The 113080-nt window shown below is 46.6% G+C and overlaps 6 protein-coding genes across 6 annotated transcripts; 3 read left to right on the forward strand and 3 right to left on the reverse strand.

The window, feature by feature from the left end:
* The first annotated feature begins 1488 nt into the window (after positions 1-1488).
* On the forward strand, positions 1489-2601 carry LOC142185190 (3-galactosyl-N-acetylglucosaminide 4-alpha-L-fucosyltransferase FUT3-like). The gene has a single exon (XM_075260467.1). The coding sequence runs from the start codon at positions 1489-1491 to the stop codon at positions 2599-2601; it is 1113 nt and encodes a 370-aa protein (XP_075116568.1).
* Positions 2602-4784: 2183 nt separating this feature from the next.
* On the forward strand, positions 4785-12433 carry LOC142185236 (cytochrome c oxidase subunit 7A2, mitochondrial-like). Its single transcript, XM_075260529.1, has 5 exons — positions 4785-4826; positions 6883-7039; positions 8816-8905; positions 9664-9748; positions 12298-12433. The coding sequence occupies exons 1-5, from the start codon at positions 4813-4815 to the stop codon at positions 12351-12353; spliced, it is 402 nt and encodes a 133-aa protein (XP_075116630.1). The 5' UTR covers positions 4785-4812; the 3' UTR covers positions 12354-12433.
* A 1577-nt stretch (positions 12434-14010) lies between these two features.
* LOC142185024 (synaptosomal-associated protein 25-like) lies at positions 14011-21796 on the reverse strand. The gene is made up of 8 exons (XM_075260238.1): positions 21633-21796; positions 18343-18454; positions 17984-18025; positions 17020-17068; positions 16473-16584; positions 15685-15810; positions 14374-14518; positions 14011-14280 (listed from the first exon to the last, which is right to left on the reverse strand). Exons 2-8 carry the CDS (start codon positions 18409-18411, stop codon positions 14212-14214), a joined length of 612 nt encoding a protein of 203 aa, XP_075116339.1. The 5' UTR covers positions 18412-18454; positions 21633-21796; the 3' UTR covers positions 14011-14211.
* Positions 21797-33024: 11228 nt separating this feature from the next.
* Positions 33025-44774, reverse strand: CAPNS1 (calpain small subunit 1). The gene is made up of 11 exons (XM_075258955.1): positions 44678-44774; positions 40062-40184; positions 39251-39284; positions 38565-38654; positions 38394-38451; positions 37863-37927; positions 36399-36467; positions 35626-35704; positions 34945-35061; positions 34566-34624; positions 33025-33310 (listed from the first exon to the last, which is right to left on the reverse strand). The coding sequence occupies exons 2-11, from the start codon at positions 40163-40165 to the stop codon at positions 33284-33286; spliced, it is 702 nt and encodes a 233-aa protein (XP_075115056.1). The 5' UTR covers positions 40166-40184; positions 44678-44774; the 3' UTR covers positions 33025-33283.
* Positions 44775-71937: 27163 nt separating this feature from the next.
* Positions 71938-78466, forward strand: LOC142185598 (adenosine deaminase domain-containing protein 2-like). Its single transcript, XM_075261023.1, is given in 8 exon segments — positions 71938-72010; positions 73768-73890; positions 74275-74422; positions 75145-75309; positions 76223-76431; positions 76513-76756; positions 77220-77334; positions 78302-78466. Coding segments are annotated over 8 exon segments (1242 nt in total).
* A 2977-nt stretch (positions 78467-81443) lies between these two features.
* Positions 81444-104399, reverse strand: LOC142185599 (uncharacterized). The gene is made up of 9 exons (XM_075261025.1): positions 104294-104399; positions 103548-103787; positions 101664-101721; positions 98517-98774; positions 94085-94446; positions 84001-84220; positions 82263-82893; positions 81965-82133; positions 81444-81476 (listed from the first exon to the last, which is right to left on the reverse strand). Exons 1-9 carry the CDS (start codon positions 104342-104344, stop codon positions 81444-81446), a joined length of 2022 nt encoding a protein of 673 aa, XP_075117126.1. The 5' UTR covers positions 104345-104399.
* Positions 104400-113080: the final 8681 nt, after the last annotated feature.

The raw sequence follows: 113080 nt of genomic DNA on the forward strand, positions 1-113080 counted from the left end.
AAAAAATTCTGAATGGGGTGGAATTGGAAGAAAAACTGCATTTGTGTGATTTTCTTAGGGGCTTTGTTTTTACTTCGCTCACTGCGCAGCCACAATGACCTGTCCCCTGTAGTCTGTGTTTCGGTACGATTCCGGGGATTCCTAATTTTTATGGTTTTATTTACATTTTAACCCCTTAACAAAAATCCAAAACTGTGTAAAGTCGCGGTATTCATAGGGCGTCTTTTTTTGCGGGGCTGGGTGTACTTTTCAGTTCTACCATGTTGGGGAATTACTTTTGCTTTGATCACTTTTTATTCTAATTTTTATCAGAGGCAAAACAGTGAAAGAACGGCGGTTTGGCACTTGACTTTTTTTTCCACTACAGCGTTTACCGTATAGGAAAAATATTTCTATATATTTGTAGAGCGGGCGATTTCGCACACAGGGAGATCTAATATGTAGGTGTGCCACAGTATTTAACTACTTTTTTATTTGTTCTAGAGAAAGGGGGGTGATTTAAAAATTTTTATTTTATTAATATATATTATTTTTTTTTATGCATTTATTAGACCCTCTAGGGGTCTTGAACACCAGGGGGTCTGATCACTAATGCAATACATTACAATGCTAACGCATTGCAATGCTTTGAAAAATACTGGGGCTTCTATTGCAGGCTACATAGAGGAGCCTGCAATAGAATCCAGTGAATGACAGGCCAGGCAATGGGATCCCAGACCTTGCTCCAGGTGCCAGCGATCGCTGGGAAAATGGAGGTGTCCACCGAGGCGCCGGAGGGGTTAATACCCACAATTAGTGAAGGTACCGATCGTGGGCATTGGGTGTCTACTGTATAAAACAATAGACGCCCGGCGGCTATGGCGGCCACCATGTTTAAACATAGAGAATCTGCTGTAATAGTACAGAGGATGTCGAGAAGGGGTTAAGATGCAAATATAATATGCAAGAAAATAATTAGTTATCCGAGTAATTACAGTAACCTTAGGAACCGGCTGAACTTACCTTACCAGACTATGTCCCAGGTAGGAATTTGTAGTTTTGCAGCCAAATCCAGAGATGTCTCACGTACAGGTAATAACGTATAGATGACCAAGCCCTAATCCTCTTATGATAATTATGTAATCATTACACAATCTGTATTACATCACATAGAGGTCCTGGGTGTCGGACTCCACCGAACTCCTACTTATGACCTATTCTAAGGATAAGTCATCAATTAAAATGAATTTGAAAGCACTTTCAAGACAATGGCAGACCAAGTGCAGCTCGGCTTCCATTCACTTATATATCAGCTGACCGAAGGGTATGCCAGGTGTTGGACCATCACCCAACTGATACTGATGACCCATTCTAAGGATTGGACATCAATATCTAAAGACTGGAAACTGCTTTCACCTTACGACATTGGAAACAACATATTAGAACCTTCTCGTAGCTTTTGACTTACCCAACTAATATTTGGATTCTCCATCTCCTTACAGACCAAAGATGATCTTGACTTCAATCAACCACAAGCGCCTAAAGATATTGGTTTTCGTCCTCTTCCTGTTTCTTTTATGTTTTCTATGGAAACGTGAAGATATTACCTCAGGGGTGCCAACAAATCTTCAAGAGCTGGTTTGTCAAGAAAAAGGGACCCAAAAAGTCACCCAAAAACCAACAGACATGATTCGCTCTATGCCTAGAAAGAAACCTGTAGAGGACATTGTGGTGCTCATTTGGACATGGCCTTGGGGATATAAATCCCCATTAGATAAGTGTCCCGATTATGATATATTTGGATGCAAGCTGACGGTAGACAGAAGTCTGTATAGTGTTGCCGACGCCGTCCTGATTCATCATGCAGATATTATGTCTAGCAAAGACTTTTTGCCCCAAGAGCCAAAACCTAATTTTCAGCGTTGGATCTGGTACAATGTGGAGCCCCCAGTAATTATTCGGAACTTGAAAATGCTGGATAACCTATTCAACATGACCATGACCTTCCGGAAAGATTCGGATATATTTGCTCCATATGGTCGAATGGAACCTTTAAAGAAAAGGGGTCAGAACTTCACCATTCCCAAAAAATCTAAGTTGGTCTCTTGGGTTGTTAGTAACTGGTACCCTGGTGCCCCCCGTATCGCTTACTATGAGGAACTCAAAAAACACATCTCTGTTGATGTCTATGGGGCCAAACACCAGAAACTGAGCTGGAATGATTTTCATCCAACCATATCCCAGTATAAATTCTACTTGGCCTTTGAGAATTCAATCTACAAGGATTATATCACGGAGAAGTTTTGGTCCAATGCTTTTGGGACATGGTCAGTTCCAGTTGTGTTGGGAACATCTCGGAAGAACTATGAACGTTTTGTCCCTGGAGATGCCTTCATTCACGTCGATGATTTCTCAAGCCCCAAAGAACTGGCCGCCTATCTTCTGGAGTTGGACAAGGATGATGAGAAGTATAGGAAGTATTTCAACTGGAGACTTCATTATCGTGTAATTTTCAAAAAAGGTCCATCATATGAATACTGTAGGATATGCGAAATTATCCGAGAAAATCCCGTTTACCAGGTCATTCACAGTGTGGAGAAATGGTTTCTGGAAGACGTCTAATTTATTATATGGAACGTTGACAACAGATACCGCTACTGCGACCTCCAGGACGGGCAGGTGGTCACCTAAGTCCATCTTCTCCTCTTGTAGTGTTATCTAAGACTGTGGTCTCCAACTGGTTCTTCTACGGTTATAAAACTACAACTCTCAGCATGCTCTGTTGGCCTTTGGGTGTCAGGGAATGACGGGATTTGCATTCTCACAGCAGACGGATAGCCACAAGTTGGAGATCACTGATCTAAGAGAAGGAACATTTGTCCAAACAGATCTTGGTGGTGAAGATGGTCACCAAGGGTATTTTTAAGTACAGAGAACAATCTTTGTGATACACAAAAAAGACACCTATAGATATGTATACGGTATTATTTTTTATGTTACATGTACAGCTCACGCGTGTTCAGTAGAATCAATCATTCTCAACTTCATGGACTAAAGGTGGCCTTACATGTTAGATGGGAGAAGATTGATGGTTAATCTGGCGTTCAAGTGTTCAGAAACGTGGTCCATTCTAGTCTGTGTTAACCATTACAGTCACTCAAGCCGGCCATACACAATCAATGACATTGGGTGAAACCTTTGGGGAAGGTTTTTGGAACGTTCTTTCAAGAAAAAATCTATTTTGAACTTGGCCAACTTCTTTTCAGCGTGTCTTCAGCTAAAACAATTGTTATTGCAAACGTTCACTTGCCAAACATTTTCCATAAAAAATGCTTCTTTCTCCTCTTATCTGGCTCTTTTCCTGCTTCCCCTTCTTCCTATACTGACTTTCACTCTGAAATATCTTTTGTATTCTTCTTGCTATAAAATGGACTGAAGGTCACAGAGATGTCAGATTACAGATAGCAAATCTATGGAAGGGGAAGGCTGAGCGAGAGAGGAGAGAGACAAGCACAGTGATAGAGACTGCTGCAATCCAAGTAAGCTTTGCATCTCACTCCAAGGGTTTTATTTACATCCGTGCAGGTCAGTACTTCTGTATAATGTCCTGTATGATCCTGCTACAGAGAAAGAGAAAGTTATGGAGCAGAATCTCCTCTACTTTCTGTGTGCAGTGTATGGAGACATCATAGTAGCTAGACTCTAGCCACCAGCTCAGGGAAAACCGAAAATTAGAGCTAGATCCTGCAGAGGAAAATTGCCAAAATAATCCAGAATACAAGTCATGCAATGGCCGTACTCCTCAGGGACACACACTGTACTACTAAGATTTGGTACAATATAAGGGTGATGGGTAAGTGGATGTTAATAACTAGGAACGAGAGAACTTGTAACAGGTTGGGTTCATTACAAACTTTCCAAAAAATTTTGGCTGTTTTTTCTTTGGCTGTTTTGCCCCAGCCTTACTCTCCTCTCTATCATGGCTTCCGGTGGTTCCTCTGCTCCTTCTTCCAGCCTCCTGAATGACATCAGTGACGTGAATCTAGGCGTCCTGGCATTGGCGTCACCTGAGGCCCGATCACTGTCCTCAGCATAATCTCAATCATATTTATATTACAATTACTATGGATGGATCTTAATTAAATGTTCACAATCAGGTCATTAAATTATGAATGGAAAATGAGGGAATACAATGAAAGGTCCTGACAGTCTGCGGGCAGCCGGTTATAGAGCAGGAGGAGCCGAGCAGATTGATATATTGTTTTGTAGTAAAGGAACCGTGTAATTTGTCATTTTTCCATTGTAATTCCATTGACTCGTTCCAGCGCTTAGGAGTCCAGTGGGCGGGTCCTACTCATGACTGAAATTTATAGACTGGAATTAAATGAATAAATCACAATTTCTACTGAATCTTTCCCCATTCACCTATATACTGTATCAATCTGCTCCGCTCCTCTTGCTCTATAACACGCTGCCCCATGACTGCTTGTATTTTGGGGGCCCATCTTGTACACCCCAATAAACAGCAATGATTACAGTATTTTTATGCTGCAATGATATTTTTGGAAAGTAAAATTCACCTTTTTATATAAGAAGATTAAATTCAATTTATTCGCTTTAAATGTAGAATAAAAATATCATCCTTTCCTCGCTGTGTGCGATCCATCAGGCTGATTACTTGCAAGCGGCGGTGATGGCAGTAAAAGTAGGACATTTGTGCCCTCTATGGACCTTTCTGAGAATTACACCCTTAGTTTTTGGAATAAGGAAACGCACGGTAACTTTAGGGCGTGTTGTCAGACAGTGATCGAGAGATCCTAGTTCTCCTTGGATATGGGGACCCACAGGTAAGTATTGTATGACCGCCATGATGACGTCTCCTGCAGAGTTTACTACCTTCAGGTCACACCTGCGTTCAGTGATCAGTCAGATATTTCGTCACTCATTCTGCTTGAAAAATATGAAGAGAAAAGTCCCTCAGGTCCGAAGAACCGAAACCCCAATGCAAGTGTGAACCTAGTGTCAGACATCTTTGGCCCCTGACGAATACAGTTATCCTCGGCATCTATAGTAACACAAATAAACCCCAGACTAGACCCCAAAATGAATTCCGATCAAGACCAACCCCCTAAAATCAAACCCCAACCAGACTCCTAAATACGTTTCGTCCTCAGCCTTTATAGTAACACAAACTAATTGGGACCCCACAATAAATGCATAACCCAAACTAAACCTGCTAAACAAATACAAGCCCCAAACACCTCAGGATTATTACAGTCCCCAGATAAGAGGCCAAAAATAAATATAGACCCCTACAAAGTCCCTCTAAGTAAATGCAGATCAGTAAAATATCCTGTGCACATTTCAGTATTCAAGGACAGTGGTAACTAGAAGACTCCTAGAATACTCCAGCCCCACCACAAACCATCCCCAGAACCCGTGTCCACCACCATAACAACCTGAGCCCCAACTCTTACACACAAGAAACCAAACAGAATCCCTTTAAATACATGCCATGCAACTAATCTTTGTGTATTTTGGGCAGCCTTGATTACATAGGTAGATGGATCCATGTGGTGGAGGCCTCCTAGATGTTAGAGGGTGGATGGTGGAGGTCTAGGTGAATTACTCTCCACGAGGCCTCAACACTTGAACCCGACCATCATCAGATTCCAAAGAGAACCTGGATTGATCTATGAAGACCATACGGTTTAAGCCCATAGACATGATTGGCTTTCAACGACAGAATACGTATTGGGTGTGTTGACACTTCTGCTCAGGACCTGGAAAAGTTACAGGCAGAGACAGGGGGTGTAATGAAGGCGCCCCTGTGTCTGAATGGGGGACAAGGAAACTGTGAGAGCTACTCAGGTTTGTCAGAGGACCAAATGATCCTCTCTATTGGTCTGCCTGGGCCATCTGGAGCTTGTTCGCTCTATGTGTGTGCCCTCATGTATCTGCTGCCAACACCTCCTAATAGCTAGACCTACCACGGGCAATTCGACAAAACAACCAATCTGTTTCCCTTAGTGCAATGACTCGTCTTTGAGTTTATTGTAGAGGGATGTGTAGCAGTCAATGATCTCTCACCAACAGGTACACTACCCAAAAGTAGCCACTGAAAGTCTTATAATAAGGCAGTGGGGAAGGGACTTTTACGTTCCCTCGTGGCAAGTCCCAAAGGCTCATCAGACCACACCTGTAATCACTGACAGAACAACATGCCCGGTTTTATATCAACCTGACATTTCTATCTGGATGTGGGCATTTTTTGGTCAAGGTGCGTACATGGCCCAATTTCTGCATTTTTTCAAGATCTTTATTGCAAAATACAACTATAAGTCATTAAAAATAAGCTTACGTTACATTAGGCTAGATCTTCACGGCGACTTTTGGTCGTGTGATGTGAAAGTGGCGTTACTGCGACAGTCATGCAAATGATCACAAAAGTGTCAAACTAATTCTTGCAATTGTTGGAACGTTTTCCTTCTTAGCGAAACGTTGCGGTTACAGGGCGATCTCATTAGAACAAGATGATATTGTAAAGCTGGAAACTTATCAGGAAATTTAGCTTTAGACATGGACGTCAACACTTGCTGACAAAGAGGTTAAATGTTGCACCCTAAAAATTTGAATGCCGCTTTAATGTGGGTGATTGTCCATAGGGATGTATGAGGGATATGACAGCTGCGTGTACATACAAGGTTCATACAACAGTCAGGCACACAGAGAGGAAGTAGGAACAAAATCTAAGACATTCCCTTTGTCTCCACATCTACTAACAAGAACTATGACCCGACACCTGACGCACCACCCGAGGCCTAAGACTTTGCGGGAGCTTTTTCAGTCCTAGGGTCTTGTTTATTTCCCATGATCCTCCTCCCCCTCGCACTCCCCTTCTAGAGTCACGGTGCAGAGTGTAACATGCAGAAGTTTTGGCTGCTCTGCTACGTCTATTTCTGGCAGGGGAGATCATCTGTACGCGTCCTTGTCAGATGACCCACGAAGGACGAGAGGAGCACAGACCCGAGCTGCAGACGGAACCATGAGGAATTATCTGGTAGGTAGAAACCTCCTTTAAGTTATTCCGTGATAAGATGGGATGGCCGTATTAACCCTTGTGTGATTACTTTTATTATACATAGTCCCACCTGCAGACTATCAGAGTCCTCGCGACATATAATGTGACTTGTAACGGGTAGATATAGACTTGGGTGTGCCGCAATACTTTTCATCATCTTCATAACCAAAGGGGTCACAATTTCTTTTTAGAACTTTGCCCCAAAAATATTTCAGTATTACAAGTATATTTGGTATATTGTCAACGCACGCAGGTCTAACGCCATTCTTCATAATTCTGTTATTGGTGGAACAGCCGACCAGTTTATGACAAGGCCTCTTCATAATTGGGGCAGCTCCTCCGCTAGGGCGCGTGACAAATCTACGCCAGCTTGTAAATTGGCGTAAATGATCTGCAATGTAGCGTAACTCTCACACCACTCTCACTTTTGTGTGGGAGGCAGAAAACCACAACTTGTCGCAACTGGTGTTTAAAAGTTGCAAATCCCGAGATTTGTTACTTTTTACAACAGATATCTTGTGTAAAACCAATAATAAATATGCCCCAATGTGTCCATAAAGGCGCAGTACACATAGCAAAGACATAAGGCAAGGCTTCATCCAGATACGGTCATATTGTAGCATGTGTGTTATGTCGCCAAATCCCATCCAGATGGCAGGGCTAATGATCCGGTTGTGACATCTTCATGACATTTGTCTCCCCTTCCTCTGATTCTGGTCCCATGTGCCCATTTCTTAGAGAGACCTGGATATGTACTGTATGCTACACTGACCTTACAGCACCATAGACTCTGATGATGCCGCTAGTTGGGTCATTGCAAGGGCAGACACACCACTTTGCAACTTGTGCAGCTGCAGAGGGGCCCAGTAGGTCAGGAGGCCCTTTCACCTTAATGGCAGCTTTCTAATATCTACTACATGGTAAATGCCTAATGAACTTTATGGCTGGCCATTACTGGTGGATTGTTCAACACATGGGGTCCCCTATGACAGATATTGTTAGACAAGGGGGTCCATAACTATTGTTGCACAGAGACCTTCAGTTGTCAGCATTGACTTCTGGGTCATTGGGCCAATGGTTGTGCTAGAATTTGCAGCCAAAACACAAACACCAAAGCCACAGCCATATTAGAGCTTACTCACCGTCCTGCAAAGAGGGGAGCCCACCCAGTGTCCTGGAATAGTGATCAAATTCCCCAGGCCTGGCAGAATACTCCTGGATCCCGGGCACATTATATGTGACATGGACACTTTATGGGCAATCATATCACAGAAAAGGGGAGACGTTGCCACATTTTGGTGACTGTCACAGTTCACAGATACGTATGTGGGTGGATCACTGCTTGGGTAGTCCCATTCTGAGCACCCCTTTATAAGTTGCCTCTCATAGACATTGGTGGAGGGGTACAGGTCTCGACCTAGACCACAGTTGAAACAGGTTTGACACCCACATATATTTGCATTTATTTGCTATCAGTGTCTGGCTGAGGTTCCTTGGGGCCCACCCTCCAACCACTGCTAGGAACTGGACCGTAGTACCCTCAAATGTGGGTGTCTTCTGCTGAACCGATATTGTGTAAGAGCCTGGGCCCACCAGAGGATCCTAAATGTGGCTCAAGCATTGTGAAACATATGACATAGGGTATTACCAAGGTTTAATAATACAAGGTTTTCACATTGTTATTGTATATGTAATGGATACATGAGTTGTGATAATCCAAAGAAACTTTCATCCATTTCTTCCGACACTTTACAGATTTTGGGACAGAGGATCTCAAGAACCTTCTCCACTTCTAGTCGTGCACAGTTGCAGAATCGCGTCCCAGAGAAACAGAAAATATTTCAGGTATTGTTCCTCTAATATTTCTTGGTATTATACGATGAGCCTGGGATCACATCTTCCGGATATACTGCAAGGTGAACCAAGATGATGTCCAGAAATGGAGCCAACATGGAGATTGGTTTACAAATGGCTGCAACTAAAAGCACCATCATAGTGACCACACGGCTGTAAAAAATGAAAGAGCTTTTGGCTGCAGTCAAGTGGAAAAGGAAAGGTTTTTTTTTGCCCCACCCTAAGCACACCTCGAGCACGGTCCATCTTGAACATGAGTACCCAGGCCGAAAAATCATTGTTGACTAACCCGTGGGCGATTTCTCAATTGATCGCAGCTGAGGGTATTTAGTAGATCTTTTAATTTCCATTTCTATATCCATGTCAGTAAGTAGGTAGAGATGAATGCACCAGGTAGCCAAAAAGGATTCCACTAATGCCACCAAGTAGTCAGAGTTGACTCTGTCCAGTAGACAAAGATGATGCCACCAAATAAAGAGAGATGATTCCAGTGATGTGACTAGGTAGAAAGCAATGATAGCCCCAAATGGGGTCATGGGTGTGACTAGTAAGACAGTACGGACTTGACCATGCGTTCCCTGCTAAAAATACGGAATATGCAAATATGACCTCATTGATGAAAAAGAGGAACCTGCTAGATGTATATACTGGTGCCACCATTAGACAGAGATGATGTCATCAAGTTGTCCCACGGTTCCGGTATATTTCCACGACACGATGTATAATAACTGATTTTCTTACTTTTCTAGGCCGACAATGACTTACCAGTTCACTTGAAAGGAGGCTCCGGAGATCTCATCCTCTACCGAATCACAATGGGCATCACCATTGCAGGTATACAGCAGAAACATTATATAAGAGACGATCAACGTAAAAGTGGACCCCCTACAGTAACGTCATTGCCTTCTGTATTGGTTTCCTTGTTGAATTTAAGAAAAACAAGGTTAAAAGGGGTTGTCCAGGAATTGGAGCAAACGGAGGGTTGATCCGGGTCCGGGAGTAAAACAAAATAAAAACCTTTTACTCACCAATCCCTGGTGCTCAGTTGTAGGGTCCAGGTCACTTTTCTGTCCGAGGATAGGACGCCCAGGCCGGAAGGGAGGAGGCCGACACGACCGGTGAGACTAGTCAGTGACCTCAGGGGTCATTAGTAAGGAATTGGCGACATATTTGAGTGACATCACCAGGGCAACAATTGGCCACAGAGGAGATTCGGGCCTCTCTGCTTCCGGCATGGGAGGGGAAGAGGAACGGGACTGTACAGAGGAGCGAATGGGAAAGGGGAGTATTATTTATTGCTTGCTTTACCTCCACCCCAAGTTTGTGATTATTCCTGGACAACCCCTTTAAGCTGCCATCTTTAATGTGTAATGGAGTCACCAGCAAGCACATAGTGATGTAGCACACGAGCATGAGCCAGAAGACATCACACAATATCCCCACTCACGTTATGGGGTCCGGATAGCTCAGCGGGGGCAATAATCAGGGTGGTGGGATGTCCCACAGGTCCAGCCTTGGCCTTTAGGATACTTGCTATGGACCTCGTGTTCCAGAACGTTCTCTCCGCAGGCTCATGCTGACAAGATGGTGACGCCGGACCTCCTTCAGGGCGATGGCTAGGCAGACAGGGGGCACTTGGAGTATGTCGGCTCCACAACCTTCAGCCCCTGCACTCAGCCTTCTGTTACCTCACAGGACTTCACTTCACACAATCTCCTCACACATACACACACAGCATCCGCCTGCCTGAGGTGTTATCATGGGAACCAGTGATCAGCTGACTCCTCCCCTTTACCCAGGTGATGTCCTCCCATTGGACATTTGGTTACTATACAATCCTATGCGAGGTGTAATGCAAGTGTGAGACTCACTAGGGGGCGCTGTGTGGTGAGACTCAGGATCCCGAGCTGTCACACAGGCTATATCATGTAATACCATAGAGAGGACCTCAGCCCAGACTTTTGAAGAACTGAAAGAGGGACAAAATGTGCGGCGCGCATAGCGCGCCGTGGCAAATTTGGCCCCGCCCACTTTTGTGTTGACTCCGCCCACTCATTAATTTTTCATGTGCCCGCACACAGTACAATCCTCCTACAGTCACCCGTAAATTATATGCCCCCCCTCCATCTCTCCCCCAGTTTCATATACACCCTTAATCTGCCCCCAGTTTCATGTCCCCCTTCCATCTCTGCCCCCAGATTCATGTCCCCCCTCCATCTCTGCCCCCAGTTTCATGTCCCCCCTCCATCTCTGCCCCCAGATTCATGTCCCCCCTCCATCTCTGCCCCCAGATTCATGTCCCCCCTCCATCTCTGCCCCCAGATTCATGTCCCCCCTCCATCTCTGCCCCCAGATTCATGTCCCCCCTCCATCTCTGCCCCCAGATTCATGTCCCCCCTCCATCTCTGCCCCCAGTTTCATGTCCCCCCTCCATCTCTGCCCCCAGATTCATGTCCCCCCTCCATCTCTGCCCCCAGTTTCATGTCCCCCCTCCATCTCTGCCCCCAGATTCATGTCCCCCCTCCATCTCTGCCCCCAGATTCATGTCCCCCCTCCATCTCTGCCCCCAGTTTCATGTCCCCCCTCCATCTCTGCCCCCAGTTTCATGTCCCCCCTCCATCTCTGCCCCCAGATTCATGTCCCCCCTCCATCTCTGCCCCCAGTTTCATGTCCCCCCTCCATCTCTGCCCCCAGATTCATGTCCCCCCTCCATCTCTGCCCCCAGATTCATGTCCCCCCTCCATCTCTGCCCCCAGATTCATGTCCCCTCCATCTCTGCCCCCAGATTCATGTCCCCTCCATCTTTGCCCCCAGATTCATGTCCTCTACATCTCTGCCCCCAGATTCATGTCCCCCATCTCTGCCTCCAGATTCATGTCCTCTACATCTCTGCCCCCAGATTCATGTCCTCTCCATCTCTGCCCCCAGATTCATGTCCCCTCCATCTCTGCCCCCAGTGTCATGCCGTCCCCTCCTTCATCTGCCCCCAGATTCACGTTCCACCTCCACATTAAACTTACCTTCTCTTCCGTTCCCTCGCCGCTCTCTGCGCGCCTCTCTCGCTGACACATGCGGCTGAAGCGAGGAGCTGACCTGTGTCAGCTCCTTGCTTCAGCCGCATGTGTGTTCAACTCAGATCTGCGTCCTCTGGATGCAGATCTGAGTTGAAATCGGGACATACCTCCCTCCAACCGGGACCGCGGGACATGTCACCCAAATGGTGAATGTCCCGCGGAAATCGGGACGGTTGGGAGGTATGCATTATTATAATGTAATACCATACAGATGACCTCAGCCCAGACACAGACAGCTCTAATAATACAATATAATATAATATATCGTGTCATGTTTGTAATATAAGATGTCTCCTCTCTGTATTACAGGCAGTATCCTGGCCTTCAGTAATATTGTCATGGCTTCTTTACCCCATAAGAAGTGACTGTGGTGAGAAGATGAGGACTTCGGCAATGTCAGAGAACCTGATAGAGTGTGATGTTCAATTAAACCCGTCATATGTTTCCTATTTGTCACTGTCATCTATGTACACTATACAGACTAGACCTACACATGGTATCTCTGCCAATGCTCCTAATCCTTAGACCTCCTTGACATGTCACTCCGGGTCACATCAGAGGTGGTCTGCGAGCAGAGGACCTCACAAGGTGCTGAGGAACAGGCTCACACATAACATAAAGGAGGTTTGTGGCTAACAACTTCTTCTACAGGTCAGCCAGTCAAGGGTTACATCATTGGAGATCTAGGGGAAGGAACTTGTGGCACGTTCTGACACCAAGATGTGGTTATGTTATCAATAATAGTTAGAGGAACCTATAAAGAACCAGAAGTTCACCAGTGGGTCCAAGCTCTGGCTCAACAATGTACCCAACAGATTCAGCAGAAGACAACAAAATTTGGAAGTTACATCACAAATAAGCTGTTAAATCTTGTAGCCGGTAGGTCCTGTGTCTACAAGGATAACAACTAAGTTTGCAATAGGATTAAAAAAAAGCCCCCTCACCACCTTCTCCAACCCTTTGGACCCTTCAGTAGGTGATGCTCCACTAATTCCAGCACAGATAAAATTTTTAGTCTACGCCCCATTGATCGTAAGCAATCCTTTATCTTGTTTTCTGCACTCAATGTACTCATTAGGATCTCTATGGTCAAGTGGGTGGTCCCAGATTATAAGGACCGCCCACCTGACAGTGGAGAAGTGCTGAAACTAACAGAGGGGCCTAGAGATTAAATTCCAACTGCACCAGAATTGATGGTGCGGCACCTGCTGAAAGATGCAAAGAGATGGTGAAGGTGGTAAATGGTCTCCTTTAAAGGTGGACATGCATAGATAGAAGATGGAGGGGTTCTAGAGAAAGGCAAATGGCTGCTCACGAGGACCCCGTTATATATAGGATAGAAAGAACTACTAGGGCTACAATTTCAGGGCATCACAACTTTACTTTTCGATAGAAAAAATTACGATATACTACACAACTTTTACGGATCCAGTCACATGACAACGGCGGCGCAGTAGAAGCACATGCACCCTCTGACCAGACATAATTCAATCACATACAAGGCACAAGCAATAAAGTGAGCTAAGGGTGAGGGGCCGGGGGCCAATGCTAAATTAGAGATCTCTGGAACAACAACCAGATAGATTATAAGACCCCTGGGCTCAGAGGTAAAACCTCTGTCATGGTTCCTCACCTTTCTATTGGTGGTGTGGTTGCCCTCATGTGACTTAGGACTCTTTGGGCCACTGGAGGAATGAACATGTCCATTAAAATAAAAAAAAATTCCATTGATCTCAGAGGACTTCTTGCAACTTATTGCATTGGACTTCCCCACCCACCAGGAGCAAGAGTGAGGCCCTCAATGACTAGATTGATATTGGGGGAACCTGCAGTATCAGGTGGTGGTGCTAGACAATGAAAAGTAACAATTTTTTGATGGCAAATAATTGAAATATTTTCCAAAAAGTTAGAAGATCTTGCATTTAGAAATCAGGGCCCATTCTTTTAGTTATTTTTTGAGGGGTTGGAAGGGTTTTATTCGATACAGACCTTCAATACCTACTGAAGATATTGTCCACATTACTCAATTATAGCGCCAGGGTAGTCTAAGAGGGGAGCAGAGATGGCGGTATACATAGAGTAGATGTTTTTAGGGTTCCCTATTTGTATATCAATGCCCATGCCTGGAGATCTTTCTACAGGGTGACTCTCACAGGACCCTTCAGAATTCTCTGAAGAGTCCTGTGCACTCTCTGAGCAGAAGACACAATCTGGATGAAGGGATCACACACTCTTCAGAATCTTCTTGGCCTTCGTATTCGCTTCCTGGATTCGATCTTGGTTCACAGCAACCTGTAAAAGAGAAAATAAAATTTTTTTAGGGGTGCCATAAGTTGTAGGCCCGTTCCTCATTCTAAATGTCTATTCCAAGTGTCTCCTTCTCACCTTCTCCATGATTTTTTCGACTTGTTTGTTCTGGATATCGATTTCGTTCCCGACATCCAGCGCCATGCTACGGAGATTGCCCAGGATGCTGCCAACTTGATTTAGGTTTTCCTCCATTTCATCTTCTCGAGAGTCCTTTGTGACCCTGCAGTGAAAACGACCATCTGTTGGTCAACGTAGGGGACTTGGTCACAGTGGATCAGTGTCCGGGGGCTCAGCAATTTTTGGTCAACAGCAAAAGACCAAACTGGAGACTATGTCCAATAACTCTTTAAGATGGGTCTACCTAATGTTCTTTGGTATGAAACTGAAGACAATTGGTTGTTCCTCAGAAAACCCAGGGCTGAGATGATGCATACCACGGACCTTCTCCATGCACTCTTTGGACTGTGCACGATATGGAGGCCACAGTCCTCTACGCCTGACCAACTGCGTGTCTGGTTATAGAGCAACCACCCCACACATAGATTGCCTACCAAACGTTCTTCACTGGCGTAGGGAGGGAGGCACACACATGGAGACCCCTTGGCAGGAGGTACAATGGTATAATAACACTTGTTGATGGCAGTGTAAGTGGTTTGCCCCGCTGACAGACCCACTGGTGCAAGGGATGTGGCCCCTGCCTCCTAGGACCCGTCATCACTAAGCAGGAACCAGCTACTAAGTCAGGGGTCCAAATGTTCCTCCTTGCCATGAGCTAACCAAACCATGAGGGAAACCTTCCGAGCAACAAGCTGCTCCACTCCTGTCACTCCTCCCCCGCCCAAGCCACCACATCAAAGGGCCCATCGGGAGGAGCTTTCTCCACTTCCATCTCTTCACATCCTTCAATAGATGCTGCTTCAATAGATGCTGTAATTTTTCCTGTAACCCCCGCCATTCTTGAGCAATCACTTCTCTTCATGTCAGTACGTAATATGCTAATTAACCCCTCTATTATCAGGTGGGCGGTCCTGGGCTGGAGCAGGTCATCTGAGACCACCCACCTGACAGTAGAGAGCCATATTAGATGCTGAATCTCTCAACACCGATTGCTCAGGAACGGTGGGGGTTAGAGAAAAAATTCCAACTTTGCCAGAATCAGTAGAGTGTTAGGATCCTGGTCGACCTCTGGAATTGCACATTACTTTCCTCCATCAAGTTACTCGTTTAGTTGGTCCCATAAGTGTGAGGCTGAGCAACTTTTAGATCAAATGGAGTTGGAGATTATGACCTGGACCATCCGAATTATGATGGATCCAAGGTATGGAATAAACCACTTAGTAGAGGATTGGGCGACTCCCATATATATCAATGTTCTCAGGCTTTTACCTCCGGATATAACTTCCGCTCATCATCATCCTCTCTCTTTCATCAGCAACGTGGGACGGCTGCGCAGAGACAACATCGTCATTAGATTTCCCCCAGGCGGCTCTGTAGGTCGCGCTGTTCATCAACCTGAAGGATAAAAAGTAACAAAAAAACAAAACAAAAACATTCCGGCTTGTGATCGGTAACTTTTTGGATACATCATCACCTGCTGCGGCTGCACGTTGCATCCTGCAGCTGCCCTATGGACAAAAGATTTGTAACCAGAACTAAGCCGTCCCCGGGGAGCCCAGGGCGCAGCATCTGGTGGGCAAGGAAGACAAAGTGGGCTTTCCCATCGCTTCACATCCAGCTGGTGTGTCCAACATGTGACACTGCTACAACCCGGGCATACAAAACAGTCACGACTGGGGGACACTTCTGAGAATGGCCACTGGGTGGTGCTATGGAGACTCCATAGATGTAGCAAACTCAGCTCTGTTGCATCTGTTTTGTTGAGCCCGTCCAAATTCTGCCTCAGTGTTAGGATTGTCAGCACAGCAAGGGCTGCGGGGGTTTATAGGATGGGATACCCCTTTAAGGAGCAAGCAGTGAATGGAGATAGTTACTGAAATACTGAAGAATTTAAAGGGGTTGTCCATGAATACTACACGAGAATCAGTGCCCCATATATCGACTGGTTGTACATGGTATTGCAGCTTAGTCCCATTCATTTCAATGATCCTTGACCATGCTGGACAACCCCTTTAAATGTCATAGGTAGTGAGCCAGAGCCAGACGGGGCCACTTACCTGTCACAGGAGCACAGGCCGCAGCATTTTCCCATATCCGTTAGATTTTTCTCCGCTTCCCTCATATCCTGGTTAATTTGGTTCAACCCCTTGTCAATCCGCTCCAGCTGCTCTGAATACAGGGGATAGAGTACTAAGGGTATGTTCACAAGTGTATTACATATTTTCCAACTTTTGGGGGTGTAGTTTGATTTTTGCGATCTTATGTACAACCAGTGCAACATAATAAACCAGTGAGTAAATATAAATTATTAGGTTTTATTAGAGTCGTATATATTAATATTATAGAATGACAAACTCAGCTCTGCTACGTCTACTTTCCCCTTGAACAGATAGTAGGTGTAATCTCTATGTCCACCACTAGAGGTCACTGCAGGGTAACATATATTGTATACTATAGTCTATGGGGAGATGGCACCGCAGGAGTTATATTACCATGGACATATATACTGGAGGATATGGAAGGGCGTATACAGGCTAAAGCGATGAAGCAGAGGGGATTGAGAGAATACATAACTGAGACATAAGTGATGGTTGTCAGTCTTACCTCCCTGCTCATCCAGCATCACCAGCGTCCTTATTCCAGCATCCTTACTCTGTCCCGAAATGAAATTTTGGGTAAAACCATAAAGACAATCATATAAAGGTTGATATATATTGTTCAATAATGTGGATTTGAAGCTACAGATGTAGCAGAGCTGTCTCCTGTGATAAGAGATCTCACTACAGCAGATTAACCAAGAGGTTCAGGTTATCTTTGATAGATAGATAGATAGATAGATAGATAGATAGATAGATAGATAGATAGATAGATAGATAGATAGATAGGAGATAGATAGAAGATAGATAGATAGATAGATAGATAGGAGATAGATAGATAGATAGATAGATAGATAGATAGATAGATAGAAGATAGATAGATAGATAGATAGATAGATAGATAGGAGATAGATAGATAGGAGATAGATAGGAGATAGATAGATAGGAGATAGACAGACAGATAGATAGATAGATAGATAGATAGATAGATAGATAGATAGATAGGAGATAGATAGATAGATAGAAGATAGATAGATAGATAGATAGATAGATAGATAGATAGATAGATAGATAGGAGATAGATAGATAGATAGATAGATAGATAGGAGATAGATAGATAGATAGATAGATAGATAGGAGATAGATAGATAGATAGATAGATAGATAGATAGATAGATAGGAGATAGATAGATAGATAGATAGATAGAAGATAGATAGATAGATAGATAGATAGATAGATAGATAGATAGACAGATAGACAGATAGATAGGAGATAGATAGATAGATAGATAGATAGATAGATAGATAGATAGGAGATAGATAGATAGATAGATAGATAGATAGATAGATAGATAGGAGATAGATAGATAGATAGATAGATAGATAGATAGATAGATAGATACTCAAGTGACAGGGAAGCAGTACTGTCTGTGCCTACAGCATTATATAGCATTTGTCTTTCGATAGCTCACCTCTTCCACCAGTTGGACCATGCGACGTGTAATGTCCAGAGACTGCAATAAAGAGTATATAGCGGTTCTAACATGGCGCGCTGTATAATGGTATAAACTTATTTTCTGTCATCAGATTTTGATATTAGGGATTTGGCATGTAAAATCCCAGCAGATCCCTAGACCCTGATCCCTACTGTCTTCATTTAGGGACATTCTAAAGAATTAAAACTAGTTTGTGGTCTCCATTGAAAACACAGCAATGGATAAACTTTCTGTCCTATCAGAGAGGACGTAGTCTAGCCCCGCCCCTTTGACTGACCTGCACTAGCAGTGGAGAAGGAATTGCACTGAAAAAACACCGAGATAATCCCTCTCACCTCATCAGTGACCTGGTCCACGCGCTTCTTCAGCTGTAAATCTTTATCATACCGGTCCTTATTCGCCATTTTAGGGCTACGCAGTCCGGAAGAGTATGAGGCTTCTGGATCACTATAGGGATGAACAGATAACAGGAATAGAGAAGTATGGAGGACAAAGAACAGAAATTGTGGAGTAGAGAGCAGCACTGGAGGGGGGAGATGGTAGAGGAGGGAGCAGCACTGGAGCTGGGAGATGGTAGAGGAGGGAGCAGCACTGGAGGGGGGAGATGGTAGAGGAGGGAGCAGCACTGGAGCAGGGAGATGGTGGAGGGGGGAGCAGCACTGGAGGGGGGAGATGGTAGAGGAGAGAGCAGCACTGTAGCTGGGAGATGGCAGAGGAGGAAGCAGCACTGGAGGGGGGAGATGGTAGAGGAGGGAGCAGCACTGGAGGGGGGAGATGGTAGAGGAGGGAGCAGCACTGGAGGGGGGAGATGGTAGAGGAGGGAGCAGCACTGGAGGGGGGAGATGGTAGAGGAGGGAGCAGCACTGGAGCAGGGAGATGGTGGAGGGGGGAGCAGCACTGGAGGGGGGAGATGGTAGAGGAGAGAGCAGCACTGTAGCTGGGAGATGGTAGAGGAGGGAGCAGCACTGGAGCTGGGAGATGGTAGAGGAGGAAGCAGCACTGGAGGGGGGAGATGGTAGAGGAGGGAGCAGCACTGGAGCTGGGAGATGGTAGAGGAGGGAGCAGCACTGGAGGGGGGAGATGGTAGAGGAGGGAGCAGCACTGTAGCTGGGAGATGGTAGAGGAGGGAGCAGCACTGGAGCGGGGAGATGGTGGAGGAGGGAGCAGCACTGGAGCGGGGAGATGGTAGAGGAGGGAGCAGCACTGGAGGGGGGAGATGGTAGAGGAGGGAGCAGCACTGGAGGGGGGAGATGGTAGAGGAGGGAGCAGCACTGGAGGGGGGAGATGGTAGAGGAGGGAGCAGCACTGGAGCTGGGAGATGGTAGAGGAGGAAGCAGCACTGGAGGGGGGAGATGGTAGAGGAGGGAGCAGCACTGGAGCTGGGAGATGGTAGAGGAGGGAGCAGCACTGGAGGGGGGAGATGGTAGAGGAGGGAGCAGCACTGTAGCTGGGAGATGGTAGAGGAGGGAGCAGCACTGGAGCGGGGAGATGGTGGAGGAGGGAGCAGCACTGGAGCGGGGAGATGGTAGAGGAGGGAGCAGCACTGTAGCTGGGAGATGGTAGAGGAGGGAGCAGCACTGGAGCGGGGAGATGGTGGAGGAGGGAGCAGCATTGGAGCGGGGAGATGGTGGAGAAGGGGGCAGCACTGGAGCGGGGAGATGGTGGAGGAGGGAGCAGCACTGCAGCACTGGAGCGGGGAGATGGTAAAAGAGGGAGCAGCACTGGAGCGGGGAGATGGTAGAGGAGGAAGCAGCACTGGAGCGGGGAGATGGTAGAGGAGGAAGCAGCACTGGAGCGGGGAGATGGTAGAGGAGGGAGCAGCACTGGAGCGGGGAGATGGTAGAGGAGGGAGCAGCACTGGAGCGGGGAGATGGTAGAGGAGGGAGCAGCACTGGAGCGGGGAGATGGTAGAGGAGGGAGCAGCACTGGAGATGGGAGATGGTAGAGGAGGGAACAGCACTGGAGCAGGGAGATGGTAGAGGAGGGAGCAGCACTGGAGAGGGGAAATGGTAAAGGAGGGAGCAGCACTGGAGCGGGGAGATGGTAGAGGAGGGAGCAGCACTGGAGCGGGGAGATGGTAGAGGAGGGAGCAGCACTGGAGCGGGGAGATGGTAAAGGAGGGAGCAGCACTGGAGCGGGGAGATGGTGGAGGAGGGAGCAGCACTGGAGCAGGAAGATGGTAGAGGAGGGAGCAGCACTGGAGCAGGGAGATGGTAGAGGAAGGAGCAGCACTGGAGCGGGGAGATGGTAGAGGAGGGAGCAGCACTGGAGAGGGAGATGGTAGAGGAGGGAGCAGCACTGGAGCAGGAAGATGATAGAGGAGGGAGCAGCACTGGAGAGGGGAGATGGTAGAGGAGGGAGCAGCACTGGAGAGGGGAGATGGTAGAGGAGGGAGCAGAACTGGAGAGGGGAGATGGTAGAGGAGGGAGCAGCACTGGAGAGGGGAGATGGTAGAGGAGGGAGCAGCACTGGAGAGGGGAGATGGTAGAGGAGGGAGCAGCACTGGAGAGGGGAGATGGTAGAGGAGGGAGCAGCACTGGAGAGGGGAGATGGTAGAGGAGGGAGCAGCACTGTAGCTGGGAGATGGTAGAGGAGGGAGCAGCACTGGAGCGGGGAGACAGAATGAAGGAAAACTGCTAAGAAATGGGCATATGAGTACAGGTAGAAACTGGATATCGCGCTGTGGCTGTGAGACTAAGAGGAAGCAGCAGATCAAGTATAGGAAGAAATGAGAGAAATGAACGGGAAAGTATAAGAAATAGACAAGTCACTAAGGAGAGATCAGTAGGCAAACAGCAGCACTGGAAAGGTTAGATAGGTGGGGAGACAGGACTATAGGAATGGGGAGGTGGGATGGATGTAAGACGGGTGTGCTGGAGGGGGGAGATAAAGGAATTGAGGAGCAATAAATGGGGTAAGAAGGTAACGAGGGTGTAAGGTAACGAGGGCGTAAGGTAATGGGGGTGTAAGGTAACGAGGGTGTAAGGTAATGGGGGTGTAAGGTAACAGGGGTGTAAGGTAACGGGGGTGTAAGGTAACGAGGGTGTAAGGTAACGAGGGTGTAAGGTAACGAGGGTGTAAGGTAATGGGGGTGTAAGGTAACGGGGGTGTAAGGTAACGAGGGTGTAAGGTAACGAGGGTGTAAGGTAACGGGGGTGTAAGGTAACGAGGGTGTAAGGTAACGGGGGTGTAAGGTAACGGGGGTGTAAGGTAACGAGGGTGTAAGGTAACGAGGGTGTAAGGTAACGGGGGTGTAAGGTAACGAGGGTGTAAGGTAACGGGGGTGTAAGGTAACGGGAATATGAGGTAATGGGGGCACAGAGAGGCCAAAATTTAGTAGATAGCAAGGAACCCTATAGTCCATTCCTCCATTAGGTGCCCATCAGAAGGACTGTACTTCAGAACAATACAGAGAACACACACAATATACCGTGACATTGTACCGTGACATGGGGACATACCGCGACACAGCAACGTCACACTGGACAATACCGCGCCATTGTAAGCACGATGACGTAACTTTTACCATGACAACAAACTATCCTATATGACAAGATCAGACATTTCTATATCCTGACAGACCGGTATATATATATATATATAACAGCGATGCCACGCAGCTCACCTGTATCACCAGCACACACCATCTGGGTGGCAGCGCCGACTAGTTTCCCGGGTGATTGTGACTTCAGCCTTAATATGTTGTGATTGGCAACCGCAGGACGCGCCGCGCCAACCCATAACTCTCACCCTATAGCGCGCAGCTGGCGCACCGTAACGTCGTCTTAGTAACTTCACCATGGAAACCGTATCCTCCTCAAAGGGCGGGAAAGGACAGTGACAGCGGAGCATGATGGCGAGTTATCTGCTCGTATACGCCCGGGGTGGGCTGGGGGCCAATTATATTTAGAAGGAATCATCTTCAGAGGATTCGCACGCACTTTGTTCTCTACAGATGTGATCCCACGAAAATGTATTGTTCACGCTCTCCGTAAGTTTCCATGGAGAGGACGGGCAGGCCACGACTAGTCATATGGGGTCACCGGGCCCGTCATCGCTAATGCCAGCTGCTGTATGCCAACTTCCAGAACCTCCCGCTCATCCATGTTATGTCATGGCAACGCATTGGCTCACCGCCAAGCCCCTTCCTCTGTCCAAGCCAGTCGGTGGCATCTAAGGGGTTAAACGGGGCTCCGTTAAAGTATTAGGGCAATAGTAAGGCTGACGTGAATAACCTGAGAACATGAAGGGGTTAAAGGGGTATTCTGGATCTCTGCAGGCTGGTATTGAATCCAGATCTAATCCAGAAACCTTCACGTCTGTACTGCGGCGACCAGAGCGGGTTTTTATTAAGCAGCAACCAGAGATCTGGACAAGAAATTCTAGAGACATTGTATATACACTCACCGGCCACTTTATTAGGTACACCTGTCCAACTGCTCGTTAACACTTAATTTCTAATCAGCCAATCACATGGCGGCAACTCAGTGCATTTCGGCATGTAGACATGGTCAAGACAATCTCCTGCAGTTCAAACCGAGCATCAGTATGGGGGGGAAGAAAGGTGATTTGAGTGCCTTTGAACGTGGCATGGTTGTTGGTGCCAGAAGGGCTGGTCTGAGTATTTCAGAAACTGCTGATCTACTGGGATTTTCACGCACAACCATCTCTAGGGTTTACAGAGAATGGTCCGAAAAAGAAAAAACATCCAGTGAGCGGCAGTTCTGTGGGGGGCGGAAATGCGTTGTTGATGGCAGAGGTCAGAGGAGAATGGCCAGACTGGTTCGAGCTGATAGAAAGGCAACAGTGACTCAAATAGCCACCCGTTACAACCAAGGTAGCCAGAAGAGCATCTCTGAACGCCGCACAGCACGTCCAACTTTGAGGCTACAGATGGGCTACAGCAGCAGAAGACCACACCGGGTGCCACTCCTTTCAGCTAAGAACAGGAAACTGAGGCTACAATTTGCACAAGCTCATCGAAATTGGACAATTGAAGATTGGAAAAACGTTGCCTGGTCTGATGAGTCTCGATTTCTGCTGCGACATTTGGATGGTAGGGTCAGAATTTGGCGTCAACAACATGAAAGCATGGATCCATCCTGCCTTGTATCGGTAACGGTTCAGGCTGGTGGTGGTGGTGTCATGGTGTGGGGAATATTTTCTTGGCACTCTTTGGGCCCCTTGGTACCAATTGAGCATCGTTGCAACGCCAAAGCCTACCTGAGTATTGTTGCTGACCATGTCCATCCCTTTATGACCACAATGTACCCAACATCTGATGGCTACTTTCAGCAGGATAATGCAATGCCATGTCATAAAGCTGGAATCATCTCAGACTGGTTTCTTGAACATGACAATGAGTTCACTGTACTCCAATGGCCTCCACAGTCACCAGATCTCAATCCAATAGAGGAGCATCTTTGGGATGTGGTGGAACGGGAGATTCGCATCATGGATGTGCAGCCGACAAATCTGCGACTGCAACTGTGTGATGCCATCATGTCAATATGGAGCAAAATCTCTGAGGAATGCTTCCAGCACCTTGTTGTATCTATGCCACGAAGAATTGAGGCAGTTCTGAAGGCAAAAGGGGGTCCAACCCGTTACTAGCATGGTGTACCTAATAAAGTGGCCGGTGAGTGTATAGTCATTGGCCGACACCAGATTGACACTTAAAGGGGTGATCTGGGGACTATTTACCATCTTCACCCCTGGATCGTCCCCTGGTTTCTGGGCTGATTCCGACTCTGGGTCAAGTGATCAGACCCCACATTGGACATCCAAGTTGCTCTGCCCCCTCCCCCACGTTCACCATGTACTGGGGGGCTATTGTAATAGTAAGGCCCCCGTAGAATAGGCAACACCTGTGAACATGGGAAAGCAAGATTGATCATGTGACTTCGGGTCGGAAGCAGCCCGAAATCCTGCGCTTCAGCCCCAACCTGCGGGAAGTAACACAGTCCCTGGATAAAACTTTAGCACTCAGGCCTTGTCCTCATTGGGACTGTTGGACACCTATATACCAATTCCTCTCAATCATTGGATGCCCAATTTAGAGCCAGTGCAGCACAATAGCCCCGGCCGTATATGTCAGAAGTATCCACTCCCTTCCACCATGGCATCCATGCTGGTATACAATAGCATGGTCCAGCCCTATGCAGCGGTCACTTATACTGTGCGGTATACAATAGCCTGGTCTAGCCCTCTGCAGCGGTCACTTATACTGTGCGGTATACAATAGCGTGGTGCAGCCCTATGCAGCGGTCACTTATACTGTGCGGTATACAATAGCGTGGTCTAGCCCTATGCAGCGGTCACTTATACTGTACGGTATACAATAGCCTGGTCTAGCCCTCTGCAGCGGTCACTTATACTGTGCGGTATACAATAGCGTGGTCTAGCCCTCTGCAGCGGTCACTTATACTGTGCGGTATACAATAGCGTGGTGCAGCCCTATGCAGCGGTCACTTATACTGTGCGGTATACAATAGCGTGGTCTAGCCCTATGCAGCGGTCACTTATACTGTACGGTATACAATAGCCTGGTCTAGCCCTCTGCAGCGGTCACTTATACTGTGCGGTATACAATAGCGTGGTCTAGCCCTCTGCAGCGGTCACTTATACTGTGCGGTATACAATAGCGTGGTCTAGCCCTATGCAGCGGTCACTTATACTGTACGGTATACAATAGCGTGGTCTAGCCCTATGCAGCGGTCACTTATACTGTGCGGTATACAATAGCCTGGTCCAGCCCTATGCAGTGGTCACTTATACTGTACGGTATACAATAGCCTGGTCCAGCCCTATGCAGCGGTCACTTATACTGTGCGGTATACAATAGCCTGGTCCAGCCCTATGCAGCGGTCACTTATACTGTGCGGTATACAATAGCATGGTCTAGCCCTATGCAGCGGTCACTTATACTGTACGGTATACAATAGCATGGTCCAGCCCTATGCAGCGGTCACTTATACTGTGCGGTATACAATAGCGTGGTCCAGCCCTATGCAGCGGTCACTTATACTGTACGGTATACAATAGCGTGGTCTAGCCCTATGCAGCGGTCACTTATACTGTGCGGTATACAATAGCCTGGTCCAGCCCTATGCAGCGGTCACTTATACTGTACGGTATACAATAGCATGGTCCAGCCCTATGCAGCGGTCACTTATACTGTACGGTATACAATAGCGTGGTCTAGCCCTATGCAGCGGTCACTTATACTGTGCGGTATACAATAGCCTGGTCCAGCCCTATGCAGCGGTCACTTATACTGTACGGTATACAATAGCATGGTCCAGCCCTATGCAGCGGTCACTTATACTGTGCGGTATACAATAGCCTGGTCTAGCCCTATGCAGCGGTCACTTATACTGTACGGTATACAATAGCATGGTCCAGCCCTATGCAGCGGTCACTTATACTGTGCGGTATACAATAGCCTGGTCCAGCCCTATGCAGCGGTCACTTATACTGTACGGTATACAATAGCATGGTCCAGCCCTATGCAGCGGTCACTTATACTGTGCGGTATACAATAGCCTGGTCCAGCCCTATGCAGCGGTCACTTATACTGTGCGGTATACAATAGCATGGTCCAGCCCTATGCAGCGGTCACTTATACTGTGCGGTATACAATAGCATGGTCCAGCCCTATGCAGCGGTCACTTATACGGTACGGTATACAATAGCCTGGTCTAGCCCTCTGCAGCGGTCACTTATACTGTGCGGTATACAATAGCCTGGTCCAGCCCTATGCAGCGGTCACTTATACTGTACGGTATACAATAGCATGGTCCAGCCCTATGCAGCGGTCACTTATACTGTGCGGTATACAATAGCATGGTCTAGCCCTATGCAGCGGTCACTTATACTGTACGGTATACAATAGCCTGGTCCAGCCCTATGCAGCGGTCACTTATACTGTACGGTATACAATAGCATGGTCCAGCCCTATGCAGCGGTCACTTATACTGTACGGTATACAATAGCATGGTCCAGCCCTATGCAGCGGTCACTTATACTGTGCGGTATACAATAGCATGGTCCAGCCCTATGCAGCGGTCACTTATACTGTGCGGTATACAATAGCCTGGTCTAGCCCTATGCAGCGGTCACTTATACTGTGCGGTATACAATAGCCTGGTCCAGCCCTATGCAGCGGTCACTTATACTGTACGGTATACAATAGCCTGGTCCAGCCCTATGCAGCGGTCACTTATACTGTGCGGTATACAATAGCCTGGTCCAGCCCTATGCAGCGGTCACTTATACTGTGCGGTATACAATAGCATGGTCCAGCCCTATGCAGCGGTCACTTATACTGTGCGGTATACAATAGCATGGTCCAGCCCTATGCAGCGGTCACTTATACTGTGCGGTATACAATAGCCTGGTCCAGCCCTATGCAGTGGTCACTTATACTGTGCGGTATACAATAGCCTGGTCCAGCCCTATGCAGCGGTCACTTATACTGTGCGGTATACAATAGCCTGGTCCAGCCCTATGCAGCGGTCACTTATACTGTGCGGTATACAATAGCCTGGTCTAGCCCTATGCAGCGGTCACTTATACTGTGCGGTATACAATAGCATGGTCCAGCCCTATGCAGCGGTCACTTATACTGTGCGGTATACAATAGCCTGGTCTAGCCCTATGCAGCGGTCACTTATACTGTGCGGTATACAATAGCCTGGTCTAGCCCTATGCAGTGGTCACTTATACTGTGCGGTATACAATAGCATGGTCTAGCCCTATGCAGCGGTCACTTATACTGTGCGGTATACAATAGCCTGGTCCAGTCCTATGCAGTGGTCACTTATACTGTGCGGTATACAATAGCCTGGTCTAGCCCTCTGCAGCGGTCACTTATACTGTGCGGTATACAATAGCGTGGTGCAGCCCTATGCAGCGGTCACTTATACTGTGCGGTATACAATAGCGTGGTCTAGCCCTATGCAGCGGTCACTTATACTGTACGGTATACAATAGCGTGGTCTAGCCCTATGCAGCGGTCACTTATACTGTGCGGTATACAATAGCCTGGTCTAGCCCTATGCAGTGGTCACTTATACTGTGCGGTATACAATAGCCTGGTCTAGCCCTATGCAGTGGTCACTTATACTGTGCGGTATACAATAGCCTGGTCTAGCCCTATGCAGCGGTCACTTATACTGTGCGGTATACAATAGCCTGGTCCAGCCCTATGCAGCGGTCACTTATACTGTGCGGTATACAATAGCATGGTCCAGCCCTATGCAGCGGTCACTTATACTGTGCGGTATACAATAGCCTGGTCTAGCCCTATGCAGCGGTCACTTATACTGTGCGGTATACAATAGCCTGGTCTAGCCCTATGCAGCGGTCACTTATACTGTGCGGTATACAATAGCATGGTCTAGCCCTATGCAGCGGTCACTTATACTGTACGGTATACAATAGCATGGTCTAGCCCTATGCAGCGGTCACTTATACTGTGCGGTATACAATAGCCTGGTCCAGCCCTATGCAGCGGTCACTTATACTGTACGGTATACAATAGCATGGTCCAGCCCTATGCAGCGGTCACTTATACTGTGCGGTATACAATAGCCTGGTCTAGCCCTATGCAGCGGTCACTTATACTGTGCGGTATACAATAGCCTGGTCTAGCCCTATGCAGCGGTCACTTATACTGTGCGGTATACAATAGCATGGTCCAGCCCTATGCAGCGGTCACTTATACTGTACGGTATACAATAGCCTGGTCTAGCCCTATGCAGCGGTCACTTATACTGTGCGGTATACAATAGCATGGTCCAGCCCTATGCAGCGGTCACTTATACTGTGCGGTATACAATAGCCTGGTCCAGCCCTATGCAGCGGTCACTTATACTGTGCGGTATACAATAGCCTGGTCTAGCCCTATGCAGCGGTCACTTATACTGTGCGGTATACAATAGCCTGGTCCAGCCCTATGCAGCGGTCACTTATACTGTACGGTATACAATAGCCTGGTCCAGCCCTATGCAGCGGTCACTTATACTGTGCGGTATACAATAGCCTGGTCCAGCCCTATGCAGCGGTCACTTATACTGTGCGGTATACAATAGCATGGTCCAGCCCTATGCAGCGGTCACTTATACTGTGCGGTATACAATAGCATGGTCCAGCCCTATGCAGCGGTCACTTATACTGTGCGGTATACAATAGCCTGGTCCAGCCCTATGCAGTGGTCACTTATACTGTGCGGTATACAATAGCCTGGTCTAGCCCTATGCAGTGGTCACTTATACTGTGCGGTATACAATAGCATGGTCCAGCCCTATGCAGCGGTCACTTATACTGTGCGGTATACAATAGCCTGGTCCAGTCCTATGCAGTGGTCACTTATACTGTGCGGTATACAATAGCCTGGTCTAGCCCTATGCAGCGGTCACTTATACTGTGCGGTATACAATAGCATGGTCCAGCCCTATGCAGCGGTCACTTATACTGTGCGGTATACAATAGCCTGGTCTAGCCCTATGCAGCGGTCACTTATACTGTGCGGTATACAATAGCCTGGTCTAGCCCTATGCAGTGGTCACTTATACGGTACGGTATACAATAGCCTGGTCTAGCCCTATGCAGTGGTCACTTATACTGTGCGGTATACAATAGCCTGGTCCAGTCCTATGCAGTGGTCACTTATACTGTGCGGTATACAATAGCATGGTCCAGCCCTATGCAGCGGTCACTTATACTGTGCGGTATACAATAGCCTGGTCTAGCCCTATGCAGCGGTCACTTATACTGTGCGGTATACAATAGCCTGGTCTAGCCCTATGCAGCGGTCACTTATACGGTACGGTATACAATAGCCTGGTCTAGCCCTCTGCAGTGGTCACTTATACTGTGCGGTATACAATAGCCTGGTCTAGCCCTATGCAGCGGTCACTTATACTGTGCGGTATACAATAGCCTGGTCTAGCCCTATGCAGCGGTCACTTATACTGTGCGGTATACAATAGCATGGTCCAGCCCTATGCAGCGGTCACTTATACTGTACGGTATACAATAGCCTGGTCTAGCCCTATGCAGCGGTCACTTATACTGTGCGGTATACAATAGCATGGTCCAGCCCTATGCAGCGGTCACTTATACTGTGCGGTATACAATAGCCTGGTCGAGCCCTATGCAGCGGTCACTTATACTGTGCGGTATACAATAGCCTGGTCTAGCCCTATGCAGCGGTCACTTATACTGTGCGGTATACAATAGCCTGGTCCAGCCCTATGCAGCGGTCACTTATACTGTACGGTATACAATAGCCTGGTCCAGCCCTATGCAGCGGTCACTTATACTGTGCGGTATACAATAGCCTGGTCCAGCCCTATGCAGCGGTCACTTATACTGTGCGGTATACAATAGCATGGTCCAGCCCTATGCAGCGGTCACTTATACTGTGCGGTATACAATAGCATGGTCCAGCCCTATGCAGCGGTCACTTATACTGTGCGGTATACAATAGCCTGGTCCAGCCCTATGCAGTGGTCACTTATACTGTGCGGTATACAATAGCCTGGTCTAGCCCTATGCAGTGGTCACTTATACTGTGCGGTATACAATAGCATGGTCCAGCCCTATGCAGCGGTCACTTATACTGTGCGGTATACAATAGCCTGGTCCAGTCCTATGCAGTGGTCACTTATACTGTGCGGTATACAATAGCCTGGTCTAGCCCTATGCAGCGGTCACTTATACTGTGCGGTATACAATAGCATGGTCCAGCCCTATGCAGCGGTCACTTATACTGTGCGGTATACAATAGCCTGGTCTAGCCCTATGCAGCGGTCACTTATACTGTGCGGTATACAATAGCCTGGTCTAGCCCTATGCAGTGGTCACTTATACTGTGCGGTATACAATAGCCTGGTCTAGCCCTATGCAGTGGTCACTTATACTGTGCGGTATACAATAGCCTGGTCTAGCCCTATGCAGTGGTCACTTATACTGTGCGGTATACAATAGCATGGTCTAGCCCTATGCAGCGGTCACTTATACGGTACGGTATACAATAGCCTGGTCTAGCCCTCTGCAGTGGTCACTTATACTGTGCGGTATACAATAGCCTGGTCTAGCCCTATGCAGCGGTCACTTATACTGTGCGGTATACAATAGCCTGGTCCAGCCCTATGCAGCGGTCACTTATACGGTACGGTATACAATAGCCTGGTCTAGCCCTATGCAGCGGTCACTTATACTGTGCGGTATACAATAGCATGGTCTAGCCCTATGCAGCGGTCACTTATACTGTACGGTATACAATAGCCTGGTCCAGCCCTATGCAGTGGTCACTTATACGGTACGGTATACAATAGCCTGGTCTAGCCCTATGCAGCGGTCACTTATACTGTGCGGTATACAATAGCATGGTCTAGCCCTATGCAGCGGTCACTTATACTGTACGGTATACAATAGCCTGGTCCAGCCCTATGCAGCGGTCACTTATACTGTGCGGTATACAATAGCCTGGTCCAGCCCTATGCAGTGGTCACTTATACGGTACGGTATACAATAGCCTGGTCTAGCCCTATGCAGCGGTCACTTATACTGTGCGGTATACAATAGCCTGGTCTAGCCCTATGCAGTGGTCACTTATACGGTACGGTATACAATAGCCTGGTCCAGCCCTATGCAGTGGTCACTTATACTGTGCGGTATACAATAGCATGGTCCAGCCCTATGCAGCGGTCACTTATACTGTGCGGTATACAATAGCCTGGTCTAGCCCTATGCAGCGGTCACTTATACTGTGCGGTATACAATAGCATGGTCCAGCCCTATGCAGCGGTCACTTATACTGTGCGGTATACAATAGCCTGGTCTAGCCCTATGCAGCGGTCACTTATACTGTGCGGTATACAATAGCCTGGTCTAGCCCTATGCAGTGGTCACTTATACGGTACGGTATACAATAGCCTGGTCTAGCCCTATGCAGCGGTCACTTATACTGTACGGTATACAATAGCCTGGTCTAGCCCTATGCAGCGGTCACTTATACTGTACGGTATACAATAGCGTGGTCTAGCCCTATGCAGCGGTCACTTATACTGTGCGGTATACAATAGCCTGGTCCAGCCCTATGCAGCGGTCACTTATACTGTGCGGTATACAATAGCATGGTCCAGCCCTATGCAGTGGTCACTTATACGGTACGGTATACAATAGCCTGGTCTAGCCCTATGCAGCGGTCACTTATACTGTACGGTATACAATAGCGTGGTCTAGCCCTATGCAGCGGTCACTTATACTGTGCGGTATACAATAGCCTGGTCCAGCCCTATGCAGCGGTCACTTATACGGTACGGTATACAATAGCCTGGTCTAGCCCTCTGCAGTGGTCACTTATACTGTACGGTATACAGTACATGCTTTCTAATACGAGAGCCTTTAGGTGCAATAGGGCATGTATGTCGGGAAATCCTCTTGGGGCAATGCCATAAGGACGCATTACTTACCTCCTAAATCCCGGGTGCTCCAGGTCCCTGCTGGTGATGTTTGACTTGTTGGCAGCAGCGACGTCACTGTACGCCCCTGGCAGAGTAATGGGAGCATTGCCCAGAATCACTACCCTCTAAGATTTGGTTATTATACATGTGGCCCCCTCACCAGCTGGGCCCAAAGGATCATTCCACATTGCACCCACTGCCCAGTATGGCGGCACTCACTAATATACTGTATATACCCGCTTGCCATGGCAGTGATTTTTGCCGTCCTGCAGGGGCTAGACGTCTCCGTACTCTGTCGCTGACAATCCAGCTCTAGGTCACGTGACCGACTCCGCTCTATGTACAAGTAGGAGGAGCAGAGCTGGGTGGGCAGCAACGGTAAAGTGCGGAGACTTCTGGCCCCTGCAGGGCTCTGCATACTGAAGAATCAGCACAATGGTGGAGCGATATGTATAGTAATGTGTTCAGTCTAGGCAGAAAAATGTATTTGCCCAGGGAGTGTCTTTCCTTTAACCCATCTGTTCAAGGAGTTTCCACCACCAGAGGGCGCTATCTGCATATGACTTAATGAGGCAAGCACTAAATTTAAAGGGATTTTTGCTGATAAGGACACTTGTCCTGTGGATGGTGATAAGGGGGGGGGGGGGGGGGGGGGCCGACTGTTGTGTCCTCCAGTGATCAAAAGAGCCGACTGCTCAGTGTACTGTGTAGCGGCAGTGCTGGGTGACTGCAGATCAAGGGCACATCCTCACCAAGGAGCTCAGCATGGCGGTGCTATATTATGGACCCATCCAATGACCTGCTACTACATAAATCTCTAAACCACATGTTCAGCACAGGCGAATCAGCGAGTCACATGACCAGGTAGCATACGGCGATCGTACAAGTCAGCTAGTCACATGACCAGGTAGCATACGGCGACCATACAAGTCAGCTAGTCACATGACCAGGTAGCATACGGCGACCATACAAGTCAGCGAGTCACATGACCAGGTAGCATACGGCGACCATACAAGTCAGCGAGTCACATGACCAGGTAGTATACGGCGACCATACAAGTCAGCGAGTCACATGACCAGGTAGCATACGGCGACCATACAAGTCAGCTAGTCACATGACCAGGTAGCATACAGAAACCATACAAGTCAGCGAGTCACATGACCAGGTAGTATACGGCGACCATACAAGTCAGCGAGTCACATGACCAGGTAGTATACGGCGACCATACAAGTCAGCGAGTCACATGACCAGGTAGTATACGGCGACCATACAAGTCAGCGAGTCACATGACCAGGTAGCATACAGAAACCGTACAAGTCAGCTAGTCACATGACCAGGTAGCATACGGCGACCGTACAAGTCAGCTAGTCACATGACCAGGTAGTATACGGCAACCATACAAGTCAGCGAGTCACATGACCAGGTAGCATACGGCAACCATACAAGTCAGCGAGTCACATGACCAGGTAGCATACGGCAACCTTACATATCAGCGAGTCACATGACCAGGTAGTATACGGCGATCGTACAAATCAGCCCCGGACCATTGAACTGGTTGGATTTATTGTCATTCTCGTGGCATTACAGCACATACAAGAGAGCAGAAGCGTCACACGGGGTCATGCCGGCCGCGCCGGTCCAACCATTACCGGGGGACCCAGCTCAGATATTCCAATATTACTAAAGTGTAAAATATTTTCTTCAATGAAGTTTACAAAGATAAAGGAGTGTAAAAAAATCAGGCATGTATACAGAGGGGGGAGATCTTCACAGCTCCGATCGGCAGGCGCCTCCTGCTGCTTCACGAGTACATGGTCAGCTGCAGCCACTGCAAGGGAGAAAGATCAGATACGTCACCGTCATGTCACACAGGAGGCAGATTTATTCCAAAAGCGGCGCCCCACCTGTCCACAGGCTGTGTGTGGTATTGCAGCTCCACTACATTCACTTCACTGCAGCTTTTCTGCACGCACCCTATAGATCCTTTACTATACTCCAGAGCTGCATGCAAAATTCTGCTCATTGTCAGTGGAGGCAGTCAGCAAGCTGCTTGTCAAACACATCCTTACCAGCTTAAAGGGGTTTTCTGGAACATACATTTTGATTGCAGACTGGATGAGACGTGGTTCAGACAAGGCTGAAAACTACCCACTTATTTAAAGGGGTTTTCTGTGTCTTACCAGGTCCTTAGGATAGGTCATCAATAGGTGATTAGTGGAGTCTGACATCTGGCACCCCCACAGATCAGCTACATGAAGAGGCAGCAGCATTTGGGAGATCGCTGCGGCCTCTTCAATGAATACCAAGCACAGCATTGTAAGTACTGTGGAGGTAATGCTTGGTATTGCTGCTCAGCCCCATTCTCTTGGGACTGAGCTGCTGCTGCACCATGTGACAGATGATATGAACGGCTGATCGGTGGCGGCCCCCACCAATCACATACTGATGACCCATTCTAAGGATAGGCGAGTCGCAGAGAACCCCTTTAAATAACAGAGCCATTCTCAGCTCGGTCTCATCCAGCCATCGACCACCACTTGGGTCTGCGCCCTCGAGAGGAGCCTTTAACCCTTTCCTGTAAACACCCTATTTTAATTTTTGTTTTCAACTCCATACAATGTACTGGGAAGATGGAAACAAAATTCAAAATTGGGTGGAATTGGAAAAAAAAATAAATAAATTTGGTGATTTTCTTACAGGCTTTGATTTTATGGCGCAGTCAAAATATCAGCTGCATTGGATGGGTCGGGGCGATTGTGGGGATACCAAATTTAGAGAATTTTATTTTTCCCATTTTTTTTTCAACCCCTCAGAAAACTTTGCAAAAAAAATAAAAAAATTGTTGGGGGTCGGTCATCTGTGGGCACGGTTTTATGGGGGTTCATGCCTGCGGTCAGTGCGGGCATAGTAGAGACCCTACAGCTTTGGCGGCCGCCATATATAAATACACGACAATCGCCATAATTGTAAGGCAGATGTTGGCGAAGGGTTAATCTATGAACAAGTATTGGAGCATGTGACAGACTGTTGTCAAATCGTCACCCATGGCCTCCAAAATACCCCCCCAGCGTGACAGCGCTCACCTCCTGGATTGTCACTCTGATCTTCCCATCTCCATCCTTATCCAAAGCTTTAAAAGCACCTGGAAGACAAGAAAGTGAAGTATGAAGACATCCGAATATTACTGCCCCCCACCCCCTGACATCACCCCCCCCCCAGTCAGTGACATGGAGGTATATACAGGCTCTGTATGGTATATAGAAGTACATTTACAGAGGTACACTACCCAAAAGTAACCTCTCAGAGCCTTTTAATAGAGTGGTGTGAATCACATTGCTGATTGAGATTTTTTGTTTCTTTTTATCAATGACTGTGTCCCTGAGAGCGGAGCTGATGGTCGGAGGCGTTTCCAGGGGTAAAGGTTGGAATGTCCCTATAACCAGTTATTGTAGTATTACTTACGGAACATGGCGTCGAGCCGCACCAGGCAGGCGATGTAATTGTCGAAGTCCATGTCGCCATTCTCATCAGAATACCGACGACTGATCATCTGGTACAATTCACCAGTTAGATTGAATCCTAAGAAGAGAAACATGATAGGGCCCGATCAGTATATAGAGCCACACCAGTATATAGGGCCGCATCGGCATACAGGGCCGTATCGGCATACAGGGCCGCATCGGCATACAGGGCCGCATCGGCATACAGGGCCGCATCGGCATACAGGGCCGCATCGGCATACAGGGCCGCATCGGCATACAGGGCCGCATCGGCATACAGGGCCGCATCGGCATACAGGGCCGCATCGGTATACAGGGCTAGATCAGTATATAGGGTCGCACCAGTATACAGGGCTAGATCAGTATATAGGGTCGCACCAGTATATAGGGCCAGATCAGCATACAGGGCCAGATCAGCATACAGGGCTAGATCAGTATATAGGGTCGCACCAGTATATAGGGCCAGATCAGCATACAGGGCCAGATCAGCATACAGGGCCAGATCAGCATACAGGGTCGCACCAGTATATAGGGTCAGATCAGCATATAGGGCCGCATCAGTATACAGGACTCCTGACCATATTTTCTGCTCTTCTGATTGACAGAATGATCTGAGGGGAGAGCGGACAGAACTACCACCCACCTGCTGCTTGGAATGCTGCGGGCAGCTCTGGTCCATTAATAGTTCCCGATCGGTCTGCATCATATCTCTTGTAGACGGCCTGAAAAAAAAATACATAATACACACCTCAGCTGCTGCAGAACCTCATAATACACACCTCAGATGCTGCAGAACCTCATAATACACACCTCAGCTGCTGCAGAACCTCATAATACACACCTCAGCTGCTGCAGAACCTCATAATACACACCTCAGCTGCTGCAGAACCTCATAATACACACCACAGCTGCTGCAGAACATCATAGTACACACCTCAGCTGCTGCAGAACATCATAATACACACCTCAGCTGCTGCAGAACCTCATAATACACACCTCAGCTTCTGCAGAACCTAATAGTACACACTGCAGCTGCTGCAGAACCTCATAATACACACCTCACCTGCTGCAGAACCTCATAATACACACCTCAGCTGCTGCAGAACCTCATCATACACACCTCAGCTGCTGCAGAACCTCATAATACACACCTCAGCTGCTGTAGAACCTCATAATACACACCTCAGCTGCTGCAGAACCTCATAATACAGCATCCTTGGTGCACATTAGCTGCCATAGACCTTCAAAAACGTTAATGTGCTGCAGTCTCCTGCTCTGCCAGTAATACAACAGGCTCTGGCGCCCCCTATATTGCAAAGTCTCCTAAGCACTAACTGCTGCCCCCTACAGTTATCAGACGGGACAGAAATATAAGGCCGCCTGTGCGACCATCGTACAATCCGTAGTCTTCCTCACCTGCCATTTCTTGATGTTGTTCCACAAATACTTGAATTCCTCAAAGCCCAGTTTTCCGGTGCTGTCGCTCTGTACGGAGTTGTCAAGGCACAAACACATCCACAAGCGCCGCGGTCCATCGACATTCACAGTCATAACAATGAAGCAACTCTGCAAATAATTTTGATTAAACCCTAATGTCTTGCGTCCACATCTCTTAGGCTGAGCTACGTGTCTAATGTGCGCAGGGCGGCACGAAAAAATAACGTGTGACTGCGAGATCAGACTACACAGGGCTAGTTTGTAGTCTTCAAAGATGTTTCATTTCTCGTAACGTTTCAATGGACGATGACAAGTCTAGAATTCGCCATTGACCTGAGAGGTTCTGGATTATCAAGGAGTCTGGATAAAGGGACAGTGCTACTGAAAGATCGGAGCTTGCTGAGCGATCCCTTTAAGTCATCTGGAAGTCTACCCAATACTATCGCTCTGTATCAATTAGAGAGGAGCGAACAGTGAAATAATCGAGATTCGATATTCGTTTCCAGTAGAGCCTCAATATTGGACTACTCGATGGAATATCCAATCCCATTATAGTCTATGGGAAAAATGCTCGTTTCAGGGGAAACCACTATCCGACAAAAGGAGAGTCACCAAGTCCACGAGTAGCAGGAGGAGAGTGTTTAGGAGGAGCGCTGTGCAGTTCAAGCGCACGGACCCCATTATAGTCTATGCGTGCGCTTTAATTGAACAGTGCTTGCAGTTGCGCTGATAAAAAGTAAGCTCCCTCGTAACCGCAAGCTGCCAGCTCTCCCGACTAGCAAAGACGAGCCTGCGGCAAATCAGTGCTGGTTCTGCGGCAGGCTCATGCTTGCTAGTCGGGAGAGCTGGCAGCTGGTGTTACGAGGGAGCTTACTTTTTTGTCATAGGAATGCATTGACCAGCATTGATTGGCCTGTGCACAGCATTCAGCCAATGAACGCTCGTCTGTGAGGAGGCGGAGTCTAAAATCGGACCACAGTGGAGACTGCTGTGGTCTGATCTTAGACTCCACCTCCTCACAGACGAGCCTCCGGCAGAACCAGCGTTGATTGGCTGAATGCTGTACACTGGCCAATCAACGCTGGTCAATGCATTCCTATGAGAAAAAGTAAGCTCCCTCGTAACAGCAAGCTGTCTGCTCCTAGCAAGGACAAGCCTGATGCAGAACCAGCGCTGATTTGCTGAATGCTGTACACTGTATAGCATTTGGCAAATCAACGCTGGTTTTGAATCGAATATTTACTGTGAATAGCTAGTCGTATTCGATCGAGTATGAGTATTTCGAATACCGTAGTATCCGATCGAATACCTACTCGATGGAATACTACTCGCTCATCTCTAGTACCAATTACTGGGCTAAAGGGAAATCTGCAGAGCTGTAATACTGCTACTGCGAACATAACACAACCCGGACACCAGTCCATGCCATTCCTATAAGGATACGTCCATCACAGCCACCATACTGCGACAGGACTCAATGCTGAACCCGTCCGTCTTCAGGTCCGGATCTGTAAGAGAACAAGATGTCAGGGTCACGACCCGAATACACCGTGAACATAAGGAAAATAACCGCGACTACGTAAACATTTACATGTGAAAAAACAGGAACTTCATAGAAAGGCAAATGAGGCTCGTCCTAGTGCAAGTCGTGAAATATAAAACCCGAAAGAGCCGCCAAGTTAACCCTTCCCTCTACACTTACGGCGCAGGCTCACAGCTGTACCCGATGGTTCGAGACCTGAGACAACTCGTGTTTGTGCCATCAACTAACCCTACGGAGGGCTTATGCAGGACTAGGATCTTTCATGCCCTCCTGCTTCTATCTTCCTAGTCTTTCCTAGTGCTGCACCAGTTCTCTGGAGTGCGCTACCCCGGACAATCCAATGAATTTCAACACCCAGCTTCAAGCAGATGGTATTGAACAGATGGTGAACTTCCCCTTTAATGAGGAATCCATAGCAAAACAATACTCACGTCGTGCAACTACTTTATTGAGAATTCCCATCAGTTCGGTTGGGCTGACCTCCATGTCCTAAAGAAACGGGAGTCAAAATTAAACATTGCGTGTAACACTGAACACCCTCCCTATGACAACACCAACGGTGCCAACCCTGGAACAAATGCCAAGGAATTTCCAAGACTTACACTTCCGGCCAGTTGGTTGAAGAGCCGACGGAACTGCTGCTCCTCCTGGCTCTCGTTTGCCTGAATGACGGAAATATGGCTCCGAGGGGGCTGGAGAGAAACAGGGGGGACAATTAGGAAGTGGAGGACTCTGAATGGGGGGGGGGAGGGGGGAAGCGGAAGGGAATCTAAACCTACACTAGTCCCTGTTCCAATCTATATTGGTCTCCGTTATCGGCCATTTTAGGGGTGATTGGGGGGGGGGGGGGGACTCATGCTCTTCATTGAGAACAGGTCTCTGTTCCATAACCCAAAAGGGAGAATTATCATGTTGTACCTGTACTGTATTGTACCCCAAGTCTTCTTGCATACAGGGCATGAAAAAGTTGCAAAAAAACCCATTTTTTTTTATAATTCCTCTTTTAGGCCACCTTCACCCCTTTGTCGATGATGCGCGTGGCGAAGGCAGGGTAAACGAACCCCTCCAGATTTAGGCCAGATCTACACCAGACACCTCCGGCAGTCCCATAGACATGAATGGAGTGTAACACATATGAACTTCCATCAGGGGGCACTTATGGGCAGACACAGGAGCCTCAATGTGGGGGTGGCCCGTGTCATACCGGACCCCGGTGATTGTTCCCAGTAACCTATAACTGTGGTGTACACGTATGAGAGCGACAATCAGACATGGAATATTCTCTTACCGGAGGAGTGGGGTTGTAGCTCGCAGCTGCGTCGCTGTAAAGAGTAAAAAACGAGAGATTAGGGATCAGAAACTGCTGAAATATCTGCCACGTGTATATGATATGAATAATACAATTTTACTTCTATAGTTTGTCAATTGTGAGAACTCCTGCTCAGACTAACCCATTGCACCAACCACTAGACATCCGAATGGGTGCGTGTCATACTTCATTGTCCCTGTAGGGGTTGCTCTACACACATAGCTGCACCTTTCTCCTGTAAAGGTCCTAGAAGCAGGATCTGTGGCAGCAAACGGATCACCCCTGAGGTCTGGTGTTCAGTTTCATTCACGGGACTGCAATACCAGATACAGCCCATAAATAAGAGAGGCGCTATTTCTAAGCACCTCCAAAACTGCAGCTTGCAACCATTTTTTTGGGCTAATTTAGACCACCGTCAGCTACAATGAAAGGGGTTTTCCAAGTTACATAAGTCGGGGGTCGGACACCAAGAGGTGCAGAATCTGAGTCACTGCTTCGGCCTCTTTACCGAGAACAGCGCCATCCATTTGCATAGTGGCTGTGCTTGGTATTGCAGCTCAGCCCTAATCACTTGAATTGGACTGAGCTGTGATCAGACCACGTGATTGGTGAAGGTGACGTCACATGACATTGAGGTGCAGGATTCCGGGATGATGGACTCTGCGGATGTTCAAAACCCCTTTAATATTTGTTAACCTTGAGATATGTCACTAATATCAAACTGCAGGAGGTCGAGACCCCGGAGTGTCAATTAAGGACCCTTTTAAGTGTCACCTGCAGAACTACATACCTGAGTGCATTGAAAATTCCTCCGAAGAGTCCTCCAGAACCGAATCCTCCGCCGCCACCACCACCAAAGCCGCCACCTCCTCCATATTGTCTGATCAGGAACATCTTTATAGTCTACCTAGAACTGGAGAGAAAAAAGAGACATGACGACGTTATTCACGATCGGGAACGAGTCCTTGTTAGCCCTATAACCGCCATAGACGTGTGAGGTTATACAGCCGACACATGGTGCTCACCAGATGAATGTAGGGCAAAGCCAACGCTTTTTGACTGGCCAACCATCTCCTGGGCATGGGGGTATCCTAAGAATCAGCCTATTGGATTTGTACATTTTGTTTCACTGCTCGATACTGCCGGGGAGTCCGCGGCACAATACTCCCCACTGTGTAGGCCCATTCATCTAGGCCAGGGGTAGGGAACCTTCAGCGCTCCAGCTGCTGTGAAACTACAACTCCCAGCATGCTCCATTCACTTCCATGGGAGTTCCAAGAAAAGCAGAGCCAGTATGCATGCTGGGATTTGTAGTCTTGCAACAGCTGGAGAGCCGTACGTTCCCTACCCCTGATCCAGGCCGAATTAGAAGTGGAGATCCTTGACGGAATGCCGATCCCATCCAGGCTACACCATGGGCGACTACACGGAGTTCCTGTTCATTTCCCGCCGTGAGAACATACCCTTAGGTCACACTGAACATACCGCAGAGGGTTGCCTGCTGCATTTACACTAAATATAACCCCACATCAAGAAGTGGCCGGTGCTGGGGAATGTCAACTATTGCCGGGGTTCTGTATTGTAAAGGTAAGTCGCTTGTCAAAGATTAACAATAGCGAAAAACCCCAGGGTGACTCATGCAAGAACGCTGCAGCAACACACGCTCCAATTGTAGAAGAGAAGACCCGGGTCCAAGGGTGTCAGTGCACAGTGCAGCACCATACAAATAAAAACAGGGTGCACCACGACACTACAGCTACAAGAAATCCAGCAACGGCAAAGGAAATGCACCCTGAAAAGCGACTCCTAAGAACTGTGCATGCTATCTGGGTGCTGCAGCCGCACTCCTGGGGGATGGGGATGTACCCCGACTCCTGGACACTTCAATGGGAGCACCAAAGATATCCGCCGAGTGCTGCCAGCACAAGAGGGGCCAGACACCCCATGTTCTTAGGTCTATCCTATGGATATATTTTACATGGCACACCCCTTTAAGTAGTATGCAGTGGGTGACGTCAGTCTGCAGGGTCACAGTACTGGTATGGATGCTGGGCAGTGCGCCATCACCCTGTGAGCCAGGGGAACTGCGCTGTGTAGATACTGGACGAACGCCAAATATTTTTTTATTTTTGTTTCTTTTATTACTTACGTTTCCCCGGGTGTAAGGAGCAAATGCTAAATAAAGCTGGTTGACAACAGTGCTTGGGACTGAACGGTCATGGGTCTGTCTACCCCTGAAGATGGCAATTACCAGATACGGAAGACATTGCCAGGAGTCTAGACAACTAGAAGGCACAGCAGGTTCTTAAAGGGGTTTTACAGGATAGGTCGGTAATATCAGATCAGTGGGGGGTCTGACACCCGGCACCCCTACCGATCAGCTAATAGCAGCCGCAGCACCAGCAAAAACAGAAGCGCCGTACACAGTGTAGTGGTTGAGCCAGGTTACTGCAGCGAGCTTCTTATTCAACCAAACGAGTCCTGAGCTGTGGTAATTTGGCTCAGCCACTACACAGTGTACAGATCCGTCTGCTTCTTACTGCAGAAACCCCGCAGATCAGCTGACTGATCTGGAAAGAGTCTCTACTTAGCAACTGATGTCACATCCACTGTTCTTCTGCTTCTCAGTCCTATTCAAGTGAATGGGGCTGAGCTGCAATACCAAGCATGACCACTATACAAAGTATGGCACTGTCTTTTGCATATGCTGAAGATCCTGCACAACTCATCTGAACACTAAGGACGGGTCTGTATTCTGCAGCATTACGATTCTGCAGCGATTTTCAAACCGCACCATCCACAGGGGTTACACCAATTGTGGAAACCAGACATTTGTTTCCACAGGTGAGGCTGCTGCAAGATAACCTGCTGCAGACATCCCACAGGGGGCCCCAACCCAGGGCTGTAGCCTAAGGACGGATTACTTAATTGGGTCACGATTTAGATGCATAACTAGGTTTGCCCTTAGTGTGGCCTCACGTGTCATCTGGCTAATCCCGGGGTGCACCTGTATTTGTCTTTGCTCCATATGGGAGCGTCTCAGCAGATGTAACCCATCACGTTAGAGCACCCTGAACAGACCCTTAGACAGGCTGATACAGCATCAGTGGACGTCCTCCCCCAATGATCGCTGCTGCCCCCTACAGGAGGGTGTGTGGTACTGCAGCTCAGTCCATTCAAGTGTGCTCAAGTATGTGACAAAAAGTTGCAAAAAACACACATGACAGTAACTGTGCGACCAGTCTGCAACTTATTATCATGCAACTTTCTAGAGGCGAGAATTGGCCGCCCAGTATATATATATATATATATATATATATATATATATATATATATATTATATATTATATATTCCATGCTCCATGATGAACCACTTAGTCTCGGCCTATAGACCAGGGGTAGGGAACGTTCGGCTCTCCAGCTGTTGCAAAACTACAACTCCCAGCATGCATACTGGCTCTGCTGTTCTTGGAACTCCCATGGAAGTGAATGGAGCATGCTGGGAGTTGTAGTTTCACAGCAGCTGGAGAGCCGAAGGTTCCCTACCCCTGCTATAGACAGTACACACAATCTTGTCTTCTCCCGCTGGTCACACAATGGGTCCTGACAACTCTTCTCAATTTACAATGTTGACACTGTCCGCGCCCGACCATCCCTGCCATACACCTGCCCATATACTACAGTAAATACAGTAGCGGCTGGAGGAACCGGTCGTGCAGGTAAGTAAGGGAGGGTCTATGACTACACAGTCAGGAATCAGGGGCTCATGTTCGGAGAAGTAAAAGCTGCCCCGTGGCCATTAACTATGTGTGTGCCGGCAGGCTGCAGATATACGGCGCTACGTACTCATGCACATATAGCACCAGTACTACTGGTTCCAGTCTGGCCAGTCAGTAAGGAATGCTGGAGCGCTAACCACTCCTTATTAAATAATAGAATCCCCCCCCTTGTCACACAGCTGCCCCCCTCTATGCCCGGGGCACCAGCACACCCACACAGGGTCAGTCTATATATGTAACGTGGAGCCACAGGCCAAGGCTGATCCAGAGCAATTCCTAGAAATAGATGGGGGGGGGGGGGGGGGCTGAGAGCTATGGCGGCATTCTATAGGCTGCCAAGGATGTGCAGGGTGTGGTGACTGCAGGTTAATATCGGCCATATACTAAAAGATAGCGCCCCCCACTTCCCTATGGTTCTGTATGCTCATTGACAACCATGGATAAGGGGCTGCCTAGTGACATGAGAAGACGCTTATCTCCACTGGGGGCAGTGAAATATATATATATATATATATATATCTCTGTATATCCCCTCATTGCTGTGCCCTGTACTCTGTATAGGTAGAAGCAGCAGTTTCAGGTCTACCATGAGAATCTGAAGCTGAGACTGAAGAACGTCCCATCAATATGACATGTCTGCACCGGAGATCAGCGGCGCTGTGAGGTATTTGGCAGCCACTTATCATGCGGTGCATTTATCTGCTCTATCAATAACCGATGCCGGAGAGCAGAATCCAAGAAAGTGATAGCGGACCCGGCCCGGCGCTGCTACACTGTAACGGCACTGCATCAGTGAATGTCACTGTACATGGCAGAAAGCAATATACTAAAGTACTGACCCAATGTATACACAACACAGAGCCTATATACACAGAACATACAACTACACTTATACATGACACTAAAAGTAGTAAATATATACAACGGTATAGTGTACACACGTATGTACAACAGTATAATATATACAACTAGATATAGTATATACATACAACCCTGCCCAGTGTATACACAAAAACACATATAGACATATATACTAGCAGTGTATACAGAACTACACATACATATAACTGCACATGTAATGTACATACACATATATGGAGAGTGATACATTCTATACACTTTGTATACATTGTATACATAAAACATACCTATGGCTAGTAGGTGTATACAGTGTACTGTACGCTATACATTACACACATATACAGTATAACTCCACGTATACATTGTATACATAGCACACCTATGTACAGTATGACTATAGGATACAGTATAGTAAGAGTATACAGTATATACATTGACACCTATGTATGAGTATACAGTATATACACACAGCACACCTATATATAGTATGGGTATACAGTATTGACACCTATGTATGAGTATACAGTATATACATTGCACACCTATGTATGAGTATACAGTATATACATTGCACACCTATGTATGAGTATACAGTATATACATTGCACACCTATGTATGAGTATACAGTATACACACTGCACAGCTATATATAGTATGAGTATACACTGCACACCTATGTATAGTATAAGTATACAGTATATACACACAGCACACTGTACATTACACGGCGGCTGTCCCTCTCCCGGTGCCCGGTGCTGCACTCACCCTCCCTGGCCGCAGGTTCCGGGCTTCTCCGCTCCTCTCTCTCCTCCTCGGTTCCGGGCAGGGCGCGGCCGCTTTACTGGTGAATCACAAGCATGACAGCTAAGGGCACGCCCACCCCATAGCCACGCCTACTAGCTAAGTATAAAGGCCAACCACAGAGTGTCTCCGGTCCTGCTGCACCCGGCCGCCATCTTTGTGGAGACCAATGTACCCTACAGTATATATAGAACCGTACACAACATGGCTGCGGCCTCAGGCAGGGACATAGTAACAGGAGATAGCTGGGCGTGGGCTGCGGAGATAATGCGGGTGTGCAGAGTGATGACAGCCGCCCCACACCCACAGCTCCTGCCGGCCTGTAAGCCGGGTAACCGGGCGGGCACTTGTCTGTCCTCGGCCTGTGCCCACATAAGGGGCACTGCACCGACTGCACACGTGTATAATGCCCTGCTATAGGTCTCTACACAGTATAATGTGGCCAACACTTTGTAAAGCAATTCTTTAAAATTTTCATTAAAATCGATTTTTTTCTCGTAGACACATAGGAATAGCCTTAAGAAAGACCATTCTTCTCCTACCTTTAGATGTCTTCTTCGCGCCGCTGTTCCGTAGAAATCCCAGTTTTCGACGGTATGCAAATGAGTTCTCTCGCAGCACTGGGGGCGGGCCCTAGCGCTTAAACAGCACTGGGGGCGTCTCCAATGCTGCGAGAGAACTCTCCAGCGCCGCCTCCATCTTCTTCAGATGCCGCCGCCTCTTCATTCGTTTTCTTCTGGCGCAGGCGGTCAAACTTGTAGGCCTCGGGCAGAGTGTCCAGACCTCAATCCCATAGAAAACTTCTGGAGAAGCTGAAGCTCCGAGTTGCCAATCGACAACCTTAAAATCTTAATAATTTAGAGATGATCTTGAAGGAGGAGAGGAGCAAAATTCCTCCTGACATGGCTGACGTATGCGCAAACCTCATCATCACCTTCAAAAACCTCTGACTACTGTGCGACCAACAAGGATTCTACCACCGAGTATTAAGTCTTGTTTGCCGGAGGGGTCACATACTTATTTCTCTCTGCGAAATGCAAATTTATAGAATGCGATTTTCTGAAGTCAGATCACCCGACAACCGCAAGAGCTGTGAATGAAACCTCTGCCCAATAACTACGAGATGTAATGTGGAAAGATTTATCCAATGTGGTGGAAACGTAACCTGAGACGGTGTGATGTCATGTGTCCTAGGGCTCGGAAAAGGAAAGTAGTAATCTGATTGGTAGTAAAGTGCACGGCACTGGCAGATACAAATGTGTAATAAAAACTGGTGTCATTTACATTTCTGACTGTATCCTCTAATAATGGCTGATAACAGAGGACAACAGTGAGCGAGTGCTGTATATACACTGTGTGATCAAAAGTATCCGGACACCTGGCTGACAATGACTTACAAGTTGGTGGCGCCTCCATGGGTAATGCTGGATACAATATGGTGTTGGCCCACCCTTAGCCTTGATGACGGCTTCCACTCTCGCAGGCAGACGTTCAATCAGGCGCTGGAAGGTTTCTTGGGGAATGGCCGCCCATTCTTCACGGAGTGCTGCACTGAGGAGAGGTATCGATGTAGGGCGGTGAGGTCTGGCACCAAGTCGGCGTTCCAAAACCTCCCAAAGGTGTTCTATAGGATACAAGTCAGGAGTGTGTGCAGGCCGGTCCATTACAGAGATGTTATTGTGGTGTAACCACTCCGCCACAGGCCGCGCAGTATGAACAGGTGCTCCATCGTGTTGTAAGATGCAATCGCCATCCCCGAATTGCTCTTCAACAGTGGGAAGCAAGAAGGTGTTTAATACATCAATGTAGGCCTGTGCTGTGATAGTGCCACGCAAAACAACAAGGGGTGCAAGCCCCCTCCATGAAAAACACCACCACACCATAACACCACCGCCTCCGAATATTACTGCTGGCACTACACATGCTGGCAGAGGACATTCACCAGGCATTCGCCATACCCACACCCTGCCATCGGATCGCCACATTGTGTACCGTGATTCGTCACTCCACACAACGTTTTTCCACTGTTCAATCGACAATGTTTACGCTCCTTACACCAAGCGAGGCGTCGTTTGGCATTGACCTGCGTGATGTGTGGCGCCCAATCACCTGACCACGTACGAAGTCCGTGAGTTCCGCGGAGCGCCCCATTCTGCTCGCTCACGATGTCTAATGTCTACTGAGGTCACTGATATGGAGGACCTGGCAGTAGGGGGCAGCACAATGCACCTAATATGAAAAGCGGATGTTTGAGGGTGTCTGGATACTTTTGAACACATAGTGTATGTAGATATACAATTCTCTCATAACAGAGGACAACAGTGAGCGAGTGCTGTAGATTTACAGATACAGAATTGTCTGATAACGTCTGAAACAGAAGAACAGTAATGAGGACTAAACTGTAGCTGAAGGTTCATAAAACTGTTGAGATAATTCTCCATACAGCGCTGTATTTTCATAATACATTTCATAAGGGCTATACCGCAACGTTGGCCACGACTCCTATCACGCAACCAAAGATTGCCAATGTTGTCTTGCAACTTCTTCATTGTAAGTGAATAGAGTCACATTGCAAACCTTTGGATAGTATGCCTATGAAATCTAGTGGCCTATGGATCTAGAGCTCCTCCTCATAGAGTGTAAGCTCTTGTGTCCCCCTATCTCCTCATAGACTGTAAGCTCTTGTGTCCCCCTACCTCCTCATAGACTGTAAGCTCTTGTGTCCCCCTACCTCCTCATAGACTGTAAGCTCTTGTGTCCCCCTATCTCCTCATAGACTGTAAGCTCTTGTGTCCCCCTACCTCCTCGTAGACTGTAAGCTCTTGTGTCCCCCTACCTCCTCATAGACTGTAAGCTCTTGTGTCCTCCTATCTCCTCATAGACTGTAAGCTCTTGTGTCCTCCTATCTCCTCATAGACTGTAAGCTCTTGTGTCCCCCTACCTCCTCATAGACTGTAAGCTCTTGTGTCCCCCTACCTCCTCATAGACTGTAAGCTCTTGTGTCCCCCTACCTCCTCATAGACTGTAAGCTCTTGTGTCCTCCTACCTCCTCATAGACTGTAAGCTCTTGTGTCCTCCTACCTCCTCATAGACTGTAAGCTCTTGTGTCCCCCTACCTCCTCATAGACTGTAAGCTCTTGTGTCCCCCTACCTCCTCATAGACTGTAAGCTCTTGTGTCCCCCTACCTCCTCATAGACTGTAAGCTCTTGTGTCCTCCTACCTCCTCATAGACTGTAAGCTCTTGTGTCCCCCTACCTCCTCATAGACTGTAAGCTCTTGTGTCCCCCTACCTCCTCATAGACTGTAAGCTCTTGTGTCCCCCTACCTCCTCATAGACTGTAAGCTCTTGTGTCCCCCTACCTCCTCATAGACTGTAAGCTCTTGTGTCCTCCTATCTCCTCATAGACTGTAAGCTCTTGTGTCCCCCTACCTCCTCATAGACTGTAAGCTCTTGTGTCCTCCTACCTCCTCATAGACTGTAAGCTCTTGTGTCCTCCTATCTCCTCATAGACTGTAAGCTCTTGTGTCCTCCTATCTCCTCATAGACTGTAAGCTCTTGTGTCCCCCTACCTCCTCATAGACTGTAAGCTCTTGTGTCCCCCTACCTCCTCATAGACTGTAAGCTCTTGTGTCCTCCTATCTCCTCATAGACTGTAAGCTCTTGTGTCCCCCTACCTCCTCATAGACTGTAAGCTCTTGTGTCCCCCTACCTCCTCATAGACTGTAAGCTCTTGTGTCCCCCTACCTCCTCATAGACTGTAAGCTCTTGTGTCCTCCTACCTCCTCATAGACTGTAAGCTCTTGTGTCCTCCTACCTCCTCATAGACTGTAAGCTCTTGTGTCCTCCTACCTCCTCATAGACTGTAAGCTCTTGTGTCCTCCTATCTCCTCATAGACTGTAAGCTCTTGTGTCCCCCTACCTCCTCATAGACTGTAAGCTCTTGTGTCCCCCTACCTCCTCATAGACTGTAAGCTCTTGTGTCCTCCTATCTCCTCATAGACTGTAAGCTCTTGTGTCCTCCTATCTCCTCATAGACTGTAAGCTCTTGTGTCCCCCTACCTCCTCATAGACTGTAAGCTCTTGTGTCCTCCTATCTCCTCATAGACTGTAAGCTCTTGTGTCCTCCTATCTCCTCATAGACTGTAAGCTCTTGTGTCCCCCTACCTCCTCATAGACTGTAAGCTCTTGTGTCCTCCTATCTCCTCATAGACTGTAAGCTCGTGTCCTCCTACCTCCTCATAGACTGTAAGCTCTTGTGTCCCCCTACCTCCTCATAGACTGTAAGCTCTTGTGTCCCCCTACCTCCTCATAGACTGTAAGCTCTTGTGTCCTCCTATCTCCTCATAGACTGTAAGCTCGTGTCCTCCTACCTCCTCAGACTGTAAGCTCTTGTGTCCTCCTACCTCCTCATAGACTGTAAGCTCTTGTGTCCTCCTATCTCCTCATAGACTGTAAGCTCTTGTGTCCCCCTACCTCCTCATAGACTGTAAGCTCTTGTGTCCTCCTATCTCCTCATAGACTGTAAGCTCTTGTGTCCCCCTACCTCCTCATAGACTGTAAGCTGTATGAAGCTACAGGCAGAATGGCGGCATTTCTATTGGGCGAGATACGATGTTAATTCCAGGATTTCGGTTTCTCTGAATTCTATTGGACGTTCATTAATAACCCCCACCATTTGCGGCCCACTACTCCCTGGCCCCCTCCTCACGGCAGACCTGCTCCTATCCATAACCCCTAAATCCAGAGGGCATAGACTGCACCCAAAAACAAAACTGGGGCAGAATTTTTACATGACTTTACGCCTTTATTCATGTTAATGGCTCTGATGATCTTGCAGGGGGAAGGGGGTAAAATAGTAGTGGTGAAAGGGTTAAAGGGGCACCTTACAGCACTGAGCGATCTCCAGCAATAGAAATGGGTCTCCTTAGTGATTGCCGATCCACTCGAATGGCACCGCCTTCTTTTGATCGTGGGGATCCCAGTGTTCAGACCCCCTCAATATGCAGGGGTACACGTACGACAGGCTTGCTACATGCAGCAAAAAATCCTTGTAGGATATCCTACAGGGCTCGGGGAGTTTGGGGGAGGCTCCGCCATATATGACAGCTGCACTGCTCACACCCTGGGCTCAGTGACAGCAGATGACAATGGTGTTTTATTTCTGTTCCACAGTCAGGTTGCCTGTGAGGTCCTGTCTTGCGGCACCCCCTAGGGGTAGGGCCCTGTATTAGCACCCTGTGTGCAGCCAGGCCTGCCCTTACGTCTGATGAATACATGGCGTATATGGCTGCCGTTATAAACAGGATATCAGATAGCGCAGGCTTCCTGCTCACAGTCCTCTTATCACTTCCCTGGCACTACTAGTCATAGGACAGGTGACTCCCATCAGCCCGCGGCTCCCGTCACCCCCCCAGGAATGCGGCTTATGTGACGTGTCTCCGGCCGCTGTGCCAAAGAAATGTTTATACCGAAATATTCAGTTTACATTTACCCAGAAAGCAAAAGATTTACTCTGCTCGATCAGATTAAAGGGGATGTGTCACAAAGACGACAACCCCAGGGCTTAGTTTGGGCCACAGCACAGTCAGACCATCGCCCCTGAGATGACTGATCACTGCTGGTAAGGCTATATTCACATGACCCGGTCTATTTCTGTGAAAAACTGCCAAAACGGTCCTTTTGCAAGCAGCACTGTTCTCTCCGCATTTTCTCCCTTTTGGGGCGGAATCCCCTATGGGATGGTATGGCCCAGAATCAAGAGGGCTTAGCCTGGCAGGAGATCTGCTCTTCGGTTACTGGTTTGTCCCCCTGAAGTTTCTAGGGTGCACCAAACAAAGTAGAAAGGGGTCACCAGAAGTGACTAGCGGCCGATACAGTGTGACCAGGAGGTGAAGCGGCCATGACTTTTCGCTACAACTTTGGTGTATGCGAAGAAATCTGATCAAAGATTAAAGAAGAACCTCACCGCTAAAGGTCTCGACAGCTTTTGGCAGAACTGGGCAGGGAGGTTGTTCCGGCCGCCATCTTGGAGAACTAAGCGCAGATCTTCTGTGGATGTAAGCAATGGTGTCACTAAAGTCTTTTGGGCATGGGAGCAAACTTTGACCGTGACCCCTTACCCTGTCCCTACAGCGTATTCTTCAATGAATCTCTTATTGATGACCTAGGCTGAGGATAGATCATCAATAGAAGATTAGTGATCTCTGGGTTTTGGATGATCTGGTTGATTTCCCTGCTGTCCATTGTCTGGCTGGAGGCTTCATGAGCAGTGATTTATCATCAGGACTACAAATGAATTCATTTCTTTATTTATATAGCACCAGCAGATTCCCCGGATTGAATCAGTCTTTGCTCCCTAACAATGGAGATTTCCTAACTATAATGGGTTGTCCCATTTTACAAGATATTTGCACTGATGGTATAAAATTGATCATATATTCCATTCCCATCAAGTCCAGCCGCTGCTCCAGTCTCTCCAAGACCCAGTTTGTATGCAGAGGCTGAAGCAGTGATGTCACGTGGACAGTAATGACCTCAGCAATGCCCAGCTGAGGCCATTGGCTGCATTGGAGGAAGTGATGTCACTGTTGCAGCCGCAGTATACAGACAGGGCCCGGGACGGACCGAGGGCAGAAGAGGTGAGTATAAGATCTACTATTCACTGCTGCTGGGAAAAACATTTCCTAAAAGTGGACAATGTCTTTGATCACGTGCACACATAGACCAGTTCTGGCCCGCAGTCTGATACTTTGTAGATTTTGTGCTTTTTGAGTTATTTTGTGGTAGGATTTGTGTTTTTCTTCCTTTACAGTTTTAGTGTTTTCTTGTGTGAATTCCTCCTCCTCCTCCTCTCTTATTCTCTCAGCCTCTGTCTCTTCATCTCCTCCTGCTTCTTTCTTAATTCCTCCTCTAGCCTCCTTTGTTCTTCCAGCCTCTGTCTCTTCATCTTCTCCCCCTGTTCCTTGAGTTTCTTCTCCTGTAGAGCTCGCTCCTTTGCTTTGTTCATTTCCCATTTCCTCTGCTCTTCCTTCTTATGAAACTCATGGATATAGTTGAGCACAAATTTCTTTCTTACTATCTTCTCCTTCTGTAGATCTTGAGGTTGCTCCACACAAAACTGAACGTCTTTAATGACTTCACAAAGGAATTTCAGGACTTCTTCGTGTCTTGCTCTGGTTTTCATGTGATCTTCCATGGTGTAATTTTCCAATGAAAAGATTTTATCGACACCGATGTCTCTGAACATTGTCTCTACTTCAGTTAAATTTCCCCGAGTCTTATGGGTGAGAACAACTATTGGGACAACTCCTGGAATAAAGAATATAAGATACAGGTCAGAGGAGCCCCGGCCTGAGCGGACACTTTATACTGCACTGATATTAGGGTCTGTTCACACAGCGGAAACCTCTCCACGCAGCTAGCCACGACGGGATGCCGATGCAGTGCAGTGGATTAGGCACAAATGAATGCGTCTAATCAGGAGTGAGTCTAGAGCTGCAGACGCCGCGGCACGAGTGGACATGTCGCTTCTTTTTCCTGCTAGCTGGAAAAAAATCGCTAGCGGGAAAAAAGCAAGGTCCTTCCATTGAAATGAATGGGAAGCCTTTTTGCAAGCGGATTTTGAGTCTGATTCCGTGTCAAATTCCACCTGCAAAAAACTCTGTGTGAACTAGCCCTTAGTGACCCAAAATACGCTGAGCACTCAGACTGAATATATAAGACTATATGTGACATACTATATATAAGTATATTTGACACTCCCCATCTCCAATCCTATCATAGTCACAAAGATCCAAGCAGTGCCACACCTCTCATGAGGTGACCTGAAGCGACTGCTTCAGGCGGCGCTATGCCAGGGCCCCAGGGAGGGCGGCATTTTTGCTGACGTAAGCCAGTCCAGGACAAGCTGTCCCGGACTGGCTTAGCGTCACCGTCACCGAGCAGTGGATTGGGGCGGCCCTGTGGATGCAGCGTTGCTCCAGCGGCCGCCCCTCATGCTCAGGCAGAGAGCAGGTCCTCTCCTTGCCTGCTCTCTGCCTGCTAACGATGCTCGCTCGGCACCGCCCTCTCCACTCGACCACGCCCCCTCCTCCTCCGGGTGGTGGTGGGGGGGCGGCTTTCTGACGTCCGCCTCAGGCGGCAGAAACCCCTGGTTCACCCCTGGATCCAAGATACCGAGACATGAGGAACTGTCTATACAATGTGAGGCTTGTGGAGGCCTCATGGTGAGCAGTTCAATCCTGCCTTTGCTGTAGAGTGACACACTGCCCCCTGCTGGTGTGATAATGTGGGGACAATCACATAGGACCGTTGGTCCCTCTACTAGTGATACGGGGACACAAACAGCTCAGTGATATGTACAGGACATCCTACCATCACGAGTGTTGTCTCTCATAGCAGGATGAATAACTGGCACCAGCAGGATAATGCTCGCCCTCACACAAAAGGGCTCCCCAGGAATATCTCCCCCACATAACAACACTTACTAGTCCTTCCCGATCACCAGATGTATCACCAAACCAGCATTTATGGGACCAGCTGGGACAGCATCTAGAGGTCCACCATTTAATGTTTTGCTGTAATTTTGGGGGAGGGGGGAGTGAACTGCAGGCAGTACTTCAAGTGTGTACAGTATATACTATGAAGGCAGATATCACCTGTCAGCGTCTGTGCAGATTGGAATAAGAATTTGAACTCTTCCTTTATCATTTCTGGGTTGGTAAAAATTTGCAAACTGAAAAAGATAAAAATCAACAGTAAAGCAAATTAAGAAACACCAGTAGAAGGAACATCAGCATTCTTGGACAGAATCAGTGGTGTAACTACCGCCATAGCAGCGGAGGCAGCTGCCACAGGGCCCGGGACATTAGGGGCCCGGTGACAGCCGCTACCGCTGCTATCAGTATACTCGGGGGTCTTTTCAGACCCCCAAGTATAATGATTGGCGGACCAGGAGAGGTAAGAAACATAAAATACATGTTACTTACCTCTCCACGATCCTGCCAGGCCTCCTTCCTGACATCTCTGACGTCACATGAACCCAGCCTGCGTCCCGGGTCATGTGACGTCCGATGTCATTGAACAAGGACAGCAGCGCAGAAAGCAGTGGAGAAGACCGCGTAGGAGCCGGGGGACAGGTAAGTAACAGTAGTTTTTTTATGTTTTTATTCCCCCGGGTCTCCGATTATTATACTCTGGGGTCTGAAAAGACTCCAGAGTATAATAATTGTTTATGGGTGTCCACTATGGGACATAATACTGTGTGCAGGGGCCACTATGGGGGATAATACTGTGTGCAGGAGCCACTAAGAGACATAATACTGTGTGCAGGGGCCACTATGGGGGATAATACTGTGTGCAGGGGCCACTATGGGACATAATACTGTGTGCAGGGGCAACTAAGGGACATAATACTGTGTGCAGGGGCCACTATGGGGGATAATACTGGGTGCAGGGGCAACTATGGGGGATAATACTGTGTGCAGGGGCCACTATGGGAGATAATACTGGGTGCAGGGGCCACTATGGGACATAATACTGTGTGCAGGGGCCACTAAGGGACATAATACTGTGTCCAGGGGCCACTAAGGGACATAATACTGTGTGCAGGGGCCACTATGGGACATAATACTGTGTGCAGGGGCCACTATGGGACATAATACTGTGTGCAGGGGCCACTATGGGACATAATACTGTGTGCAGGGGCCACTATGGGGCATAATACTGTGTTCAGGGGCCACTATGGGACATAATACTGTGTGCAGGGGCCACTATGGGACATAATACTGTGTGCAGGGGCCACTATGGGACATAATACTGTGTGCAGGGGCCACTATGGGGATAATACTGTGTTAAGGGGCCACTATTGTTCATAATAGAACGCACAGAAATGCGTATGAGGGGGTCGGTCGAGGTCTTCGGCGTCGGTGTCAGTCGAGGGGGCCCCATGTCAAAAGTTCGCTACGGGGCCCCGCCATTCCTAGTTACACCACTGGACAGAATAAATGATGTACCAGTTCTCTGACCCTGTATATATCCATACATGTTAATCCCATCACCTCTACAGCATTATTTTTCCAAGTTGAACAAACCTAACAAGGGGACTAGGAAGAGCTGGACATTGCAATTACCCAACCATCTGATGTTATGGTTTGGTATTAGGTCAGTTGCAGGCAAATTGTCAGCATTATAAAATTGTCAGCCTTTCCATCCTGATAATGCTAGCCTGAGGCTTATTGTTTCTCACTAGTTAAGAAAAGTGGGAGTATGTCATTTAAAAAAAAAATAATAATCAATTAAAAAACAATGTACGGTCCCTCTATGTTTCATAGCCAGATAGAAGCAACAAGCAGAAGCCTGTGAGGACCTGTATCTCATATACAGCACAGTGATTTCTCGGTTTCCATCTCTTGTTCCACTACTTTGTACATTTCAGATCTTGTTCTCACCTGTGCACAAACACCGGGAAGACGAAATCTGAGGATTTGATTTTTTTCTCTGCTTTGATAATTCGTTCTACTAATTCAAATCCCTTTCTGAATTCCACTGTTGTACCAATAGGCAGCAGATTACCTGGAGGAGTAACAGAGGATGGTTATAGATACATAGACATTCATCAGCTGAGAGATCAGTACTGAGAGGGATAAGTGACCGGGGATCATGAGCTCTGGTCATGGACACTGCACATGGAATCCCATGTACTAAGAGAAGACTTGTTGCAAATAAACAGAAAAGTTTTGTTTCCTTTCTCAGATCAGTGTCAGGATAGTCACATGCCTCCTGTTCTCACCACTTTCTACTTGTCTCTGTTATATACCAGGACAATATTTTATGGAAGGGGTTAATAGGACAGTGGGGCATATTTACTAATGGAAGCTTAGACTGCCTTAAACTCCACAGGGTTGTATCTGGCGCAGTATAAGACAGGCTTGACTAATTTTACACAGTCTATTTGTTGGCTTAGATAGTTCCATAAAAATGAGACAAATGTATGTGAATTTATTATTGTTTGTAGACACAAATAGAAAATGGGCATGTCTTAAGATACTACTTGGTTTGCCAAAGAAAGGACCAACTAATTGGTATTTAATGACGATCTTCCACCACCTCCACCAACTTCAGTCCTTAGTATCTGTTAATATGCGCTGCTCCACTGATTCCGACACAGATTGAATCCTTTCTCTCGTCCCCGCCATTCTTGAGTCAATGGTGTAAGTTTTGGTGTCTGATATGTTACCTAGTCTCTGTACTGTCAGGATGGTATCAGGCAGGAGGGCGTGTGATTCTGAGCTCTGACACTGACTGCCTCTGATTGGAGCTCTGAGTCACACCCCCTGTCTGACACCGCCCACCTGACAGTACAGAGCTTAAATAGCACATCTGGCACCAAAACTAACTGCTCTGTTCCAGCATCAACCAACAATTTCAACGTTACCATATCCATGGTCACTTATTTATAAAGTTAGTAGTACTCAACAGCCCCAACTCCCTTCCCCTGAGAACTTGCCCCTCTCCTAGTCCCTCATACTACAGGTTCCTCAGTACTCACTAAGCTCGGCAAAGGTTTCTCCCAATGTATGGTTGACAAGATAGGGAATACAGCGGTTATCCACCAGAGTGATGTTCTCAGTCAGTTTATATGGAGTTCTCTCTGTTGTAACTGCACCATCTGCAGCTGATGCCTTCGCCCAGTTGTGGAATTCACCGTCTTCCCAGACATAGATACAAGTGTTAATGAATGCAGACTTCCCATGACCTATGATACCAAAGAGCTGGATGAGAATTCGGTCAAAGCCTTGGCTTCCTCTCTTACATTGGTCAAAACTGAAGTTCTTAATGAAATGTCTCATCTGGTCAATATCCATGGCGTCTTCTCGGATCGCTGCCTTCTTAATGACTGACGGGACTGAGATGAGACAAAGTCCTTCTGCTGTTAGTTTTTATCATCCTGCCGGATCTGCATGGACTTAGATACAACTAAGCTCCTCATAACACTTCCTCATACCTTGTGTGTTCACACATAACCTCTAGATACAATGTATAGTAGCAGTGCAGGGTAAAATATACAATCTTTTTTAAGGGTCCGCGGCCGGCCTGAGCCTCTACAGCACCACCCCCTCCGTCGCATGGTCCAATGGGTTAACAGCACGCATGGCTGTGATGACATCATCGCAGGTCCTTCATCCTCCACCGGCCGTGTTTTCGGGGCTCGCGGTTGGAAAACCCGGCATCCGATGGTGATGTTGATGTGCCTAACTTTCTTTTTGGGTGCCATTGGAGGTATGTGTGAAATTTTACTGTAATCCGTTGGTGCACTTCGGCGTGATTTGGGAACAAACATCCAAACCCACAAACATCCAAACACAAACTTTCACATTTATAATATTAGTAGGGTAATAGACACAATAAATATTACTATAGTCTGGGGTATTATATTTGAGCATTCCTTGATATTCTGTTCTGGCACTATACTATATGGGCCAGTGAGACATTATACCATTACTGCATTATTAGGCTTAGTAGCCAGAGTGAGAACTGCAGGATATTAGAATTTTTTTTATATAGCTAATAACATGGAAAACCTGCAGTCGTGCCAGAAGTAACAGTATTTCTAGCCAGTATTTCATGTGTTTTCTGCAGTTTTAGCAGTTTTCCCTGCTGGTGGTGGAGATTATACCTGCAGAAAATGATGCAGAAAACAGGAGACTCTGCTGCATAATTCTCTCTAATACAGAAGCAGCATTGAAGACGTTATAGCGAAATACTGAACAAAATTGTTGTGAATAAAGCACAAAGGAAGGGATAAAAAAAAAAATTACCCCCCCCCCCCCCCCGCAGTCTCTGTCCAGAATACATCTCCGCTTCTCTCTCACTGAGCTTTTCCTACCCCCTCCCTCTTCACTCTCTAGAAACTTTTATGTACCCTGATGTTTCAGTGTGCAGCCAAGACAGATTTATCAATGTGCAGCCAAGACAGATTCTGCAGAGATTTCTGAGTGTCTAAGCAATTTAGGAAAAAGACAATAATAGACAGTACCGCGCAACACCTAGCGCATTATCCTTTGTAAGTAATATCACACAAAACAAAGGAGCTAATAAAATAATCACCTTTTAGGTGAGAATAAAAATACACCTCAAAATGGTAGGGATAACAAGCAGCCAGGATCAACGTGCTAACACGTCATAAAGTGAAATCATAGGGACCATCCAATCCACAATGTGTAAATATGGAAAGAAAGGAATCAGATCCGCGCTTACCCTCACACCAGTATTTTATTCAGCCTTAAAAGTACACAACGCGTTTCGGGATCGAAACCATCCCTTTCTCAAGTGTCCGTTCCGTTACAAATAAGCAATTTAGGAGACTGAGAGGCGTTAAATTATCTTAAGGAGGTTTTCCCATGAACATACCCAGAATTAGATTTGTGGACTATTAAAAGTTAAATGTTTTTGCAAATATAAATAATTGCAGTTTTATAAATTCTCTCTAATCATCTTAGTGCCAACAGTTTATCAATTGTCAAAGGATGCGACCACAAATGCAGGAGCTTTCTATGGTCTGGGACTTGTCAGAAACCAGCCATGATGTCCTTATTGTGGTCAGGTTATCTTCTCATACATGTAGTGTCCTCTCCTGATAACCAGCCATGATGTCCTTATTCTGGTCAGGTTATCTTCTCATACATGTAGTGTCCTCCTGATAACCAGCCATGATGTCCTTATTCTGGTCAGGTTATCTTCTCATACATGTAGTGTCCTCCTGATAACCAGCCGTGATGTCCTTATTGTGGTCGGGTTATCTTCTCATACATGTAGTGTCCTCCTGATAACCAGCCATGATGTCCTTATTGTGGTCAGGTTATCTTCTCATACATGTAGTGTCCTCTCCTGATAACCAGCCATGATGTCCTTATTGTGGTCAGGTTATCTTCTCATACATGTAGTGTCCTCCTGATAACCAGCCATGATGTCCTTATTGTGGTCGGGTTATCTTCTCATACATGTAGTGTCCTCCTGATAACCAGCCATGATGTCCTTATTGTGGTCAGGTTATCTTCTCATACATGTAGTGTCCCCTCCTGATAACCAGCCATGATGTCCTTATTGTGGTCGTGTTATCTTCTCATACATGTAGTGTCCTCCTGATAACCAGCCATGATGTCCTTATTGTGGTCAGATTATCTTCTCATACATGTAGTGTCCCCTCCTGATAACCAGCCATGATGTCCTTATTGTGGTCGGGTTATCTTCTCATACATGTAGTGTCCTCCTGATAACCAGACATGATGTCCTTATTGTGGTCAGGTTATCTTCTCATACATGTAGTGTCCCCTCCTGATAACCAGCCATGATGTCCTTATTGTGGTCGGGTTATCTTCTCATACATGTAGTGTCCTTCTGATAACCAGCCATGATGTCCTTATTGTGGTCGGGTTATCTTCTCATACATGTAGTGTCCTCCTGATAACCAGCCATGATGTCCTTATTGTGGTCAGGTTATCTTCTCATACATGTAGTGTCCTCTCCTGATAACCAGCCATGATGTCCTTATTGTGGTCAGGTTATCTTCTCATACATGTAGTGTCCTCCTGATAACCAGCCATGATGTCCTTATTGTGGTCGGGTTATCTTCTCATACATGTAGTGTCCTCCTGATAACCAGCCATGATGTCCTTATTGTGGTCAGGTTATCTTCTCATACATGTAGTGTCCCCTCCTGATAACCAGCCATGATGTCCTTATTGTGGTCGTGTTATCTTCTCATACATGTAGTGTCCTCCTGATAACCAGCCATGATGTCCTTATTGTGGTCAGGTTATCTTCTCATACATGTAGTGTCCCCTCCTGATAACCAGCCATGATGTCCTTATTGTGGTCGGGTTATCTTCTCATACATGTAGTGTCCTCCTGATAACCAGCCATGATGTCCTTATTGTGGTCAGGTTATCTTCTCATACATGTAGTGTCCTCCTGATAACCAGCCATGATGTCCTTATTGTGGTCGGTTATCTTCTCATACATGTAGTGTCCTCCTGATAACCAGCCATGATGTCCTTATTGTGGTCAGGTTATCTTCTCATACATGTAGTGTCCTCCTGATAACCAGCCATGATGTCCTTATTGTGGTCGGGTTATCTTCTCATACATGTAATGTCCTCCTGATAACCAGCCATGATGTCCTTATTGTGGTCGGGTTATCTTCTCATACATGTAGTGTCCTCCTGATAACCAGCCATGATGTCCTTATTGTGGTCAGGTTATCTTCTCATACATGTAGTGTCCTCCTGATAACCAGCCATGATGTCCTTATTGTGGTCAGGTTATCTTCTCATACATGTAGTGTCCTCCTGATAACCAGCCATGATGTCCTTATTGTGGTCAGGTTATCTTCTCAAGTCCAAACCTTCTGTGATATTAACATCATTGTGTCTGCAGGAAGCTTCATGGCATGGGTTACCACAGCTGAAGAGCTGCATGCCAGGCTTACATGACCAAGCACAATTTCAAGTGTCCAAAAGATATGGTTGGGGGAGTTTGGTGTGGGAGAACTTGACTGACCACACAAAGCCCTGACCTCAACCCCAGCCAACATCCAAGGGATGAACTAGGGTGTAGATGGTGACCCGCGCCCCCTCAATGTCCAACCTACATTCTTCTGCTTACAGCCAGTGGATAAAGATTAGACCATGGTAATGTGATGTATAGTCCATGGTCATGTGATGTATAGTCCATGGTCATGTGGTGTACAACTTGTTACAGTCACAGCACAGTAATCAGACATCTTCCAGGCAACGAGCGAGCTGTCACTTGTGTGTATATCACATGACCATGGCCCGCATGTCACATGACCATGGACTATAAATCACATGACTATGGACTGTATATCATATGACAATGGACTGTATATCACATGACCATGGACTGATTTTTACCCACTGGGAGTAAGCAAAATGAATGACAGCAAGCAGAGATCTACAAAACTTTTTTAGGAATTGATACAGAAAGTCTATTGGAAAATTGTAAAACTTTTTACGATACAAAAAAGTGGACAACCCCTTTAATTCCCTATAAGAAGAGACTGAGGCAGGAGACAAGCATAATGGGGGGTAGCAATGCAAATCCAAGATAAAAACTGACCCGAGACAGATATTGTCTGCAGATTGTATTTATTAAATCTATATACATAAAGTTTGTACAAATATGCTACAACATTGTAAATGTCAGATGATTACATTGTCATATCATGTTGTCTCTGTACTACACCCCTGTGGTGAACTAACTGGGCCCATAGCTGTAAAACCCCGTTACTACCGCCATCGTTATAGAATGCTGCACTAATGGCCGCTGCGCCCTGGGATTATCATACAATCCCTATATTTTTTCAACCCTCAATCATGAGTCTCAGTGGCGTAACTAGGAATGGCGGGGCCCCGTGGTGAACTCTTGACATGGGGCCCCTTCCAAGAGGCATAAGGTTCTGCTTCCACAATCCTGTCTGCCAGCTTAAATCATGTACTCCAATCAACCGGCTTGTCCAGAGGCAACAAGTTTCCTGAAAAGATAAAATAATTTGTACGAAAACCTAATATAACAATGGTTATGACGTCAGTCCCCCCCAGGATTTATAAATTGTCCTGGATCTGTCTCTTTGACCAGACTCATGCAGCATTCAGTACCCGGGTTGTTACTTGTAATATTGATGTAAGGAACCTTACATCTAACAAGTTCTCCTGAATCAGGATCTTCATCTTCATGGTAAGTTATGGAAGAACCTATTATAATCCAATCCATGAGCTGAGATCTTAGGACCGCATACCAAGGCTTAACTAAAGCCTCACGGGCTCCAGTGCAAAACCTCAGCTTTGGTCCCCCTGCTCACACGCCGTATACTTGCCACATCACGCGGTACGTTACATCATGTGAACGCACCCTTAGATGCATCTTAGTTATATATTTCAGCAGCAATTGCAATTTCCCTTTCCTTCTCTATGTGGGTCCAGACCACCATGTCACAACACAAGCCTCCCATTATTCCCACCCCCTGTTTGTGCCCCCCACATAGCGACTGTGCCCCAGCTTTCGGATCAGCCTCCTCCACAGAGTCCTTCCTTGACTATTCGCTGCTGACCAACTGCTTTTTTTGCCCTTAAAGGGTTAATTTTTTCCTGACAGTGGAATGATATGCAACAAAAACCCGCTTCTCCCCCCCAGTGCACCAGTGGGCAGGGGAAATAAATATACCACGCATCCTCCATGGCTGGTGAGGTGTTGGAAGCTTCAATGCCCGAAGCTCAGAATAAACAACCAAGACATGGCAAGCCAAAGAAAGAATGCTCTAGTCTTCATCTCCACCGAGCAATCTTTTATCTACATTGCATTTCATTCCCAAGGTGGAACGTCCAGGCGGATTTGAATACCGGGTCAAAGTTTAGGTTCCTACCTGGATACATTGTATTTCCTTATTGTTCCTGCATCGGTATGTAAGATATATATGGACTGGGCAATAAATCAGTGTCACGCGTATAGATTTATCGCTTTCCTGATCTGTGATGAGGATCCTTTTATCTTTATAGACTTCATGGTTTTCTATTAGGGGAGGGTTCTCTAAGCGAATCTCTAAAAGCAGAAGGAAGACATTTTACAAAATCTCCATTAACAGTAAGTGTTTCAGAGGAGAATATCTGTCTAAATTTAGAAGAGCAAAAAAGGAATCTGACCCGACATGACCTGTATATTTGCAATTGAGAAAGGGCCTGATTTGGTCTGAAACGCGTCGTGCTGTTTTACCCACTTCAATAAAGACTCTACATTGGACACTTCGGTTTTTGTGTTGTTCCATCGCCGGCGAACGCGGGTCTTCTTCCTATCACGGACATTTGGTTCGTGTCTTCCATCCTAAATTTAGAAGAGAACCGTAGAGAACGGAGAGACCTCTGGTCGTTCTTCTGTGTTCCTGATCTTGACTTTTCTTGTATCTGATGATGGATTCTTATTTTTTTCACAGTCTTCATGAATATTTCATTGCTATCTTCCTTGTATTCTGGTTTATATCCCCTTTGATAACTTCAGTATTCCTCATGTTCTGATGTTGTTTCTGTGAACCTCAGGGGTGTCGTTTTTGAGGCATCATAACAGGTAAGAACAGATTCCGCGCAAACAGGCGATGCTCGTCTTCTCCAGGATGTCGGTTCTTGCTCAGCTCTTTGGCCCCTGCTCTCCTCAGGACTGTCGCTTCTGTCCTCTATCAGATTGAGACCTGTTATTACGGGATCTGGACTTGTACACTCGTTGCCTCCTTTGGCATATGGGGCCCAGCATGCTCACCTTTGTCCAGTTGAGGGGGGTCCATCCTACACCCCTCTCTTTTCCAAGGCTTCTTCCCCCATCTCCTCTACATGTCATAAAGGAGGCACATCCTCCACCAGCACAGGGGATATGAAGACTGGGGTTGAATATGCCAGTCTTCATAAATCCCCCCCCAGTATATCCTAAAACTGTCGACCTCCATGTTAGGGCATTTCGTACTAACTCCTGCCCCTGGAGCTACGGCCAAGTGAGGTGTCTCTCTGAATTGAATAAGTAGGGGGATAGCATTGGCCATTATGTATAGAATAGATAAAATATGTAATGAAGTAAAAAAAAAAAAAACAAATTGGCCCCATTTTCCCCTCCCTTAACTCATGCACCACAGCCCATTGGTGGGCCGGCCCTCAGTAATCTGCCCTGTTTTAGATTAAGCAAGGCAGATTATAAACCTGAAACAAACTTCCAGCAGACGTGGTTGGAAAATCTCCAGGAAGGCGGCATTCACCCGGAATAGAGTGGTGCCGATTCTTTCACGATAACTCGCAGCAGAATCAGTGCTGATAAAAAGACTCCCATTGACTTCAATGGGTTCGGATTTCCGTGCAGAACACATTGAAATCAATGGGAGGCTTTTTTAACCCTTTGATTTCAATGTGTTCATGCAGAAAACAGAACCCATTGAAGTCAATGGGAGTCTTTTTATCAGCGCTGATTCTGCCGCGAGTTATCGTGAAAGAATCGGCGCCACTTTACTCCGGGTGAATGTCCCCTAAGTGGATGTGGCCTGCCTGGTGTCTATCCTAAGAAGGAGATAAAATGCAGCCAGACCACATGGACCAAGGGCAAATCTTCTGCCATCAGTCTCCTATTTCTCTCATGCTAAGGCTAGGTTCACATCTGTGTTGGGGACTCCACTTAGGGACCCCACCAAGAGGAAACTTAAAGGGATCCTATCACTCAGACATGATTTTTTCTAATTACCACGTCGGAATAGCCTTAAGAAAGGCTATTCGTCTCCTACCTTTCGTCGTCTTCTCCGCGCCGCCGTTTGCCTACAATCCCGGTTCTTGTCGGTATGCTATTGAGCTCTCTCACAGCACTGGGAGCGGGCCCCAGCGCTCAGACAGCACTGGGGGCGTCCCCAATGCTGCGAGGGAATTCTCTCCAGCGCCGCCTCCTCTTCTTCAGCAGAATCATCTTCAGCCTCTTTTTCCGGCAGTGGCTTGTAACTTCTATGGCCTCGGGCAGAGCAGACTGCGCATGCTCACAGGCCACGAGAAAATGGCCGCTTGCACAGTATTTCTCGTGGCCTGTGGGCATGCACAGTCTGTTCTGCCCGAGGCCTTAGAAGTTACAAGCCACCGCCGGAAGAAGAGGCTGAAGATGATTCTGCTGAAGAAGAGGAGGCGGCGCTGGAGAGAATTCCCTCGCAGCATTGGGGACACCAACAACCCGCAGATGAAGTCGCAGGCAGAGGCTAGTATATATCCTACTAATATTATAAATGTGAAAGTTTGTGTGTTTGGATGTTTGTTCCTCAATCACGCAAAAACCGCTCAACCAATTTGGCTCATAGTTCCTGCATAGTTCCTAGGCAGGATTGAACGATAGGCTACTTTTCATCACAATCGCAGACATACGTTTTTGCCAGGACCCCCACAAAACCACAACTCATACCACCAGCTCTGCAATCCCACACACTTTTCAGCAAAGCAAGCCACAAACTCCCTATTGCCATCTCGGGCCTAGCTCCTAACCCCAGGCAGGGGAGGAGGCCGAGGCCGGGGTTGCGGGGGTGGGTGCAAAGGGGTCGGGGGGGGGGGGGGGGGGGAGAAGGGGGGTTGGAAAGGGGACGCAATGACACCTAGACAGGCGAACGGATTTGGCTGAAATTGCGCATATACATACCTTGGGTCCCGGATTGAACAATAGGCTACATGGAATTCCTGTACACCACCGCAATTCACTCCCGTGACCGCTGCTTTTCACTTTTGAATTCGCTGCAGGACCTGGGACGCTGTAGGACCTGGGATGACGTCATCCCAGCCCCATCAGCAGCTCACCTGGATGCCAGTTGAGCCTGCTGTCCCGTGGCGGCTGCAGCCTCTGCATGCCCGTTGGGGATGTCGCCGTTGTCTGCTCAGGGCTATCTACAGTGTCATTCGGCCGCGGGAGAAGGGTTGTGACGACAGGCGAGTTAGGGGACTTTGAGAAGGGAAAGTGGTGGGGTGTTGGGAGTGAGGAGGTTGCCGGTCCAGTGGTGGACGCGGGAATGGGGGTGCCTGAGCAGGTAAACACGGGGGCCCCTGGAAGGGGGACGGGAACAGGGCCGCCACAGTGCCCACAGATGGAATGGGGGCACATGGCTTGCCGTGGGAGGGGAGCCCTCATAGGCATGCCTGTAACATCGGTGCATGCGGAGCCCGGGGTTTGGTGAGGCCGTGGGCACAGGTTGGTGGGGGGAAAGGTGACACAGGGTCTGGGGGGGGGGGAAAGGGGTCACTGGGTAGGTAAGGCAGGGAAGGGGGCATGGGATGGTGGGAAAAAGGGGGCACGGGGTAGGCAACACGGGAGAAGGGGGCATGGGGTGGTGGGAAAAAGGGGGCACGGGGTAGGCAACACGGGAGAAGGGGGTAGGGGACACGGGGCTAGGGGGGAGAGGGGCACGGGGTAGGAGAAAGAAGCGAGCACATGAGGGAGTGGGTAGGAAAAAAGGGGGTTGGCGGGCGCCAGGGGGGAGATGAGGAAAAGGGAGCCGCTGTGGACACAAGGCAAAGGAAGAAGCCTGCGCGGCGCTACAGGTGGGTCACGCAGGGGGTCAGGGTTCCACAGACGAAGTTGCGGGTACTGCTAGTATACATATATATATACTGTATATCTCTATATATACTAACCTTGGCATCCGGTGGATAGGCCGCAGCACTTCCCCACGCAACATGGACCCTTTGATCGCATGATGGCAGGGTTTGGCTATGAGACCCCCAAGATCTTATATTAATACTATGTCTTAAGGGTTGGCCATTAATATCTCCACAATAATTCAGGCAATGCCCCTTTATGACAGAATTACATTGACAGACAGATCCATTCACTGACAACAAGCAGTGAGAAGAATTATAACAAGTCTTGTGACCCGTGAACACGTCAGGGCTGCCTAAGTCTCTCAGCTGTAGGTCACCTCATCACTACAGCAAAAGACTATAAAATATAACGGCTTATAGAGCGCAGTACACACTGCTGTACACAACTACCAGCTAGCTTTGCGACCGCAGACTCACTTTACGGCCAGTACATATTTGCCGTATACAGGCGGGAATAACAAGCTCCGCCCCTCCAACCAATCAAGAGTCCCGACACCGGCTCTGCAGTACGCCACAGCGGCCGCGGGAGCTCAGCGCGAGGCGCTCCTCATTGGTCACTAGCAGGGCCTTCTGAATTCTGATTGGCTGTAAGGTAGCGCCTCAGCTGTTTTATTGGCTACAGGTGATTGGCTGTGCGCGGCGCGAGGAACTGAGGAAGACCCGGAGTGACGCTGAGAGGCTGAGGTGAGGCGAGGAGCCGGCCATGGCGTCACAGTCATAATACCTGATATATCTGTGTGAATAGGTGGCGGCCATGGTGTCATAAAGTCATATTACATGTTATATCTATGTATAGGAGGCGGCCATGGCGTCATATAGGTATAATACATGACATATCTATGTATAGGTGGCGACCATGGTGTTATATAGGTATAGTACATGACATATCTATGTATAGGTGGTGGCCATGGCGTTATATAGGTATAGTACATGACATATCTATGTATAGGTGGTGGCCATGGCGTTATATAGGTATAGTACATGACATATCTATGTATAGGTGGCGACCATGGTGTTATATAGGTATAGTACATGACATATCTATGTATAGGAGGCGGCCATGGCGTCATATAGGTATAGTACATGACATATCTATGTATAGGTGGCGACCATGGTGTTATATAGGTATAGTACATGACATATCTATGTATAGGAGGCGGCCATGGCGTCATATAGGTATAATACATGACATATCTATGTATAGGAGGCGGCCATGGCGTCATATAGGTATAATACATGACATATCTATGTATAGGTGGCGACCATGGTGTTATATAGGTATAGTACATGACATATCTATGTATAGGTGGTGGCCATGGCGTTATATAGGTATAATACATGACATATCTATGTATAGGTGGTGGCCATGGCGTTATATAGGTATAGTACATGACATATCTATGTATAGGTGGTGGCCATGGCGTTATATAGGTATAGTACATGACATATCTATGTATAGGTGGCGACCATGGTGTTATATAGGTATAGTACATGACATATCTATGTATAGGAGGCGGCCATGGCGTCATATAGGTATAGTACATGACATATCTATGTATAGGTGGCGACCATGGTGTTATATAGGTATAGTACATGACATATCTATGTATAGGAGGCGGCCATGGCGTCATATAGGTATAATACATGACATATCTATGTATAGGAGGCGGCCATGGCGTCATATAGGTATAATACATGACATATCTATGTATAGGTGGCGACCATGGTGTTATATAGGTATAGTACATGACATATCTATGTATAGGTGGTGGCCATGGTGTTATATAGGTATAGTACATGACATATCTATGTATAGGTGGTGGCCATGGTGTCATATAGGTATATTACATGACATATCTATGTATAGGAGGCGGCCATGGCGTCATATAGGTATAGTACATGACATATCTATGTATAGGTGGCGGCCATGGTGTCATAAAGTCATATTACATGTTATATCTATGTATAGGAGGCGGCCATGGCGTCATATAGGTATAATACATGACATATCTATGTATAGGTGGTGGCCATGGCGTTATATAGGTATAGTACATGACATATCTATGTATAGGAGGCGGCCATGGCGTCATATAGGTATAATACATGACATATCTATGTATAGGTGGTGGCCATGGCGTTATATAGGTATAGTACATGACATATCTATGTATAGGTGGTGGCCATGGTGTTATATAGGTATAGTACATGACATATCTATGTATAGGAGGCGGCCATGGCGTCATATAGGTATAGTACATGACATATCTATGTATAGGAGGCGGCCATGGTGTTATATAGGTATAGTACATGACATATCTATGTATAGGAGGCGGCCATGGCGTCATATAGGTATAATACATGACATATCTATGTATAGGAGGCGGCCATGGCGTCATATAGGTATAATACATGACATATCTATGTATAGGTGGTGGCCATGGCGTCATATAGGTATAATACATGACATATCTATGTATAGGTGGCGACCATGGTGTTATATAGGTATAATACATGACATATCTATGTATAGGTGGCGACCATGGTGTTATATAGGTATAGTACATGACATATCTATGTATAGGTGGTGGCCATGGTGTCATATAGGTATAGTACATGACATATCTATGTATAGGTGGCGGCCATGGCGTCATATAGGTATAATACATGACATATCTATGTATAGGTGGTGGCCATGGCGTCATATAGGTATAATACATGACATATCTATGTATAGGTGGCGACCATGGTGTTATATAGGTATAATACATGACATATCTATGTATAGGAGGCGGCCATGGCGTCATATAGGTATAGTACATGACATATCTATGTATAGGTGGTGGCCATGGTGTCATATAGGTATAATACATGACATATCTATGTATAGGTGGTGGCCATGGCGTCATATAGGTATAATACATGACATATCTATGTATTGGTGGCGGCCATTGTGTTATATAGGTATAATACATGTTATATCTATGTATAGGAGGCGGCCATGGCGTCATATAGGTATAATACATGACATATCTATGTATAGGTGGCGGCCATGGCGTCATATAGGTATAATACATGACATATCTATGTATAGGTGGTGGCCATGGTGTCATATAGGTATAATACATGACATATCTATGTATAGGAGGCGGCCATGGCGTCATATAGGTATAATACATGACATATCTATGTATAGGTGGTGGCCATGGCGTTATATAGGTATAGTACATGACATATCTATGTATAGGTGGCGGCCATGGTGTTATATAGGTATAGTACATGACATATCTATGTATAGGTGGCGACCATGGTGTTATATAGGTATAGTACATGACATATCTATGTATAGGTGGCGGCCATGGTGTCATATAGGTATAATACATGACATATCTATGTATAGGTGGTGGCCATGGCGTCATATAGGTATAATACATGACATATCTATGTATAGGTGGCGGCCATGGCATCATATAGGTATAATACATGACATATCTATGTATAGGTGGTGGCCATGGCGTCATATAGGTATAATACATGACATATCTATGTATAGGTGGCGGCCATGGTGTTATATAGGTATAATACATGTTATATCTATGTATAGGAGGCGGCCATGGCGTCATATAGGTATAATACATGACATATCTATGTATAGGTGGCGGCCATGGCATCATATAGGTATAATACATGACATATCTATGTATAGGTGGCGGCCATGGCGTCATATAGGTATAATACATGACATATCTATGTATAGGTGGCGGCCATGGTGTTATATAGGTATAATACATGTTATATCTATGTATAGGAGGCGGCCATGGCGTCATATAGGTATAATACATGACATATCTATGTATAGGTGGCGGCCATGGCATCATATAGGTATAATACATGACATATCTATGTATAGGTGGCGGCCATGGTGTCATATAGGTATAGTACATGACATATCTATGTATAGGTGGTGGCCATGGCGTCATATAGGTATAATACATGACATATCTATGTATAGGTGGCGGCCATGGTGTCATATAGGTATAATACATGACATATCTATGTATAGGTGGCGGCCATGGCGTCATATAGGTATAATACATGTTATATCTATGTATAGGTGGCGGCCATGGTGTTATATAGGTATAATACATGTTATATCTATGTATAGGAGGCGGCCATGGTGTCATATAGGTATAATACATGACATATCTATGTATAGGTGGTGGCCATGGCGTTATATAGGTATAATACATGACATATCTATGTATAGGTGGTGGCCATGGCGTCATATAGGTATAATACATGACATATCTATGTATAGGTGGGGGCCATGGTGTTATACAGACATATTATATGACATTCCTATGTGTAGGATGCGGCCGTGGCATCATACAGACCTATAATCTAATGTCTAGGTCTCGATATATATTCGGCACTGCGCCCGGCGTACTCGGCTCCTGTTGTGTCCACATTATCATTGTACCTTGTTGGGGTATATTCACACCTGCAGGCTTTGAGCAAGCACTCTGATGAGGTTTTTTGAAGCCGTAATCAGGAGAGGATGATAAAATAAGGAATGATCCAACAGGCAGATATGGGGTCTTCTCTTTCAGCTTAAAAAACTGCATCAGAAACCTGAACAAAACCTGCATGTATGAACTCACCTGTAAAAATAAAGTTAAAAGCTGTAAGTTTACAGCAAAAAAAATTCCACCCTATGTAGTGGATTGGGTTAGGGCTACCTGGCGACTCCTTCCTTTCCTTTCCATTTTCTGCTGCTATTTTACACTCGTGGACTACCCACAGCATGATGTGCTATAGGGTATCAGCATTGCGTTGTGACTTTTCAACAAGCAGGACGTCTCGAATCGCACATTATATTCAATGCAGACTCTTGAATATTTTGTAGAGCAGGTCCATAATGGCCGTGAATTGCGGCACTGCACGGACTTACTGTTGGTGATCAGTGACTAGTGTCAGCCTTATCCTGATCGCCAGATCAGCAGCATCCGCTTACGTGGCTGCAACAGGGAGGGGATGACCTTATATACAGGTGACTGCTGCAGTTAATCTCTGGCCTGAGCCGTATACAGCAAGATACTGCAGGGATTGGCTGCATCAGTGAACATATCCCGGAGAGGAGGATGGACATTCAGCACCCCTACTGATCAGCAGACTGTGTAAGCGGCCATTTTTCTTGCGCAGTTTGGCTCTGTCCTAGGCCTAGAAGTTCGCCGGAAGAAGACGCGAAGAGAGGCCGTTCTTGAAGAAGATGGAGGTGTCGCTGGAGAGATCTCTCGCTACATTGGAGACTCCCCTAGTTCAGTTTGAGCGCTGGGGACCGCCCCCAGTGCTGCGAGAGAACTCATTTGCATACCGACAAAAACTGGGATTTCTTCCAAACAGCAAAGTGGAGAAGACCTCTAAAGGTAGGAGAAGAATAGCCTTTCTTAAGGCTATTACCACGCGTTAGTCACAAAAAAATTGCTTTTTAATGATAGGATCCCTTTAAGAGAATATTTTTGACTTACTAGGCTTGTGGGCGTGGCATAAATGAAATTTCAATTCTGGCTCAAAATAAACCAACTAAAGGCCAAGTCAAATGAAGGAATCTGCTACTGATGTGGACCTTTACTTAAAGTAGTGTCATGCCTCTGCCCTATACTATGTACTGCAGCCTCTTCAAACAGCTGGTCGGTGGGTGTGCCAGGTGCCGAACCCACATCTATTTGATACTAATAACTTGTCTGAAGTTTATTTCATTAATATCTTTGTGATGGTAAAGGGGCTTTCTGATCCCTAAAATGGGGCCAAAAACTCCACAGTGTTGAAAAACTACATTTTCTAATATTCAGGTTGTAACATATGAGCGGGCCCGTCCAGAGCAGCAGTGTCCCCACCTTCGCTGTACCCGTCACCCTGCAGTACCTTCCATTACAGTCAGTTGTTTTTGTCCTGTGTGTGAGCAGAGAACCCCTCTGCTTTTTCCAGTATCCCACCATGGGAATTGTATGAGTCCAGTGATTTCCATATTCTTTCTTTGTACAGTAGGATCGTCATGATGGAGTCGCCTTCCCTCCTGCAGAAGCAGAGTAACCCAGCTGTAAACGTCAAGCAACATGGAGAAGACGGGGGTGAGGTTCCAGACTTCCTAAATGTTATAACCTCCAGTTATAGGAAACTTCTGATATGTGTCAGTAGAAGTGAGACTAAGTTATACCTCGGTGGGGGCAATAAATTCCTATCTGACCTCAGTTATGTGATAGGTTTATTATTATTGTTTATTTATATAGCACCATTAATTCCATGGTGCTTTACATTTGGAGGTTACATACAATACACAAAATATACAGGTAGATATCATACTAACAGTGATCGGATGGCACAGTGGGGTAGAGGGCCCTGCCCGCGAGGGCTTACAATCTATGGGGGTCCCCCTGGATCATATCTCACCTGCTGCCTTCTGTCGTATGTGTATATGGATGTATAATAGGCTCATGAGAGCTCCATCTGATAGAAAAGAAACACTCACAATAACCACACACACACACACACACACACACAGCCTTCTTTGGTCGTTTTATTAAGGAAAATAAAAATTTGGGTAAGCTTCTCATGCAATCCAGCAAATTGGAAGAGCTGTAAAATAGTGAAACATGTAGGAAATAAATAAAACCAACCATACACACGAGATAGCTGATGTCTAAACAACAGATAAGCTTTACAGTACACATGCACACTTGGCTCCGCTTAGCAGTACATGTGTGGGTTACTGCCGCTCATCAGTCTACTTTCAAAAGTGTATTAAAGAGGATCTTCATGTCCTCAGGTACATGCGATTTTATATATGAATTCAGCGTACCGTCGGCTTTCCCGTTATGTGCCCCTGGGCTGGAGATATCAGTGGCATTACCGATCTCTGTCAGAAGGGAGTTCCTGACAGTCTAGCTGGGCGGAGAGGAACGCAAAATGCCGCCCCCTTCCCCCCCGACTGTAATCTGCCATAGCCATGTACTGTCAGAGGGGGTGTTCCTTACCACCAAGCTTTCACACTAAACTGTGAGGAATGCGCCCCACCCCGTACAGGGCTATGGACAAGTACAGTCAGGAGGGGCGATACTCACAGCCCACTGACTGTACTCATCCTTAGAGTATTGATGCAAGCCTGAAGTTCAGTTTCTGCTTTTAAGCTTGGATTGCACCTTTCCCCCGCTCTGCAGCGCTTTTCTTTCCGCATGGGATATGGCGGCCTGTATTTCTATTTCTATTTGGGGGTCTGGCCTTGATTTTGGGGTCCGATCTATGTTTGTGAATCGCATTTTATGGTGTAAACTTTTGCAGATCACATGGGGGGGGGGCATTCTTACTTGCCCCATTTACAGGAGAAATACAGTGTCTTGACTAGACTGCATAGATGATCTGGATAGACTTTGCCACTCCTGCAGAGACCTAACAATCCTTTGGTCGCTGGGACAGGAGCAGGGAGCATCAAAGCCTCCTTATCGAGCGCAGTGTATACAGCATTCAGGAAGGCAGGGACATTAGCAAACCATTTCTGCCGTCTTTGTTGGGAGTCTAGCGTTCTCTGATACCCACTACCCCCTCCTGCTGCTGCTGCGGACTGCAAGAACACTCAGATTGGGGTTATGTTGCGATTTTTGGCTGTGACACCAAAGTTCGCCCTGTCACCCTGCGGTATAAGTAACAAAAGTGAATGGGGTTGCATTGTAACGTTCAGTTGCAAAATAAATTGCTACGTTTTTGCATCAGCAGCGCAAGGTCATCCCTCACTTACTATACATACAATGGTGCAGATTTAAGGGTCCCAAATCTGGTGACTGGCTCCTTTTGTTACCTAGGAGGCTGATCAGTTGGTTTTTATCTCCTTCAGAAAACATTATCGTACATGAGGTGAGATGTGCTGCGGTCGTCAATAATTTCTTTCATCGTTTGATGGGTGAAACAGAATATTATAAGCACAGGACTAACCTGGCGGCATTCATCCTGCAGAGAGGTGAGTGCCCATTGTGCTGTGCGTTCTATCTATGGCTGCATTTTAAAAGGGTTTTCTGTGACTTCGATATTGATAACCTATCCCTTAGGTCCTAAATACGTCATTGTTTGTGGACTGACACCTGAGACCCCCACGGGTCAGTGGATTGAAGAGATTGCAGCATTTAGGGGAACCCTGTGGTCTTTTCAGGGCTGTACATATCACAGGGGTTGTGTTAGGCCTTGCAGCTCAGCCCCTTTCACTTGGATGGAACTGACCTGCTGCTGTACCATGCGACCGATGAATACGCCCGCAGTGCTTGGCAGGGGTCCTAAGGATGAGTTATCAATATACAGGTCCTGGAAAACTCCATCAAGTATCTTGTGTATATCTTATGATCTGCAGATGTCTTGGGTAAAGAGGAAGCTGGCGACATCTACGAGGTGGTGGCACTGGGAACTGGCGCTGCCTGTTATCAGGGATTTCAGGAGTATCAGGGGTTTCTGGTCCATGATTGCCATGCGTTGGTTGTGGCCAGGAGAGCGCTGCTGAGGTGAGGCGTTGTGTATGGTCATTTATGTCATCCATGTCTGTGGCTCTAGTTCCTGGCATAGGCCGCTGGGATTGTTTTGCTCTTCCTTTGATCTCTTTCTACTTTCTTGTAAGTGGCCTATTAGTTACTGAGCGTAAGCTAGCTGACCTGGTGTCTTATCTTATAGCTCTTTCTCCTAAGCCCCTTCCTCTCCTATATATGTGCACACTCAGTTTGTACATGCATATGAATGGGAAGTGGAAGCAAGTCTCTTTAGGACGCCTCTGTCAGCGGTCTATCTCCTCGAGAACCAAGGGATTGGACATGCTGAAATCCAACAGCCCATTCATTTTATTTAAGAGCCCGGAGGTTCACATACACATCACGTAGTCAGGCGGTGCTCCTGATATCTGAGGATGTATCATTGATTTTCATGGAGGGGGGTTGGGTCTATCATTGTATTTCATCACCATCACTTACATTATACTGTATGAGTGTCCTTCAGTTCTTTATAATCCTGAATTTGACAGGTCAGTCCCACTGGGAGATCTGGGACACTGAATCCTACAGAGTAGGTGCAAGAGCCAATTAAAGGGTTTTTTAAAACTTAATAATTGATAACCTACTTGGTCGTTAATGAATTATCCCCAGAAAACCCCTTTAATTGCTCAGACACTGTGGTCTTTATGTTTAGGGCAGAAGGGTCACTGCCGTTCATTTAACCATTCTATTTTTCTTTCTAGATATCTGTACAAAGAGGTCGCCCTCTACTACAGTGCACTCCCTGGGTCCAGAGAGAACAGTATCTTGTGTCCTTCCCAGCAGACGCAGTGTCTGGGACTGAAACCCAACACTTTTCTGCATCTGTATCTCAGCTGCTTACCTGAAGGAACCACCCAGATCTACCTGTGAGTGTCGTGTATTAGCAGCATTTGTTATAGGCATCACACACTGCCATATTCTGCCTTTTGCATCCAAAAATCAGCCTCACATATATTTGCATTGGTCTAATGCATTTCTAGCATTGATGCTACTCATACATAACCTTGGCTGTGACTCCAGCGCAATGACCAAAGAATGCTGCAGTCCTTATAGGATAATAGGAACTTTAGCCATGCGACTGGTTTTACCACCAAAGTGGCCTTGTTGCCCGATCCATTTGTATGCAACAGGTTTGCTTTGGTGCGTATCTCAAATGTAATCATGGTCCTCAATTTTCCTGACCCTTACCTCTCTACCCATCAGCTTCTTACATCACTGACCTTTTGATTTTCAATGCCAGGATGTGCTTACCTGGCTGTAGCAGGGAAGTGCTGTATAACTGCAGTCTTAATCTGCACATATGTTAGCCCACCACCCCACTGCAGTCATATAAACATAGTCCAACCACTGGGGAATGGGAGGAATAAAATTATAGCTTCTTTGTTTATTATTTTAATCAGTTCCCGTCTTCCCATTCATATCCATTTAAAGGGGTCTCCTAGAACAAACATATTGATGACGCATCTTTATCACCCTGGACTGGTTGAAGAGGTCGTAGCATTCAGGTGATTGCTGTGGCCACCATACATATCATAGGGGCAGTGCTCAGCCCTACTCACTAGAATGGGTATAATCTAGTAACGAATGAGCGTGATATCATCGTCAGAGGCCACAACCCTCGCGAGCGCCACGGCTTCTTCATACAGCCGATCTGTGGGCGTTTGGGATAAGTCATCAATGTGTAAGTCCCAGCAAACCCCTTTAATAGTAAGAAATTCATTTTGCTTTTTCTGCTTTTTCTTTTCTTCTGACTTTCTGCTGTGATATCTAATTTCTTAGTTCTTGGGAAGAACGGCCAAGTTTACAGCTGAGGATTCACGCTAAAGGCAGCATGGTTCCAGTGTCGGAGTGTCCTCCCAGCGTCTTGGCTGCACGCGTGTGCTGTATGTCTGCCACAGACAAGCTGCTCAGGTGGAGCGTACTTGGGGTCCAGGGAGCTTTGCTAAGTCAGTTTATGGAACCTGTGTACATCACCAGCATCGTCACAGGTAACATAGAGTCTACACAGATACTTGTACGGTCTGCAGGGGAATTTGGGGTATGATGATTGTGTTTTACTCTAAATCCAGGGACCACAGAGCAGGAATTGGATGGTTTCAAACAGGCTGTTATTGGTCGCCTACAATCCCCTTTGAACCTGGAGTTGTTTCATCCCTATTCTGTGTGCACCCCATACATGTATTCTGGACCAGAAGTCAATAAGAAACAACCTCCATCCGTTCACCCAACTCATAGCATCAACTGGAGTAAGGGGGACAAGTGTGAGGAGATTATAGATGCCAGCACCGGCCAGCCAGTACAAAGGTAAGCGAGGTCCTGGTAGTCGTGGGACACATTTGTTGTTGTTCTTTAACCCCTTCCCGACATCCACCGTACTATTACGGCGGACGCTGGGTGTTTAACTGGAGCCGGGCGGCCGCCATAGCCGCCAGGTGTCTATTGTTTTATACAGTAGACACCCAGCGCTAATGCCCCCAGTCAGTGCCCGATATGCTAAAGTGGTACAAAGCCATTGATTCCACCCCTCCCCTCCCCCCATACACCTGTATTTGAGCTGGCCTTTATGGTTCAGCTTGTTATATACAGGACATTTCCCGGGCTGTATACAGAAGCCCTGATGACAAAACAAGGTGGTCTGTCCAGTTTCCGGACCCTGAAATTATGCTTACATTTCAGATAACTTTCTCAGTCGTGTAGGGAGCCCCCATTGACATTACCCCACTGGCTGATCACCCTAAAAAGAAAAATAAAACCTTTCCATTTTCCGTCTTTTTAGCGCATCTGCTTCTCCCGGGAGTCGTCTTTGCAAAGCCGCCATGCTTGTGTACTACACGAATATCCAGCGTTCCTTAGGGAAACAACAGACTGAAGAATCCTATCACCAAGCTAAGGTAGGTGGGCTCGTGGCCGTGGGGTCCTTCCATGCTTTTCGTTACACCGACTCATTGACACATTCTTGTCATATACTTTATGCATTGTAAAATTCTCAAAAGAGTGAAGCAAAGTTATAATATGGCTGATAAAGATGTTTGTTCTGATGTACCCCCCTCCTTATGGTGGCTCGGTGCCAATATCACCGGGATATACTAATGGGAAGATTTTTGTGCATGTCGTTGTGCCTATGATGTTACATTTTACTTTTCTGCATTGGGATTCTGCCATCTAGTGGTCAGTTTTTGAATTTCAGAGAAATTGAGAAATTGCAAGCAGGGTTTAATATTAATTTTAACCCTTTCCCAATATCCGCCATACTATTATGGCAGACGTCGAGTCTTTAAAGAGGACGTTTCATGGTTTGGGGCACAGGCAGTTCTATATACTGCTGAATTCAGTGCACTGTCGGCTTTCCAGCAGTATATAGAACTGCCTGTGCCCCAAACCATGAATGGTCCTCTTTAAACATAGTGGCCACTCAGGCGCTAAGCGACCACCATAGCCGCTGAGTCTCCACTATGTTATACAACAGAGACCCGGCAGCAATGATTGCAGTAACTAAAGGGGTTGTCTAGGATAACGTGCCCCAGTTGAATGGAGTAGTGGTGCTGCTGTATGGGCACCACTCCTTTCACTTCTATTTCTGGCAGTCCCATAGAGGGGAATAGAGCGGCAGCCACTCATTAACACCACTGCTCTATTCACATGGGTCACATGCATATCCCTGTTCCGATTCCTGGGGGCCACTTATTGCCTGTATTGTGTCAGTCGAACATGATAGGTGAGTATTCAGCTTACTGACAGCAAACGGAGATCTTGAAAACTGTGAGACATCAAAACATGCACAAAATTAGAAAAATTGCAGAATGAATTTACATGTGTGGAGATCTATAATTCTGAGACTGTTCTCTTCCCGGGCACCAGGCGTCCTCAGACCAGTACCAGCGTGTCAAAGACCTGCTGTACTCTCTGCTCAACACGCATGGTTATGGCATGTGGCCCCGCAAACTGTGTGTGGACAGATTCAAAGCAACATGGCAGGGGCCGGACGGAGACTCCCGGGTGCGGTTTCAGACGGATCTTAATTGATCATTATTAGGAGACTGTATTGTGTTTGTTTGTTTGTTTTTCCTTCCTTTCTTTAGTATACCCCAGCTATGATCGGGAAGTTTTCTTTTGTTCCTTTTACATTTCAGCAGTAGATTTCTGTTTTTCTCACTGCAGGTTTACAATATTTGTGTTGTGAATAAAGTGTTATTGTCATCAGCGCCCTCTGTGTTACTGAAAGTAAAGGGTTAAAGCTGGTAGGCCATGAACAGCCCCTATATACAGGATCACTGGGACCCCCACCAGTCACGAGAACCAAAGAACCCCATGTGAACCCAGCTTAACCCCTTAGCGACCTTTGACGTAGTATTAAGTCATGGGTCGCATGGGGATGTATGGAGCGAGCTCAGGAGCTGAACTCGCTCCATACAAGGCGGATGCCGGCTGTATAATACAGCCAAGACCTGCCATTAACCGCACTGATCGCTGCTGTGAACCCTTTACAAACTGCAGTCAAATGTGACCGCAGCATGTAAACTGTAAAATATAAAAGTTCCAATCCCCCCTTTTCCCTAGATCAGATATAAAAGTAAACAAAGAACATTAAACATAAACCTATTAGGTCTCCCCGCGCTCCAAAATGTCCGAACTATTAAAATATTAAAACATTTATTCCATACTGCGAACAGCGTAGTGGCAAAAAAAATAAAAAATGGCCAAATAGTGTTTTTTTTTCAACACTTTGCCTCCTATAAAATATTTAATAAAAAATGATCAAACCAGATCAACAACCAGATCTTTCCCCAAATGGTATCAATAGAAACGTCATCTTGTCCCGCATAAAAAGACGCCGCCCCCAGCTCCATAAATGTAAGTATGAAAAAGTTACAGGTGTCACAACATGACGACACAATTTTTTTTTTTTTTCTATTTTGCAAAGTTTTTCATTTTTTAAAAAGTATCAAACATTAAAAATCCTATATAAATTTGGTATCACCGTGTTTGTACTGACACGTAGAACACAGCTAACATGTCATTTGTACCAAACTGTGAACGCTGTAAAAAAATTTAAACCCATATGAAAATGGCGCAAATGCATTTTTTTCGCCAATTGCACCTCACTCTGATTTATTTTTTTCCCCAGTACATTGCACAGCCTATTGAATGGCGCCATTCCAATTACAATTTGTCCCGCAAACAATAAGCCACCATGTGACTCTGCAAATTGAAAAATGAAAATGTTACAGCTCTTGAAATGTGAGGAGGGAAAAAACGAAAATGCGAAACCAAAAAATGACCTGGTCCTTAAGGGGTTAACAGTGCCGGACCGTGTCAGGACACCACCCTTATAAGATGATGGCAATGCCCAGGTGTCCATGTAGTCATACATTTTCAGGAAGAATAACAGAGGAACCTCTTTATGCAGAGTTGTTGAGTTAAAGGACTCCAGAACGGTTCCGTCCTGTAGAATACGAGTGTTTGCCAAAACAGACATGTCAGGAGAGGTAACAGGTACGTGTTAAGGCTGAGGCCACACATTGCAGAAAAGCTGTGTTTTTGATGCAACTTTTGCTGTATTTTTGGACACAAACTAGGATTGGTAGCTTTTGAAGCCCAAAAAAACACAACAAAATCTGCAACAAAAAGCATTTTTTTTTTCTGCAATGTGTGGCCTAAGCCTCGTGGATTTGTCAGAGAGTTAATTATTTTTGACCCCCACCCCCATCTCTACAAAGATCACCAATATCTTATTGATAAGGGGGCCAATACTCGAGATCCTCCCACAGATCAGCTAAAGAGAGCACCGGTGGGTGAGTGCTGCACCCTCGTAATACCCGGCACCATGCTGTACCTTATGTACGGGCTCTGCTTGGTATTGCAGCTCAGCCCCATTCATTCAGCTATACCTTACAACCAGTGAGTGTGATGTTGCCTAAATTTGGGCCATTAATCTTTTAGGTCCAGAAAACCCCAATAAGGGCTAAGGAAGAAGTTATCGAGACACTGGATAGAAACACAAAGCTGCGGGATCAGGTGGAACGTGCTTCACTTATATATAATCATCGTAGCGTGAGGGGAGGCATCGAAGTCCGCAGAACACCATTTTTTGTTAATCAGCTAAAATAACTGATTAATAAAACAGGTAAGGGCTCGTTCACATCTGCGCCCGGTCTCCGTTCTGCAGGTTTCCGTTTCCTGCACAAAACTGAGCAGGAGACGGAAACCTGCAGGACTCTTTCATACCCATTCATTTGAATGGGTTTGAAAGATGTTCGGCCGTGAGCGGCGGTGAGTGTTTTATGCTCTCCGCCACGACACCGTTTTTTTTTTTTTTAAATCGGACACAGTCGGATATGCAGTACTCTGTGTCCAGTTTAAAAAAAACGGTTTCGCGGCGGAGAGCATAAAATGCTCACTGGCGCTCACGGCTGGACCCGGTCTGACAGCTTTCTGAGAACGGACTCCGGGCGCTGGTGTGATCCTAGCGTAACACTCAAAGTAAAAGCGAAAGCAGAATATTGCAAGAACAGGATAATAGAGATAGTATAAGGTGAATAGCATTTGTCTAGTGGAACACACTAAGATCATATACAAAAAAAATAGAACTACTGAAGACCATGTTGGGTACAAAGCTCAAAATGTATCCGAAAGGAGATGCTATAAAGAAGGTGCCCAGCTATAGGAGCGCCTAGGCCCGTGGGGTCCGGGACCCAGAGGTTTTCTAAAGCAACTTTTTAATATATCGTCCTAACCAGAGTGGCCCCCCTTTCTTCTGACCCTGATGAAGTCACGTGATCACTTCCGTGGTTCCCGTCACATGACATGTACACCTTCTCAGGTTCTGTGTTCCCTTGTGTAGTTAGAGAAATAGACCCAGACAATTTAGCAGTTATCCCATGTCCCGTGGGTAACCTATAACTATCCCTTTAAGTCCTTTAGATGGCCCCATGGATGTGGCCATCTTTGTATCTGCTGTCACCAAATCACTCGCTCGGAGTCGCCCGTATTAAATATACATTTAGTAGGTCGGAGTCTTACAAGCATAACAAAGCTATAAACAGGAACATAGATATGAGGAGTATATAAACCGTCTATAAGTTAAATAAACGCTTTGGATCAAAAACAAGTCCAGGATCAGCTCCTGAATAAATAAACGTCCATTCATGAGGTTTCTTCGGAAGTTGGAGGAGTCGGGCGAGGGTCCGGTGTGGTAGGTCGCCTCATCGTGTCCTCCTTAAAGCTCCCTTCCAATGTACTGGGGTCACCAGAGAGCGGGAGGAAGTAGAACCCGTCGGTTCTGAAGCCTTTGGCAAAGGGGTTGATAAGCTATTTATTTTTCTGCAGTCCTTTTTAGCAGCAGCGCAGATAATAAATATAAAAATATATATACATCTCTATATGTACAGAGGGGCGGGCTGTCCAATAAATAACGCGCTATGGACGGCAATAGCGGAAAAGGTAGGAAGTGTAAGGACGACAGTCAGCATCTTGGGCCTGGAGTGGGTTAGACCTAAGGTAAGAGAAAACATGGTGATATACAGCAACCTCTGTTCGGTTTTTGAGTGACAGGATTAGGATAAAAGGAAGGCTTGTTACCTCTGTGGCGAACACGCACTGCTCCGAGGAACCAGGGAGCAGGTAGATAGGGTGGAATAGAGCGTCTTGGTGCTGCCCCGACGCATTGCAGTTTCTGACTTCTGACTTTGTACTATAAGAAACACATGTACTTGTTATAGAAGACTATATGTAAGGAAAATTAGATATGCAGGTACCTACCACTATAGTAACCCTTTAATAGCCACAGCGCTCATTCACAGGTGACGGAAGAGTTACTCACCGCCGGCCGTCTCTCTCCTCTTCCATGTCGGATGTCGGGAGCAGTTTCTGCTTGCTCCGAGATTTTTCCCTAAGACAGTCCTGATTGGGCATCTTGAAATGAGGAGGCGAGATGAGGAACGGCTCCTTCTCTTTTAGGTTGTTCTTGTGCTCCAAGTCATTGTTGACCATTCCTTTCTGGTTGATAAGGCCTTTCTTGAGACCTCTCATGAGGAGTATCAGTCCACAGGCCAGTAAACACAACGTGATCACCCCCAGGCAAGCCGTCAGGGCCAGGCTGGATGGGGGATCGGCATGGAAGGAAGATGACGTTGGTTCCTGCACCCTGAACTCGCAACTGGAGCCCATGAATCCGGAGGGACATTGGCAGACGTGGCCACTGAAGTGGGTATAACAAGTGCCACCATTAAGGCAAGGCCTGGAGCTGCAGGCATCTACTCGTTGGGTACAATCTTTACCGCCGTAGCCAAGAGTACAGGAACAAGTGTAAGTGTTCAGCCCGTCGACGCAGGTACCGCCATTGGCACAGGGATTGCTGGCACAGTCATCAACATTTACTTCACATCGAGGTCCTGAAAAGCCTAAACGACATTTGCAAACTGCGTTGCGGCCAACGTCCAAGCAGTGGCCACCTGAGAAAGAAGGTAAAAAGGTTTAGGGTGTCATACTGGAAGGGGTTTGTTAAGAAAAAAAAATTGGGGGGGGGGGGGGAATACTGCTTAGCCAATCCGTGGCAGAGGCGGGTCAACATAGTGTCTAGTGATTGGCTGGAGTGGTGGACCAAGGAGTAGAAGGTGGGAGACCTGGAAGCATCAGGATGGCAGCATTGGAGCATTGATGAATTTCGTATTGCTTCTTTTATTTTTTTTTAACCTACTCTACCCTTTTCTAGAGAATTTCATCCCTCTGGACAAGGGATTAAAGGTGTTGTCCAGGATAACAGGACAGAAAGACAGGGACCGCCCACCTGACACCAAACAATATAATGGTGCTGAAACTAACTGCACAGATTGCTCAGGAACAGTGGTGGGGATAGCGAAAAAATTCCAATTATTCCGAAATCAATTGTGCAGTGAGTATGGTCGCTTTTATCAGTCACATGGTACAGCTCAGTCACAATCAAGTGGTCAACGCTATTCAGCCAAACACTGTGGTCAAAACTAGCAGATCTGTGGGGGTACCGGGGGTCTGTCCACTACCAATCCCATATTTATGATCTATCCTTAGCCTAGGTAATCAATGTGTGCGCCTTGGAAACCCCTTTAAAGGGATCCTATCATTGGATACCCTTTTTTCCTGACTAACAGGTTGGAATAGCCTTAAGAAATGCTATTCTTCTACCTTCATGAGTTTTCTCGCAGCACTGGGGGCGGTCTCAGCGCTCAAACAGCACTGAGGGTGTCCCCAATGCTGTGAGAGAACTCTCCAGCGACGCCTCCATCTTCTTCAGGAACGGCCTCTCCCTGTGTCTTCTTCCGTCCTGAGACCGGGCTGAGACCGCCCCCAGTGCTGCAAGAGAACTAATTTGCATACTGAAGAAAACCGGAATTTTTACCGAACGGCGGCGCGGAAAAGACATCTAAAGGTAGGAGAAGAATAGACTTTCTTAAGGCTATTCCTACGTGTTAGTCATAAAAAAAGCATATCCAATGATAGGATCCCTTTAAAAACAAGATAAAAATCATTGAAAATCAAAATCCATTTACGATACACATTGGTCGTTCAGGGTGGAGACTCACCATTCAAGCACGGGTTGTTGGTGCACCGATCAATTTTTTTCTCACAGTTCGATCCGTGGTAATTGATAGGACAGCGGCAGATGTAACCGCCCACAATACTTTTCTCTACGCAAGTGCCACCATTAAAGCAAGGCCCATCGGCACACGTCATGGCACTTATGTCACAGTTCTTGCCATAGAAACCTCGAGGGCACACACATTTGTAATCATTCTCCAGGTCCTGAGAGAGGAGAGGGTGGGGGGGCATTGTGGAATAAGAGGGAGGGGGATGATGGAGGGAAGATGAGCAGAAAGACATTTGGAGAAAGGTTTCGTTGGCAAATTAAAGGTTGGAAATGGCGGTAACCAAGTCATGAGGATAATGGTGGACAAAACAAATGAAGGGGAGGGAAAAGAGGGTGTACAAGGACACAGAGAGAAAAGGAGTCATTAATAACAATTTAGGTTAAGATCTCTACAAAAACATGTACGTCATGGGGGAGGGGACTCGTAAAACCTAGTGCAATGGGAGATTAAGGGTTAACGTTAAGGCCCCGTGCACCCAAGCAAATACAGTGTGGAAAATCAGGACTATCTATTGCCCACATTATACAAACAAAAAGCTAGTCAGGAGAGCGGGACTCCAACTATCATAGTGATCCATGGGGCTAGGAGTCCCTGCATCCTTGTGCCGCCATTGTCCCGCATAGGACGGAGGCAGGGACTCCTAACATTATAGATTACTACGATGCAAGGAGTCCTGATTGAGCTGGGAAATCCACCCAATCTATGGACCACATTGACCGGACCGTATTTGCCCATGTGCAGGAGGCCTCAAGGGGTTGTCCAGAAATAGAAAAACGTGGCCATTTCTCCCTAAGGCCCGGTTCTCATCTGCAAGCAGTACTTTTCACTTCACAAAATGAACAGAAACCACACGGACCCCATTATAGTCTATGGGGTCTGCCGGTTTCCTTAGCCGCTTTTTTATGTGGATAGGTTTCCATTAAGGGGTCCCCAAGTGGGCACCCAAACATAGATGTCAACCGGGCTTTAGAAAGATGCATTTTTTTTTTTCTTTTTACAAAAAATCTGACTATGGAAAACCCCTTTAAAGAGGGGACCTTTCATGTCCTCGGGCACATGCGGGTTTATGTACCGCTACAAAGCCGATAGTGTCAGCCTTCCCGATCTGTGCTTTGGGGCTGGAGATGTTGGTGCCGTTAGTTTCGGCACCGATGTCTGCCCACTGTCAGAAGGGCGAAGGAAGTGAACACCCCCCCCCCCTTCCCCTCCGACTGTACTCGTCCATAGCCCTGTACTGTGAGGGGGCGTTCCTCACAGTTCAGAGTCAGCACTGGGCGGTAAGGAACACCCTCTATGACAGGACTATGGTGTCCCTCACAATCCAGCTAGACTGTCAGGAACCTCCTTCTGACGGTGGGCAGACATTGGTGCTGAAATTAATGGCACCGATATCTCCAGTCCCGGGGCACAGAACGGGAAAGCCGACAGTGCGATTAATTCAGCCGTATCTAAAACCGCAGGTGCAGAAGGACATGAAAGGTCCCCTATTACAACCACATTCATAATGATAATGGAAATGTATGTATTTTCTATGGTGGGTATGTATGTGTAGGGATGAATGTAGTATTTGTTAGTGTATGGCAGTATGTGCTCTATATCTATGTTAGGATGCAGGTATGGAGTACATACGTACCTTACAATATACATATATCATTCTGTGTTTATGGCAATGACTATCATGTCATGTAGCGTTCTCTATGACAGGTCCAGGTACGTTACTCGAGCTTTTTTATTTTTTTGCATTTAAAGAGTCCTAACATCGTCGTGCAATCTGTTCTTAAAGGGAGGGCCATTTAAAGGCTGCGTCGACCTTCTCAAATATTTTACCGGTATGTATATAAAATGAAGCAACTTTGCAATAGGTCTGGATAAAAATCTCTTACGGCTTTGCTTGTGCAGCACCTATACAGACTGTTTCCATGCTAACAGACTACGAACAAACCGATACAAATTTTTTAATTGAGATCTATTGCAAAGTTGCTTTATTTGTGATACAGTAGTTGCCTAGGTGGACGTAGCCTTTATCTCACGAGGGTCTCACTGCTGTAGTCTGAGGCCGTGCACTGTGGAAAAGCCATATTTGTTGTGTTGCAGGGGAAACAGGGACGTGGGTAGGATTTACTATCCATCGCTGCACCTGATAGAAGGGCAGCGGACATATCGAACAAGTCTACATCAAGCCTGCTCAGGAGAGAAAAGAAGCTGAGTACGTGAAAACAAAAACTGGACAGAATGGTTGGATTTTACAGCCTGCATGTTAGTGCCATGAAAGAAAGTAGCTCAATAATGGATGACGGCTTAAAGGAACACTCGGGTAATACAGATAATGTGATAAGGATATAGGTGACACAGAGAGTCCTTCTGCCTTGGGCATACCTTTGTATATCAGTTCTTACTGGAGTGTTCCTTTAAATATGCAATAGTTGTTAAGAATGAGATAGCATATGGGAGTCAAGACCATAACTTAAAGGGGTTTTTCAGGCCCCAGATGTTTTTATTACAGTATCGATCCATAAGGGTCCGACCTAAGGACTCTACACCAATCAGCAGATATGGCCATGGTGTTATAAGCTACTGCTGAGGACGGAGCTGAAAGTAATAGTCTCAGAGCTGCACTGACACATCTATTCAGTGGAGGGCGCTGCTGCTCTGTGACCAGTATTTCAATGGGGTTCAGGACACCTTTTCTAAGTGGTTGTCCTGAGAGAAGCATTTATCATCTACTTACATGAAAGCTGATCAGTGGAAGATCAAGCATTGGGACCTCAGGGTCACTAGAATGGGCTCCTAATCCCTGTTTTGGAGGCATTTGTATGGAGCACATGCAACCCTACTACTCCATGCAAAGTCTACAGCAGAGTTCAGCAACCACCGGTGCACCAGCCTTATTTCTTTGGCACAGCAGCCCGAGTCCTCGCTCGGACCAAACACGGTTGAAATGAAACAGCTATTATTATACTGTTGGGCCTCTTTAGGCTCCAGGGTATAATAAGCGGAGGTCCAGGGCAGATGATGGAAAATAAAAAAACAATGTTACTCATCTTACCTGCACTCTGGAGTGGTGCTGTGCTCTGCAGGCGCTTTTGAAGCTTCAGGGGTCATATCCGGTGTCATTACACACAATGACGCCGGCGTGACCCCTACAACCCAATCCGTGGTCACCGACGTCAGGGAGAAGCGCTGAACAGAACACAGAGTCACTGCGGAGCGCAGAGAAGGAGAGTAACATTGTTTTTTATGTTTGTCACCTCTCTTGGACCTCCACTTATTATACTCTGGGGCCTGAAGAGACCCCAGAGTATAGTACTAACTACTGAGGGGCGAAAATTGGTATATTATACTGTTTGGAAGGGCCACTGTGAGACATAATACCGTCTACAGGGGCCACTATTGGATATAATACTGTGTGCAGGGGCCACTATGGGGGATAATACTGTGTGCAGGGGCCACTATTGGATATAATACTGTGTGCAGGGGCCACTATGGTGTATCATACTGTGTACAGGGGTCACTAAGGGGCATAATACAGTGTGCAGGAGCCACTATGGGGCATAATAGTGTGTGCAGAAGCCACTATGGGACATAATACTGTGTGCAGGGGCCACTATGGGGCATAATACTGTGTGCAGGGGTCACTATGGGGGATAATACTGTGTGCAGGGGCCACTATGAGACAAAATACCGTCTACAGGGGCCACTATGGGATATAATACTGTGTGCAGGGGCCACAATGGGACATAATACTGTATGCAGGGACCACTATGGGACATAATACTGTGTGCAGGGGACACTATGGAGTATAATACTGTGTGCAGGGGCCACTATGGGACATAATACTGTGTGCAGGGGCCACTATGAGACATAATACTGTGTGCAGGGGCCACTATGAGGCATAATACTGTGTGCAGAAGCCACTATGGGACATAATACTGTGTGCAGGGGCCACTATGGGGCATAATACTGTGTGCAGGGGCCACTATGGGGCATAATACTGTGTGCAGGGGACACTATGGGACATAATACTGTGTGCAGGGGCCACTATGGGGTATAATACTGTGTGCAGGGGACACTATGGGGTATAATACTGTGTGCAGGGGCCACTATGGGGCATAATACTGTGTGCAGGAGCCACTATGGGACATAATACTGTGTGCAGGGGCCACTATAGGGCATAATAGTGTGTGCAGGGGCCACTATGGGGGATAATACTGTGTGCAGGGGCCACTATGGGGGATAACACTGTGTGCAGGGGTCACTATGGGGCATAATACTGTGTGCAGGGGCCACTATGGGGGATAATACTGTGTGCAGGGGCCACTATGGGGGATAATACTGTGTGCAGGGGCCACTATGGGGGATAATACTGTGTGCAGGGGCCACTATGGGGGATAATACTGTGTGCAGGGGCCACTATGGGGGATAATACTGTGTGCAGGGGTCACTATGGGGCATAATACTGTGTGCAGGGGCCACTATGGGACATAATACTGTGTGCAGGGGCCACTATGGGGCATAATACTGTGTGCAGGGGCCACTGAGGGACATAATACTGTGTGCAGGGGTCACTATGGGACATAATACTGTGTGCAGGGGCCACTCTGGGGATAATACTGTGTGAAGGGGTCACTATGGGGCATAATACTGTGTGCAGGGGCCACTATGGGGGATAATACTGTGTATAGGGGTCACTATGGGGCATAATACTGTGTGCAGGGGCCACTAAGGGACATAATACTGTGTGCAGGGGCCACTATGGGGGATAATACTGTGTATAGGGGTCACTATGGGGCATAATACTGTGTGCAGGGGCCACTAAGGGACATAATACTGTGTGCAGGGGCCACTATGGGACATAATACTGTGTGCAGGGGGCACTATGGGGTATAATACTGTGTGCAGGGGCCACTATGGGACATAATACTGTGTGCAGGGGACACTATGGGACATAATACTGTGTGCAGGAGCCACTATTGGGGATAATACTGTGTGCAGGGGGCACTATGGGGTATAATACTGTGTGCAGGGGCCACTATGGGACATAATACTGTGTGCAGGGGTTACTATGGGACATAATACTGTGTGCAGGGGCCACTATGGGGGATAATACTGTGTGCAGGGGCCACTATGGGACATAATACTGTGTGCAGGGGCCACTATGGGGGATAATACTGTGTGCAGGGGCCACTATGGGGCATAATACAGTGTGCAGGAGCCACTATGGGGCATAATAGTGTGTGCAGAAGCCACTATGGGACATAATACTGTGTGCGGGGGCCACTATGGGGCATAATACTGTGTGCAGGGGCCACTATGGGGCATAATACTGTGTGCAGGGGACACTATGGGACATAATACTGTGTGCAGGGGCCACTATGGGGTATAATACTGTGTGCAGGGGACACTATGGGGTATAATACTGTGTGCAGGGGCCACTATGGGACATAATACTGTGTGCAGGGGCCACTATGGGCTTTATAGTGTGTGCAGGAGCCACTATGGGGGATAATACTGTGTGCAGGGGCCACTAAGGGACATAATACTGTGTGCAGGGGCCACTCTGGGGATAATACTGTGTGCAGGGGTCACTATGGGGCATAATACTGTGTGCTGGGGCCACTATGGGACATAATACTGTGTGCAGGGGTCACTATGGGGCATAATACTGTGTGCAGGGGCCACTATGGTGAATAATACTGTGTGCAGGGGCCACTATGGGGACATAATACTGTGTGCAGGGGCCACTGAGGGACATAATACTGTGTGCAGGGGTCACTATGGGACATAATACTGTGTGCAGGGGCCCTTCTGGGGATAATACTGTGTGAAGGGGTCACTATGGGGGATAATACCGTGTGCAGGGGCCACTATGGGGGATAATACTGTGTATAGGGGTCACTATGGGGCATAATACTGTGTGCAGGGGCCACTAAGGGACATAATACTGTGTGCAGGGGCCACTCTGGGGATAATACTGTGTGCAGGGGCCACTATGGGGGATAATACCGTGTGCAGGGGCCACTATGGGGGATAATAGTGTGTGCAGAAGCCACTATGGGGGATAATACTGTGTGCAGGGGCCACTATGGGGCATAATACTGTGTGCAGGGGCCACTATGGGGCATAATACTGTGTGCAGGGGCCACTATGGGGGATAATACTGTGTGCAGGGGTCACTATGGGGTATAATACTGTGTGCAGGGGACACTATGGGGTATAATACTGTGTGCAGGGGCCACTATGGGGCATAATACTGTGTGCAGGGGCCACTATGGGGCATAATACTGTGTGCAGGGGCCACTATGGGACATAATACTGTGTGCAGGGGCCACTCTGGGGATAATACTGTGTGCAGGGGTCACTATGGGACATAATACTGTGTGCAGGGGACACTAATGGACATAATACTGTGTGCAGGGGCCACTAAGAGATATAATACTGTGTGCAGGGGTCACTATGGGGCATAATACTGTGTGCAGGGGCCACTCTGGGGATAATACTGTGTGCAGGGGCCACTATGGGGGATAATACTGTGTGCAGGGGCCACTATAGGGGATAATACTGTGTGCAGGGGCCACTATGGGGGATAATACTGTGTGCAGGGTTCACTATGGGGGATAATACTGTATGCAGGGGCCACTATGGGATATAATACTGTGTGCAGGGGCAACTCTGGGGATAATACTGTGTGCAGGGGCCACTATGGGGGATAATACTGTGTGCAGGGGTCACTATGGGGCATAATACTGTGTGCAGGGGCCACTAAGGGACATAATACTGTGTGCAGGGGCCACTATGGGGCATAATACTGTGTGCAGGGGCCACTATGGCGCATAATACTGTGTGCAGGGGCCACTATGGGGTATAATACTGTGTGCAGGGGACACTATGGGACATAATACTGTGTGCAGGGGACACTATGGGACATAATACTGTGTGCAGGGGACACTATGGGACATAATACTGTGTGCAGGGGCACTATGGGACATAATACTGTGTGCAGGGGCCACTATGGGATATAATACTGTGTGCAGGGTCCACTATGGGGGATAATACCGTGTGCAGGGGCCACTATGGGGCATAATACTGTGTGCAGGAGCCACTATGGGACATAATACTGTGTGCAGGGGCCACTATAGGGCATAATAGTGTGTGCAGGGGCCACTATGGGGGATAATACTGTGTGCAGGAGCCACTATGGGGGATAATACTGTGTGCAGGGGCCACTATGGGGTATAATACTGTGTGCAGGGGTCACTATGGGGGATAACACTGTGTGCAGGGGTCACTATGGGGCATAATACTGTGTGCAGGGGCCACTATGGGGGATAATACTGTGTGCAGGGGCCACTAAGGGACATAATACTGTGTGCAGGGGCCACTATGGGGCATAATACTGTGTGCTGGGGCCACTATGGGACATAATACTGTGTGCAGGGGTCACTATGGGGCATAATACTGTGTGCAGGGGCCACTATGGGGGATAATACTGTGTGCAGGGGCCACTATGGGACATAATACTGTGTGCAGGGGTCACTATGGGGGATAATACTGTGTGCAGGGGCCACTATGGGACATAATACTGTGTGCAGGGGCCACTCTGGGGATAATACTGTGTGCAGGGGTCACTATGGGACATAATACTGTGTGCAGGGGACACTAATGGACATAATACTGTGTGCAGGGGCCACTAAGAGATATAATACTGTGTGCAGGGGTCACTATGGGGCATAATACTGTGTGCAGGGGCCACTCTGGGGATAATACTGTGTGCAGGGGCCACTATGGGGGATAATACTGTGTGCAGGGGCCACTATAGGGGATAATACTGTGTGCAGGGGCCACTATGGGGGATAATACTGTGTGCAGGGTTCACTATGGGGGATAATACTGTATGCAGGGGCCACTATGGGATATAATACTGTGTGCAGGGGCAACTCTGGGGATAATACTGTGTGCAGGGGCCACTATGGGGGATAATACTGTGTGCAGGGGTCACTATGGGGCATAATACTGTGTGCAGGGGCCACTAAGGGACATAATACTGTGTGCAGGGGCCACTATGGGACATAATACTGTGTGCAGGGGCCACTGAGGGACATAATACTGTGTGCAGGGGTCACTATGGGGCATAATACTGTGTGCAGGGGCCACTAAGGGACATAATACTGTGTGCAGGGGCCACTCTGGGGATAATACTGTGTGCAGGGGCCACTATGGGGGATAATACCGTGTGCAGGGGCCACTATGGGGGATAATACTGTGTGCAGGGTTCACTATGGGGGATAATACTGTGTGCAGGGGCCACTATGGGATATAATACTGTGTGCAGGGGCCACTATGGGATATAATACTGTGTGCAGGGGCCACTATGGGGGATAGTACTGTGTGCAGGGGTCACTATGGGGCATAATACTGTGTGCAGGGGTCACTATGGGGCATAATACTGTGTGCAGGGGCCACTATGGGACATAATACTGTGTGCAGGGGCCACTATGGGGCATAATACTGTGTGCAGGGGCCACTATGGGACATAATACTGTGTGCAGGGGACACTATGGGACATAATACTGTGTGCAGGAGCCACTATGGGACATAATACTGTGTGCAGGGGGCACTATGGGGTATAATACTGTGTGCAGGGGCCACTATGGGACATAATACTGTGTGCAGGGGTTACTATGGGACATAATACTGTGTGCAGGGGCCACTATGGGGGATAATACTGTGTGCAGGGGCCACTATGGGACATAATACTGTGTGCAGGGGCCACTATGGGGGATAATACTGTGTGCGGGGGTCACTATGGGGCATAATACTGTGTGCAGGGGCCACTATGGGGCATAATACTGTGTGCAGGGGTCACTATGGGGCATAATACTGTGTGCAGGGGCCACTATGGGAGATAATACTGTGTGCAGGGGCCACTATGGGACATAATACTGTGTGCAGGGGCCACTATGGGGGATAATACTGTGTGCAGGGGCCACTATGGGACATAATACTGTGTGCAGGGGTCACTATGGGGCATAATACTGTGTGCAGGGGCCACTATGGGGGATAATACTGTGTGCAGGGGCCACTATGGGACATAATACTGTGTGCAGGGGCCACTATGGGACATAATACTGTGTGCAGGGGTCACTATGGGGCATAATACTGTGTGTAGGGGTCACTATGGGACATAATACTGTGTGCAGGGGCCACTATGGGACATAATAGTGTGTTCAGGGGCCGTTATGAGACATTATTCTGCAGAACGATGTCTTTTTGCACAGGCTTTTTTTCACCATGTTAATGCAGCTTTACATCAAAGTAAAAGCTCCAGTGACCTAAGAACAGTTTCATCCAGATATATAGTAGGTTTCCTCCATAAGGTGCTGCCATACAATACTCCTGGACACATTGACCACTAACTGGGGGCTGCACATAGACTGTCAATGCTTCTAATTGGTAAGTACAGGGGCTTCCCGGGAAATCGCAGTGAGTGCATGTGTCCTAAAGCATCTGGTGACAGCACTTCTGTGTTATGGCTTGTGGTATATGACTTTAGTTTAGGTGTCGTCACTCCGAGAATCTCATCTTTGATTTTTTTAATCGACACTCTGGTTGCCTCCCCCGATCTACAGGAGTGATGGAGAAAGCTGGCTGTACTTGGTTAGGTTTGTCAGTCCTATGGACTCTTGCATGAAGACCAACCCATACAAATGCCCCTACAACAGGGGGCTCAAGACCCTGATTAACTACTAAATCTTAAGGCTAACTTAGCGTGGTTGTTTGGAGAGAAAACATTTGGGCCAGGGTCACATTGTAGCGTTGTCTGGCTGTGGTCTTGTATCACCATTGGCTTGCAGTATTACAACGACCACTAATTGAGATACAGAAGGCCCCGCTCCATCCTGCCAGTCTTGGTGATGTCCATGCAGCTTACTATAAGTGCAGGGTCACCAATGTAGCCGCAGCCCAGTTTTCTCAACTCACCCCATTGGCTAGTGTGAAAAGACTGAGAGTGTGAACTTACATTGCAGCTGCCTCCATTTTTGCATGGGTTGCTGGCACATTCATTGCTCTCAATCTCACAGTTGGTTCCTGTGTATCCGGCTCGGCAGTTGCAGGAGTAGCTCCCCTGGCCGGTATTGGTGCAGCTAGCTCCATTATGACATGGTTTATGGTTGGTGCAGTAGTTCAGATCTTGGTTGCAGAACAAACCACCCCAGCCTTCTTGACAGGTGCATTCGAAGGGCTGTGAGCAAGATCCGTGCAAACACCCGGGGTATCGCACACACTCATCGCAGAGACGACCTTGCCATCCCATGCGACACTTGCATTCTCCGGGCACCTCACAGAAACCATGAGCCTCACTGCAGCTGGGCAGACAGATCGCTGCAAAAGAAAGTGCAAACACATTTAACAAACATATTCACATGTTAATGAAGTTTGTACGATTCCTCATTGCACCTAGAACAATGTTACCTGGGTCATTGCAGTAGTGCAGGTGAATGGCCTAAAACAATGTGGACCCGGGTGTCATTGCAGTAGTGCAGGTGAGTCACCTAAAACAATGTGGTCCCAGGGTCATTGCAGTAAGTGTAGGTGAATCATCTAGAACAGTGTGGACCTGAGGTCATTGCAGTAGTGAACACACAACCACACTGCATTCACAAGGAGGACTTAAGGTGACGGTCAGTACCCCCTCCGGATTACTGGGACACATTGTTTATCCCCTGTCCTGTAGATGGGGAATAAGAGTCCATAATGGGACAAACACTTTAAGGTCTGTTTCACAACTGTATCGGTAATCCTTTTGGGGAGTCCGCATGGAGACCCCCCTGAACGGACTACCGAACGCATTGGCAAGCGGTGAGTGGTGAAAGTACACGGAGCCCATAAACTATAATGGGGTCTCCATGTGCTTCCCGCATGCTGTCCGCACCACAGAACCCATAATAGTCTATAGGCTCCATGTGCTTTCACTGCACACCGATTGCCAATGCGTTCGGGAGTCCGTTCGGGGGATCCCCATGTAGACTCCCCAAATGGATTACCGAACACAGATGTAAACCAGGGGTGACTAAAGACCAATATCATAAATTAAACATCAGAGAGGTTCCAACACCCCAGAGCCCCTGCTGATCAGCTATTTGAAGACTCTGCAGCGTTCAGCAGCACTGCGGCATCTTCACCACTTACCAATCACAGCGCCTTATAGTGGCTGTGCTTAGTATGACAACTCAGCCTATTCACACAAGTTGGGATTTATAGCTATCGGCTCAGTGAGTGTTTTGTCAAAGCTCTCGGCCCATTTGTCCTTTCCCGGTGTCTTTGGACATTTGCGGCTCGTACGAACGATTGTGAATTCCAATATGGAGAAACAAGCGTTCACCAGATGATTGTCCTCAAGGGTTGTTCACCCATCAGCCTACTTCTTTCTACACGGCCACCATGCATTCACTAGAAGGCTGGACAGAAACACCTGGGGACCTTCTCAGATCGGAATCCAAAGCAGAGGTCAAGACAATCCCTCCGCACTAGGCCATTCATTTGGGCCTACTCCGGAGCGGGCTAGCCGCGGCAGTCGCAATTTGGTCCTGATTCTGATGCACTTCCCGCATCAAAATCAGGACCAAAATACGCGGTCACTAGCCCTGTGTGAACTAGGCCTCACTATTATACTTTTTCACTTTATGCTTTTTTTGTTTGTTTTTTTTGCTTATATTTTTTCTGTATTTTTACTAATTTTTTTTTTTTTTACATTACAATTTTGGAAAATTATGTTTTGTTTTGTTTTTAAGCTTGTTTTCTTATTTTTCTCTTTTTTTCAAAAAAATTTTTTAGCTTTTCGAATTACATTTTCGGAATTTTTTTTTTTTTTTTCAATTACCGTATATACTCAAGTATAAGCCGACCTTTTCAGCACATTTTTCATGCTGGAAAAGCTTGCCTAGGCTTATACACAAGTCAGGGTCCACGGAGCACAGAAAACTGGAAGGGGGAGGTCCTTTAGTGCTACTGCTCTGTGATTGGCTTGTCATGAGGTCACATGACTGTGATGTCATCAAAGGTCCTGTAACATTTGCAGATAAGGTTGATTCTAAATCCTAGTAGCTCCGCCCACATCAGAGTCTGATCACATGGTCATGACGTCATCAGAGGACCTTTAGCATCTCCCCTGCAGATGAGTGGCTGGGAGTCATTGTGTCTTATGGAAGATGTCTGTTGTATGGAGTTGGAGGAGGCTGCAGTAACGTGACACACACGGGGACCTTCCTTTAGGTACTCTGCCTAGTAATGTCAGGCATTTGGGGTTATTCATTTAATTTCAGTAGCTCCATGGGCCTCACATTAATAACAGTTAACCTCATCATGTCCCTCATATTAACCCCTGTGTGCCCCATATAAGGGTTACTAATTGGTGAGATACATGAGGGGACTAATGAAGGACCTTAATTATGATGATACCTAATTATTACCCCCCACCCCCACCCCCCTCGGCTTATACTCGAGTCAATAAGTTTACCCAGTTTTTTGTGGTAAAATTAGGGGTCTCGGCCTATACTCGGGTCGGCTTATACTCGAGTATATACGGTATACTTTTTTGCTTAATTGTTCTGTTTTCTTATTGTTTAACTTTTTACATTACAATTTCAGTTTTTTTTTTATTTTATTCAACTTTTTCTTTTTATTTTTTATTTTACTTATTTGTTCTGTTTTTTTAATTTTTTTGTAACTTTTTTTGCATAAGAAATTTGGAAACTTTTTTATTTTATTATACTTTTGCACTTTATGATTGTTATGATTTTTTTTTTTTTTTACTTTTTACTATATATATATATAATTTTTTTTTTTTTTATTATTATTATTATTTTATTTTATTTTTTTACCAGCCATGGCTTTGAGAGCAAACCTCCATTATTAGCATGTGCTAACAAGCCCCTTTTGCTTAGCCTCTGCATGTGCGTCAGTAGCCCGGGCCCTCATCAGCCCCTCATTGTATCGCACCGTCCCTCATCAGTCCCCTGTGTTATTAGATTTTTCTCTATGGCTGCTGAGTGGCAGACAGATGATATGTTGTAACTGCAGATATCAGCCCCATACACAAACAGCACCTGCCCGAGGGGGGATGGGGGGTGCTTAATGCACGCCGCCTGTCTCTATTGTGCACAGAACAATTGGGGAGTGGGGACATGTAAGGAGGGGGGCTATTAATCTGTCTTCGCTACTCACAATGAAATCTGGTTAAAACCACATGTCCCCAACCCCCTACACACTCCTATTTACCTTGATGACCGTCTGGCAGGGTGCAAGGGCTAGGCACGGCCCATAACCAGTCACCATATGCTGCTTTTAGGCCTTTGTGCTCGGGCCCTGACTCCTCTTCTTTTATCTACCCTGTCTAATGTGTTTAGTTTAGAAGAATATCATTGTGGACGGATTGGCAGAAGTGGGAGGTAAGCAAACAGGGAGGTAGATGCCGAAGTTAATAGTTAGAGGAAGATTTAGCCAGCCCATTGAATCACAGCTAGGACTTGCAAAGTTGCCTTGTATTTGCAGAACTTATGTACAGAGCCTGACCGTGTCCCCTGGTATAAGGAGCACGGCAGGACTTCATGTGATCCCTGTTTGCTTATTCAGGCCCATAATAAGCGATGCAGATAATTGGGGACTCATTTTGGAGAGAAAAGTCAGTGTGAAAGGACCAAGCGGGGATCTGAGCTCGAGGCAATTATCTGAAGACATGATTTACATTCATAGAAATGCTGCAGGTTCTGGCTGCACAGCTGGTCGGGTCTAGGGCCCTTTTGTGCTTGCAACCTATCGGTTTATTCGGATGGGGCGGCAATGCAACATCCAAAACGATCTCCTATAGTGATGTATGTGGAAGAGAAGGATTAGAATGAGAATCTATCTATGTAATATCAAGTGCGCTTGTTCAGGTCCCTCCCAAATACTTTGAAATTCCCATAAAACCTCAGTATGACAATGGTAGTGCACTAGAGGTGCATTGTGAAACCTGACAACTTTAGAAAATCTCAATGGAAGGGGTAAGGGAAACAGCTGGCGGTACTTATCTCACCATCCAACCCTTTTTATGTCTGACAGATGTCATGGAAGATTGATGGTAGGGCCAGATTACATGGGGGAATTCACTTTATAACCACCAACATCCAAGTTCAGTGGTGCAGTTTAGGACCCTTTGTTTTTAGCGTGTAGTTGGGACTGGGTCATGGTTAGTATATCATAAGTTGGTTGTTGACGTGGGCACTATATGGCACTATTATTTATACGTACTAGGGTATGTTCACATGGTAACATCTCCTTGCTAGCAAAGGGGATCCCAATAATTTTACCTAGAGCACCATCTATAAAAGACTTTTCTGACTCTTTGGAGCAAATATTGAAAATTTCACAGCGACGGGCACAAAAAGTTATGGTAGGTGCACAGAGATACTCACGCTCAGCGCAGTATTCTCCCTTCCATCCGTCCAAACATAAGCGTTTTCCCTCTTGGTCGCAGACGTAATGTCCAAAGGTGTCATCCCTTGGTCGGCAGTAGTCGGAGCAGCTATCGCCGTAGTAGTGGTCGTCGCAGGTGACATGATAGGAGTAACGTAATTCACTCTGCTGCCCGAGGTGTATGTCCTGAGACCAGTCCTCCCCAACGGACAGGCGTCTACGAGTGGCCAGACGACTGAGCATGTTGTTGGGGTTTTCTGCAAGGAACAGAAAATGTATACATAGGTTACATCCTTGTGAAAGACCGTTTTAGGGTAAGTTCACACGGGGGGTTTTTGGCCAGGATTTTGAGGCCGTAACCACTTCAAATTCTTGACCAAAAAGACGGCTCCCATTGAAATCAATGGGAGCCGGTCAGTTCTTTTTTTCGGGAGCCGTTTGTTCCGGTTCCCGGAAAAAAAGAGGCGACATGTTCATTCTTTCAGCCGACATCCACCTGAAGACACTCCCTCCTCCCGACTAGGCTCATTCATTTGGGCCTAATCTGGAGCGGAGTGCGTGACTGCACTGCATCGGCATCCAGTCGCAGCTACCTGTATTTTAGTCTGGAGGCCGCTTCAAGTTCCGGACCAAAAAAACAATGTGAACTTACCCTTAGCAGAGCTTGTGTTTCGAGCTAACCTGTACTTTATTGTATGTTTCTAAAATTGACTTCAATGTGGAACACGTCATAAAATATACAATACAAAGGCAATACAGTACAACAATACTATAAAATGCCCAAATGTAAAGCACCATGGAATTAATGGTGCTATATAAATAAATAAATAATAATAATAGAATATGGACGTCTAGAGACATCATCCTGAATAATACGTATGGACTCAGGAAAGGTACAGCAAAATATCTCGGAAACATCTTGCCACCCTGTCTGACCATATTCCCAATATCGTAGGTTGGCTTCCCCAGCTGGCCCCAAGCCTAAGATTCTCTTTGTCCTCTGAACCATCTTGTTTTCCTCTGTTAACCAGGATTTATATGGGTTCTCCGCATTGTTCTTTGGTTCCCTTTATTTGTACATCGTTTCCCTTTGACCTCTAAGTCTTTCAGGCTCTTGTCTACTTGACCTGTCTTCTGGTTTATGGACACCGGCTAACCAGTCCTTGTCCCGCTTCTGCTTTTAGTTTATAGGCCTCAAGGTTTTTTGATGGACAACCTTGAACTAGCCTTTCTTGACCATCGATGAACTTATCGGTTAATGTTATCATCTTCTAAAGTCTTATGTTCCGGACAGTCCGCTCTACAAATCTAATGCTATAACCAGCGTTAGAATGGCCCACCTCTGGATCCTCCAATGGGGGTAGGTTCTGGCAGAATAATGGACCAGCAGAAGACAACCAAGTCTGAAGGCTTCTATAGTCTTAGACTATATTTCCTAGATTTAGTTGGAAGGTCTTCAGAATCATTTTATCTGACAAGAAACCTCAAACTGATTCCGACTGCCACATTAGCATCAACTATTTCAATGGATTATCGAGGGATATTAGGTTAAACATAGTAGATGTCTAAATTTATAAGGTCAGGGTGGAATATTGGACATCCTTGTTGGATCTATGAGAGCTAATATATCTACTAGCTACTAGTGTTTCTCTAAGATAAGACAAGATGGGCCGTATACTTTTACACACTAGTAGTATTTTAGACATTTTGTAGGGATGGTCATAAATGGGCAAAAATCTGACTGATGTAAAAATTGTATCGAGAGTGTGGCCGTAGCTGTGGACAGATTTATAAAAAGGGTTCTCTGCTTTTGACAATAAGCTAAACATAAGTGGCCATCAGCTATAATCCATGAGGAGACTTGGCAGTAGGTGTTTCATTTCCCCACAGCACCACCGCAGGAGAGATGAAGTATTACACCGTGTCGATTCACATCATTGGGTTGTCTATGTTTTATAGGACAGGTCCTCTAGAGCCAGAGATGTTCTGTCACCACTCACTACTCTAGCTAAGAGATGAAGATCGCATAGGTGACCATTTATTTTCTAAACTGGACAACCCCTTTAATTGGAATGTAAGGAAAACAATGGCTGTGATGGTAAACAGATATAAAGTATCTGGGGATTGGAGCAAAGAATAAGTAAGCGAATACCATAACAATGAGAGAGAGTGAAGGGACTGACATAAGGGCACCATGTGTCTCCTTTATTTATTGTGGTATCTGTGACTTACAGCTGCTATACGTCAAAGTATAAGTAAAGATCTCAGTGAGCGAGGGGTTAATGCTACAAGGAATCTATTACACCTGTCCGAACACTATGTGATGTTGTGGCCTTAGGCTTTGTACACATTGTGGTTAATAACGATAAATCACTATTGTACATTACTGTATACTTATACAGTGGTATATTTCACCCATTGACTTGTCCAGCCTCCAGGAAAATAAAGGGTATTTATTTGGATTAAAAATATAGGTCATCAATACCAGATTGTGAGGGTCCGACACCCAGCACCCCCACCAATCAGGAAGCAGACAGCGCTGTTCTCTGTGTAGTGGCAGAACAGAGTCACTGCAGTGAATAGGATCTGATCTGCAGTACCTGATCTGGCCACTACGCAGAGAATGGAGCTGTCTGCTTTGTGTATCAGCTGATTGATAAAGGGGTGGAGTTACGGACCACACTGATCTGAAATTGATGACCTATACTTAGGTCATGGATAGCTTTAATCTGGAAAATCCCTTTAAGAATAAAGGTACCCGGTAAATGGGGTATCCTGACTTTCCCCAGATGACAGTAGGATACAACATGAGCGATCCTCATGGGAAATCGGATAGAGATTGAAGTGGAAAGGATTGATAACTTGATGTAAATAGGAAACCTCTTTGTTTTTGCTTGATTTGGTGGAACTCGAGAACTACAACGGTTGGGTCTAGGTGGCCAAGTTTTTTTCAGATGACTTCATCTGTCAACCATGCCATTGATACCTTAGATATAGATGGATATATCTTTAGTTGCTCTTGGCTCTATAACTGCAGAACGATATACTTATATATACTTGTGTATACTGACTATGTGGAGTGACTATTGACAAACTCGTGGACAACTTGTATAGGACTTGTCACCTACTGACCATATGAAACTTACCCGTAGACTTCTCTGCTGTGTGCGTGCTCCACGATTCAATTATAAGAGAAAAAATACCCTGCAACGAAACAAGAGTTTCCGAGTCAGTAATAGTTGGGAGCTCAAGATAAAATGGAAAATTTTGGTAAGTATTCGCGCGAGGGGGTGCGCAGTAAAGTATTTTTGACGTAGCTATGAGAAGACTATGGACCAGGTTATACGTGAGCATTGAGTTAGAAGAGCAAAGATATTCGAGACTTGAAAGACCATTCTGGGTACACCTTAAAAGATACCTGGTGAAGACGAAGATGAAACAGCATTGCAGTAGAGATGAAGATGAGAGGACGGAGAGTGGCGCCCTCAGAGCAAAGAATTTGTCCTAAATCAAGCCATATTTACCAATCTTTTGGAAAGTTTTTGGAAATTTTGAAGCAATTTTGATTTGACAGTTGCCCACTTTATATAATATTGGAAAGGAATGGTTGCACCCTATAAAGAAGACTTTAGTCCCATCTAGTGAAGACCAGTAAACATAACCAATTACAGTCAAACCCTTTAGAGACGACCATCCAAAATGGCATGAAAATTGGTCTTCTAGGGGAATGGTCTTCTTAAGATGGCTAGTATGGAAAATTGAAAAATCCGTAATAGAAAAGGTGGTTTTCTCAAAGAGGTTCCACTGAATAACTCTTCTCTAGAAGGAGATGTTGTGTAGATGGCAAAACATCTGGATGGTCTTTGAAACCTCAAATGGTTAATATATTAAAGGGTTTCTCCAGGACTATTAAAGTGATCATCTATCCTTAGGATAGATCATCAATATCAGATTGATGAGGGAAATCCAGAACACCCACAGATCAGCTGATAGAATAGGCTACAGTGTTTGGACAAGCTCTGTGGACTCTTTACTGCCACATTGTTATTGTGGTTGTGTCTGGTATTGCATCCTTTTGAATGGCAATTGACCAATGGATGTGACATCCCTGGCCTACGAAGAGGAAGTAAAGTTCTCCCAAACACTTCAGACAACTGATTGGTGGTAGTACCAGACGTCAAATATTGACAATCTATCCTAAGGATTGGTCATCGATATCATCGTCCTGAAAAAGCCCTTTAATGAAATGGAAATATAGAAGTGTGAGGACATCGACATGTGACCCAACTGGGTGGTTATTAGATGAAGGTTATTGTTGACGCAATGGGTATCTACATCCAAATCAATAGATGAAGATCCTACAAAGAGTCCATCAATAATCGAGCATCCATGGTTGAAGACTTCCAGCACAAACTACAGCTCAGTGTTAAATTTACTGAGAATAATAATGTCGGGTGCAGCACTTTTTTCCATTAAAATGGCAGACACCATGACAAACCAATGGACCCAAATATAAGTCAGCAGAGTTCATTGTGTGGGAGACCCAACTTTTGGTTTTCCGTTCCCCTTATGGACCAGAGAAGCGTGAAAAAACATGCAGGTGTGAAACCAGCCTTAGAATAAGTTATTTAACTCTAACGTAGCCCACTAGGGTGCCTGTAAAGATGTGCGACATCATAAATGACACGGTTAGGGCATTGCGTACAATGTAGATGTAGAACTCAAAGCAGTCATCACAATATCAAGTTCACGAGATGTGATCCTTCTGTATATCTACCGCCCATGTTCTATATTACGTCTTGGGCTACAAGATAAATCACATTTATATTACAAGTGTCTTTGAAGACTTTATGTGGGTCAGAGTTCAGCCTTTATTTTGTCAGCAGCTGCCACTTCTGCAACCAGCTGTCAACTGGAAAGGAACAAAAACACTGAAACCACCTGGTCAAGTCAATGTCGCTGCCTCCTGGCCTTGAAATGGGACGTTACACGAACTATCACAATACCCGAACAGCTGGACTTTTACTCACCGGCCACTTGAAGTGAAAAGGGACTCGTATGGGGTTGCTCGCTGCTATGGCTCCGGGATCCACAGCCATCAGATCGCTTAGGGCTGTTCCAAAAGTGCAAGGAGGATCTGGAGACACCACGGGCTGGGCGTGTTTCAGACACACTCGGAAGAAAATGTGACAAGAACGGCCAGCTACGCACACGCTGCGAGGACTGGTAAAGGAGTGGACCTTCAGCTCGAATACTCCTGCCGCCTCCGCCTGTGAAAATATAGACATGGCTATTGGGCCACTGAGTAGGCACATGGTCACAAAAGTATCTGAGGCTGGTTCTTTGGGAAGAGGAACATAGAAAATGGAGAGCAGAAGACAACCAAGTGGTTGAAACGGTTGCGCTTATCCTAATGGTATCAAAAAGTTTGACCAGACCAGCATATGGACCTCAGCCATCTATATTGATAGTCTTTTGCAAGGGGGTCAGGTGATGGAGACAAGTATACCAATTGAAAATACCCAAATTACTGATGCAAAGCGAACACACAGAAAGTAGTGATACCTAGATCCTACTGACTGCTAATACTAAATTTGATGAAAATGGACAATTTCACCCATAATGAACATTTATTGGGTCATATTTACCAACAAATGATGGTTTTGGCCAGTCAAGACACACCGTCCTCTAAAAAATCTTGATCAATCTTTCGACAATGGTTAAAACCATCAACCTACTTCTACCTCATCTATGGAGCAGAATAGTTGGTACTCACCATTGGAAGACACAGAAGAACCACCAGAAGAAGTGGAGACTTGGCTGTCATGGTATTGACCTTCACGTGTAAATCTCAGGAGTGAAGACGAAGTGAAGCCAGTCTTACGGGCAACGTCAGACTAGAATTAGGAACGCAAGGCAGATATCTCCCCGGAGCAAAACTTGGAGAAAAGTTGAGAATATCTCAGTTGGGTATTAAATTGATGGTCGATAGAGCTCCGCCTGAAGGTGGTTAAGCTGGTGGTAGACCTGCCAGACAGGTAGAAGTTTGTAAAGTAGAAAGTAATATCAGCCAGTTAGTGAATAGGATCCTATAAGGCGGTTGGAAGAGTCTTCCTTAAGAAGTGATGGGTCCAGATCAGGCAGGCATCACTGATGGTTTGTGCACTCTATTGAATCCTGTGTGGTCTTTTGTCCTCTGAGCTTGTCTGCCTTGGCTGTGACTAAAGTTCTTCTAAGTCAATCCCGGGCTTTATACAGAGCCTCCTGGTGTTACATAGCCCCCTCCCTCGCTCCCCCTCCAAATTCAACCCCCCTTTTCCCTCCTCCCTCCTTTCTACCCCTTCCTCCTCACATCACACTTTCTTTGATCAGCTTTCGTGAACAAAACATATTAAAGTCTTATTCTAAACAACAGGAGCCATGGCTTCACCGGACCTCAGGTCCCGAGGATGTGTAATGGTAGAAGATCCAAAGTCAAGGGCGGACTCAAACATGGGACTATTATAGGATACAGACCTGACAGTTTATAATGTATTGTATAATATTATAGGATGTCCAAAGCTTCAAAAATTGAGTAGAGTCGTAGAACTTTTTGAAAATTTATTTTTATTGAGTAGATTCATAGTTTAGTGGAACTTTTTGAAAATTCTCTTTATCTTTTCCATGAAGTTACCGACCTAAACATCCAATATACAAAAATATAAACCACCTACTAAGAAGAAACGAGACTCCTCTGCTTCCCCCAAAAAACTTTATACAATTTCTTTATTTTTGTTAGTTTTTTTTCTTTTTGAATTTATGTAAAACAACACAAAAATCCTTTCCCTTTTGGATACAATGTATTTCCCAACCTTAGCGGAAGGGGTTAATCCTGGCAATTTGTGAAAAGTTAAAGCCGGACACAGATGTGAAGCCCTCCCCCCCCCCACTGGCCAATCTGTGCCAACATTTCGGGACATCGTTCTAGGGAGAAATGACAATAACAACAATGGTAATGATATTCAAAAGGGAAAATGTGTTACCTATTAGGACATGAGGGGTGAAAGACCTAGGACTTCTATCACCCTCTTAAGTTTGCGGGGCGATCAGCACCCCTTTTAGTTGACCATGACATAGATGGGTCATGTCGGTACCGCTGGTATCACCTCTATTTTCTGTTCACATCTGCATGGTGGACACAGTGGTATCCAACGCAGCCCATTACTGATAATGAGAACCCCCTTGTTTTCATGGGAAGACTATGGACAGGAAACGGTAGAGACCAATGGTCCGTGATAGGAGAACCGCGCTCACTGGTGGAGGAAGGAAGGTACAAATACAGAGTTCCAAAATTCAAGATATTTATTGAGGTATCAGCACAGAATGACGTGTTTTGGACCATACCCCGTCCCTTTCTCAAGTGCAGAAAGTGACAGGTCCTGTCGGGCCAGATGGGGGAATCTGCCAAATAGGATTCTGACTAGAGATGAGCGAGTACTGTTCGGATCAGCCGATCCGAACAGCACGCTCCATAGAAACGAATGGATGCAACTGGTACTTCCGCTTTGACGGCGGCCGGCCGCTTAACCCCCTGCGTGCCGGCTACGTCCATTCATTTCTATGTGAGCGTGCTGTTCGGATCGGCTGATCCGAACAGTACTCGCTCATCTCTAATTCTGACGTTTCCCATACATGTGCATAGAATCACTCCGTCGTAGAAACTGCTGAAAATGGAGAGGCGGAGAGAAAAGTCCTGCACGGAGAACTTAGAAAACAGCGGACCCCATTACAGTCAGTGGGTCCGTCGGTGTCCCTGCTGTTTTAACAGTCCAGCTCTCCGTTGTTTGGGCCACACAGTGGACTTGAACGATGGAGAGTTTGGCGCAGAGGTGAACCTAGCTTTAGATAAAACTTGGCCAATTTTGGTTGATACGGTGAACATTTGCAGTGTCCGACATTGGACTCGTGTCTGCCAAAAATTTGATTGGCCACATTAAAAAAATTCACCCATGATTGGCTGTATGTGGCGTAATTGGCTGCATTTGGCTGATTTGCCATTTTTCTGAGCTGCAGTTATAGGCTTTCCTTTCTCTAGGACAAATGGCTCACTGCTAAAGTTGAGCGATCGGGATCTGAAAAGATCGGACTCCGATCGGCGATCGAGCAAATTTCACGATCGCGATCGGAATTCTGATCCTGATCTTTTCCGGCAGGATCGAGGTCAGAGGTTATCTCAAGATCGGCTCAACCCTATTCATCTATATATCATTAATAGAGTTGAGCGATCGGGAAAGATCGGATCCTGATCGGCGATCGAGCAAGTTTCACGATCGGGATCGTCTGGAAAATGATTGGATTTTAAAATCGATCCTGAAATCTCAAGATCGGCTTAACCCCACTCACTGCCCTTATTCTCTTGGCAGCCACTAACCACCCAGGGAACTTGCCCCGCTTGCCCTCCATGTACGCCCCTACGCTTTGTTTATCCATGATTGGCCAATCTAGTCTCTTCTTTTACTAGTGGGACCATTCATATAACAATCCCATGGACAATTTATTGGCCACATTGTGTATGTATCTAAGAATACAGCAGGAGAACCTGAGAACAGAGTCTTATAAAAGGATTGTTAAAGTTCTTCTCACACTACCTGCAGTTTCTAATGTAACTATGACCCCTGTGTGGGATGTGTATTCGGACCCTATTGATAGGGTTGAGCGATCGAGATCGGCTGGAAAATGATCGGAAATCTGATTTTGAAACCTCAAAATCGGCTCAACCCTAAAAATGACTTTTCCCATAGAGAAGCATTGACTAGGGTTGAGGGATTGGAAAAGATCGGATCCCGATCGTTGATCGAGCAAATTTCACGATCGGGATCGGCTGGAAAATGATTGGAAATAGGATTATAAAATCGATCCTGAAATCTCAAGATCAGTTTAACCCTACCTATTGACTCTAACAAGGTCCATCAGGGTTTCGGCAAAGGCGCCTTCAAGAATAGGGCTGCAGACTGCACTGTACAAGAAAGCTGGACAGAGCCGTACAAGAACAATGACATTTATGGATTAAGCTGCTCTGGAGATGGTTTCAGATTAGTCCACACTTTTGAGAATTTACGTAAGGACTACAGCGGACCCACAAATGACTTCGGTACAGTGCGCACATTTTGGCTACTGGCCATAGACTGTAATTGAGTTGTATATGTAGTATCGGACAGGGGTATCAGGTATAGCGTCCTATAGGATATCACATAGCCCTGTCCCATTACTGTCTGCTGTGTATTATCTATACGTCGTATGTCAGATACTATACATAATATATAAGAGCGTCACCTATCCTGTTACTTACACAATGAGCACACTTCCCCCTGACGTGTGTCACCCTCACCTCCCCATTATTAAGGTGTATGTGTTTGTTAATGAGGTGTGTCTATGGAGGGGGGGGGCTCTTTGTAATGGAGAGAACTTGTTATGGTTGGCTGGGGGTCTTTTGTTATAGCCAGTGAATAGGATGAGAGGGCTGGGGGTGGGGGTGTCAGCTGTATGCTAATAGCAGGCACCTGTCCCTCTCACCCCAGCACACTTCTTGTGTCTCACCTCACTTTCTCCAGCATCCTGCTTCCTTCCTTCTGTCCCTTTTGTCTTTGTCTTGGCCTCTGCAAATCTTGCGTCCCCTTTTGTTCCCTTATTACAGGGTTCAGGGCCCCCTAGAACGTCATCTGAACATGAACTCCAAGCTCTGACCCCCCAGATACAAAGTAGCCGGAGCTGCTACTGTGTAAGTGCAACAGAATCCAAACCCCAGCACCCTTGCCGTACCCCTCAGCCGATCTGCACCTAAAATCTGCCCCACTCATAAGTTGTACTACTTATGAGACCCCAAACACATAAGGGGGGAAACTCTACATGTTCTTTGCATATGCCTTTAATACATAGTACCCTGAAAACTGGAGCAGGGATTCACATTGCTATATTTTCCTTGGATCCATCAAAGAAGGACCGAGAGGACAACTTCTGAATATTAATTTCCCGGATGGGGGGAGGAATTGTAGTCTATACAGCCCCAGCCTGACTTATCTATATCTGGAAGGAGCCCCCTCCCCCTGCCTTCATAGATTTGCATATAAATGGACTATTATGATGGCTGCCCCTATATCATGAGATCTGCCTTCCAGCTGAGATTACATCCTACAACGTTGTCCTCTTGTGCCGGACGATCTCATTTATCCTGACTAGGGCCCAGGCCACACATTGCTGTATTTTTTTTGTTGCAGATTTTGTTTTGGGATTTTTGAGACAAAAAGAATGGCTAGAATAAAATAATCCACTCGGAGTAAAATCTGCAACAAAATATTCAACTTTCCGCAAAGCCCAACCGGGTCTCCTGGATAACCAGGGGCCAAACGTGATGAAAGCTCCCCCCTGAGGTACGGCGGTGCGACCGGACATATTATTGGGAGCATGTCCAGTGTAGGCTGCCGGCAAATGTATGGAGGATGGGGGTCACTGGATAGGTTGGCACAGGGCAATGGGACAATTAGATTTTCATCTTCCGAAATGGCCTGTACAGCTATTGTGGTCTGACGTGTCGGTGCCACAAACATTGGCGTCGGCCAAAAATACCAGTGTTAGGCACGATTGAGTGTTTGGGTGATCATTGGCCAACTTGTGCAAATCTCCCGTCCCCTTGCGCTTCCCAGATGGTGGCGTTACCTGGTTATGGTGGGATGGTGCAGAGATGGCAATTATTACAGGTACTTAAAGGGGGCTCCTACTGGAATTGACAATGATCTGTTATCAGTAGGGAATGGATTCTGTAAATGGGGGGTCATTTATGTGTCATAGGACAATCTTACGTTTTTCCAGTGACTTAGACTTATACGACTGATTTTAGCGCCACATTCACACTACGAATGGCTACTGGTGGAATATGATGAAGTACCATCAATGTGAAGATCAGTAAATAATACTGTAATAGTTGTTATATAATATACTGTATATACCTATATACACCCGGTCGTGGGCAGAGGCAGCGACTCCTTACAATGTATTATTGACTGATCTTTACATTGCTGATACGTCATTGTATCTGATAGTAGTGATTGTGAATGCTGTTCTATCCATATAGCGATATACTGTATACATACAGTCCTATGAAAAAGTTTGGGCACCCCTATTAATCTTAATCATTTTTAGTTCTAAATATTTTGGTGTTTGCAACAGCCATTTCAGTTTGATATATCTAATAACTGATGGACACAGTAATATTTCAGGATTGAAATGAGGTTTATTGTACTAACAGAAAATGCGCAATATGCATTAAACCAAAATTTGACCGGTGCAAAAATATGGGCACCTCAACAGAAAAGTGACATTAATATTTAGTACATCCTCCTTTTGCAGAGATAACAGCCTCTAGTCGCTTCCTGTAGCTCTTAATCAGTTCCTGGATCCTGGATAAAGGTATTTTGGACCATTTCTTTCTACAAAACAATTCAAGTTCAGTTAAGTTTGATGGTCGCCGAACATGGACAGCCCGCTCTCAAATGATCTGAAAACAAAGATTGTTCAACATAGTTGTTCAGGGGAAGGATACAAAATGTTGTCTCAGAGATTTAACCTGTCAGTTTCCACTGTGAGGAACATAGTAAGGAAATGGAAGACCACAGGGACAGTTCTTGTTAAGCCCAGAAGTGGCAGGCCAAGAAAAATATCAGAAAGGCAGAGAAGAAGAATGGTGAGAACAGTCAAGGACAATCCACAGACCACCTCCAAAGAGCTGCAGCATCATCTTGCTGCAGATGGTGTCACTGTGCATCGGTCAACTATACAGCGCACTTTGCACAAATAGAAGCTGTATGGGAGAGTGATGAGAAAGAAGCCGTTTCTGCACGTACGCCACAAATAGAGTTGCCTGAGGTATGAAAAAGCACATTTGGACAAGGCAGCTTCATTTTGGAAACAAAAATTGAGTTGTTTGGTTATAAAAAAAAGGCGTTATGCATGGCGTCCAAAAAGAAACAGCATTCCAAGAAAAACACATGCTACCCACTGTAAAATTTGGTGGAGGTTCCATCATGCTTTGGGGCTGTGTGGCCAATGCCAGCATCGGGAATCTTGTTAAAGTTGAGGGTCGCATGGATTCCACTCAGTATCAGCAGATTCTTGAGAATAATGTTCAAGAATCAGTGACGAAGTTGAAGTTACGCCGGGGATGGATATTTCAGCAAGACAATGATCCAAAACACTGCTCCAAATCCTCAGGCATTCATGCAGAGGAACAATGACAATGTTCTGGAATGGCCATCCCAGTCCCCAGACCTGAATATCATTGAACATCTGTGGGATGATTTGAAGCGGGCTGTCCATGCTCGGCGACCATCTAACTTAACTGAACTTGAATTGTTTGTCCAAAATACCTTTATCCAGGATCCAGGAACTGATTAAAATCTACAGGAAGCGACTAGAGGCTGTTATCTTTGCAAAAGGAGGATCTACTAAATATTAATGTCACTTTTCTGTTGAGGTGCCCAGACTTTTGCACCGGTCAAATTTTGGTTTAATGCATATTGCGCATTTTCTGTTAGTACAATAAACCTCATTTCAATCCTGAAATATTACTGTGTCCATCAGTTATTAGATATATCAAACTGAAATGGCTGTTGCAAATACCAAAATATTTAGAACTAAAAATGATTAAGATTAATAGGGGTGCCCAAACTTTTTCATAGGACTGTATGTATGTATATATGTATATATGTATATCATGTAATAAGTGTTGGTGGGCAGCCCCCCTGTTTCCATGTAGCAGGAGGTGAGGGTACAGGGGGGGTTACTCTCTTTTGTCTGGCCCTGTGTGAGGGAGGAGGGGGGTATTGATGTCCCCTGGGCCACATGGCTGCTGCTATAGCTCTGACACATGGCGGGGAGGGGGCAGATTGACAAACTGTTGTTCTTCTCAAGTCCCCATTGTAATGGTAATGACAGGGACGCGTGTCTCAGCTGCGGCCTCCTCCATCCGCCTCACAACAAAGGGCAGCGGCTCAGCGCCGGCATCTGGACCCGGGAGGCAGCAGGGCGCTCAGGTTACCCGGCAACACGTGTCCGCGGCCACAGAGGAGGCGACAAGTCACAACACCAGCAATATGTCAGCGAGTGTAATAACAGGGGGGTATTATACAGATATTATCACTGAGGAGGGGGAGAGGAGACACATAATAACTGAGGAGGGGAGTGATAGTATACACGTATAATAATAACGGAGGAGAGGAGTGATAGTATACATATCTATCTATCTAAAGTGTTGGCCACAAGTATTGGCACCCCTGCAATTCTGTCAGATAATACTCCTGTTCTTCCAGATAATGATTGCAAGCACAAACTCTTTGGTATTTTCTTCATTTAATTTGTCTTCAATGGAAAACCACAAAAAGAATTGTCAAAAAGCCAAATTGGATATAATTCCACAGCAAACATAAAAAAGGGGGTGGACAAAAGTATTGGCACTGTTTGAAAAATCATGTGTAATTAACAGCACCTGTTACTTACCTGAGGCACCTAACAGGTGGTGGCAATAACTAAATCACACTTGCAGCCAGGTGAAATGGATTAAAGTTGACTCCACCTCTGTCCTGTGTCCTTGTGTGACCACATTGAGCATGGAGAAAAGAAAGAAGACCAAAGAACTGTCTGAGGACTTGAGAAGCAAAATTGTGAGGAAGCCTGAGCAATCTCAAGGCTACAAGTCCATCTCCAAAGCCCTGAATGTTCCTGTGTCTACCGTGCGCAGTGTCATCCAGAAGTGTAAAGCCCATGGCCCTGTGGCTAACCTCCCTAGATGTGGACGCAAAAGAAACATGGACGAGAGATTTCACCGCAAGATTGTGCGGATGGCGGATAAAGAACCTCGACTAACATCCAAACAAGTCCAAGCTGCCCTGCAGTCCGAGGGTACAACAGTGTCACCCCATACTATCCAGCGTCAGCGTCTGAATGAGAAGGGACTGTATGGTAGGAGACCCAGGAAGACCCCACTTCTTACCCACAGACAGAAGCCAGGCTGGAGTTTGCCAAAACTTACCTGAGAAAGCCAAAACCGTTCTGGAAGAATGTTCTCTGGTCAGAGGAGACAAAAGTAGGAGAAGGTCTCAACATAGAGATTACAGGAAAAAAGAGAAGACGACGCCCCCTACAGTCAGACATGGCGGAGGGCCCTGATGGTTTGGGGTTGCTTTGTTGCCTCTGGCACTGGACTGCTTGACCGTGTGCATGGCATTATGAAGTCTGAAGACGACCAACACATTGTGCAGCATCATGTAGGGCCCAGTGTGAGAAAGCCGGGTCTCCCTCAGAGGTCAGGGCTCTTCCAGCAGGACAAGGACCCAAAACACACTTCAGGTCAGCACTAGAAAATGGTGGTGAGAGAAAGCCCTGGAGACTTGTAAAGTGGCAGCAATGAGTCCAGCCCTGAATCCCATAGGACACCTGTGGGGGAGGGGGAGAGATCTCTTGGTGGCAGTTTGGAGAAGGCCCCCTTCACATCTCAGGGGGGACCTGGAGCGGGAGCCAAAGAAGAAGGGTCTAA

Source organism: Leptodactylus fuscus, chromosome 11 (genome assembly GCF_031893055.1).
Source record: "Leptodactylus fuscus isolate aLepFus1 chromosome 11, aLepFus1.hap2, whole genome shotgun sequence".
Classification (NCBI taxonomy): domain Eukaryota; kingdom Metazoa; phylum Chordata; class Amphibia; order Anura; family Leptodactylidae; genus Leptodactylus; species Leptodactylus fuscus.

What these genes read in the sequence shown, in the direction of transcription:
- LOC142185190 (XM_075260467.1), top strand. Translation starts at nt 1,489, where the DNA reads ATGATCTTGACTTCAATCAACCACAAGCGCCTAAAGATATTGGTTTTC.
- CAPNS1 (XM_075258955.1), bottom strand. Translation starts at nt 40,165, where the DNA reads ATGTTCCTGATCAGACAATATGGAGGAGGTGGCGGCTTTGGTGGTGGT. An exon ending in GGAATTTTCAATGCACTCAG is followed by an intron (nt 39,285 to 40,061) that starts GTATGTAGTTCT and finishes TACTCTTTACAG; the next exon opens with CGACGCAGCTGCGAGCTACA. An exon ending in GTATGGTGGCTGTGATGGAC is followed by an intron (nt 36,468 to 37,862) that starts GTATCCTTATAG and finishes AACTCCGTACAG; the next exon opens with AGCGACAGCACCGGAAAACT.
- LOC142185599 (XM_075261025.1), bottom strand. Translation starts at nt 104,344, where the DNA reads ATGACAGCCAAGTCTCCACTTCTTCTGGTGGTTCTTCTGTGTCTTCCA. An exon ending in CTTTTCACTTCAAGTGGCCG is followed by an intron (nt 101,722 to 103,547) that starts GTGAGTAAAAGT and finishes GTTTCGTTGCAG; the next exon opens with GGTATTTTTTCTCTTATAAT. An exon ending in GGGAGAATACTGCGCTGAGC is followed by an intron (nt 94,447 to 98,516) that starts GTGAGTATCTCT and finishes TTTCTTTTGCAG; the next exon opens with CGATCTGTCTGCCCAGCTGC.
- LOC142185024 (XM_075260238.1), bottom strand. Translation starts at nt 18,411, where the DNA reads ATGGCGAATAAGGACCGGTATGATAAAGATTTACAGCTGAAGAAGCGC. An exon ending in GGCCTGTGCTCCTGTGACAG is followed by an intron (nt 15,811 to 16,472) that starts GTAAGTGGCCCC and finishes TTTATCCTTCAG; the next exon opens with GTTGATGAACAGCGCGACCT. An exon ending in TCGAAAAAATCATGGAGAAG is followed by an intron (nt 14,281 to 14,373) that starts GTGAGAAGGAGA and finishes TCTCTTTTACAG; the next exon opens with GTTGCTGTGAACCAAGATCG.
- LOC142185236 (XM_075260529.1), top strand. An exon ending in AGAAACAGAAAATATTTCAG is followed by an intron (nt 8,906 to 9,663) that starts GTATTGTTCCTC and finishes TTACTTTTCTAG; the next exon opens with GCCGACAATGACTTACCAGT. An exon ending in AATGGGCATCACCATTGCAG is followed by an intron (nt 9,749 to 12,297) that starts GTATACAGCAGA and finishes TCTGTATTACAG; the next exon opens with GCAGTATCCTGGCCTTCAGT.